The sequence below is a fragment of the Vipera berus genome, assembly GCF_964194415.1.
Source record: "Vipera berus genome assembly, chromosome: 1".
NCBI lineage: Eukaryota > Metazoa > Chordata > Lepidosauria > Squamata > Viperidae > Vipera > Vipera berus.
Window position 1 is genome coordinate 271075792 of NC_138202.1, and position 144179 is coordinate 271219970.

Sequence of the window (144179 nt, forward strand, 5' to 3'; positions counted from 1 at the left end):
AGTTGCAGCAAAAGTCTTTTAACAGAGCGGTGACGCGTACTTCAACTTTCAACCTTCCGAAGCGCCTTCTGTGTTTCACTAGGAAGTAAAAGCAAATGCAAGTGCACGGGAGCGATAGAAACTACGAAGGCATCATTCCCTTTACTGCAACTTCCTATTGCTGCCTGCAGGAGGAAGTGGCGGAGACAGGTTGGCGCCCAGGTTGAGTCCTCTTCCCTGTTTCCTATGGACAATTCTCTCTTTGGCAATATGAAACATGGCGCCCAAACTCACCCCGGAAGTTGGGCACTGTGGGTCGGGTCTACACGCCAGTGAGTCTATGCCTCCGCTCACGTTGCTTTAATTCCCCCGTGGTGGAGAACACTGAGCAGCGCCTAATGCGCGAGGCTCTTCTCGCGCGCCGCTTCCACCGGCTCTACGCTTGCTGAGCGCCTGACGCGCGCGTCCTGAGCCGCAAGCGAAGCGCGCGCTCGTCGCTTTTAGCCGCCTTGGCTCGTTCGACGCTAAAGGCCTTGCTTAATTGGGAAGGAGACGCAACATGGCGCTCGTTCCCGGGCAGGTGCTGCGGGTCGCCATCCTCCTCTCCTATTTTTCCATTCTGTGCAATTACAAGGCCATTGACATGCCAGCGCACCAGACCTATGGAGGCAGCTGGAAATTTCTGACGTTCATTAACCTGGTAAGTCACCTTTCCCGCCACTGCCTCCTCTTCCTCGGGATGTGAAGATGCGATCCCATGTCCCGGGCAAGGAGAGTGGCTGCGGTCCCCGGTCAATTTTGCCCCGGGGACGAGGCTTCCTTTGCGCTGAAGAAGTGGTGACGGGCAGCGCTTAAGGGGACGCCAGAAGGGGAGGTGCTGTGAAGGAAGACCTGGTTCATTCGCACCATCTTTTTTAAAGAAAAAAAAGAAAGGCACCTCGGTCGCAACGGGTGTCGTCTGAAGATGTCTGTTCATTAACTACGCAAATGGTCAGTGCTAGGGAAGAGAGTGAAATATATTAGGATTATTGGCTCCCCCACATTTAGCAATAGTGATACAAGGCACTTTTCCAAAAATGATATCCCTACGGAGAAAGAGAATTATTTATTTATTTAATTAATTTAATTTTTATACCGCCCTTCTCCCAAAGGACTCAGGGCGGTGTACAGGGCAATACAATAAAATACAATATATAAAAATTAAAAGAAATATTAAATACAACAGCCCAATTCAATAGATTAATACAAAACGTTAAAATACCCCTAAACCCATCAGACCAGGCCGGCTTGTTCAAATAAATATGTTTTTAGGTCACGTCGGAAGGAGCGAAGGTCGGGAGCCGTCCGGAGCTCCACCGGTAAACGGTTCCACAGGTCTGGCGTGCCCACAGAGAATGCCCTCCCCCTGGGGGCCGCCAGTCGACACTCTTTGACCAACGGCACCCTAAGGAGGCTCTCTCTGTGGGAGCGCACTGGACGAAGGGAAGTTGATGCTGGCAGCAGGTGCTCCCGTAAGTAACGCAGACCCATGCCATTTAGGGCTTTATAGGTCGTAACCAGCACCTTGAATCTTATAGGGTATATAAGGTATTATAGGGTAGCTGCTGAGAGGATAGCAAACCCCAATCAATGAATGACATTATTGTACATTATATTGTTTCCAGTGCTTTTTTTGTAAAAAAATAAAAAAGTGCCCAAACTCACACACGTCATAGAACTCACACACGTCATAGAACTCACCTTGTCTACCCTATAAGGTTCCATCCAAAAAAGGTGCCGGAACTCCGTTCTGGGCGTTCTATGACAAAAAAAGCCTTGATTGTTTCACAAGCAAAGTGCTTTTCCAAAAGGTTGGCTAGTTTCTTTTCTTTAGAATTGCCACATGTTTTGTGAATATGCAAAACGTCACTTGCATTGTAACTATTTGTGCTTGATTATTATTTGTTCACAATAATGCTAAGTCACAGTTACCAGTTCTTTAGCTGGTATTGGCCTGTAAGAACAGTACATATCAATTCTTCCCAAGGACCTAGGATGTCGTAATGGCTTAATGTATGTGAATCCAAGCAACTTGGCCTGTTTCCAATTGACAGTGGAAACTGTTCATTGTGAAAGTTTTCTAAATGCTGGCCAAGAATTTTTTTTGTTATGGCATACAACGTAACCGATTTATAACTAGCTGAAGCTTTCTCCTAGTAGGAACACATTAAACACTAAAGTACTTGAAATAATATTATACTGCCATAGTTAGCTCTGCCCATTCTGGAGGAACTATCTGAAGTTTTAAAGAACCTTGCCTCATTTTGTAGTCTAAAGGCTGACTTTGGGTTGCCTGCAACTGCCCATACCTGTCGCTGCATATTTACACTGCAAAGGGATTCTTGGGTAAATGTAGGTTGCAGATAGCTTCAGATGGGCTGAGGCAAACAATTCCCAAATCCCAACTGCATGTTGTGTGAAGATGCGCATCTTGCATTCTGATTGGTTGACTTAGACTTCCTGTTTTGTGCTTTGCGCTTTGGGTGCCTCCTAGTCAGAACATTACATTTTCAGAAACAGAATTAGAATAGAATTAGAATAGAGCTGGAAGGGACCTTGGACATCTAGTTCATCCCCCTGCTCAAGCAGGAGAACCTATATCATTTCAGACAAGTGATTGTCTAGTCCAGACATGTCAAACTCGTGACGTCACGTGACACTGTGTGATGTATTGGAACTTTTTCCCCATTGCCGGCAATGGGGTAGGCACAGTTTCCTTGTGACGCGTCCGGCCTCTGGGCCGGCAGTTTGACACCCCTGGTCTAGCCTCTTCTTAAAAACCTCCAGTGATGAAGCGCCCACAATTTCTGAAGGGAAGCTGTTCCACTGGTTAATTGTCCTCACTATTAGGAAGTTTTTCCTTAATTCCAGGTTGCTTCTCTCTTTGGTCAGTTTCCAACGATTGTTTCTTGTTTTGCCCTCTGGTGCTTTGGAGAATAACTTGACCTGCTCTTCTTTGCTGCAGCCTCTCAAATACTAGAATACTGCTATCATGTTAGCTCTATTTCTTCTTTTCTTTAGACTAGTCAAACCCAAGTCTTGCAGCTGTTCTTCATATGTTTTATTCTCCAGGCCTTTGATTATTTTAGTTGGTCTTCTCTGAACTTTTTCCAAAGTCTCAACATCTTTTTTGTGATGTGACCAAAATTGGTTGCAGTATTCCAGGTGTGGTCTTACTAGGGTTTTATAAAGCGGTGCTAATACTTGGTGTGATCTTGATTCTATGCATCTTTTTATAGAGCCCAAGATTGTATTAGATTGTTTTGGCTGCTGCTGCACACTGCTGGCTCATATTCAAGTGATCATCCACTAGGACTCCAAGCTCCCTCTCACAGTTACTGTTTTTGAGCCAGGTCTCACCTAATCTGTACTTATACCTTTGATTTTTCCTGCCTAAATGTAAAAACTTGCTTTTCTCCACATTAAAATTCATTTTGTTGGGTAGGGCCCATTGTTCTTTTTCAATCCTGAGCTTGTCTTCTAGGGTGTTGGCTATTCTTGCCAGTTTAGTGTCATCTGCAAATTTAATGAGTTATGAAGATATTAAAGATGGAGCCTTGTGGTACTCCAGTGCTTACTTCTCTCTATGTGGATGTACTACCATTGAGGACTACTCATTGAGTAGCGTTTCTCAGCTAGCTACAAATCCATCTGGTGGTGATGTTGTCTATCCCACCTTTTTCTAGCTTACTAGGCTGCAGGTTGTGGTCTACTGTGTCAAATGCCTTACTGAAATCTAAGTACACTATGTCCACAGCATTTTGCTGGTCGACTAATTTAGTCACTTTATCAAAGAATGAAATAAGATTGGTTTGGCATGATCTGTTTTTAACAAACCTGTGCTGGCTACTGGTTATAACTTTGTTTGCTTCTAGTTGTTTGCAGTTCTATTTTTTGATTATCTTTTCCAGGATCTTCCTATGTATTGATGTTAGACTGATTGCTCTGTAGTTTCCTGGGCCAGTTTTTTTCCCTTTCTTGAAGATGGGAACCACATCAGCTTTTTTCCAATTCTCAAGTGCTTCCCTAGTGCTCCAGAATTTTTGAAAGATATGATGCAATGGTTCTGAGATAACATCTGCCAGCTCCTTCAGAACTTTGGGATGTAATCTGTCAGGTCCCGGAGATTTATATTCATTTATATTTATATTCATTTATATTCATCAAGGTCGGATGGGTGTTCTCTTACCATTTTCTTGCTTATTTTAATTTTTCTAGTTTGTCTTTTGCAGTAATTTTTTGTGTGAAGACCGACGCAAATAATAAGTTAAGCAGCTCTGCTTTCTCCCTGTTGCCTGTTATTTTCTTGCCAGCTTCTCTTTTTAGTGGACCTACAGTTTCCTTGACTTTTTTCTTCTTGTTAATATGTTGGAAGAAACTTTTTTCATTATCCTTGATTTCTGTTGCAAGTCTTTGTTCGTTCTGAGCCTTTGCTTTCCTGACTTCCTCTTTTCATGTTCTGGCTGTCTGCTGATAATCAGCCTTAGTTATGTGTCTCTCTTTCCGTTTTTTTACTTGTCCTTTTTGTCTTTCAGTTTATCAGAGAGATCTTTGTGCAGCCATGCTGGTTTCTTCTTGAATTTCTTGAATTTCTTTTTCAGTTGTATTGTGCTGGACTGGGCTTTTATAACAGCCTTTTTCAGAGTTTCCCATGCATCTTGAGTTGTTTTCCCCTTTAGGATTTTCATCCATGGAATCTTTCCTAGGTTCTCTCTGAGTTTGTTAAAATATAAATGGAACACCTACAGTATATAACCATCCCCAAACAACAGATCCATACTTTCCTTTATGTGTAGTGCTGGAGAATTCTGCTGGAGGGTTAAGAATTGTGAGAGGAGGAAGGTTTTGTTCGGAATTCATTTTTTGACTCAGTGTATAAGAGCAAGATAACATCTTCCAATTTAGATGGTCCATCTAAAATAGAGTGTCTTTCCCCTAAAGAAATAGTTTGATTTTCATGCTCAGAATCTTCAGTCATACCCACAAAGATCTGAGAATCAGAAGTCATAAAAGTGATTCATGACTCTTCTTTTTTTTTATTGAAAAGTTTTATCATACATTTTATCTTTAACAATCCCCCCTAGCCCTCCCCTATCCCTCCCTCCCTACCCCTCCCCCCTCCCCCCCCACTTCCCAGAGCTAAGTACAAGGTATAAAAAACAAAAAAAAACCCAATCGTAGACATTCATATGCTAACAACCATAAACTCTGAAATCCATCTCTCTCTAGCTCATATAGGGTAATTACAAACACTATTAATATAAGATATATAAAAAAAGGGAAAAGAGAAAAAAAGAGGAGAAAAAAAAAGGGAAGACTTATTCAAATGCTACATGAAACTTTTTAGTCCCGTATTTGTTCTGGATATACTCAATCCATTTTCTCCACTCCATAACATAACGTTCTTGCGAGTGATCTTTCAAATAAGCCGAGATCTTTGCCATCTCTGCCAGGTCAGAAACATGACTCTTCTTGATAGATATAAAAGTGACAAGTATAACCCCAGTGTGCCTCAATTTCAATCACTTCATCAATCTCCGACCTTGTGTACAGTAACACTGAATATGGATATAAATAAAAAAGCAAAGAATTTGCTTCCTTGACCCAAAGTTCAGTATTAAAATTAAGCTCAATCTTTGCATCACAGAAACTCAAGGTTTAGGTGGTTGATTTGCAGTGATCTTTAAAAGTTTGAATATTCAATCTGTATGCAAAAATATGACCCCAATTTTTTTAATTGGTTTTTGAAGGCTTTTATTTCAGTTGTTTATTTACTATTTATTGATTTCTATTTTTAAGTGTGTGTGTTGCCCAGAGTCATATATATGTGATTTGGCCAGCTTCAGTGGTGAGATGTGTGGATGCCGCTTCCGGAAGTCCATTCTGGGCCTGGGCAACTAAAAATTAGCTACCGGTTCTGCCGAAGTGGTGCGAACTGGCTGAATCCCACCACTGGCCAGCTTATATAAATATAATGGATAAATAAATAAGTAAACCCCTTTCTCTGAAAAAAACTGCCTGCAGGTGACCATGATGACCTTGTATTGATGTCTTCTTTTCAATTATTTGAGGCTAGACTCTCTTGCTGAGAAAGTGATCCATGTTAAATTGTGTTAAATTGTTTAGAAAAAAGGGGGAAAATAACTACATTTCATAAAGATAACTTTTTTTGCTTTCTCAATAGGTGACAGCACATTTTTGACCTAGATAAGTAGGATCAAGACTAGCCGGTACTTAGGTGACCTGCAGATAGTATCAGACCTGTGGGGTAGACAGGAAAGTCAAAAATACATCCCAGTAGAACGTTATGGCAAATCGCTTCCAAATTGTTATCAAGAAAATTGTATGAATCTCTCAGTGAAGTCATAAGGAGTCAAGCTCAGATTACAGGAGACTTTATTGTAACTTGTTTTTAATATTCTAACAATACATTGGTAGCCTTCATAAATGATCAGGGCAGAAAACAAATATATGATGAAGGAAGCATCAGACTGAGCTTTTCCTGTAGAGTTTAATGTCTAGTAAATTGTATTCTGTGGTAGAATAATGGTTTCCCAACAGGATAAACCAATTTTACATACTTGCTCGAAGAAGTGTAAATTGTAGTGTGCAAATCTGCAACTTACGAGCAATCTTCTAATTTGATAGCACTCTTCCTTTCATCATAACCAAATTATAATTTTACAGTTTTATTTTTAGCAGATCTTTCTTCATACCTCCAGAGCTTTGATAATTTGTAAAATTGATAAATCTCCACTGGCATTTTGCTAAACACAATATTTAAGTCTTTCTAGCTAAGAAAGAAGGCAAGTGAGGGAGTACAATAAAATGCATAAAATTATGCATGCTGTAGATAAGTGAACTGAGGAATTTTCTGTATTTTGCACAGGAATTTCTATTAAAGCTACATATAGGGCAATTTACCACTAATAAAAGGAAATAATTAGAGTTATTGGAAGGAAGTACAGACACAAAGGAAAAGGCTATCCAGTATCAAACCTACCACGCTTACATTCCACTTGTTAGAAGCAATATTGGGATATTATCTTACTCATCCCCAAATGCATCCTCTTGGCTGCTATGTACAGTAACATAAATTAAAATAATAGACTGTACTTGTTAGGAAGACAAAAACTATTGAAAATGAAAATGAATGGAAGTGAGTTTGGATAGGTTTGACTTATTTTGAATGATTTCAGAGGCTCATAGAATATACACAAAAAAACAAATTGTCCCCTTTTCTCTTACATGTTGCATTACAAAGATATTCTGATACAATACATTTATACTTTGATACAGAAATGAACAAGCATCATGTTAAGGATATCAGTTTTGTCTCTCTGGGAATAGGGACACTAAATCTACAGAGTTTTAGAGACATCAACCATCTGCATTTTGATGTTGCACATTGGGTTTGTATAATTATGCATCATAATATACTGTTCAGTTATTTGGCTTTGTGCTGTTTCACAAAGCAACACACTTTAAAATATTTGACCGTGGTATTTTGATTTCATCTGCAAAAGAAATTTACTAATTTTAACAGTTCTTTTGAGATTGCTTTTGAAAAGGAATTAGTTATTTTTGGACAATTGCCTTGTACAGCATGGTAATAGCATATTAAATGTCTACATATCTGTAAGGTCCCTGGCCCTTACTTAAATTTGAGATACCATTAAAAGTCTAATTAGGCAACTCAGACGGAGGCTTCTTGAGGAAATAGTGCTTTAATTGATCAAATAAAACAGCTGGGTGGCAAACAACCTGGAACGCTGGCAGAGTTACATCCAGAAGTGCCACACCTTAGAAAGTTAGTAGCATTGCTTTATAAACTTTGTTAGCCAATGAAAATCAGACAACATCATAAGGAAGACATCAATCATTCCTGTATATTCCCTTATTCCCTAATGCAAATGCTGATTACAAAAGCGAGATAGCAATAGTTAGGCTAACTGTTCCAGTTACAGAACCCTCCATATGTTTACCAAATTACCATTCATTACAGCTTCTTAAAATAAATTAGATTGCCCAGATTTTGCTTGAATGTGTATTTTTGAAGTGCTTGGAAATTAACGTACTTGGAATTTTCCTAGGTTCAATTTAAAAAAATGTCCAGAAGGTAAAATTTAGTTCAAGTCTGAGTTCTCAAATAATGTGTTCAGGCATTCTAATATATACTTGTATTCTAATATATACTTTAAATTGAGAGTATTGTATTTCTAATTAAGTAATATCTGGTATGGGACGTGGTGGCTCAGTGGGTTAGGACACTGAGCTTGTCGATCAGAAGGTCGGCAGTTTGGCAGATCGAATCCCGAGTGCCGTGTAACAGAGTGAGCGCCTGTTACTCGTCCCAGCTTCTGCCAACCTAGCTGTTCGAAAGCACGTAAAAAATGGAAGTAGAAAAATAGGGACCACTACGGTGGGAAGGTAACAGCGTTCCGTGCGCCATTGGCGTCTAGTCATGCCGGCCACATGACCATGGAGACGTCCTCGGACAAGCGCTGGCTCTTCGGCTTTGAAACGGAGATGAGCACCGGCCCCTAGAGTTGGAAGCGACTAGCACGCATGTGCGGGGGAACCTTTACCTTTACCTTTACCTAATGTCTGGTATGGTAAACTCCTGTTTAGTTTATTCATAACCTCTTCCCCACCCACCACCCCAGTTTTCTTAGCATTTTCTTAACATTTTTCAGAAGTGGTTTGCACTGTCATTTTACTAAGGCTGAGACAGAAAGTGATTGTCAAAAGTTACCCAGCTGACTTCATATCAAAGGCAGGAGTAGCACTTTCAGTCTTCCAGTTTCAAGCCTAGGGTGTGTAACCACTACGCCAATCTGGCTTTTGTTTTGCTATCAGTCTTTAAATATTAATAATGTTAATTCAAAATATCAAAACCATGCTGATAGATATGACCTATAAATATGAGTCGAAATCATTGTTGACTCTTTGTGATTGTCTGAACAAGCCCTTGCAGTTCTCTTAATTAATATTCTTATGGTCAATTATGATACTTTGTTTTCCATATATGTATGTAGATATTTAAGCTGATGATAATTTACAAAGTAGTACTAACAAGGTTGCTACCAGATGGTGGAAATCTATATATTCATAAAGATAGATTTCTAAGTAAATGGGAAATGCCACCTAGTTCCCTTTCCAGTTTACTTATCTTTCTTTTCTTTGAGATATTGTTCCTCTGTCTTTTTGAGACCTCCATATTCTTTGACCTATTGCACTCAAAAACGGGGAGTGGTCTAAAAGATGAAGCAGAATTTCTTCTATCGTCTTTTGTTAAATATGAATGAATGAATGAATGAATGAACCTTTATTGTCAAAATACAACCATGTATACATTGAGATTGGCTGAGCCTCCCTTCGTGCCCCCACCCCCCAGCTTGGTTAAATATAATACTCTTACCATTTTTTGAGTGTGAAGGATCATTATTGCAAGTTATGAAAACACATCAAGAATGGTAGTTAAGGTAGTAACTGCTAATGTTAAAAAGGATCTAATATCTTTTTAAAGATGTGGTAGTGATGTGGTTGCACTGGGGAACTTGCTCTGAGGAGCAAACATTTTGGTGGTGTGGGAAGTCAGCCCCCCAGAGAAGGAAATATTAAAAGGGCAGAAAAATATATTTCCTCAAAAGGATCTTAAAAGAGACAGAAAAGCATGCCCAGTTTTCTTAATAGCCCCAAGTCTCCCTCCCCCAAGCAGAAACCAGCTCTGCAGAAATGCAGATAATCTTGTCAGAAAGAGTGGAGTCAGGAAACGAATTAGGAAGAAAGATCCCTAGAATCAACACCAAAAATCTAAGAGTCATCAGCCACAGCCACAGGGAAGCAGGATATGACCCTTGGGACATAATAGGATTAACCCACCAGCATCAGAATACCAGAAAGGCACACCCAGACTCAGGTCAAAATACATGACATAGGAAATACAAAGCCTCAAACAGGAACAGGAAACAATCTCAAGAGCCCCAGAGGATATAAAAACCCACTCCCTACATGTCCTTGCTCTCTTTTTTCTAGAGCTATCTTCCTGTCTGGCTCTCCTCTTCAGTAAACTGCAACCTTCTTTCTAAAGCAGTTGCCATGTTGACAAATTATTGGCAAATTATTGTTGATATAGAAAACAGATAGAATATGGGGCTTAATTATAAATTTTAAAAATTGTTTATAATCTTGAGGGATTCAGTAGTATTTGTCTAAATAACTGAACAATTTCTCTCATGAATATCTTACTGAAATAGCTAATCTGGGCAAATGTTTCAGTCAAAATTACTACAGCTGTTATAGCACAGGTTCATGATTTATGGATATTTGATCTACGGATCTGTTCTGACAACAATTTTTAATCATGTTAATTTTCAAGATTGACTAGGTCTTAATGATATCACAATGTTTGTAATTTAGTTTACTAAATGGTTTACTGTTGTAGTGACAGAAGTGGTTAGGTATGTTTGGATAGGATGAGCATTTATTGACTGGAAACTGTCTCTTTCTGTCTCTCTGTGTCTGTCTCTGTGTGTGCGTGTGTGTTTGTGTGTGTAGGTTAGCCATGAAAGCCAGCTGTGTGACTTTGGGCCAGGCACACACTCTCAGCCCAACACACCTCCCAGGGTTATTGTTACAGAGATAATAGGAGAAGGAATGTGCATTAGACATGTTGGCCACCTTGAGTTATTTTTAAAAAATAAAGGCAGGATACTAACAAACAAACTTGAAATAAGTTAAGGAGGAGAAATATTATCTACTATGCAAAGATGCTTGCATTTTTACAAAGCTGGATTGAGTCATTTGGGTTCATGTTTCATGTTATTCTGCATTAAGTTTGTCTCTGCATGTAGATTTTGTTTCATTTCTAAATTTCTAAAAAAGACCAAATGATTTTTTTCCTAGTAAATCCTTAGGGAGATTTTAGTAATATTCAATAGTATTGGATCCTTTTCCTATTCAGTTGCATGCATTCTGATATTATAGAACTGGAGAGAGAGATGAATTTTGTCAGAAGAGTCCAAATTATTTGTACTGTATTTTGCTTTTTCCAGTTTAGCTAATTAAATACATGCATAAAAGTTTTATTTTCTGATGATGTACAAAGTATGGGTCCAAAATTCAGAGATAGCAAAAACAAAATTAAAAGTGTTTGGTGGCCAAAAATAATCAATTTAAATCACCTCAAAGGGAAATCTTGCTGAAAATTTTCAAAAATTACTGGGTTAATTAGTGATGAGCAGTCAAAGCATATGATAATTTTTGGAGTCATAATGCTGTAGATTCTTTGTGAATGGCTTTAGGAATTCCATATCATACTCACAAGGCTAAGAGTCTGGAAATCTGGCATCGGGTTTCAGGCCCGGACACAGCACGGAGACGGCATTGGTCGCTCTGATGAATGATCTCTGGTGAGCTCGGGACAGGGGTTATTCCTCTGTCCTGGTCCTATTAGACCTCTCTGCGGCTTTTGAAACCATCGACCATGGTATCTTACTGCGGCGTCTCAGGAGATTGGGAGTGGGAGGCACTGTTCTTCAGTGGTTCTCCTCCTACCTTCTGGAACGTTCACAGTGGGTGTTGGCAGGTGGGCAGAGATCGACCCCGAGACCTCTCATTTATGGAGTTCCTCAGGGGTCGGTCCTCTCACCTCTCCTGTTTAACATCTATATGAAGCCGCTAGGTGAGATCATCCGTGGTTTTGGAGTGGGATATCATCAGTATGCTGATGACACCCAGCTTTTCATCTCGACCCCAAACCACACCAGTGATGCCCTTGACGTGATGTCCCGTTGCCTGGAAGCGGTCCGGGTCTGGATGGGGAGGAACAGGCTTCAACTCAACCCGGACAAGACTGAATGGCTGTACATGGCATGTCAGGAAATTCAGATTATTCCATCTCTTAATATTGGGGGCGAGTTATTACCCCCCGTGGATAAGGCTCGCAATCTGGGTGTCCTCTTAGATTCACAGCTCTCCTTAGAAGATCATATAGGAGCTGTGACTAGAGGGGCCTTCGCCCAGGTTCGTCTGGTGCGCCAGTTGCGACCCTATCTGGACCTGGATGCCTTGCGTACAGTCACCCATGCACCTGTGACCTCTCGTCTAGACTACTGCAATGCTCTTTACATGGGGCTGCCCTTGAGAACCACTCGGAAGCTTCAGCTGGTACAGAGTGCAGCTGCACGAGTTCTTTTGGGGGTCTCCCGATACTCCCATATTACACCTCTGCTCCGTGAGCTGCACTGGCTTCCAGTTGCCTTCCGAGTGAAATTCAAGGTGCTGGTGATGACATACAAAGCCCTACATGGCATGGGTCCGGATTACCTGCGGGAGCACCTACTGCCGGCGTCAACGTCCCTCCGTCCGGTACGTTCCCACAGAGAGGGCCTCCTCAGGGTACCACCGGTCAGAGAATGTCGGCTGGTGACCCCCAGGGGGAGAGCATTCTCTGTGGGTGCACCAATCCTTTGGAACCGCTTACCAGCTGAACTCCGGATGGCCCCTGACCTTCGCTCCTTCCGGCGTGATCTAAAAACTTATCTATTCGAACAAGCCGGCCTGGCCTGATGGATTTGGGTTTTAAAATTATTTAACTAATGTATTCTTATTTTATTGCCCTGTACACCGCCCTGAGTCCTTCAGGAGAAGGGCGGTATATAAATCAAATAAATAAATAAATAAATAAAATCTTTGGTGTTTCTCTAATTCAGGCATGTCCAAAGTCCGGCCCGCGGGCCATTTGCGGCCCGCGGGGCGGTTTAATACGGCCCTCAACAGCCCTCCCTGCTGTATGTAAATGCGGCCCTCCCACGGCACTCCCATCTGATTGAGGGCCGCCCCTTCGGGAGCTGCTCCCGCCTCCCCCGCCGAGGGGCCGCCCCAGGAAGCGCAGGCCGGCCCAGCTGCCGCCCCCACCCCGCCAGCCAGGCTCCGGGGCTCCATGCGGCTTCCTCCGCCTCCTCCTCCTCCGCCAGGCCTGCTCGGGGCCCAGGGCGGCTCCAGTGCGCAGGGGAAGCGCGCGGAGAGCGGATCGCGCCCTCATCCCGGCCTGCGCAGCCCAGAGGAGGAGCCGCTGGGCCGGGCATGCCCTGAGCGGCCGGGGGTCTCCGGTCGGGCCATGCGGCGCTGTGGGCGAGGCGGGGGTGGCCGGCGGGGGTCTCGGCCTGCCCGCCCGTCCCGCTGAGCACCTTCCCTGCGCACTGCGGCTGCCCATGGCGGCGGCTCCGGCTCCGGCGGCGCTGGGGCTCCCGGGCGCGGGGGCTCCGGCGGTGCCTGGCTGGCCTCTCTGGTATCACAAGGACCTGAGCTGGGCGGCAGCCGAGGAGCTGCTGGCGTGGGCCGGGCGGGCCGGCAGCTTCCTGGTACGCGACAGCGAGAGCGTGGCCGGCGCCTTCGCCCTCTGCATGCTGTGAGTCCGGGGACCCGTGGGCGCCGCCTTGGGGATGGGCTGCGGGAGGGAGGGAGGGGAGGGGAGGGGGCCAGGGCACGCCTGCAGAAGACTCCCCCCCGAGGCTGGGCATTCCGTGGCGGCGGCCCCGGATCCTGGAGCGGGGTCTGTCCAAGCCTCCGATTTCTTTCTTTTCTCTTTCTTTCTTTCTTTCTTTCTTTCTTTCTTTCTTTCTTTCTTTCTTTCTTTCTTTCCTTCTTTCTTTCTTTCTTTCTTTCTCTCTCTCTCTCTCTCTCTCTTTTCTCTTTCTTCTTCCTCTCTCCTGCCTCCATTCTCTCTTCTTCCTTCTTTCCTTCCTTCTTTCTCTCTTTCTCCTTCCCTCCCTCCCCCCATTCGTCCTTTCTCCTCCCTGTCTCCTTCCCTCCCTTTCTCCCCCCCTCCCCCTCTCAGCCCTGCCTGGCTCTGGAGTCCCGGGGGTGACCTTCCGCCATGGAATCCGAGACGACTTTTTCGGCTGCAGAAATGTCAGCCTCCCGGGACGGGCTGGGCGACCCCCCGGCGGGGAGAGGTGACTCCCCTCCCCCTTCTAGTGGCTTTCCCGACTCCGGCCGCGCCGATCTGCCGCTCCTCTGGTGGGTTGAAGGGCCGGCTGCCTGGCCGAACCGCCGCGCTCCTTCCCCTTGCCCCGGGCTTGGCGTGGCGTCTGTGCCGGTGCAGCGAGGCTGACGGTGCGCGCCTGGCCTGGCTGAGTGCGTGGCGGTTCGGCCAGGCAGGAAAAGGTGCAGGAAGCGGCTGCCGCCTGGTAACGGCGCCCGGGCTCACAACGTGGAGGCGGCGAGCAAGCGCGTGCTCAGGGCGAGGCGGCCGCGGTCCAGTGAGGGAAGAGCGCCGAGGGAGTGGCCGGCCGGGCTGCACTGCTGCCGAGCAAAGCTCGGCCGGGGCGCCCGCTCTGCTCTGCCTGGCGCCAGCTCAGAGACTCCGCCCGCCAGGCCCTTCTCCCGCTCAGCCAGGCCAGGCGCGCACCGTCAGCCTCGCTACACCGCCTCCACGTTTTGAGCCCAGGTGCCGTTACCAGGCGGCGGTCGCTTCCCGCACCTTTTCCTGCCTGGCCGAACCGCTGCGCTCCTCCCCCCCGCCCCGGGCTTGGCGCAGCATCTGTGCCGGTGCAGCAAGGCTGACGGTGCACGCCTGGCCTGGCTGAGCGGGAGAAGGGCCTGGCGGGCGGAGTCTCTGAGCTGGCGCCAGGCAGAGCAGAGCGGGCACCCCAGCCGAGCTTCGCTCGGCAGCAGCGCAGCCCGGCCGGCCACTCCCTCGGTGCTCTTCCCTCACCGGACCGCGGCCGCCTCGCCCTGAGCGCGTGCTTGCTCGCCGCCTCCACGTTGTGAGCCCGGGCGCCGTTACCAGGCGGCGGCCGCTTCCTGCACCTTTTCCTGTCTGGCCGAACCGCCACACTCCTCCCCCCGCCGCGGGCTTGGCGCGGCGTCTGTGCCGGTGCAGCGAGGGCGCGCCTTCTGGCTCCCCTGGGCGAAGGCGACGTCCAGGGAAGGGCGGGTGTGTCTGTGTGTGTGTGTGTGTGTGTGTGTGTGTGCACGTGCACACATTCTGTGTTTCACAGCCATTTTATGGGCTGGGATGTGGGGAGCTGGACAGGGGTAGGTAGGGCCCTGGCCTAGCAGAATTTGTGAAGTGGTGGAAGTGTGTGAGCTGTTACGAGAGTCTGACCTTGTCAAAGTAAGTTTGCTCACACAGTAAGTTTTTTTTTAAATTTATTTAAAATACATTGTGAAAACTCAGCTGTCAGTTGATCTTATGTTATAAAATGAAAAGTATGCCATTTGCAATTAACTTGGCATAAAATAATTCATTTGCATTTAATTGTAATTGTTCAAAGAATGTTCGTAAAAATGTTCGGCCCTCCAGCATGTTCACTTCATCCAATCTGGCCCTCTTTGAAAAAAGTTTGGACACCCCTGCTCTAATTGATTCTGAAGTTACTTGAGTCTCAGACATCAAAGTGGTCTCCAGCTTTATGGATGTTCTTGTTCATTACTAATTTATATTTATTCAACTAGTGCATAGGTGGCTACATGATTTTAGTAATACCTTATGCTGTATTTATGGTTTATAGTGATTAAGATCTGCATTAATAAATTAATAGAGAAGAGAAGCTCAGTGTGAAATTGAGACATAATCCTCAAGCTGAGGTGGGTAGATGAAAATTGGATAAAAATAACCGAGCAAGAGGATAATAAGTGAAGTATTCCAGAAAGGTCAGAAAGGCAAGCATTAAACAGTCTTGTAACATAAACAACACGCACAATACTAATGCATTGCTTGAATTGGTGTACAGCTAGTGTGTGACAAATACCAGTTAAATTAATTTCCCTTCTCCCCCATCGAATATGGACTCCTGGTAACAACATGGATGAGTTGTTTTTATATAGTAATGTAGTTTTATCCAGACCTCTTGTCTTCCTAAATTTTTAAAGCTTCCAGGAATATATGAAAATACAGCCAAGAATCATTTGAATATGACAAGATAAGGAAAAATTTAATAATTTTAAATTCAAACAGTTATAGGTTTAACATTTTGATGTTACAGAGGTATCCTAATAGGACAAAATCTTGCCTTTATTTTACTTAACATTAACTAGAAAAGCCACTTTGTTTTGGACCATGAGATGTTTTCTGTATATTTTAGAATTTTCACATAAATAATTTGTCTGCTACTTATCAGACTTCTCTAAATCTGTCAGGACCCACCTCAATCCACATCTTAGGAAATAAGAACTCTTGGATGCAAGTTTAGTCCAAAAGGAAAATGTTTACTAGGATGGAATCGATTGTGGCAATACAAGACGGAATCTAACAAAGTTACATTTCAATCCTATATAAAGCATTCCCATTTCAACCCCCTCCCCTCATCCATTTGGTCAGGCTCCCATCATTTACTTAGGTGTCAGGCCCTTCCGTGGGAAAGGGAACTCTCCTTGTTTTTATTGTTATTGCTTCTTCCTTTTTCAGTTGTAAATGAAGATGCGATCCAGATCTGTCTCTCCCCCTCCCTCCCCCAGATCAAACATTTCCCTGGTGTTTGAAGATCGCCTATTTCAATCTAAGTAACCGTCCTCTTCCCCCCCCCCCCTCGGAGAGATGGCAGAATCCCCAGAATAAGCACAATGTTCTACCTATACATTTATGAAATGTGATATAAATGGATTCTGACAATCGGCTCTCCTTTCAGAAAAAAGATGAGTCCATCTGTGGGGAAAAGAAAACCTATAAATGTTAGCCTGGTTTGTTCGGATATTCTGTATGAAACCTCTTAAGCAACCTAGGTGCTTTAACATGGAGTTTGTTAACCCACTCATTTTCTGAGGAGGGGAGGTGTTTCCATGCCACTAAATATTGTATCATTCCATGGTGTTTTCTGGAATCTAAGATTTCTTTCACATCAAAATGTTGTTCTCCTTCCACCATGATGGGGGGCGGTGGTGGTAGGATTTTTGCTCGTAGTGGTGATTATTGTTCTCTCTTTATTAGACTGCAGTGAAAGGTTGGGTGTATTCATCTAAGATTTTTGGGTAGTTCTAATTCAACTGTTACTGGGTTTCTGATTCTTTTAATTGGAAAAGGTCCAATATATTTTGGTCCTAGTTTTTTACAGGGTTGGAGTGATTTCAGGTATTTTGTGGATAAATATACCATCTCTCCTACCCTAAATGGTGTGGGATCGGTTCTTTTTTTGTCTGCCTGTGTCTTGTATGCTTTTCTGGCATCTTCCAACGCTTTCCTAACGATTGGCCAGGTATTTTGTAATTGAGCAACCCATTCCTTCAGTTCAGGAATGACTGGTTCTTTTGGGGTTAGTTCTGGTATTGGGTGGAAACTCTGGCCTGTAGCTACTTGAAAAGGGGTGTAACCTGTGCTTGAGTGGACTGCATTATTATATGCTACTTCTGCGAAAGGCAGTAGGTCCGTCCAGTCGGACTGCTGAAAATTAATAAAGCATCTCAGATATTGTTCAAGTACATTATTAAGTCTTTCAGAAGCTCCGTCCGTCTGAGGATGGTGACTAGATGACGGTCCTTGGGTGGTTCCTAAGAGGGATAAAAATTCTTTCCAAAATGCCGACATAAATTGCACCCCTCTGTCAGATATGATGCGTTGTGGTACCCCGTGCAATCTGTAAATATGCTGTACAAAAAGTTTTGCTAATGCTTTTGCGGTCAGGATTTTTTGACAAGGTATGAAATGTACTTGCTTAGAAAACAGATCTGTGACAGTCCAGACTACGGTGTTTCCATTACTTTCTGGCAGTTCTACGATAAAATCCATGGCTATTTCTTTCCATGGGGCTGAGGGGTTCGCCACTGGTTGTAACAGACCTGGTGGTTTCCCTTGCAGTCTTTTGGCCATCGCGCAAATTTGACAGCTACCCACATAGCTTTCTATGTCCTTTTTCATAGATGGCCACCAAAATTGCCTTTTAGTTAAGTGTAAGGTTTTTACAAAGCCAAAGTGTCCTGCTGATTTTGTATCATGGCACAGTTGCATGAAATTGATTCTCTGTGTGGCAGGTATATATAGCTTCTCCCCCACCCATGGCAATCCATCTTTAATTGTGCACACATGTCTATTTTTCTGGAACCATTCATCACTTTCTAAAGACTTCCTGAATTCTATTCCAGTTTGGCTATCTGCCTTCGGCTTCATTTTTTCTTGTGCCCTGGTGGTGACTGGTGCTGCCAGTTGTTGTTCCGGTACAAGTGGTTTAAAGTCAGTAACACTTGTGCTGTTATATTGGGGCATGCGGGATAATGCATCTGCCAGGAAGTTCTTTCCCCCCGGTAAGTGTTTGAGAGTGAAATTGAATTGGTGAAAATATTGGGACCAGCGGGCTTGCTTAGGAGTGAGCTTCCTGGGCGTTTTTAGTGCTTCCAAATTCTTGTGGTCTGTCCAGACCTGGAAAGGTATTTTACTTCCTTCTAAAAATTGGCGCCATGTTAGTAATGCCCACCTCAACGAGAATGCCTCTTTTTCCCATATTAGCCAACATTGTTCTGTTTCTGTGAGTTTTCTGGATGTGTATGCGCATGGTTGCAACGTCCCCCATCATTTTCTTGTAATAGTACGGCTCCTACCGCTACATCACTCGCATCTGCCTGTATTACAAAAGGTTTGTCGGGATCTGGGTGTTTTAGGACAGGTTCAGCAGAAAAAAGTCTCTTTAGCCTCTCAAATGCTGCTTGACATTCCATTGACCATTTTAGAGGCTGGCTGGGTTTCACGGGTGACCCCCCCTTCGTTTTCAACAAATTTGTGAGGGGCATGGCTATTTGGCCAAATGCAGGGATGAATTGGTGGTAGAAATTTGCAAACCCCAGGAAACTTTGCAATTGCTTCCGTGTGCGGGGGGGGGGTGCCCACTCTAATACTTCCCTAACTTTCTCAGGGTCCATTTCTATGCCCTCTGGGGATATGCGATATCCCAGGTAGTCAATTTTTTTCCTGGTGGAATTCGCACTTTGATAGTTTAGCATATAGGTGGGCAGCTCGCAACTTTTTCAGGACTGCTCTGACTAGTTTGATATGTTCCTCTTTGGTTTCTGTGAAGATAAGGATGTCGTCCAGGTAAACCAGGACCCCCTTATAAAGGTGCTCCCTAAGCACGTCATTAATTAATTGCATAAATACTGCGGGGGGCCCTTGCACTGGTAGCAACCCAATGGGCAGTTGAATGCAGTCTTCCATTCATCTCCTTCCTTAATCCTAATGCGGTAATATGCTTCCCTCAGGTCTAGTTTAGTGAAAATCCTTCCTTTCGATAGGTGGGATAGCATATCCTTCATCAGGGGTAAGGGGTACAGATTGCATTCACTAATTGTATTCAAATTCCTATAATCTATACAACAGCGGTAAGAACCATCCTTCTTTTCCCTGAGCAGAACTGGGGCAGCCACTTTGGGTCTGGCAGGCTCAATGAAGCCTCTTTCTAAGTTTTTCTTTATGAATCTTTCCATTTCTGCCATTTCCCTTGGGCTCATGGCATACATCCTGGGTTTTGGGAGTTTTGCCCCGGGTTTGAATTCTATAGAACAGTCAGTGGGGCGGTGGGGGGGAAGCTCATCTGCCCATTCCTCGCTGAAAACCTCAGCAAGGTCCCTGTATTCCTCCGGTATCTCTGGTAACTTCTTCTCTTCCCCCACTGCTGCTGCCTCCTCCCTCCGGGTTGGGGGGGTGCTTTTAGAGTCTAAGTTCTTCTGCCCCCCCTTTGGGAAATTGAGTTCTGCTGTCCTCCAGTTTATCCCGGGGTTCCATTTCTTCAGCCATTCGAGTCCTAGAATCATTCCATGCCTGGGGCCACTATAAACGTTATGTCCTCCTCATGGGGCCCCAGTGATAGGTGGATTGGTAAAGTGGCTAGGGTGGCTGGTCCCCCCCTGCTATTGTCCCATCTAATTGACTAAAAGAGATTGGTTGTTTTAGCCTCCTCACTGGGATGCTCAATCTCTCCAACAGCGTTGGGCTGATAAGGCAGCAGATGCACCCAGAGTCTATCAGAGCTTTTATTTTGGCTGCTTCAGGCATAGAGGAAGCTAATATAGTCACTGTCTTAAGTATGGGTGGAAGGGGTCCACTTACCAATGGTTCTCCCTCTGAGCTGTCTTCCGAGTTGTCCACCATCCCTGTGGTGCAGGCCGGAGTCCAATCCCAGTTCCTGGCAGGAATTGTGGACTCTACAGCCTCTGTCCCCTTCATGGAAGATTCTTTTGTGTTGCCTTGGGACTTCCCCGGCTTCTTGGAGGATGATGCCTCTGGTTTTCGTGGGGGGCTTTTGAACGACATTCTGCAGCACGGTGGCCCTCTCTCCCGCAGTTGAAACAACCCGTTGAATTTTTGGCTGTGGCTGGTGGTTTTTCCCCCTCGCGTGTTTGCTCGGGTGGCAGGCGGCCCCATGGTTTTCCTCTGCGGTGTCTCTTCAGTAGGCCTATTTCCACTTCCTCCGCCAGGATGTACCAGTCGTCGAGATGGGGTGGATCTCCTCGAGGCAGGCAAGCGTCATACAGGTCGTAGTTTAGACCGTCTTTGGAGTGGCTAAGGAGTATGTCTCCTGGCCAGTTCAGCTTGCTGGCAATGGCTAGGAATTCTTGGGTATATTCGGCCACTGCTCGCCTGCCCTGCCTCACCGTTTTGATTCTCTCCCGGGCCTTACGGTCAGCCAAAGGATCCTCGAACCGCCGCCTCAAAGATGACATGAATCGGTTGAAGTCGTCGAGTTCTGGGGCGTTGGAGTCATGCAAGTTCACCACCCAGTCTGCAGCCGATCCGTCCAGGGCGGATTGCACAATTCGGATGCGTGTTTTGTCACTAGGGATATCCCGGCCGTATTCTTCCATGTAGCTGAGGACTTGGGTTAGGAAGAATCCCAGTCGTGATGGCTCCCCCTTGAATTTGACTTCCAGGGGCGAGAGTCTTTGGCTGGAGCGTTGTCTGCGCCGTGGCCGGTATCGCTCCTCATCCTGGTCCCCGTCTGTGGTTCTGGGGGGGGGGTACTGCTGAGGCAGCAATTCCTGTTCCATTGGACGGCCCCGGGGTTTCAGGTGCTGGATCCCCTCTGTTACCTTTCCAGTTGCGTCCCCAGGCGCTGCCTCGGTTGCGATTTTCAGCTCTCTCCTCCCTTAGTGAGCTCAGGGTTGCTTTCATCAGATCAATGGCCTTTTCCAGGATCCGCTCCTCCTCACTGGCGTGCAGTGAGCTCTCCATCTCCTGCCTCCATTTCGGTTGGTGGTAGCTCCGTCTCAGGGTTACTTCCCTCGATGCCTTTTCCCACTCACTTTTCCTTCCAACGCCCATCGACCACCGGGGTTTTTGGTCGTACTGCTCCACCGCTTCTTCCCTGGGGGAATATGCTGCTTCAGCTTCCCATCGTCTCTGGGATTCCATTTGGGGGGAAGACTCCCCCTCCATGGGGCTTCCCTCCTCTCTTGTTTCGTCGCCAGACATTGTATTTGTTGCAAAGTCCCCTGGTAAGGTTTTCCCTTCCAGGTTGACTCTTATAGAAGATTCCGTCTACTGTCAGGACCCACCTCAATCCACATCTTAGGAAATAAGAACTCTTGGATGCAAGTTTAGTCCAAAAGGAAAATGTTTACTAGGATGGAATCGATTGTGGCAATACAAGACGGAATCTAACAAAGTTACATTTCAATCCTATATAAAGCATTCCCATTTCAACCCCCTCCCCTCATCCATTTGGTCAGGCTCCCATCATTTACTTAGGTGTCAGGCCCTTCCGTGGGAAAGGGAACTCTTCTTGTTTTGTTATTGCTTCTTCCTTTTTCAGTTGTAAATGAAGATGCGATCCAGATCTGTCTCTCCCCCTCCCTCCCCCAGATCAAACGTTTCCCTGGTGTTTGAAGATCGCCTATTTCAATCTAAGTAACCGTCCTCTCCCCCCCCCTCGGAGAGATGGCAGAATCCCCAGAATAAGCACAATGTTCTACCTATACATTTATGAAATGTGATATAAATGGATTCTGACAAAATCATTGCTTTTTGGTTGAGTGAACTATTTATTTTAAAACATGATAGAGTTTTCAAGATATTGTAAACTTAATCCATAAGTACAACTTTCTTTAAAAATCTGTGATAAATGTTTCTTTCCTTACTCAACAAGTGAAGCCAAAGTTTACCTGGCTTTTTGATGGCCTTTCCCATTATTAATTAATGCTTGGCAGATGGTCTACGACAGGGGTGTCAAACTGCCAGTCCATGGGCTGCTTGCATCATGCAGAGGCCGCGCCTATCCCAGCTCCGGCAATGCGAAAAAAGTCATGATACATCGCAACACGTCACATGACGCAGCGAGTTTGACACCCGTGGTCTAGAATATATCACTAATCACAGCTCTAATACTGTGTATAATATAAATATATATTTAATTCAAAATAATTGTATGTGCTGGATAAGAGTCAAGCAAAATTAAACTTTAGAAAAAATAGTATGAAATGTAATCTAGTAAAAATATATTCCACATAAACACATATTTGCTAAATGGATAAAAATGCCCTGCCTTTTTTCCTGCCTTCCAGGACATGGAAACTAACAGGGCAGATGTTGTACTTACAGTTCAGAAGAAACAGCAGTTAGCATATAATTTAGAACTTTTTAAAATAAAAGTTGATGGTTACTTAAGTAGATGTCAGGATGAGTTTTATGTTTTTTTAATACATGGCAAAAGTGCAAAGATGTTGTTGACAGTGGGAACCAGAAATGTAATGTTGGTGCATTAAGTGAGAAAAACATCCACAGAGATAGACAGTATAGTATTTTTTTTTCAGAATGATGCCAGACTGGCCCTTGTTTTCAGAATTGGCATTAATACCATAACTGAAGAGGAAGAGTTCAGGATAAATGCACATATCCTGTCTACCTTTCCATTTTTGCTAAGCGCTTCCAACACTATAAAGAAATTCACTTACACTTGATAGAGCAGAAAATGAGAATAATACATTTTCATTGCATTTTAGAAAAAAGTGTTTGACTATTAAGCCAGAGTTACTCTGGATAGTAAAGATTATAGTTCCTTCTATTTTTTATGAAGCAAGGCTTCAGAGTACAGCTGCACAATAATGCCTGGGCATTTTTAAAGCTCAATAAATTCACTGCTGCCAAATGTCACCACCACTAGGAAGGATCTGCAGCTAAAAATTATATTATTGAGACTGAGGTATTTATGTTTCAATTTGTTGATATTTCTAATGCAGGTTGTTCAAGCAGTCTTTTTTGGGATCTGTGTACTGACTGATCTTTCCAGCCTTCTGACTAAAGGAAACGACAACCACGAACAAGAAAGGCAACTAAGAAAACTCATCTCCCTCCGTGACTGGATGATGGCTGTCTTAGCTTTTCCCGTTGGGGTTGTAAGTACCAGGAAAAGAAAGGAATTTCCTTCCAAATTAGAGATCTTGGTTGGTTCTTGGTTTTTAATCTGTTTTTAAAATGTCAATTATTTAAAGAAAAGCTCATAGTCACCAGTGCAATTTTATATATTAAAAGTGCCATTCATTTATTACATTTATAAGTGTTTCTATTTATTCATTCAATGTAATTATATTAACAAAAATGTTTAGTACATAAGTTCAGTATGGGCAATATAGGATTGCTATATAGAAAAAGGAACTGTATTTTCCAGCTTTAAATGTATAATTTATCTCTATATGTCATGCCTCCAAGTTCACATGTAGAGACACTTGTAATATAAAAATAATGATTCAAACAATTAAAAGCACTGATAATCAATATAAAGTGCGTTTGTCAGAGAAATAGAACAGCAAAAGAGCACAGAGTACTTAAAAGTTTGTGAATTGTTTTTAATTTTCAAAATTTCAGCATCATGACTTAAAACATGATCTGTTCTTTACACAAGTTCTAAAACTAAAGAGAATGTAATTAAACAAATGAGTCAGAACCATTAGACTTGTTCATTTATTCATTGAGGAAAATAATCCAAACCTACATATTTATTTGTGGTAAAAGTATATGAATCTTTGCTTTCAGTTACTAGTGTGCTCTCCTGCAGCTAAAGATTTCCAATTACTGTTAATCTATAGGATTAAAGTCAGGATTTTGACTTAGCCTTTCTAAAATATTTATTTCTTCTGCTTTGGTTGTACAACTCATCTATTTAAGGTTATTATCTTGCTACATGACCCATTTTCAGCTTCAGTTCACAGACAAGATACCCTGACATTTTCTTTAGAATTTTCTGGTGCAATTCAGAGTTCATGGTTTCCATCCCATTCCATTGATATCTCATGATCATTGATGGCAAGTTGTCCTGGTCCTCAAGAGGCAGAAAAGCAGATCCAAACCATGATACTACCACCATCATGTTTCACAGAAATGTTCTTATACACTGGAATAGGGTTTGCCTTTTGTCAAACATAATACTTTTCATTCACACCAAAATTTTTCTATTTTTGGTCTCATCTTTCTACAAAACATTTTTCCAGTAGCCTTCTGGCTATCCACATGGTGTTTTGCAAACTGTAGACTGGCAACAGTGTTCTTTTTGAAGAGTAGTGGCTCTCTCTGGGTTTCTCTGAAAGCTCCTGGATTATTACGTTTTGTTCTTGGTGTGATCTTCTGGGGAGGATAACATTGATGTCGAATGGCCTCCATTTGTACATAATCTTCCTGATAGTGGACTGGTGGAATCCAAACGCTTTGGAAATGACGCTTTTTACAGCCTAGTGAGCCTCAATAGCTGTTTCCTGAGAAATGTTATGTTGTTCAAGTCACTCTTCTATATATCTGTATTATGAAGATCAGACTTGGTTAATGAATAGTCAGAATTCTGTACTTTTAAGTAAGGCAAAACTTCCCACATTCATACCTGCTGAAAATGCAATTGATTGAAATGCTTGACTCTAATTTCTCCTTAACATGAATTCATAGTCCCAAAGAAGTGTGGGCAAACAAGCAGGGGCTACAGGCAGGTTGGGGAGACTATGGGTGGGTGGTAGGGAGCATAGGCAGGTTGGTGAGAGCTGCAAGTAGAGAGGTTGCTGCAGGCTGGTGGAGTGGGTGCTATGGAGTATGAGATCTCTGGGACTTTGCTTCTGGGAAGCCAGCAGGGAAGGTTACCAATGGCGATCACGTGATTGTGGGATGATGCAACAACTATGATAAGTGTGAACTGGTTGCCAAATGCCCAAATCCAATCATTTGTCTGTGTGAGTTTAACTACCACTGATTCAGTGCCATCCTAACTGTTCTAGAGGAATACAACGTCCCACTGAAATATCTGTAGACCTCTGTAAAAAAGCAATTCCTGTCATCCTAGAAATATTTACAAAACAATTTCTAAAGATCTGGATTAGATTTAATTGATACAGAATTAAGAAGACACAATCTTGAAATGGATTGTGTGATCAAAATCACTCCAAGAGCTAACAAATTTTTCCAGTCAGAACGAAGTCATAAAGAAGCCCAGGAAAACATTCAGGGATTTTCACGGTTAACTGATTAACTAGACTGTGAATTTGATTTGCACTATCAGAAGAACCCTAATTAAAAATAAGATTCATGGAAAAATAGCAAGTGGAAGCCAAGGCCCACTAATGACAACATGGAAACTATTCAGTAGTTTGCCGTAAAGCAAATAGATGACCCCATCCTCCAATTTTTTGGATTAATGTTCCAGAATCAAAAGTAGAACCATTCAAACTATACAGGTGTCATTATGTCTGGCAGAAACCAAGTATTGCAATAAAAAGGTACCAGCTGCTAGGCACGGAAGTAATATTGTCATGGTATATAGAATATGCTTTGCTGCCTCAGGACTGGTATAACCTGCCATCGGTAAAGAAAGCATGAATTCTGCTTTATAGTAGAAAATTCCACAGGATAATATTAAGTAGTGATCTGCTGTATTTTAAATTTGTGTTGGTATGCCTTCCACGTTTGTCATCACCTCCTTAAAGAAGCTTCCTCTCTTCCTATGCTCTCATAGTTTTCACTTGTTCACAGGAAAATATACTTTTGATTTAAGGATGCAATAATTCAAACACCTACTTTCCTAGGATCATAGAGTTACTATGCAAGACAGGAAAAGGCACAGCATTTTTAGCTTTAGCTTTTTTAGGAAAGTATGACAAGTGTGGCATATGTGCATCTGCATCGGCTCTTAAATGGATTTCTGGCTTAGAGCATAAACTTCCCTAATATCAGCAAACCAAGTCATGCACTGATTCCAGACATACACGTAAAGCTGCAAGAGAACAGGAGAAGAACAAATTCAGCATTTTAGAATGACCAAGTCAGACTCTGGATCTAAAGTCCACAGAAAACCTAGAGTAGACATGTCAAACTCTTGACACACCAGCCAACACACCCTCTCCAGGTCCTCTGCGCTCATATTATCCTAGCCACCCACATAACCCCACCCACCCTCCCAGACCCACACAGCCCCTTTCGTGCACACCCTTGTGCACCCTCTCTGATCTGTGCCATGCATATCCTCCTTGATCTGTGTAGTGCCTGTCGTGTACCCTCGTGCATCACTGCATAGCCTCCTTGATATGCGTAGCACCTCTCATTCACCTCCTCGCATCTCCATGCGCTTTCTCTTCCATGACCCATGCCATATGTCTTGCACACCCTTCTGGACCCTCACTATGCCTCATATGCACCCGTGTGCACTCTCTTCAAACTACACCATGCCTTTCTTGTTCCCCCTCGCATTTTTGTGAATCCTAACCATGCCATCCATGCCTGTTATACACCTTGGCCTGGGACTTGCAATTTCCTCGAGGCTTCTCCACAGACTTTGATTGCAGGTTGCCAGCAGGAAGTTGCCTCACCTAATGATACTAATGATGGCAACATGATTGCCATTGCTAAGCAGACTCAATTGCTTAACAACAGAAATTCCAATCCCAATTCCATTGTAAATCAGTGATTATCTGTACTATGTCCAGCATTGTACTTACTCCCGTTTTATAACATCTTTATAGTTAGTGTGCTGCTAACAAGCATATCTCAAGTATGCAACTCAGTATCTTACATTAGAATACATAGAGTTCACATATTTCCTAGGCTCATTGTTCATGGCTACTCTGAGTATAAACTGCATTGAGCAAGAATAAACTGTGATACTTGTATAGTATGATTTGGTACTTAAAGTATTTCTGTTTAGAGGGATGAATCTGCTAAGATTCAGTTAGTCCATACATGACACTAATGCACCAAATCTAATAGGTTATTTGTGGTTTAGAGGAAACTACTGTAATCCAGAATATTACTCTAATTGCATACAGTATAGATCAGGGGTCTTCAAACTTGGCCCTTTTATGACTTGTGGACTTCAACTCCCAGAATTCCTCAGCCAGCAAAGCTGGCTGAGGAATTCTGGGAGTTGAAGTCCACAAGTCATAAAAGGGTCAAGTTTGAAGACCCCTGGTATAGATTGTAGTATAATAATGAATACAGATAACCCTCGATTTATGACCATTTGTTTTAATGACCATTCAAAGTTACAAAAAATTGACCATAGGGCAGTCATTCAAATTTACCACATCACTGAACAAGGAGACTTACAATCAGTCCTTGTCATTGCAGTTATCGTAATGTCCTCACAGTCATGTGATAGTGATTCAGATACTTGGCAACTGGCTCACAGTTATAACAATTGTATCATCCTTCAGTCACATGATCACCACCTGCAATTTTCAGTGCAAGCTTCCAGCAAGCAAAGTCAGTTGAGAAGCTGGCAGGAGGTTGCAAATAGAGGTCATGTGATGTAATGCCTAGCAGCCATGTGGAATTAACTTAACAATGACAATTAAAATTTCTGCAACTACCGTCGTCCTTAACTATGGAGTTGCCAGTCCAATTTACCATTTCTAAGTGAAGATTACCTACATGTATCTATAAGCTAGCCAGCCTAGATTTAAACTAGTTTGTACATTAAAAGTACACACAACAGAACAGTAGTAACTGGTTGATGATTGATACTGATAAAATGTAATTCTTACAGTAAAAATATGACTTTATATACATATATACGTATTCTTTTCTCTTTGCCGCAGTTTGTTGTGCTAATGTTTTGGAGCATCTATATCTATGACAGAGAACTTGTTTACCCCAAGCTCCTTGATAATTTTATACCAACCTGGCTGAATCATGGAATGGTAAGTACGAAAACACTTGTTTCTTTTAAAGAATGTTAAGAAAAAATCATTTTTTTTTCATCTCTAGGTATTGAAATACATAATATGAAGTGTCCATGGATGTCTACAGTACAGTATAATAGCAGAAAAATATCTGGTATATTTTTAAAGGACTAACTTTTCTACAATAGCTGTCATTTACTATTAATATCAGTAAGGAAATAGTTTTGCCAAAATTAAGGCCACAGACAAATGTGAAATCACAAAGTTATTAGCTGTTAAAATTCCCGTTTCAAACATGATTATTTATAAAATATACATAATATATTAGTTCCCATTAATGGTATTATTCAAATTTTAATATATGTGCTGCTAAAATGAGCACAAGTCCCATTAATGGTGACAAAGTATTATCAAAGTATTCTTTTAAAAAACAGCCTCATTTCCCTCCCTTCCCAATTTTCTAAAAAAAGAAGAAAAGGCTCAATATTTCTCCTATTTATGAAAACTTTATTTCTTTACTGAATATTTTATAGTATTCATGATTTTATGTATTAACTATCTGAAATGAATATCTTTACTTCATTTTTTTAAACAAGTTTTATTACTTTTTCAATTTACAACCTATATATTTAGAAAGCATCATGATTCCCACGACGATGGGGAATGGCAGCAGGCGGTTACGCGGAGGGCCGTATCAACATCTGGGATCACGCCCCCGCTGTCTTCAAGCGATGGCGTGCTCCGACCCTCCAGTTGGCCCCCTTTTATCCGGGATTGATGGGGATCAGGACCCTGGGCTCAGGCTTGTGTATTTTAATGCCAGATCCATTGCGAACAAGGCTCCCCTCGTCCGTGATCTGATCGAGGAGGAACACGCGGATCTGGCATGCATCACAGAGACCTGGTTGGGCCCAGAGGGCGGTGTCCCTCTGATTGAGTTGTGCCCTCTGGGTTTCTGTGTACTACACCAGCTGCGGGCTCAGGGCAGGGGCGGTGGGGTGGTGGTGGTTATTCGGGAGACCTTATGTCCGAGGGAGACCATTGTTGTACAGATAGGCGGAAGTGAGTCCCTCCTCTTGAGATGTAGCCCTCGGGCTCAGTTGGGCCTGTTGCTAACATACCTGGTGCCCAGCTGTGTGGCAACAGCCTTGCCCGAGCTGCTCGACACCCTCTCAGGGTTGACGGTGGAGTTCCCCAGACTCATTGTTCTGAGTGATTTCAACCTGCCTTCTCTGGGAGTATCGTCAGAGTTAGCTCGGGAGTTCATGGCCTCCATGATGGCCATGGACCTGACTCAAGTAATTCAGGGTCCGACTCATGGGAGAGGTCACACTCTCGACCTGGTTTTCTTATCTAGACAATGGTTGGATGATCTGGGAGGGGGCTTACCAACTATTGTCCCCCTGTCATGGTCCGATCATTATCTCCTGCGACTGGTCTTCCGCTATGTCACCCCCCGCTGCTGGGCTGCAGAACTGACCAGGTGGTTCTGCCCCAGGCGCCTAATGGACCCTGATCGGTTCCAGATGGCGCTTGGGTCTGTTCCTATCTCCCTCGCTGACAGCTCGGCCGACGCCTTAGTGGATGCCTGGGAAAGGGCTGCCACTGAGGCGCTCGACCGTGTTGTCCCCTTGCGACCCCTAACCCGACGCAGATCCCGGTGGGCTCCATGGTTTTCTTCGGAGCTCCGGGAGATGAAACGTCGGCGACGGGGTCTAGAGTGCTGTTGGAGATCCAGCCGATCTGAGCCTGACCGATTGCGACTAAGCCTTTACAAGGTCTTATCTCGCTGCAATGAGGACGGCAAAGTCTAATTACTTTGCTACCCTCATCGCGTCCGCAAATAATCGCCCAGCCGCCCTGTTTCGGGTTACTCGCTCCCTCCTTCATCGGGAGGAGAGGGAGGATCCCTTGCAGGGACAGGCCGATGAGTTCAGTCGTCATCTTGCGGATAAAATTGCTCAGATTCGGGGCGGCTTGGACTCTGACTGGACAGAATCTGACAGGGAGGATTCGAGTGGTCTTGAAAGTGTTATCTGGACTGAGTTCGATCCTATGACCCCCGATGAGGTGGACAGGATCATGAGGAGGCTGAGCTCTACCACCTGTTTATTGGACCCGTGCCCCTCCTGGCTGGTTTATGCAGCCCGGGAGAAGACACAAGGCTGGTTCCAGGCAGTAATAACTGCTTCTTTGAGCAAGGGTGTTTTCCCTTCTGCCTTGAAAGAGGCAGTGGTGAGGCCCCTCCTCAAGAAGCCCACCCTGGACTCAGCGATTTTGAATAACTATCATCCTGTCTCCAACCTTCGCTTTTTGGCGAAGGTTGTTGAGAGTGTGGTAGCGCATCAGCTCCCTCTGTTCCTGGAGGAAACTGATTATCTCGACCCGTACCAATCTGGTTTCAGACCTGGGCATAGCACAGAGACGGCCTTGGTCGCGCTGGTGAATGATCTCTGGCGGGCTCGGGACAGGGGTTGTTCCTCTGTCCTAGTCCTATTAGACCTTTCAGCAGCTTTTGATACTATCGACCATGGTATCCTATTGCGGCGTCTCAGGGGGCTGGGAGTGGGAGGCACTGTTTTACAGTGGTTCTCCTACCTCCTGGGCCGCTCGCAGTCGGTGTTGACGGGAGGACAGAGGTCCACCCCGAGATCTCTCGTTTGTGGAGTCCCTCAGGGGTCGGTCCTCTCTCCCCTCCTGTTCAACATCTACATGAAGCCGCTGAGTGAGCTCATTTGTGGTTTCGGGGTGGGGTATCACCAGTACGCTGATGATACCCAACTTTTTCTTTCCACCCCGACCCAACCCAGTGATGCCCTCACCGTAATGTCCTGTTGCCTGGAGGCGGTCCGGGTTTGGATAGGGAGAAACAGGCTTCGTCTCAATCCTGACAAGACTGAGTGGCTGTTCATACCGGCATCTCGGGCTGACCAGCCTTCTCCATCATTAACAATAGGGGATGGGGTATTACCCCCTGTTGATAGGGCTCGCAACTTGGGCGTCCTCCTGGATTCACGGCTCAGTTTGGAAGATCATATAGGAGCCGTGACCAGGGGTCTTTTGCCCAGATTTGCCTGGTGCGCCAGTTGCGTCCCTATCTGGACCGAGATGCTCTACGTACAGTCACTCATGCGCTCGTGACCTTCCAGTTAGACTACTGTGATGCCCTCTACATGGGGCTGCCCTTGAGGGCCACCCGAAGGCTTCAACTGGTGCAGAATTCAGCCGCGCGAGTTTTGATGGGAGCTTCCCGATACTCCTGTGTAACACCTCTTCTCCGTGAGCTACATTGGCTTCCAGTTGCCCTCCGGGTGAGATTCAAGGCTTGGGTCCGGACTATCTAAGGGAACACCTGCTGCCGGCATCATCTTCCCATCGTCCTGTGCGCCCCCACAGGGAGGGCCTTCTCAGGGTACCGCCGGTTAATGAATGCCGGTGTTCTCTGTGGGTGCGCCTGCCCTATGGAACCAACTACCCACAGAACTTAGGACTGCCCCCGACCTTCGCTCATTTCGCCTGGACTTGAAAACTTGGCTCTTCGATCTGTTTGGTCCAGACTGTGGGGTTGTTAATTTAACTGGGTTTTAGATTTACTCTTGGGGCTTGAATTTAATTTGATTGTTTTTAATTTTTTGTATTCATGGTTTTAACTGCCCTGTAAACCGCCCTGAGTCCTACGGGAATAGGGCGGTATACAAATCCAATAAAATAAATAAAATAAATAAATACCTGGGTAGTCATCAATTGAATAACAGAGTTTTCAATACATAGTTTGGGTTACCTTATCATAACATACTTCTCTATTTCCCTCAACATTCAATACTACGTATTTAAACTAACAAATTTCTAAGAATAGCATGGTCAATTAGAGAAAACTTTGTCAATCCAATCCTGTTACTAAATTTTATCTAATTTTGATGTTAATTATAGTATCCAAGTTTAACCTTTAACATCCCAAGTAGTATTCACAACCCAAAGTTCCCTTATTACACCAAAGATTGTATCATCTAACATACATCAATAGTTAAATAGCTAGCTTCTACCTAATAAACATTGTTTATTTCATATCCTAATACATCACGTTACCAATTGGAGAGTCTATATTTATCAATCCTACTTATACATAACCAAAATTTTAACATCAAACATAGGATCCATAAGCCAGATTTAGATTATATCAGTATATACATTTATAGTATTTGGAATAAGCTTAATAAATACTTAAACACATTTTAATTCTATCTCACAAATATTTTCTATTTCAGGTCCTAATAAGTCACTAATTACTAACAAAATGACCTACGATAATTCTCTAGGAAATCATTTTTTAAATCTAACTCTAGGTTTCTTTTTTTGCCAGTCGGGTTTCCAGACCCAGGACTTTAAATTGCCAAGTAGGTCTTCATTTACTCGCATGCATATTATTTGCACTAGAGGAGGCCATCCAACCATCAGCAATATACAAAGGTTGAACCATTTATAGTCATTATATTGTTGCCATGTTAATTCTACTCTTTTTATTTGCTCTGACATCTCTGCAGTTCAGCCTGGATTCTTCTTCCATTTGGGTTGATCTGTTTTGAGTAGAAAATCTTATCCAGTTTTATGGTTAGAAATTGACTGTCCAAGCCTTCCACAGGTTGTCTTTGTTGGTCTTCGGCCTCTTCTATGTTGGCATCACTATCTTGCATATAGTGTACTTCTGAAATTATAGGCTCCTTAGAGAGGGTCAGAAGTTGAGTATTAAGTTTTTCCCTAGTTTGTTGTTGGTCTTTAAGATTGTCTGTCATAGTAGTAGTTCCTTGTACTTTAAAAATTGTAGGTTCTTTGAGTAAAGTCAGGTTTTGGATATTAGTTTTTTCAGTACTTTGTTGTTGTTGCTTATATTCCTCTGTCTCAATAATAGTATCTTCCAACTTTATTATATTCTGAAGTGTAAGTTCTTTAGTTGCAGTCTGGGTTTCAATTTGTGACTTAAGGTTGGCATGTAAATTATTAAATCTGGATAGACATCTCAGTGACTATAGATTGTTTCAAGTATAAGGTTATAGTCAAGCAAGGTTTGTGGCTGATCCTTCTCCATTTTTTAGTATTTATAAGTAAGTGGAGGCTATTTTTTCAAACAAAAATCAGTAAGTGCCCACCTCCACAAGTCTAAACCAGATTCATCTCCAGCTGTTTCAAGTTTTTATCTCAAAGCCAAGGTTAGTCCAAAATGTAAACACTTGCTGTAACAGGCTTAGCCACTAGATTTCCCCAGAGTACTTCAAATCCTTTTCAGACAGAGTCTTTTTGTTTATCTCTTTTTTATTTCTTTTCTTTTTTAGACTAATATGTAGAATAGTCCATTTCTGTGAATATAGGAATTTTGGGCCAAAAGTAAAAAGGCAGTAAGTCCAATTAATATCATTTAGTACAGGGCTTTTTCTTTTCTCTCCCAATGTAGACAAAGGCCGCTATTAAGGAGGGTGGGGGAAGAAAACAGAAATCTCTTCCCTCTCTCCTCGCAAGGGGAAGCAAATTCGGAAAGCTTTTGACAGGCAAAGTAGACGATTAGGAAAAGAAGAAGGCAGTTCTTACCCAGTTTTCAAGTGCTTTGTTGTGCCGATGGGAGGGCCACTGCCCTTCTACCGCCAACTGGAGAGACCTCTCCCCCCTCTTGTCGCTCTCCAGGGCGACTTTTGACCCCTTTACAGGGGCCCCCCGATAAAGAAATCCAGGCGATGTGAGGAGCGATTCCCTCACGCGTCTGGCTGCACTGAAATCCGGAACCGGAAGCCATCTTTACTCCATTTTGAAATACCTTTACACTGTATTTTGTTTCTCAATATTAAAAACTATTTAAGTTCTTAGTACAAATATTTAAAAACAGATTAACGATTAGCTTCTTACAGAAATGTATATTTCTGTAGAGTGTCTCAGATTCATAGAGGTGTCCACTGAAACAGTGGAATCTCAGATTCATAGAGGTGTCCACTGAAACAGTGGAATTCATTTTTTTTACCTTAACTCCTCCCACAAGAAGCTTCTGTGATTCAGGTAGTCCTCAACTTACAACCATTTGTTTAGCGACCATTTACAGTTACAGTAGCACTGAAAAAAAGTGATTTAGTCCTCGCATTTACAACCCTCACAGCTCTCCCATGGTCACATGATCAAAATTCATGCACTTGGCATGTATTTACAATGGTTGTAGCATCTGATCACTATTTGCGATCTTACCACCTAGCTTCTGACAAGCAAAGTTAGTGTGTGTGGGGGGGAGACAGATTCACTTAACAACTGTGCGATTCTCTGTGCGCAGTGATTCGCTTAACAACTCTGGCAAAAGTCATAAAGTTAGGTTCAATTCACTTAACAACTGCCTTGCTCGACAATGGAAATTCTGCTCCCTTTTGTGATTGTAAATCAAAGGCAATTGGTGATTTTTCAACGTTAGGTAAGGCTTTGTGAAAGAACCCAAGAGGATACATTTTATTTATTTACATATTAAGTCAGTATTTAGAATCCCCCATCCCATCATATAAAAATTGCAGAGCCTATTATATAAGTAGCCCTCATTTAACAACCATTCATTTAGTGACCATTTGCAATTATGACAGGCCTGAACGAAGGGACCCACGCACAAATGTACAACTATTGCAGCGCCCCCACAGTTAATTGAATGTGATCTGGACATTTTGGGTGGCCTGAGATCAAGTGAACGCTGTCTTGTGATCTTCCTTACTGGCTTAACCAGAAAGAGCAGAGAAGCTGGCAGGGAATGTCGCAACCTGGATTTTCCTTGGATTTCAGGACAGACATTTTTCAGCCAGGCTTCAAGGGAGCACTGCTTGGTCACATGTCTTCCTGTCGGGCAGCACTTTTGTTCTCAAACAGGTTGGGCAAAAGTCCCCTGCAAGGGACCTTTTTCACCCAGCTGCTCTGAGAGCAAAAATGCTGCCCGATGGATCTCTCCAGCAAGCAAAAGAGGAACTGAAGCACTGGGCTGGATTAAGAAAGCTTGGAGCACAACGATCCAAGCTTCTTTTTTCTCCAACAGAGCACTGTAGTTCCATTTTGCACACAGCAGGGAGCTGCCAGACTTCTTTGACAGGCAGTTCTTTTGCTCTATCCTCATAACGACCCGCACAGCCACTGAACAGCTGCACCTGGGAAAGTTGAGTCAGGTCACAGGGCAACCCACTTTACAACCGCCATTATTTAACAATCCTAACTCCAGATTCAGCTATGGTTATAAGTCAAGGACTCCTTGTAATAGATGAATATAATTTTGCTTTTTTAAGTATCAAGGCACATGACGTCTATAGTGCCATGGCAATGACTACATCCAGATCAGTCTTATGTTCCAAGCATTCAAACTGCTGCTTCTATTTTATTGTTTATTTATTTTGACACATTTGGGGGCAAAAACAAAATCTTCTTTTCTTGAAAGTTGGCATCTGGTGCTGAACAATTTGCATGTGGAGGTCTTGGGTTTTTTTATTGGCATCTCCAGTTAAAAGGATTTTTTTAACAAAGGGATTTTGAAAAAGAACCCTAAGGCTAAGTTCTGTAGACTGGCTGCCAGTCAGAATAAGATAATAAGAATCTCATATAAATAATCTCATATAAATAATCTAATTTATTAACATACTTCCTGTGCTTTAGAAACTTGTTGATAAGTATCTTTCCACATAAAGAAAGATCCGGGATTCAGTTTCTTGCATGATGGACAATGTCCAATGGTGTATAACAACTATGAGAAGTGTTTTAGTGAGAGATTGTATTTTAAAATGACATTCATGGATATAAGAAAAACTATACATTTGAGGGAGGAATGCATTTCACAATATCTATCGTAATCAAGCCCCATTGTATTTCAGAGATATCCTGCTCATTCTTTTGAGTGGAGGACTAAATCTTTCCCAAAGTCAACACCTGATAGGCCATTCATTTGCAATAATTCATTATGTGTGCTCTGGTATGTGGTGAAATCACAACTAGGAAAATTCATAATATTTTTTCAATACCTGTTACTTTAGTAGAAAAAAATCAGTGGTTAAATCACAATATTAAAACAACCTATGCAACACTTTGCTGAAATGTAGATGTTTAAATGGGGAATTTAAATAGAAAACAGGGTTGAAAGGGAATAAAAGCAACAACAGGAGAATGTAAGAAACAAATTTATTTTCAAAATGAAGTCAGTCTAATTTAACTAATACATTTATTGTTAGATTTCAAAATATGTAAGAAAAAGAGTGAGCGTCTTTGGAGTACAGATAGTACTTGTTTAGTAATTACAATTGGGACTGGCAACTCAATTGTTAAGTGAAGCAGTTGGTAAATGAAATCACAACTCTGCTTAGGATATTACTTCAGCTTTCCTTTGCTTTACAGACCTGCAAGGGTAATAAATACAAGGATTAGTTGCTTTTTTTCATCACTATTGTAATGGAAATGGTTGCTGTATGAGGCAGTTGGTAAATGCAGTGGATGGGATGAAATCTTATTTTGTGATAAATGAAGTAAAAACCGGCCAGTTGGTGTAGATTAGTACATGGTCTATCTGATGCAGTGAGGTCGCAGGCAGGAGGGTAGAGTAGCAGTAAGAAAGAGCATCATTTTGACAAAAGCAGCAAGATTATGGATGCCTATAGCCCTGTGATCAGTAAAGACCTATTTCTGATTACAGTATTTTACCTTTACCTTTTAATATAAAAAGAATTTAGAGACTACAACATCTTCATGACTACTCTAAATTTAAAGATTAAAAGACCTTGCTGGTTAATTAATTGCATTACTATGAAGGAAAAAGTAATATATGTTCAAAGGATATATGTTTATTTAGGCTTCACTCTGAAAGTGTGAAATTCCAAACATTTTTGGTAAGAATATAGATGTCTGACATAGCAGTTTAATATGTTCATACTTTGTGAGGATCAAGGAAATGCAATGGAAGGAAAACAATTTTCTGTAGACTGGAATTGTTAAAATAGTATATGAAGTGACTGCTTTTTCCCTTATTGTCCCCCTCATAACAAATAATGTGAACATTCTAATGTGTGGGCCTATTATTAATTTCTATATGCAACTCTGTACAAGGCCTTGCTAAAAAAAACTTTAAAACAAATAGTCTTGTCAATTTTTGTTTATTCAAGTGTTCCTTTGAGTCACTATGAAACTAGCTGTTGTGGTGTTTCATCATTATCTAATGTTTTCAAATGCTTTATAGTATCTTTACTGCTGATTTTCATTTTAATTCACTCTGGTTCTTTGTACATCATAGAAGTGGGGGGGATATTTCCTAATAGAATGTTTTATTTTTAAAACATTAACATCATGTTAACTCTTTCGAGAAATCCATGATTTTAGAGTGGACATCAAGAACTTTTATTATATATCTTTTGAGATGAATTATATATCTGAATATTTATTTATTTATTTATTTATTGAATTTGTATACCGCCCTATTCCCGTAGGACTCAGGGCGGTTTACAGGGCAATTAAAACCATAAAATACAAAAATTAAAATCAATTAAAACAATTATTTAAATTCAAGCCCCAAAAGTAAATCTAAAACCCAATTAAAATTAAAAACCCCTCAGTCTGGGCCAAACAGCTCGAAGAGCCAAGTTTTCAGATCCTGGCGAAATGAGCGAAGGTCGGGGGCAGTCCTAAGTTCCGTAGGTAGTTGGTTCCATAGGGCAGGCGCACCCACAGAGAACGCCCTTCCCCTGGGAATAACCCGTTGGCATTCATTAACCGGCGGTACACTGAGAAGGCCCTCCCTGTGGGAGCGCACAGGACGATGGGAAGATAATGCCGGCAGCAGGCGTTCCCTTAGATAGTCTGGACCCAAGCCATTTAGGGCTTTATAGGTCATTACCAGCACCTTGAATCTCACCCGGAGGGCAACCGGAAGCCAATGCAGCTCGCGGAGAAGAGGTGTTACACAGGAGTATTGGGAAGCTCCCATCACAACTCGCACGGCTGCATTCTGCACCAGTTGAAGCCTCTGAGTGGTCCTCAAGGGCAGCCTCATGTAGAGGGCATTGCAGTAGTCTAACCGGGAGGTCACAAGCGCATGAGTGACTGTGCGTAGGGCATCTCGGTCCAGATAGGGCCGCAACTGGCGCACCAGGCGAACCTGGGCAAAAGCCACCCTGGTCATGGCTCCTATATGATCTTCAGAACTGAGCCATGAATCCAGGAGGACGCCCAAGTTGCGAGCCCTATCAATGGGGGGTAACACCTCACCCCCTATTGTTAATGATGGAAAAAGCTAGTCAGTCCGAGATGCCAGTATGAACAGCCACTCAGTCTTGTCAGGATTGAGACGAAGCCTGTTTCTCCCCTTCCAAACCCGGACCGCCTCCAGGCAACGGGACATCACGGCGAGGGCATCACTGGGTTGGTTCAGGGTGGAAAGAAAAAGTTGGGTATCATCAGCGTACTGGTGATACCCCACCCCGAAACCATGAATGAGCTCACCCAGCGGCTTCATGTAGATGTTGAACAGGAGGGGAGAGAGGACCGACCCCTGAGGGACTCCACAAACGAGAGATCTCGAGGCGGACCTCTGCCCTCCCGTCAACACCGACTGCGAGCGGCCCAGGAGGTAGGAGGAGAACCACTGTAAAACAGTGCCCCCCACTCCCAACCCCCTGAGACGCCGCAGTAGGATACCATGGTCTATGGTATCAAAAGCCGCTGAGAGGTCTAATAGGACTAGGACAGAGGAACAACCCCTGTCCCGAGCCCGCCAGAGATCATTCACCAGCGCGACCAATGCCGTCTCCGTGCTATACCCCGGCCTGAAACCCGATTGGTACGGGTCAAGATAATATAATTTTACATGTGTCTAAGGGACAAATGTATGTATCTAAAAAGATGGCATGAATTCTATAATTAAAATAGATGTTTGGAGTACCGCTAGAGTAGCTATTTTGAGTACTCTAAAGGTATCTCTTCAAATTTAGTGACAGGACCACTAAATGGCAAATGCAGGTCAATGTCAGAAAGTGTATAGTGTATTGAAGTTAGGAATCCATGCTTTATTTATAAAACATTGGGGACTGAACTTTTCACAAGCCAGCCAAGAAGCAGATCTTTAGATCATGGAATAGTTCAGTGAAATAATCTGCACAGTATGCAGCAGCTATAAAGAAGCAAATTCTATGGTAAGGGTAGTTAGAAAAGGTCTAATTTAAAACAAATGTAGATTTGAAGTGCTATTCTGGCTGATCTGCAAGAACTGTTTAGGCTTATGTGCTATTTTAAACAGTTTATATCAGACATGTCAAACACAAGGCCTGGGGGCCGGATCCGGTCCGTGAAGTGGTTTCATGTGGCCCGTGAAGCCATCCTGGAAACAGTGAGGGAATGGCCCCCGCTGCCTTGGCCCTGGCCCAGGCCGGCCGGGAGCCAATGTACAATTTCGTGGTGGTCATCTATGCTGAAATACATTCAGTCTTAGCTCCACAAGGCCGTCTGGAAGCAACGAGGGACCATCCCCTGCTGCGTCAGCCCCGCCCCCTAGGCACGTGCTGGGGAGGTGTCACCCTTTGTGAGGAATGAAGAAATGCACCATCGCCTGGAAGCGGCCAGCACATGGCCCTGCCTACTTTGGGCAGGCTAGTGGGTGGGCAGCATTGCACTTGTCTTCAGATTCATGCCACCCGGCTCAGCCTCTGGGCACTGTGAGGAGTGCGCCCCACTGCCTGCCAAAACCAGGTAGGCTGAGGGCTGGGCAGCATTGTGCCGGTAACATTGACTCTCACACTGCTCATGGCATACCCTCCCCCAGAGCTTACCAAGCCGGATATGTGAAGTAGGTGAGGGCCATGTGCTAGCCACTTCCAGGCGATGGTGCATTTCTTCATTCCTTATGAAGAATAACACTTCCCCAGCTGCGTTTCTTGCTGTCCAGGTTTCTTGCCGTCCAGCCCCCCCCCGCATGACTTGAGAGGAACAATGAGGCTCCTCCAGTGGACCATGCCTTGGCACTAGCCCCGGTCCCATCTCCTTTTGCCAGAGACCCTCAGATCTGTCCCTTTCCTGCCCAGGCCTTCATAGGCACCCTTGACGCGAACGATGTAGAGCTGGCCATGCCCACACAGTAGGCCACATGCACTCCAGCCACGCCCAACCAGTAGACCGTGCCCACCATGATCACACTCCCCCCCTCTGAGGGCAACTGCAGTGCTGATGTGGCCCTTAGTGAAATTGAGTTTGACACCCCTGGTGTCAAGTTTCCGACGGATGAGCTTTTCAAGTGACTCTGAGGCATTGTTTACCTTAAAAGTCCTTTATTTAGCCCTATACATCGGCAAAAGCTTGCTAGAGGAAGCTGGAATCTGAATCCCCTCCCCCTTGCAAAATATATTAAACACAATTCTCCACCTTTCTATTTCTGTCATGAATCACATTCTCCAATTAATTTGAAGAATCAGTTTCTCTTCTGTTAGACAACCTGCCACAAGTTCTTCTTTTATTTCAGACAGCCTTGAGGTGCAATCTTCCTCCTCCCTCCTCCCGGCAATAATCTAATTCTAGCTCTTATAGTAATACACAAGTTTAACATATGAAATAGCTGCTTCACCTCTTGTCAAGCAAGAACATTTGATGTTAGCAGCGTTGACACCTGGTTTATATGAAAGTAAATTCAGTTGATTTACTAATATGCTGCCTTATCACCTAAATATTATTGCCACTTGTAACTATTCAGAAAAACATATTTCACCAATAAGGCCTATCATACATTTGTAATTTATGTTATTATAATCCAGAAATGCCTATATGGGATTGATTAAGATCCATTGGCAATTCTTTGCTAGTAAATATGTTTTGTTTTCTACCAGTTCTACCTATGATGCCTCAGATGTTGCTGAGAGGGCTTGAGCTCTCCAAAGCCTGATAAAAATTGTAGTTGTTTTAATGCCAGTAGAAATATTTAATTTTTCATATATAGGATCCTTGTTTGTTGCATATTTTGCAAATCATAGAACTGTAAACAATTATAATGTTGTAATGCATTTTACAGCTACGCTGTATAGAAATGGCCAGGAAGGCCATTATTGGAATTATGCAAATCCCTTGTGGAAAAATGCCATACATTTGCAGGACTGGAAACTTGATAATTATAGGAATTATATGTCAGTGTATTATATACAATTTGATCCTCTCTGTAGTTTATATACTTGTTTCCTTGCAAGTTTTGTTTTGCTTTCTTCACGAAGCACAGTAACTAAAAAAAATCTCAAATCCTTTATAGGAATTTAGGCATATAAATGGCCATATGGTCATGTTTTGCACAGAAGAGTAAACAGGCAGGCTTCTGCACACATTGTTTTTGTACATTTGTATTCGTTTGATTGTTTTTTTAAGATTGAGACTTAAGAATGAACAGTGTGATGCATTCAAATTACACATGCAGCTGGCATTATTGCTTATGGTCATCAAATTTTACACATTTAATAAATGAAAAATCGTGCTAAGAAAAATTCCAGTTCACCAGTACATCATCACTAAAAATGATTTAGATAAAATTTAATATAGTAGTGATATATAAACAATATTCTTGTTATTCTTAAGATAAAATTCAATCATCAAATAAGCCAAATCATGACTCACAAGGGAATGAATGTGGCTGCTTCAGTGCCACTGGCTGCAGTTGTGCTCCGTATACTCCTCCCAACCTACGTTACTCCTTATACACTTCTCATGACCCCCCCACCCTTTCTTGAGCACCCTTCCTGATTTACATTATCCACCCACATGTCCTCCGCAACCCATGTGGCATCTCTCAGGCACCACCATGTACCATTCCTCACCTGCACCACCTGTCTGCTAGTTTTGGATTTGCAACTTTCTGCTGGTTTCCCAGTGATTTCTTTTTGCATGCTTCCCATCAGCAAAGCAAATGGGGAAAGCAGCAGGAATTCTAGGGAGGGAGGGTAAAGGGAAGGAAGATAATGGTAGAAGGGAAGGAAGGAAAGGAAGGAGGTTTTCTGATGCTCCCTATGCATTTCCCACAAAGAAACTCAATGGAGAAGCCATCAGAAAGTCAGGAGTTGCTTCCACCCCTTCGCTTTTTTGCCTACCTGTGGTCATTCTGTTTCTCTGCTTAAGGAATTATCTCTGAAATAAGAAACAATAAGAAAATAACTTAGTTCTATTCTATTTGTCTCTTCTTTGTTTTTGCCTGAACTAAAGATCCATGTTTTGTAACCTTTTTTTGTTAAAACAATAATCTTTTGACTGCATATTTTCATAAATATTGCTAGCACTGCAGTTTATTTTTTTGAGATGAAGTAACAAAAAAAGACGTAACATTGAAACGTGGTTATACATGAAATATATATGGAGGGGGGTTTGCAGCTGCTAATACAAGGTCAACATTTTTATTGAGCTGTTTAACACTAGCCAGGCATGCCAGCTTAGAACCCATAAGCAAAGAAGGAGGAATACCAGGGAAAATGTGTAAACTGAAGGTTCATGTGATTTATTATCACAACTATAATTTGTTGTATTTATTATCACAACCCTAATGTATTATAAGGGACGCGGTGGCTCAGTGGGTTAGGACGCTGAGCTTGTCGATCAGAAGGTCGGCAATTGGTGGGTCGAATCCCGAGTGCCGCGTAGCAGAGTGAGCGCCTGTTACTCGTCCCAGCTTCTGCCCACCTAGCAGTTCAAAAGCACGTAAAAATGCAAGTAGAAAAATAGGGACCACTGCGGTGGGTAGGTAACAGCATTCCGTGTGCCTTTGGCATCTAGTCATGCCGGCCACATGACCACGGAGACGTCCTCGGACAAACGCTGTCTCTTCGGCTTTGAAACGGAGATGAGCACCGGCCCCTAGAGTCGGAAACGACTAGCACGCATGTGCGGGGGAACCTTTACCTTTACCTTTAATGTATTGTGTTAGTTGCGAAGTCGTGTCCGACCCATCGCGACCCTATGGACAACATGCCTCCAGGCTTTCCTGTCCTCTACCATCTTCTGGAGTTCATTTAAGCTCACGCCTACTGCTTCAGTAACTCCATCCAGCCACCTCATTCTCTGTCGTCCCCTTCTTCTATTGCCCTCAATCTTTCCCAGCATTAGGCTCTTCTCCAGTGAGTCCTTCCTTCTCATTAGGTGTCCAAAGTATTTGAGTTTTAGCTTCAGGATCTGGCCTTCTAAAGAGCAGTCAGGGTTGATCTCCTCTAGGACTGACCGGTTTGATCGCCTTGCAGTCCAAGGGACTCGCAGGAGTCTTCTCCAGCACCAGAGTTCAAAGGCCTCAATTCTTTGGCGCCTTAATGTATTATAACATCTAAATGCAGCTATTAGTTTATTATTAAACATGAATTCATCAATACATGTTCATAATATATAACATCCAGTTCTAGATGGTTATCATTAAAGACATGATCCACTTCAATACCATATATAAGTAATTTACATTCCACAAGCAAAACTAATGAATTGAGGACGGCGGGGTGGAACTAACAATGGCTAACTTCTTAGCAGCAAATGTCCAGTAGAAGGGTGGGGAAAATCAAAGTTTTTGTACGTAGTTTGGTCTAAGGGACCTTTATGTTTTAAGTTCTTCAAACTTATCAAGAATCTTTATATTCTGTGACTCTGTATGGTTCCAAAAGTAGTAGTATATTTTTTAATGTTTGAAATAAAGCAGGAATTGAAAGCTTTTTTGTGGGGAGTAGAGCTGTAACCTTGTAGTTACATTGACCATCAGGAGACATAATGTTACCAATTTCACCCTTATTGGGAATCATCAGGTTTACATCTGACGATTCTCAATAAGGATGAGATTGGTAATACGGTGCCTCCTGGTGGTCTGTGTAACTGACACATACTAGAAAAGACACTAAAAGAAGAGAAAGTGGAAGTCATGTAAAACCCCAAACATAGGGCCATAATATCACATCTGTATCTCACTGCTTTTGAGAGTTTAAGGAATGGTGGACTTATCTGAGAATTGTCAGTTCACCATTACAGTTTTGCAGAAAACTGTAAGTGGATGAGTAAGAGTTTCAGTATTTTAAGACTATATACACTTCTTTTCTCCTCTCCAGCCCTTCCCTGTTCATAGGCTCTTTTCCTTATATTTATGCAAAGAAACATATGAAGTTCAGAAGAAAGTACTGTATATCTGTAGGTGGAAGTGCTTTTGAATTACAGTATCAAAAAGTGATTAGAAAATTGTACTTTTTGTGAAATTTCCAAATATTGCAAATGCACTTTTGCTACCTAATTTTTTTTGTCACAAAATCCTCCTTAATAAACTAAAACCTGTTTATTTAAAATTCACTGTGTCTTAATCAGACCACAAATATTTCTTTTTAAGCATTCCAAAGTATTTCGTTTATTTGTTTAATTTGCTGTTATAGCAACTGAATTCCATCACATTTAGCATTTTGTTGGTGGTGAAAGGTTTTGGGTTTGTTTTTTTTTCAAAATCACAACTGTGCAGTATGATCAAGTTGGTTTAGGCTTGGCAAGGAACATTTCTTTCAATTGAAGACATATGCAAAAAATTCAGCAATCCCCATAAAAATACTCTGTAATATAATAAGAATTATTTTATAGACGAGTGACATTTAAATTGCCTTAGTTACACCTGGCTGAGAAACTAAACAGAGTTAGACGTGGGCGGTACTTCTATTGAAGATATCTACATGGTTAGATTAGAAAATTGAAACATCTTAGAAAAGGTCAATGGCAAACCACTTCCATATATTTAGTGGGAAAATTGCATTTAGAAAAATGGGAGACTTTACTTTTTAAAGCTCAAATTAATGCATATTTTGGGGGATAATGATAAATTAGAACATTCTTCTGATTTTTGGAATGTTTCTTGGGAATACGTGTAATCTGTATAAACAGAATTGCATTCAAATAATAAAGAAATTTGAGATGCCCTTGATTCTGCCCCTATCCAGTTTCTAATAATCACTGTCCTACAGAGTGATTGAACTGGCTTGACAGTGATCATATTTTCATGAACTACAGGTAGTCCACAACTTACAACCACAACGGAACCTGAAATTTCAGTAGTATTGTAAGTCATTGTGATCATAAGTTGAGATACCACATGACTGGACTCAATCTTATGATCATCTTTACAATGGTCATAAATAAGTCACCATGGTTGTAAAGTGAATCACATGGTCATTAAACAAGTCATGCCATTGTTCTGTGAATCCTTTCTTCCAAATGGTCATTTTTTTAATGGGAAACTAGAAAAACATTGTTGGAAACTGGGGAAAAACATTGCAGATCATAATTACAGGATACTGTAACCAGTTGTAAATGAGAGCTGGTTGTCCAACACCCATAATGCAATCTTGGGAGTGGAGTGCAGCAGTTGTAACTCGGAGAATGGGGTTGTAAGTAGCTTTTTTAAATTCCATCATAACTTCAAATAGTGGTTAAGTGATGGGTTGTAAGTTGGAGACTACCTAATGTTTCCAGCTTCACAAGCCTTTTTGTTTCACAACTTCTTTTTCCTTTGAAATAAATTATTTACTAGTCAAGATCTCTGACTTTCCTTCTTTCTGTTGTCCTCTGCAGGAACAAAAGTTAATGACAGCAGCTGCAATTTTTTATTTAATAGGAAGTCAGGGTTTGGACAGATATTTACATGATCTAAGTATCTAAGTATCATGTTGATGAAGAAGGGCCTGAGGAAGTTGTTTACAGATGGATTAACAATGCTAAAAGGCTGAAGGTCAGAATATACAGTAGCAGAAAGTTAATACTCTCTATCAAGTAAAGGAAATCTGTATACATTTTGCATCCAGACCCAATGTAGATGATGAATGGAACCGCTACTGCCTTTCATCCATCTATAGGCCTGATGGTTTGTTCTAACTAAATCTTGTATAATTCAGTTGGTTGTATAATTCCCGATTTCAGCATCTTTTTATCCCCTTCATATCTTACGAAGAAGGAAACGTCTGTAAGACAGATAATCTCTTTTAAAGTTTTTAAAGTCTTACAGTTACACTGGCATAGAAAGACTCCTTTTTATTTTATTTATTTATTTTATTAATTCAATTTGTATACCGCCCTATTCCCAAAGGACTCAGGGCGGTTTACAGGGCAAAATTTAAAAACAATACAGTATAAAATTAAGTTAAAATTAAATTAAATTAAATATGGCCCCAAGAATTAAAATCCCAATTTAAAATCATTAAAAAACCCCAGTCCAGGCCTGATAGCTCAAAGAGCCAGGTTTTTAGGTCCCGGCGAAACGAACGAAGGTCAGGGGCAATCTGGAGTTCCATTGGCAATTGGTTCCATAGGGCAGGCGCACCCACAGAGAACGCCCTCCCCCTGGGGACCGCCAGCCGACAATCCTTGACCGACTGATTCATTCATATTTAATGAATGAATCAGTGAAGTCTGGACATCATTTTGAAATAATATAGATGTTCTTTGGATGAGAAGGATGAATGTAAAAAGAAAAATTCTGTATTAATTGATTTAACAGTTAGTATTTTTATGTATAGAAATATTTAACAATATTATGCCGTAAGAGTGAAGCAAAAACAGTGCCGCCCATTTGTGAAACTTTTCTTCAACAAAAAATCTGTGTATTTTTGAGTTTCATGAGACTGTTCCATTAAAATTAATAAATGACTAGCTAATACTTTTTCTTTGAAATTTGGCTGGTTTATGGTGCTCTGATCCTAGTATGTTTTAATGATGTTGATTTCTACACTATTTTATCTTAAATTTTATCCAGTGAAACTAGCAAATAAAAAGTGATCTGAAGATTTCAATTGTGCCTTTCAATTACTAGTTGGTAGTTTAAATAATATATCTATTGGGAGTTCAATAATTTTATGTTCTCTTGCAATTGTCTACACATTTGCTATAAATCAAAATCTACTCAATCATAACCAAATAAAATGTTGTGGCTTCTTTTGGATTATTATGAGGTATTTATAAGAAAGGTGGAACATGTATAGTTATAATTCGTTGGAGGAAAAGAAGGAATGTAAGTTTTCCATTATATTTATAGTGTGTTTCATGGAGGGGGAGAAGAGCCTCCAAATCTCCATTTTCATTTTTACTTGAACTGTTAAAAATTCTCATTAGATAAGGGCTAGGAAAGCAGATTTTGTGGATAACTCAATGTTTTTCAAAAGTGAAGAGGGGAGTTTTGGGGCAAACTAATTAATCCAAAGAAAAAGTATCAAGAATATTAGCAAAGACATCAAATTTCAGTGCTTTAATCTCAAAACAATCTTCTTTAAAACTAAAGAAAAGAGGATTGTGGCCTGGAGTAATATTTTTCTTTTAAAAAATGTAAATGAGTAGCTACTCTCAGCAACTTATTATGCATCTTTCAGTCAGTTACTTTCACGCCTGTTCTGTTCATTGCCATGGTTTAGCTTTATGATGTGCTCCGAAGATAGCAGCCTTCTTCACCTAGATATGAAATAAAGATTCATATAAATATTACAAAAAAAGTTTCTTACCTTTTCAATAGTGAAAAATAAATTATAAACTCAATTAAATAATACACAGTTGGAAGGCATTATACATAGTGTATTACATTATTGTTTAGCTATTGTATTGTTTTGTAACAATCTTGAAAGTCTTGTTAAGCTTCAGCTTCTCCTTATTCTCGTATGGATTAGAGGTATCTGAAATGTTTACATGTATTGAACCTTCTTGTCTTGAACTCAAATCGGGAAGACATCAACTTTGGGAATGATAAATTGAAGTTATAAAAATAATGTCAGTGATAAAAATGTCAGTTGTAAAGTTTTACATTTACTTTGAAAAATACTCCTTTTCAGATAAGACAGTGTTTATTAGTTATTTGTCTAATATGGCTTAGTTGGCATAATTACAAATATTCACAGCTGTAAAAATGATATTACTTGAGATCACAACAGTAGTCATGGATACCTGCATAGTTTTATTACTATATTACTGTCAAATTCATTTTTCTGGAAATTACATTACTGTATAGGAAAATGAAAGAAAGTTCCAATAGTAATATTTTAAGTTTGAGAGCAAGTGTTAACAGAATAGGCTTTTATTTAACTCATGGGCAATATCACCTATATTGCCAGGACAACAATATGTCAAGTGAAAAAGGACCTTCAAAGTTCTTCATTGTTTTCATTTGATGAGTTATCATTAGAAAAATATGTTGTTTAAATTTTTGGCACCAAAGCAACTTACATTTGACACATTTGATTTCCTATGTCCTTAATTTGTATTTTCTTCCACTTCCTTTCTAGTTCTTTCGTTTTCAAATGCTGATTTGAAAAATGCTCTACAAATGAAACTTGGTTTTTAGTGTTACAACTTTAATTTCTTTAAAGTTAATTGGAATCAATCAAGGATCTATTAAGCTCTAATACAGAAGAAATAAGTTATCATATTTTAGCTAGCTGGATGTTGGGAAAGTTATCAATGCATATAAAAATATTATCATTTGTTTTTAATGAACTAGAAATGTTGCCTTTTTTGTCCCTTTGGCATTGTTTGGCATTTTTTGAATTCTTAAGGTATCCCATAAGGATCGAGTTTGGCATTTTCAGTTAATTTACTGCCACTGTCAACTATAGATTTCAGTTCCTGCTCGATGTGGTAAAACAAATGTTTTATGATGAAATGTATAAAGAGCATGTATCTTAGCTCATGGGGACACACAGAGATTGACAAGGTATCTTATTTAGGGAATAGTAAATAGAAATGGGCAGTGTATAAATGAAATAAAACAAATAAATAATAAAAATAGTACAGGTCAAAGGGACAGAACCAGTAGAAAAGAATGGTGTATCGATACCATTTGGAAAGAGAAAATGTTGGCTCTTTTCTTCACTTACATCTTTGTCAGGATTATGTGCTAAATTCATTTTGTTGTTCACCTCATTAATGAAATATCTACAGAATTTTGTATTACAAAAAGGACATTTGAAAACTAACTCAGCAAGGTTGCACAATATTTTTGCTGTTGATTTTGAAATCTCTGTGATCAAGTATACTAAGAATAAAAAGAGAGTTGGGTTATTGAAGAGGAAAGAGGAATAGAGTTTGATTATTATTCTTTGACACGTATTTGTCTTTGTCAACAAACCTTCGAGTGTCATTTTGAAGTTAACATTCCAAGCCTTGAAGCAAAAAGGCTCTTTGTTTGTCTTTTACGTTCAGACTCCAAAGCCATGGGCTAATCAATGACTTTGACCATCCTCTGCTTTTAATCAAGGAATGCTCTCAAAATGCATGATGTGATATATAATGTGATATAACGACCAATGGGGTTATACACCCTTCAGTCAGAAAAAGCAACATAACTTAGTGTCTCCTTTCATGCTTCAGATTTAGACCAAATTAAATATGTGACCACCTGTCCACAGTTCCCAGACATCTTGTGCAGTTGCTGGCAGTTGGGAGAATAGGGGGAGGAAGGGAATTTCCTCTGAACTTGCTGCCACTAAGCGTGGGTGGGCAGTGAGGTTCTTGGTTGCAGCCTGTTTCATAACGCCAATCTTTGACTGCTTTATGTTGCTGTTTGAGTTGTATCTTTATTTCTGTCTCTTGTATTTATGAATACGCCTGTATTTCGAAGAGTGTTTATAGTATAATTTTGTCATTTAACGTATTGATTTGAAAATTCTTTTTCTTCAATAGATTCCCTATGTGCCTGATTTGATTCTCATCTTTGGATTCCATCTTTCTATCATCGGTATTTCAGGAACTTAAAGTATTTATCTTTTAAAAGTCATTTGCCAGATGAAGATCTTTTATTAAATTTGACAGTTCAGTTCTGGTATAGCAGTTTGTCATCCAGCTATACACTAAATCTTAGATCATAGGCATCCAGAATGGGAGGGGAATTTGACATTTCAGTTCTGGTATAGCTGTTTGTCATCCAACTATACACTAAATCTTAAATCACAGGCATCCAGAGTGGGAGGGTGTGTGTGGATACCTGATACAAGCTCTGCCCGTTTTGTATGTCCCTAGTGATATTAGACACACATGGGTAAAAGGCAGAGCTTGAATTGCAATGTTGTTTTTGTTTTTGTGACATAACTATTGGATTTTGCAGATATCCATAAACCCTATTGTTCTATCGCCTTACATTAAACATAGTAAAATCACATTATCTTATACCTGGATACAAATTAAGCATAGGTGTATGTTGGGGTGTGGGACGGACCAAATCTTTGAGCAAGTACTTCAATTTTTTCTATACATTTTAGAAGCTACATGCAAACATTGGTCTACTATCTGTCCAAACCATGCTTTCAAGAATATACAGTCCTAAGGGTTAATTTTTTGGACTCTCCCAAGCATTGGTTGCTGGCTGTCATATCTTTCTCCTATTTCTTGACTTTCATTTATCTCAGGGTGTGGGCAGGGAGAAAACCAGGATTAATTAATCAATTTAAATAAAACTTTTCTAACAAAATATGAAATAAGATCATTCTTCAGACACCCCAAAGATTTTGCCTGCACTAATCCAGTTTATTTTAGATATCAAGGAATTGTGATAGTAAATGTAACAGAATTTTCGGTGTCTGGGAATGTGCAAAGTATTGCAAGGCAGTCAATGTGTGCATTCCTTCCCTATCAGGGAAATGGGTGGTGACATCTCCCTTGCATGAAGAGGCAATCAGGCAGAAAGAATGAGTGAGACCAAAGAGACCGTTCCTTGAAACGCTTACTGATTAACGGAGTGCTAAAATATAAATATCCAGTTTCCAAACTTATGTTACCTAGCCCCTTTTGTTTTTAATAAATAAGACTAATGAGAATCTTTGAGAAATTAATCTCAGAGCCCCTTGATTCTCTTAAGGAGCTCCAGGAGATGGGAAGAAGAGACACTATCTGTTAATGGCTACTCAGCATCTTTTTTTCGGGGGGGGGGGGGGTTGGCTCATTCCCTATTGAGAAGATAGTCTGTCAGTTGTTGCAAAGAACTTGGAGTGCATAGATTATCTCTGCCCATTTCAATCACATTTCAGGCTAGAGTAAAATATGAGCACAGTGTAGATCAAGCAATCCCTCAAGCTTTGGTTCAGAATGAGCGAACTTGCCACAACCAACCCACTGTGGCCAACTCACTGCGGGACAACTCGCCGCAAGACAGTTAGTTTAACTTTTATATTACTCGTTTCAGTCAGTGTCTTTTATTTTTGTTGGCCACATTTTTGTCAAAATTATTTTATCTCTTGTATTTTTCAATTCACTTTCCCTTTTTATTATTATTGGCAATTGTTCTATCAAAATTAATTTAAGTTTTACAGTTCAGGTTTTCAATTAGTTGTCTAACTGAAAATGTTAGCTACATTTTCTTGTTTTATGTTTCTTAATTTTAATCTTAATCATTTGATTGTATGTATTTTTATTCCTTGTACAAACAGCTTTTGGTTTAACTTATCAATAGAGCAGAGAGCCAATTAATGATTAATCATTAATCATTAATGAAGTCATGATGAAAGGCAATTGCCAAGAGTCAAGTCTGATTTAAAGATGCATGCGTACACACAGACACACAAATACACACACACAAAGAGAGATAGAGAGAGAGAGAGAGAGAGAGAGAGAGAGAGAGAGAGAGAGAGAGAGAGAGAGAGAGAGAGAGAGAGCAAAGAACTTTACAATGGACTAGGGGGTTCATGATAGTTCTATTGGTTTGGTATTCTGTTAAGTACACCTTTGGCAAATAATACTCGTAAGTTATTCTTTTTACATTACTAACATTTTGGTAATTCAGATAAGAGAGTCATGAAATAAATAACAGCTGCTACCCTGTTGTGACCAATTACCTACTTTTTTTTAAAAAAATAGCTGTCTATTTATGTTCATACCTTGTACTATACAAATTTCTATATGTAATTTAATAATCTTTTTGCTTTCTTCAGATAACATAAAATTGTGTTCATCAGTATTTGCTTGTCTGTCTGTCTGACTGTCCATCCATATCTATCTATCTATCTATCTATCTATCTATCTATCTATCTATCTATCTATCTATCTATCTATCTATCTATCTATCTATCTATCTATCTATCTATCTACATCAGGTGAGGAACGATGGCCCTTTTATGATTTGTGTTCTTCAATTCCCGGAATTCCTGACCCAGTCAGGAGTCCACAAGTCATAAAGGAGCCATCATTCCCCACCTCTGATCTACATGGTATCTCTTAAGCAATCACATGAAAGGGTGCTGAAAGACATTTCAGTTAAAAGCTCCTGCAGAAGTGGAAAGGGTGCATTCATTTTTTCCTGAATAGCCAGTATTTCTGCTGGTGCCTGAAGTATTTTACCAAAATATGATGTGGAACAAAGTTCTAATGCAATTCTGAATCTTCCTGCTGAATTTGGATGTGTGGCTGGATCTTGCTCTCTAGCTCATCCTTAACAACTGACAAAATATTTACACTGCTTAGTACAGAAAAGGATAATTTTTTCCAAAGTATTATACAAGATTGGAGTTAGAAAATAGACAAGGAATATTTTTAAAGAGTTTGGAATTATGCATCAATAATTTTATTGAATCATTTTCCAGAGACTTATTAGAACAGAGCATCAGTCTGCACCATATTGTACTTTTGTTAAAAGGGAAGAATAAAAGTGTTGCCACTATGAGATAACAGAGCCAAATCTCATTTGGTATGAGCTTTATATAAACTATAAAATATGAATATATGCCAGCATATGAATCTTAAAAAAGGAAAAGGTATTTGATGTATGTTTCAAATTTTGTAATGTAATTTAATAAGCTATATGAACAATGGAAGAGGTTACGTAAATAGGATAAAATCCATTCTGTCCCCTTTCAGTCAATGCATCTTTACAAGATATATTGCAGGCTGCTGAAAGAAACAAAAACACTTCCATCCTAATTCCAAAAGTGTAGCATATTTTTAATTTTTTCACAATATTGAAAAAGTCTCATTAATCTCATTGTGTATCAAATGGCTATGAAACTGAGCTATTCATTATGAAATTCTTGTTTCATCTCTTTTGTTTCTGTACTTTCACACAAACAGGTTCTATGTACACAGTGAAGCCTTTCATCATCCATTGCATAAGTCTCCTGTCATCCCCTTGGTGTTTTCAGGTGCCTAACAGTAGATAAATGCATTCTCACTCAGTAATTATATTTCTTCTCTTTCTGTAAATGTCTAAGTCTCTCAGGCTACATCTTCAGAGAACAGATGCACACTTAGAGCTACAGTGCTTTTGATTTATAGTCTTGGAAGTCATCCTTCAGAAAGTGCATGTGCCGTGATACCAAATTATTCCCCTTTGATGGATGCTACTTGGTCTTTTATGTCTGACAAAGGACACATAGTAGGTGCATAAGCTCAGTGTTGCCCTGCAGTTATTGGCAATACAAAATGGCTATCAGATACAGGATTAAAAAGGGGGAAGCATTTCCTCTGAATGAGATGCTATTAATTACTTAGAATTTTGCAGAAGTCTTAACTCAGCAAAATGTCTGCCTCAGGTTGTTCAGTATATCTAGTATATACTTATCCGAATATCTTTAGCATTAAGCATTGTATTCCATGAGCCCTGCTACAAAAGGGAAGATAGTTTCTAGTAGAACTTATTAACTCCATAATTTGCAAGAACACTGTTGAGATCTTCTTCAGCTTAATCCAAATGTTGTAGGTTAATTGGTTCTTCAAAGCCCTGTGCTGTTGATTGATCTCCCTCCTCCTCCTCCTCCTCCTCCTCATCTGAGAATTCATCAGCACTAAGGAGTCTTTAGCTTTGATCCAACCAATACACCCATCTCCCAACATTATTAAAATTAGACCTCCCATTGGTGCTGATCAGGTTTTTTCCCCTCCACCTGTCACAGCATCCAGCAACAAGCTCTTATTTTGAATATTATTTTAGTGCCAATTCTATTTGTGTTTTCTCCAAATACTCTCATAGAATGGGATGGAAAATATAGTTTCCTCATTTCTCAATATAATCAGGATCACAATTACTGGATTATCTGCTACTTAGCACAAAGGAAGCTAAAACCATTTCTGTTATGATATAGCTTAGTTCCACCCTACAGAAAATTGCAGGATATCTGATTAATCCATTTTTTTTACAATTCTCAAGTTCCCTATAAAATGCTGTTGCAATATAATTTGGCAGTAATTGGGACTTCATCAATGTATCTTCCTCACTATAGAGAATTAAGATGTCCACTAGATTTTTTATGTCAAGATTTTGCAAGATATAGTCCTTGCCCTCTATTACCCCTCTTCACAGAGTCACTAGAACAAGTAACTTTAAAATTAATAAAATTATTAGTCATGTAATAGTACTGTGATTTCTACCCCTGATATTTCATAATTCTAAAATAGGATGGAGGCATCTATTCCATTTTTAACTTTGCAAGGTCAGTTATTATACTGATATCCAACAGTTCCAGTTGGTTACTCTCCAGTCCATCATCCCTCTGCAGAACAGTGGTTTAATCTTAGTCCATCAGTGCACATGCCCTAGTAGTAGCATAACTCCACCACCAGGATTCACAGGTGTTACCCTAAATCAACAAATTATTTCTTGTTTTCCCCAGAAGAACCTATCTGATAGGTAATTTCATTCAGGCTCTGCTATACTCTGCCTTTGTGTTCGCAAACAATAGTATGTCTTACTCCCTCTCACACTGTCCAGTTAATTAGGGCTGTTCATGTCCATTTTCCATTAACACTATGTTTATTCAAAAGGCTATTATGAAGAAAACATTGGTGGAAATTCAAGTCCAAATAAATAATCATTTCATAAAGGTACTTTAAATGATCAGGAACAATAATCAAATATGTATATGTTGGATATGTTTCACATGCTAGCAAAGTAATACTTGGAATCATCCAAAGCAGATTAAGAGTCTCACAGAAAGGGAAGTTGTAGATCATGCTGGCTTTTAAAAAGGCTGAGGAACTAGATAATAGTATTGCTGATACATGGTGGATAATTCAGAAAGCCAAAGAATACAAAAAAGAATATATAGTCAATATGCTTCATTGACTATCAAAACCATGATCTGGACAAATGGCAAAGTAGCCTGGCTCCAAATTAGGAAAGGAATGATATAAGTCTAAGTTAAAATAAGGTATACTCCTATTTGTTCATTGTATATGCTAAATACATATTGAAGGAAACTAGATTGCAAAAAAGATGGACATGATTTTAAAATCGGAGGAAGAAATATTAATAATCTTTGCTATAGTGAATCTACTGCTCAGCTGAAAATGCAAATTATCTGCAAGCTCTCATAATGGAAGACGAGCAGAGTGAAAGAAAAAGAACTACAATTAAATGTAAAGACTGAACTAATGATAATAATTAGAGCCTTAACAATTGACAATGAACATATTGAAGCGATAAGATATGATTGCCTTTTAGGATCAACTATCAACCTAAAAGAAACAACAGTGCTGTAAACTAGCACTCAAAAGAACAGGCATTAAGGCTTTGGAAAACATAATTAGATGCCATGATGTGTCTGTACTTAACAAGGATCAGAAATCTGTAGGCAATAGTTTTCCCTTTGACACTGCATAGAAGTGAAAGTTGATTTTGTGGAAGCAGGGTAGAAAGAACATTGATGGTTTTCAAGTTTGGTGTTGGAGAAGATTCCTGAGAATATTATGGATAGCCAAGAAAGCAAACGATGGAATTTAGAATAAATCCATAGTTTTCACGTAAGGCATAAATGACCTGGCTCAGATTTTTATATTTTGACATATTATGTGAAGACTCAGTTCCCTTGAGAATTTCATAATTCTGGGGGAAATGGAAAAACAAAACAAAGAGGGCAACTAGGAACAGGGGGATGGACTCAGTTATGGTGATGATTGGTGAACCTTGGGGGACAAATCTTCCTGAAGAAGATATATTTAGATGGTCACAAAGAGTTAATCCTAACCTGATGTCTCCTACGTTTTTATGTATCTTTGGATTGTTTTAGTGCAAAATATTAAAGACATCTCTAAATACGATAAACAATTTTATTAAGTTTTCCCATTCCCAGATTAGTTCATAAATAACTAGTTATTCAAGTCTTATGGCTTACAATCAAATAAGATTATTTGGGGGTTTTGATCTTTTAATAATGTTCTGGCAAAATGTAGTCATAGTTATCATTGCATTTGAATGCTCTAAAGTCATATAATATTGTTGCTCTTGCCTGAACTAAAAAAATAAAATGTTTCCCTTGCTGCCATTCTAAGGAACAAAATAAAAGTCAAATGAAGTTTGTAGTGGTTTTGAAAGCTTTTTTTAAAAAAATAATAATAAAACACTAATGAGAATGATGTAATTTTGTGGCTTTGAATGATTGTCTTTTGGTTGCAAAGCAATACAGTGTAGCTTTAGCACCAGGCTGCAAAAAGGCAGCAGCTTTTACATTTTTTACTAAAGTTTAGAGTTTCAATAAAGGCCTCCGTGATCATATATAATAGGTATATGTGAATCGCATGTATAAAATATGGAAGGTGACACAGATAATGGATGTTTAAAAAAATAGATTTGCAAAGTAGACAGCATTGTACCCTTTTAGTGAATCAGTGTTTCTACTTCTGGTATAACAGACAAGAAAATATAAAGTAAAATTTTCAAGAAGGACATATGTTAACCAAAACTCCTTCAAGTCAAGCTTGATTGTTATTTTCACTGATACTTTTGTACTGGTAAAAGACTGAATTGATTTGGCAGGGTTTTTTTTTCCATTTACCAATTTAACCTACAACTCTGGTATTTTCTGGTAGCATCCCATCCAACTACTAGACAAAGCTGACTCTGCTTAGCTTTTATGATCATCCAGGGTCAACTAACCCATAGCTTGTCCAAGCACTAAAAATGCTACAAATTGTATTCAGGCCACAGCTGAATCCCTGGATGCTTGAATGAGGAGTCTGTCATTTTTTTGTAAGCACAAATGACCCAGGTTTTGTTAACATGTATATAAGCAAACAAGGTTAGTGAATCTTGTGGGCACTTAAAGAGGTAGAATAAACGAAATGTCAATCAAAATAGGTCATCTCTTTGGCTGTCATTTATATGATTTATTTTTACTCTGCCTTACATGCAAATTCTTATACATAGTGTTCCACCTGCTTAGCCTTCCTCTGCAACCACTCGTCTTGCATTTCTTGCAGTTCCACCTGTACTTTGGACCGCAGATGCTTAAACTTGCTTTTCTTTGAGACAGATGATGGATCATCCTTACAATCTGTGTAAGTTTTGTTTGTGGCCTGGAGGGCAGATAAAATAGTCATGTGGTTTTCATCAAACCAGTTTTAATGCACTTGGGTTTTCAGTCCAAGTACAGTTGTTGCAGTTTGTGTAATGTCATATTTAAATTGTGTCCACTTTTCAGAAGAGGTTCCTACAAGAAGTAAATTGCCAGAGAGTTTTTCATTAAGTACATCTTGAAGCATTGAACTTGGTGTGGTATGCGATGGAATGTAGTCTAGATTCCCGGGAGGAGATGCATTCCAGAGAAACAAGAGACAACTCAGATCAGATAACTTGTGTGAAAGAAAGAGGGTGAAGATGTAAAGGGCTGTGTTTAGGTTGAGGACTGATTGGACCAGCCTATGATCTCTTCAGCACTCAGCACCTAGCATGGAACAGTTGATGGTGACATCTTTAAAATCACACTGACTTATTATAATCAAGCAGATGCCAGTGTTTGGAGCAGGGATGCATCTAGATAGTTTCATACTTATTTGCAAGTCTGAACATCGGGTTAGTGCTGCATAGGTTGTGCTCATTACATTTATTACTGAGCCATGGAGGGACAGTGGTAGAACGCAGTATTGTAGGGTAAATCACTGCTCACTCTAGGAGTTCGATTCTGAGCGGCTCAAGATTGACTCAGCCTTCCATCCTTCTGAGGTTGGTAAAATGAGGACCCAAATTGTTGGGGGCAATATGCTGACTCTAAACCGCTTAGAGAGGGCTGTTAAGCACTGTGAAGCGGTATATATGTCTAAGTGCTATTGCTACTGCTATTCAGAAGCAGTAGGCCATTGCTATTTAGTTTTCCTATTCCATGTCACACAAGGAATCAGTTCCGGTCATTAATGTCTGTTCCCAATCTAATGTTGAATGAATGCTGGGGTGTTTTTCAGCAGCATGGACTGGGAGAGTGGTCAGGGTTGACGGAAAGCTGAATGGAGCAAAATACAGAGATATCCTCAATGAAAACCTGTTCAACAGCCCTCAGGACCTCAGACTGGGCCTAAGGCTCACTTTCCAACGTGACAATAATTCTAAGCACACAGCCAAGACAATACTTGAGTGGTTTAGGGACAATTCTGTGAATGTCCTAGAGTGGCCCAGCCAGAGCCCTGACTTGAACCCTATTGAAAATCTCTGGAGGGACCTGAAAATGGCTGTCCACCAGTGGTCGCCATCCAACCTGAATGAGCTTGAGAGGATTTGCAAGGGAGAATAGCAAAAAAATCCTCCAATCCAGGTATGTAAAGCTTGTTGTGTCATGCCAAAAAGGACTCATGGCTGTAATTGCTGCTAGAGGTGCTTCAATAAAGTACTGAGTGAAGAGTCTGAATGCTTATGCCAATGTGATATTTCAGTTTTTCTTTTTCATAAATGTACAGACATTTCTAAATTTCTGTTTTCACTTTGTCATTATGGAGTAGTAGATTAATGAGAATAAAATGAATTTCAACAAGTGTAGAATCAGTATGCAGCATAACAAAATTGACAAAAGTGAAGGGGATCTGAATATTTTCTGAATGTACTGTACATGTGTCATAGGAATTAATAGCATAAGTGCTTGCTTGTAATCTGTAGTTCTGCAGGCCATAACAGTAGGAAATAACGAACTCTGCAGATAGATATATTTTCTTGTGAATCAGAAAAAAGGGCAAGATTGTTTCTATTTCATTAAACTGACTTGGAAATCAGATGGTGGAACTACTGTAGACTTTCCGGAACAACCCGCCATGTAGTCTGGGTGCCCTGGAAGTCACTGGGCACCCAATTTGTAAGGGAAGTTCAAAGAATGAAGGAGAACTGCTGGTAGTCTCAGTTAACAGTGTATGTAGCTTTGTGTAGACCACCATGGTACAAATAATATTTTTGTTTATATTGTTAATTGTTTAAGTGCCCCTCCCATTGTGGGTAGTTGTAAACTCTCCTTCCAGTCAACTTCAGATCCTATTATTTTCATGTAGTATTTTTGGCAGAATTATGTGGTTTGTCATTGTTTATTTCATTTAGGCTCCTTTTTAAGCTAGTCTAAATATTTCTTCAAATAAAGATTTCTTCTTTCCAAGACCTACCTCAATTTTTTTGTGGGGGGAAGGAGCTCTCCATGATCTGGAGTTACCAGCCGTCAAGACAGATGGAGAGGCAGAATGGAAGCTGAGATGGAGCCCTGTTTCCAACCTCTGGAGGGTGCTACTTTATTCCATTTTCCTTTGGTTGCTTTTAAAAGTCATAGCGTTTAGGTTTTAATATAGAATTTTTAAAGAAGTAGCCAAATTTTCCTGATGGGCCACTAATCTTTATTGCCTCCTGCAGCCTCTAATTCAATGTGGTTTTCTTGTGTTAGGATGTATTTCTTTTTATGCATAGTACACCTAGAAACCTCGTCATTATAAAAAAAAACTGTGGTTCCAAAAATTCTACTCTTACCATAATTTATCTCCTCTCCTTCTGTTGCCCACTCAGAAAATAAGATAGAATTCAGATTTTGTAACAACTTGACACTTTCTGCAAGGGATATGTTCTGATACCTTGCAGTTAAGTGCTATAATAAATAACAAATAAACAGCTTAATACCACTGAGAGGACCACTGTGCAGCCAGATTCTTGAGGTTCAGTCATTGACTCTGTCTTTAAAGTGAGATTTCAAAGTTAATTGAATTGCCTGTGGGATACTCATTTCAAAATATAAGTTCTGCCAGGGGTATGGTAATAGCAATTTAGTTGCTGAGAAATGCTAGAGTAAAGCTGTATGACCTAAAAAAAGGGAGAAATGTCACCTAAAGCTGCTGGATTATAAGAATAGAAATAAGGGTTATAGGGACACATGAATAATAAATCAGAAGAATGACTTGGACAATTTCTTGTCTTGGACTTACAAAGGAAATGTGTTAAGCTTATGAAGGAGGCGCTGTAAGCAAATGGGCAGCCATATAAATTTAATAAATAAATCCTGAGAAAAGACAAAGAGAAAACGAAAATAAATCTTAAACTACACTTAAAGGGAATAAACATCAAGATTTTAAAAGCAAAGGGAATATAAACTTGACTTACTTGGTCAGCTTTAAAATATATACAATGTACAGTACTTTTTAGCAGCTCTTAATGGAATATTCTTGATTAGGAGTCAGTGATTAGGCTTTATTTATTTTAATTCCATTTATATCCCGCCCTTCTCCGAAGACTCAGGGCAGCTTACAAGCTTAGCAGTAGCTAAGCTTTAAAGATTTGTTTATAGATAAGCAATAAGATGTGAGAAGATTTTTTTGGCTTGTAAGTGATAAGTTACGGTGTTAAGTAAGTGATAAGTTATGGTGTTAAAAGTAAAGGAATATTATAAAATTAGCTTATTTGAATATGGTTAAAATATAGATGTTGCTGTTGCTGGTAACTTGTAAAGAATTTTTCTGATTACGACTGAATGACAAGACTAAAGTTTATAGATGAGCAATGAGATATGCAAAGAAAGAACTTTTGTAATAATAGAGAAAGTTGTAAGTTTTGAAATTGCATTTGTCTTGAAGGTAGATGTCATTTCTTCATATCTTTTTTCTTTTTATTGGTTTTTTATTATTTACTATTTCTTTAAAATTTTCCTTTTTAAATATTTTCTTCACCTTTACTTTTTTATTTTCCTTAGTTCTACTAGTTTTTTATTTTTGTATTTGTAAATGATAATAAAAATTATTATTAAAAAGAAATAATGCTTACAAGAATAGAAATTCAGATCACATCTACTGTAATATCTTTTAAAAACTAAGTCGGTTTTACCTTCTTTGGGCGTTCCTTCCCCAAATCTTTTATCACTCATGATTTATTTCATCAATGAATCTTTTGGAAAATCAGTTAAACATAATGGATATATAAAATCAAGATTCTCTATCATTTTCTTTTCGTGTTATTTATTTATTTATTTTTATTTTAATCCCATTTATATCCCGCCCTTCTCCGAAGACTCAGGGCGGCTTACAATTTAAGCACAAACCAATGTGCTTAGCAATAGCCTTCATTCTATGTATATGCCTGCTTATTAGGGCTTTCCCCCCCCAAGCGGCATTATTACAAAGTCAGCTTATTGCCCCCAACAATCTGGGTCCTCATTTTACCTACCTTGGAAGGATGGAAGGCTGAGTCAACCTTGAGCCTGGTGGGATGCGAACCTGCACTAATTGCAGGCAGCTGGTGTCACTTAAGGAGGCATTAGCCCACTGCTCCACCAAGGCTCAAGGGACAGATACCCTCAAATCTTGTATTTTCTAAATTACGTGTGCCCTATAAACTGCTTTTAGTATTGATTCTTAATGTCTGCTTCCTAAAAGATGGCCATTTTTTGTGAAGGGTTTTCAGAACTATTGTTAGATGTAGGTGTGAAGAGCCAGTAAAAAAAGCTGTTTGTACAGCTAGGCCTCAACTTATGATAATAATTAGGATTGGAATCTCAGCCGGTGAGTGAAGTGGTCATGCATGAAGGAGAAATCCAACTCCCATCCTTTCCCTTTGCTTGCAATCTTCCGTGCCAGCTTTCCCATTGACTTTCTATGGAAGATGGCAGAGAAAATTGCAAATGGTGATCACATCATTGTGGGGCTTGGCAATCATTTATAAATATGAGCCAGTTGCCAAGCACCCTGAATGCAGTCGCACTAGAACTGCTTTACAAATCTTAATTTCAGGACAGCCTATAAAGTATACTGGTAATTTAAGCGGATTGATGCTGCTCTTTACCGCCTTGCCCTCCTTGCATCAGCTCATGGTCTGTTAGATATACCTTTAGCTAAGCTAGTTTGGTAGCTGTACATTCCATCTCTGTCGTTCCCAGCAGCAGGAAGCATCAGTTCATTCTGGCATCCTTAAGCCATCTGTTCCAGGCTACCTCCTTTCATGTACTCCTTTGAACATGCACTTAATTTTTTAAAAGAAAACTGATTATTGCCAAATAAAATATAAACTACATTGAAGTTTTCCATGGTTCCATTGGAACAATATTAGGAAGGACGGCAACATTTATTACCATTCCATTATCATTCCCCTGAGATTTTATTATTTCTTGGAGTTTCTCTGCTTAATAATTCTTCTCTAATGATTTACAGAATAACACTTCTGTAAATTTGAGTTGTACATGTAAGAAAAATCTAGAATGTAAAATTGAAAGGTGACTTTAGGACTTGATTTGCCATTTTAAAACGTAGCAAATTATGCAGTCGATTCTGGCTAAGTATTCATCTCTGTTGAGTGGGCAACATTTTGGTCGAAAGAAAAGAATATTTGGGATGGTAGTAGCTACAGTATTTAGGCCAATGCCATGCAGTGAGCAGGATCTCAAGATAGATTTGATACAGTTTGATTTGATATTTGATATTTCCCCCTCCTTTAAAAAAATTCATACACATATTTTATTGTCTACTTGATTAGTTTTATGTGAGATTGATTTTTTAAAATGAATGATTGTTTTTTTAGAGTTGTGCCAACTTTAATAACACAATCAAAGAAGGCTCACAGAGCTCTGAAAACTATTGCCAGGGTCAAGGGTTATCTGACTATGATCAAATACATTGGAGTTTAATTTAGACTACTTCTTATAATATTTGAAATGCTTGGAATAAAGGAAAATGTAAAAAATCATGTAGTAAAATACCATATTGAAAATCATGAACATAATATTACATTATACAAGCAGACTATATAGCTTTTTCTTCTAGATTGTCTCTAGCAGTTGTGCATAGTACTTTGAGAATGTAAAGAATAAGGACTCTTAAAAATACTGGAAGCTTTATATGAACTTTTTACTGAAAGAAGATGGAACTGATTATTTATGGCAGGCATGTCAAACTCGCAATGTCATGTGACGTCGCGTGATGTATTGTGACTTTTCCCCCATTACTGGCAATGGGGTGGGCGCAGTTTTAGTGTGATGCATCCAGCCCACGGGCCAGCAGTTTGACATGCCTGATTTATGGCATTGGGGATTAAGGTTAAAAAGAAAAGGGAAAAGAGTAAGATTGCAATTGATAGAAACAAAGGCAGAAGTTAAAATTCTGAGGGGTGTTCATTTTCCTTTTTTTCTTCTTTCCTATCTTTTTCTTGTTTTTATTTTTAAATTTTTTTATATATTTATTTTGTTGTAGGAGTCTATTGAAATATGAGAGAAAGAGGGCAAGGGGGCGGGGCTTGTCTGCAACACTTACTTACTCAGGTTACAGTTTCTGGCCTGTACTCAAAATTCTTTCCTTTGTTTTTGTTGTAGTTCTTCCATTTGTTCACAAAGTTATCCTTTCTTCCCATCGTATAACCCAAAGCTTAAAATCATCCAATGAGGCCCTTCTGTCCGTCACCTTATCAAAGAAGATGGGGGAATTTTTTCTGCAATAGCATCCCATTTATGGAATTTCCTCCCAAGAGTGGCTTTACTGGCACCCATAGTAATGAGGACCCAGATTGTTGGGGGCAATAAGCTGACTTTGTAATAATGCCGCTTGGGGGGGGGCGAAAGCCCTAATAAGCAGGCATGTACATAGAATGAAGGCTATTATTGCTAAGCACATTTGATTTGTGCTTAGATTGTAAGCCGCCCTGAGTCCTCGGAGAAGGGCGGGATATAAATGCGATTAATAAAAATAAAAATAATATAATTTTGATACTAAGTGAAAACCTTTTTATTTTCCCAGCCTTTGTTTATGGCTTTTAATTGTACTTAAATTAAGGTTTTAGTTTTGGATGGCAGCCTCAGGTCCACCTAGTTTATTTGGTGTTGACATTATGTATTGTGTTAGTTTTTATTCAAATAGTTTTTAGTGTGCTTTATTGTAGAGAGCTTCAGCTATTGGGTGGTTTAAACATGTAAATTTAAAAAATCCTACCTTAATGGTTTGTGTATCTAAAGAAGCAGTTTGCCAGATTTCTTATTTACAATAATTTGAAGTTAGTTAGGTTGACTTGCCAAAATTCTTCTCTAGACCCAGGAGCCTATTTGGGGATTTCATCTGGGAAAGCATGTGACATAGAGTCATTCCTGGGGCATTTAAAAGAGAAGCAACTGCTTGATTGCACATTACATAGCTAGAGAGATGAGATCACATGGGGGCTGAGCTCAAAGGAATGTGAAATCCAGATGAAGCCAAATCAGAATTACTGCTTTGTTCAGTCATCTGCACCTGTGAATATGGAGGTGGAGAGTTATGAGGCTATGGGACAAGCTCAGGAATGTTCTAATAAATCTTCCTTCTTCCCACCACTTCTTTGCCATTCCTGCCAGCATCCAATCTCTTACTTCTGTATATTTCCTTCTTTGAGAAACCTGGAAAAAATTACAAGGTAGTAATTTTACATTCAATCTGAAGACTAATTACTGACAGGTACTTACCTAATACAAATCCTAACAGTTAAAGGGGGAGGTTTTTTTTTCATATTTCCTTCTACAGCAATTCTGTTTTTGATTGTCAGAGTCTAATGATCCTAAACTGATATGCTTTCTGCTGTGTTCGGTTCTTTGGAATGAAAAACATGGCATACCGTATGCATTTCCAAAAATGTTGTCCTCAATTCACCTTATGGTGATTTTTGATTGCTTCACATTAGACAGAGACCACATTATCATAAAATCAACCTCAAGTAGCTGTTTTATGGTCTGAACTATATATAGCTTTAGAAAGAGGAAATGCAGTGTTTCTCCAAATAATGAATAAACATTTTTGACAATTTTGAATTGTTATGTTGGAAGCCCCTAAACCTGAATCACCAGTTCCTTATTCTGCATAGCCTGTAGCAACTGATCTAAAAAGTATAAATATTCAAGATATTACATCTAGAAACTCAGATGTAGTTTTGTTGCACTAATAAGCACATTTCACAAATCGTATACAAAAGGGAGTCAAGCTATTCTCCAAAGCGCCTGAAGGCAGGACGAGAAGCAACGGATGGAAACTAATCCAGGAGAGAAGCAACCTAGAACTAAGTAGAAACTTACTGACAGTTAGAACAATTAACCAGTGGAACAACCTGCCTCCAGAAGCGGTGAATGCTCCAACACTGGAGGTTTTTAAGAAGAAACTGGACAGCCATTTGTCCGAAATGGTATAGGGTTTCCTGCCTGAGGGGGGGGTTGGACTAGATGACCTCCAAGGTCCCTTCCAACATCATCATGACTACTACTACTACTATGTCTTCTTCTTCTTCTTCTTCTTCTTCTTCTTCTTCTTCTTCTTCTTATTCTTATTCTTATTCTTATTATTATTATTATTATTATTATTATTATTATTGACATCATACTGCTTTTGTCATTTTGAAAAAAGCTTATAATTCTTCTGATACCTCTTCTTCGTTAGTAGATATAGTAGTGTCCTGTTGCTTATTTTGTCTGCAGGCTTCTGCCCTGAACAGAACTCGTTTAGCTGCCAAACCATCTGTTCATGGTTTGTTAATGGTAAAATGTCTTGCAAACACAAATTGTGTACAAATCTTAGTAGCAACACACCCTAAATTGTATTTATTTATAAAATAAATAACTCTGAGTGGCTTATAAAATCCAAATGCACATCTGACTCTGCATTTAATCTCTCAAATTCTTCCTTCCTTATGTACTAACATTGGTACCAGAGATTTGGGTATTGTGCTAAGTCACTGCTTGGCTGATTTGATTTAGTTTTCTGACCGTGTGAATCTAGGAAGCTTGGATTTATTAAACAAATGAATAAATTGGCATGATGTTTGATGATCTCAAGTCCTGTAATGCTGCCACATTATGATGGAGGATGTTCCTAGGAGAGATGATTGAAAAATGCTGCTGATACATTTTCCCAGCAGGTTTATACAAGATGTGAAGATCATCCCAGCTTTAAGCTAAAGCAACCAGACACAGGTCTAGGAAGATGTGGAGGGTCAGTTTTGAGACAGTGGCAAAAGCCTAATTTCATACTGAGCAGAAGAATCCAATGATAAACTGTTCCTGTATTTTATCAAGAAAATACTGCGGTCAGTAAACATAAAGTGATTGATGATATAATAGCAAATGGCACTCAACATGCTACTAAGGAAGAGCTGAGGAACTTTTGCAATACAAATGGTGTTTATTTTATTATATGCATAATTTTTATCAAGAATTTTGATTATAACAGTAAAATCTAATACAAACTAAAGAAAGAAAAGACAATAGAAAGGAGTAAAAAGCACAAGAAAAAAGGACAAAAGAAAGAAAAAAAGTAAGTATAATAAAGATAAAAGAAATTAATAATAATAATAATAATAATAATAATAATAATAATAATAATAATAATAATAATGTTGGAAGGGACCTTGGATGTCATCTAGTCCAAGTATTAAAAGTTCTTTTTTAATACAAGATAAATATCAGTTTTATGAAAACATGCAAGGGTATTTTAAGGGTTAAAAAACATCTACTTTGTCTGACATCTAGTTCATGGGTTGCCTAACTGTAATATAATTATTTGCTTCTGTGGGTAAAAGTATTAGTTCATAATGAAGGGTAGTTCTCAGATTCACTTTTTTAATTTAATTGCTTTTTGTTTTATTTGGACATATAGCAGGCCCAACAATACATTTTATTTATTTATTTATTTATGGGACTTATATGCCGCCCTATCTCCCGAAGGACTCAGGGCGGCTAACAACAATAAAAATACAATAATACAAAAGTTAAAAAAGAATTAAACTAGCAGCCCCAATAATAAGTTAAAAACATTTTAAAAATCCCTGTCAGTCCAGGTCAGCCTGATGGAAAAGGAATGTTTTGAGGCCGCGGCGAAAGGACCGGAGATCCGGGGCCATCCGGAGCTCAAGGGGAAGTTGGTTCCACAGGGCTGGCGCTCCCACAGAGAAGGCCCTCCCCCTGGGGGTCGCCAGCCGACATTGTCTAGCCGATGGCACCCTGAGGAGGCCCTCCCTGTGTGAGCGCACTGGGCGATGGGAATAATAATGAATATAATGAATAACAATTGCCTAAATTAAAGTGAAATATCATAATAGCTATATCTGTTATAGCAGGAGTCCCCAACCCCCGGTCCGTGGACCAGTACCTGGCCGCAGCATATCAGCAACCAGTCCACACAAACACGCAAAGCCCATCAGCAGGATGCACGCAAAGCCCATCAGCAGGATGCACACTGTCCCAGGCTTGTGATTCTGCCCGTATATTATATTAGCATTGCATATATTTGCTTCTCTTTTGTCATGTTCTCATAAAATGCTAAATAATAGTAATTGGCATTGTACAAAATATTTATTTATTTATTTATTTATTTATTTATTTATTTATTTATTTTATTAATTTTTTATACCGCCCTTCTCCCGAAGGACTCAGGGCGGTGTACAGGGCAATAAATATCAACCATTTGTTTAGAATGGTATAAGGCTTCCTGCTTGAGCAGGAGGTTGGACTAGAAGACCTCCAAGGTTCCTTTCAATCCTATTTTGTATTGACTTTACACTTTACAAAGTGTAAATACAAAAGTTAAAAAAGAGATTTTAAAAAATTAAATAATTATGCCCAAGAATACAATACTAAAAATGTGTTAAGAACTTATTTAAATCCAACCCCAGACCCATCAGACCAGGCCAGATTGTTCAAATAGATAGGTTTTTAAATCACGCCGGAAGGAACACAGGTCGGGGGCCATCCGGAGCTCAACTGGAAGGCGGTTCCACAGGTCTGGCGCGCCCACAGAGAACGCCCTCCCCCTGGGGACCACCAATCGACATTCTTTGATCGGAGGCACCCTGAGGAGGCCCTCTCTGTGGGAGCGCACTGGACGGAGGGAAGTTGATGCCGGCAGCAGGTGCTGCCGTAGGTAATCCGGACCCAAATATTAACATTTAATTCTTTGAATGAATATATTTCATGTTGCTGCAATCTTACCAGAAGATAATGTGTATATAATTTTACATAATGATATTTGTAATAGGTATGTTATCCTCTGAAAATTGGACCCCTTACTTATCTGCTTTTGATTATGCTCAGAGTATACTGAAAAACTCCTGTACTAATTTTGTCCAACTCTGAAGCCACATAGTTCATGCATGAGACTGTCAGACATGAGTAGTTGCAGATGTCAGTGTGTCATTGGCAAGGAGCCAGGGAGATGGATTAAGGCTTAGTCACTGAAAAATGCATGCCAGCACATTTGAGACACCAACAGTGCGCCACCTCATAAGGAAAATGTGTCATGGCCAGAAATCAATAACCTCTTGGAGGCAATATATTTGATTAATTATACTGGTGCATGCTTGGCAGTGTAGCTTCATCTAGCACTAACTTAATACTCTTTCCCTGAGGCAGTATTGTAGCCACATTCAAAAGTCAAAAAATGATTTTGCTTTTAAAAGTTCAGTGCATAGATATAATTATGTCTCTGCAGCAGGCTTTATTGTATGTAGTGATAATTGCATGTTTTTACTTATGAGCTACAATAGCATTCATTGAACTTAAACAAATTAAAATGGCATAAAATGGTTGCTTTCTAGAATGAAGATGCCTCATAAAACAAGAACAAAAATATACCGTGTAACAAGTTCAGATCGAAGGAATATCTAGTCTCGCAAAGGAACATCTGTCCATAGTGGACAGCCAGATAGCAGGTGGCAAGAAGAGGCCCCCTCCCACTTGCATTTTCCATTAATTGGTAGTTATTCTGAAGTTAAGAAGAGAAGCACTGGAATGACTCTTTATTAAGCACAAAACCTTTCATTTTTCATTCTTTTTTCACTCTGACATTTCTGTTTCATTTGATTGCTCATAAAATAAATGTTAGGCACTTTAGAAATTGAAATGTGGAACACCTGAAGCCATGGGTTACTTCTAGATGTGTATCAAGTTGGGTGGAGATTGGATGAGAGTTGAACAAAGTGTGGCAATCTATAATGTAATTTATCTTGACATCTGAAAGGCAGGAATTCTGGTTGGTGACATTTGTTTACACTTTTTCCTATTTAAACTTCTGTTAGGTATTCAAAACAATTTGCAGCATGCATCATTAGAAGAGTCCAAACTTGACTATTTTGGAGGATATGCTTTTTCTTGGACAAATGCTTGAGCTTGGGACAGGCAGTAAAAAGCATGAGTAAAAAGTTTGAGAGGTTGCTAAACATTGACAAAGGATGAGGGCAGGAGTGGCTAGTAGGTGTCCAGAAAGTCAATACAGAATAGGATTGAAAGGAACCTTGGAGGTCTTCTAGTCCAACCTCCTGCTCAAGCAGGAAGCCTTATACCATTCTAAACAAATGGTTGTCCAATCTCTTCTTGAAAATCTCCAGTGATGGAGCACCCACAACCTGAGGCAACCCATTCCATTGATTAATTGTTCTCACTGACAGGAAATTTCTCCCTTGTTATAGATTGGATTTCTCTTTAATGAACTTGCGACCATTACTTCTTGTCCTACCTTCAGATGCTTTGGAGAATAGGTTGACCCCTCTTCTCTGTGACAGCTCCTGAAATACTGGAAGACTGCTATCATGTCACTCTTAAACTTTCTGTGCTGTAGGCTACTTAGTTCTCTTAACCATTCGTCATACGATTTAACTTCCAGAACCCTTGTCATCTTCGTTGCTCTTCTCTGCACTCTTTCTAGGGCCTTGGCTTCTTTTTTGTATTGGGCCAATCAGAACTGGATTCTGTATTCCAAGTGTGGCGTCACTGGTACAATATTGAGCAGTACTATCACTTCTTGCAAACTTGATGCTATCTCTTTGTTGATGCATTCTAGAGCTGCACTGGCATTTTTGGGAGCGGCAGCACATTGCAGGTTCATACTTAAGTGGTGGTCCACTAGGTCAGGGTGATGGATATTTCTGTGTGATTAGAGTCCATTCTGAGATGGTTTATTTATATTTAACAGAGTTCTCTTTCAGAGGGTTTTTTTTAGGAACCTGATTACCCAGTTTATAATGTGGAATTTGAATGTTGTACTGATAATTGTATCCATTAAAGAAAGCATAGAAACAGGATTTCTTCCTGCTCCTCATAATCAAATTTTCATATGTCACTCTGAAGCAGACTAACCTACAGTTGGTCTGCTGTTGATTATTACAGTATTTGGTTATCAGCTGATGGAAAAAGTCTATTAATGTAAGTATAGGAAGTGATAGTAGATGAATTGTGAACTGCTTCATTCTCTGCTTGCCCAACTAGTGGAGCAGCTAGGATAGCATCAGGAATTATATGCAGCATTCTGAATTATATCAGTATCTTATCAATTATAAAAAGACACCTGAAGAAAATTGTTGTGAATGGATTGTAGACCTGTTCCATTTCTGATTTATTAGTAACAGGAGCCATTTGGAATAATGGAAATTTTGTTAGTAGAAATAACAAAGGAATAATGACTTCTCAATCAAGCAAAATAACTCAGCAAAATATTTTATAGCTTATATTGCACGAATCTTAAACACTTTACGGATTCCTGGGTTTTTGAAGCATAAATAGAAATTAAATGTATTTAATATTCTCATTAGAAAAAAGTGTATAATTATTATAAAAGATATACAGACATCAGTAATATCTGTAGATAGCTTTACCCTTTTTGAGTATGACTTACCATATTTTATTCCATCCAAATACTGCCTGTAATGATCTCTTTCATTGACAAATCTCATTAACTGTGTCCTATAAGAAAAATACTTCTGTTCTGAATATTTATCATTAGCTAATAGAATGAATTTGGATTTTAGTATTATATGAGAAAGGTATATATCTGTCTATTCACCTTCTCCAGATGCATATTGTATTTATACATTTCTGCCATATTCTCACCTTTTCCCCTAAGCTATAAAACCACAAATATTGTCATTCATCATAGAGAAAACATTTTGATATTTTTTCTGCAACTTTTCTACCTCTACAAGTAACATTTTTCACACAATATTTCAGGTGTGCTCACACCATAGGTTTGTTTAAAAAATGATATTGGCACTATTATTTTAATTCCCTGTTAATCTTCAATGTGAAGCTTGTAACTGCCAAACTCCAGCTTATGTGTTTTCACTGAACAGTTGGGGAGGGGGCAATGTTGTCATAATACCCATTGCTTGCATGTTGAAATATAAGTTAGATTACAATGCCAGTTTAAAGTTTATTTTATTAAATTTATATTTATTTTATTAAATTTATATACCGCCCTATTCCTGTAGGACTCAGGGCGGTTTACAGGGAAAATTAAAAACATAACATACAAAAATTAAAATCAGTTAAAACAATTAATTAATTCAAGAGCATGCGGACCTGGCTTGCATCACGGAGACTTGGTTGGGCCCAGAGGGTGGGGTCCCTTTGGTTGACCTTTGCCCACCAGGCTTCCGGGTGCTACACCAGCCTCAAGCTCAGGGTAGGGGTGGGGGTGTGGCGGTGATCGTTAGGGAGACCTTATGTCCGCGGCAGACCACCGTTCCTCAGATAGTCGGGTGTGAGTCTCTCTTTATGAGATTTGGCTCTGGGGCGCAGTTGGGCTTGCTGCTCGTGTACATTTCGCCTAGTCGCGTAGCGGCAGCCCTGCCCGAGCTGCTCGATATCCTCTCGGGGTTGGTGGTTGAGTTCCCCAAACTTATAGTTTTGGGAGACGTCAACCTACCATCCCTGGGAGGTTCATCTGAGCTTGCTCGGGAGTTCATGGCTTCCATGACGGCCATGGACCTGACGCAGGTAATTTCTGAACCAACTCATGAGGGAGGCCACACCCTTGACCTGATTTTCTTATCTGGACGGTGGTTGGATGATCTTGGTGGGGGCTCTCCATTTATTATGCCCCTGTCATGGACCGATCATCACCTCTTGCGGCTGGTCTTCCATTTTGCCACCCCCCGCCGTGGGGGTACGGAACCAACTAGATGGTACCGCCCCAGACGCCTAATGGATCCTGATAGGTTCCAAGCGGCGCTGGGGTCCCCACCTGCCTCCATTGCTCACAGCTCGGCGGATGCCTTAGTGGAAGCCTGGGAAAGGGCAGCCACTGAGGCACTCGACCGGGTTGTACCCTTGCGGCCCCTGACCCGGCGCAGATCCCAGCGAGCTCCATGGTTCTCCGCGGAGCTCCGGGAGATGAAGCGTCGGAAACGGGGCCTAGAGAGCTGCTGGAGGTCCAGCCGATCTGAACCCGACCGATTGCGGTTAAGAACCTACATTAGGTCTTATCTCGCTGCGATGAGGGAGGCGAGGTGTAATTACTTCTCCACCCTCATCGCGTCCGCAGATAATCGCCCGGCCGCCTTGTTTAGGGTGACTCGCTCCCTTCTTAATCAGGAGGTGAGGGAGGATCCCTTGCAGGGTCGTGCCGAGGAGTTTAGTCAACATCTGTCGGATAAAATCGCTCGGATTCGGACCGGTTTGGACTCCAGCTGGGCAGAGTCTGGCGATCAGGACGCGGGCGGTCTTGTCAATGTTATCTGGGAGGAGTTTGATTCTGTGACCCCTGATGAAGTGGACAGGATTATGGGGAAGCTGAGTTCCACCACATGTTTATTGGATCCGTGCCCTTCTTGGCTGGTTTATGCAGCTAGGGAGAGGACACGAGGCTGGCTCCAGGCGGTTATATCTGCTTCTTTGAGCGAGGGTTATTTCCCCACCATCTTGAAGGAAGCGGTGGTGAGACCTCTCCTCAAGAAGCCTGCCTTGGACCCAGCTGTATTGAACAACTTTCGTCCAGTCTCCAACCTTCGCTTTCTTGCGAAGGTTGTTGAGAGTGTGGTGGCGCATCAGCTCCCTCTGGTCCTGGATGAAGCGGATTATCTGGACCCTTACCAATCGGGTTTCAGGCCCGGGCACAGCACGGAGACGGCATTGGTCGCTCTGGTGAATGATCTCTGGAGGGCTCGGGATAGGGGATATTCCTCTGTCCTAGTCCTATTAGACCTCTCGGCGGCTTTCGATACCATCGACCATGGTATCCTGCTGCAGCGTCTCAGGAGATTGGGAGTGGGAGGCACGGTTTTTCAGTGGTTCTCCTCCTATCTCCTGGGACGCTCGCAGTCGGTGTTGGCAGGGGGGCAGAGGTCGACCCCTAGGACTCTCGCTTGTGGAGTTCCTCAGGGGTCGGTCCTCTCGCCTCTCCTGTTCAACATCTATATGAAACCGCTGGGTGAGATCATTCGTGGTTTTGGAGTTGGGTATCATCAATATGCTGATGATACCCAACTTTTTATTTCGACCCCAAACCACCCCAGTGATGCCCTCGCTGTGATGTCCCGTTGCCTGGAGGCGGTTCGGGTCTGGATGGGGAGGAACAGACTTCAACTCAACCCTGACAAGACTGAGTGGCTGTACATTCCGGCTTCCCGGGACACCTGGGATGTTCCATCTCTTTCTATGGGGGGTGAGCTTTTACCCCCTGTGGATAGGGCTCGCAACTTGGGAGTCCTCCTAGATTCACGACTCACTTTGGAGGATCACATAGTGGCCGTGACTAGGGGGGCTTTTGCCCAGGTTCGCCTGGTGCGCCAGTTGCGGCCCTATCTGGACCGGGAGGCCTTATGTACGGTCACTCATGCGCTCGTGACCTCTCGCCTAGACTACTGTAATGCTCTCTACATGGGACTTCCCTTGAAGACTACTCGGAGGCTCCAACTGGTACAGAATGCGGCCGCGAGAGTTGTCTTGGGAGTTTCCCGGTACTCCCATGTTACACCTTTGCTTCGTGAGCTGCATTGGTTACCAGTTGTCTTCCGGGTAAGGTTCAAGGTTTTGGTTATGATCTTTAAGTCCCTACATGGCATGGGTCCGCGATACCTCGAGGACCACCTGCTGCCAGCGTCGACTCCCCTCCGCCCTGTGCGCGCCCACAGAGAGGGCCTCCTCAGGGTGCCTCCTGTCAAGGAATGTCGACTGGTGGCCCCCAGGGGGAGGGCCTTCTCTGTGGGTGCTCCGGCGTTATGGAACCAACTGCCGGTTGAGCTCCGGATGGCATCAGACCTCCGATCCTTCCGTCGCAGGTTGAAGACCCATTTATTTGAACTAGCGGGTCTGGCCTGATGGGGGTACATGGGTTTTTTATAGGCTTGTTTTATTATTTTTGTTTTAACTTGGGCACTGATTTAATTGTCTTTTAATGTTTGTATTGTTATTTATATTTATGCCCTGTGAACCGCCCTGAGTCCCTTTGGGAGAAGGGCGGTATACAAATCTCAATAAATTAAATTAAATTAAAATTAAATTAAGTCCCCGAAATTTAAAACTAAAACCCAATTAAAAATTAAAACCCCTCAGTCTGGCCAAACAGCGCGAAGAGCCAAGTTTTCAGGTCCCAGCGAAATGAACGAAGGTTGGGGGCAGTCCTAAGCTCCGTGGAAAGTTGGTTCCATAGGGCTGGCGCACCCACAGAGAACGCTCTTCCCCTGGGAATAACTCGCCAGCATTCCTTAACGGGCGGTACCCTGAGAAGGCCCTCCCTGTGGGAGCGCACAGGACGATGGGAAGTTGATGCCGGCAGCAGGTGTTCCCTTAGATAATCCGGACCCAAACCATTTAGGGCTTTATAGGTCATTACCAGCACCTTGAATCTCACCCGGAGGGCAACCGGAAGCCAATGCAGCTCGCGGAGAAGAGGTGTTACATGGGAGTATCGGGAAGCTCCCATCACAACTCGCGCGGCCGCATTCTGCACCAGCTGAAGCCTCCGAGTGGTCCTCAAGGGCAGCCCCATGTAGAGAGCGTTGCAGTAGTCTAGCCGGGAGGTCACGAGAGCATGGGTGACTGTGCGTAGGGCATCTCGGTCCAGATAGGGCTGCAGCTGGCGCACCAGGCGAACCTGGGCAAAAGCCCCCCTGGTCACGGCTCCTATATGGTCTATAAGTTAATTTTCTGAAGTTCTTCATTGCTTTTTGTTTGTTTGTTTTAAATATCCAATGCTTTATTGTTAATTCCAGTTCTATTTTAAATGTATTAGAAAGCATCAGTTCCGAAACAGATTCTTGGGAGATTCTTTTTAATCTCATATGTTACTTGTGAAAGCTCTCCATTGATGTTTACCACTGCTTCTTCTTTTTTAGTCAGCTACCAATGATCCAGGGGGCTCCTTTCCTCTGATTCCATATATGCTTAATTTGTTGGGATATCTACATAAGATTCTTATGCACTTGGAACAATAGTAGCCCTTTGTTTCTTGCTTACTATCTTTTCTTTTCAGTAAGTTTGTTTTTACTGTTTCTTTATACTGTAATTCTTGCAGCTGAATCTGCATTTATACTGATCTTTGTCTGGTTGTTATCTATGAGTCTAAATAGTACCACTTAAAACTTAATGCTTCTATATATAATAATTGACAGATCACACTGTGTAATGTGATTGTGAAGCAGTGTATATAAACTAGAGACATTATTTGTTCTTCAGTTTATGTTAATTATTGCATTGTTACCACCAGCACTTTCGAGAGCTGGTGAGCAATTCTGCTATGGACATTGAGAAAGAGCAAGAAAAAGAAGATACAGTAATTAATTTCAAGAAGGCTAAATGATCAGCACAGAAGAACTAATATACTTTGGAAAGGTGATGTGGATAATGGAATACAATGCTTGGCAAGGTTGAAGGAAGTTGAACAAGGATAAAAAAATAGATAAAATGAATGGCTGGAATTAAAGGGATCACTGGGAATGTTCTTGAGAGAGCTGATTATTGCTAATTTAATACATTGCTTAATAAATAAATTTATAGAAAACGCTCGTATGATTTGTTTTCTCCTGTCTTGCTTTCATTGTAGCATACAACTGTGTTACCTTTTATATTAATTGAAATGAGAACGACCCATCATGAATATCCCAGCAGGATCTATGGACTGATTGCCGTGTGCACTTTTTCAGTTTGCTACATTTTATGGTAAGAAGTGCATTTTCACGTTGTGAAATATAATCACTGATATCTTAGTCTTGCCAACTTCACAAGCAGGATTTGATGAAAAGTTTCACACTGTGGATTTTCTGATACTGTATGGCTTATATTTTTAGGGACTTTCCCCCCATAAGACATAATTTAGGCATTTGTTCTATGCTCTTTTCTTTTTCCAATCAATCTCCCATCAATTTTCACTGTTCAGTTTCACAAAAGTGAGGTGTTCAAATAAAACAAGATTTAGCTTGGGTCTCAATGTGAGGATTTATGCAGAAGGGTGCTTTAACTCAAAGCAAATGAAACTGCCCAATTCAAGCTGGTATCTGAATCTGAAACAGAATTAAGAAACCCAAAGCTTTGATCTTCTGTATTGATTAAAATAGGAAAAGTACAAACTAACCTTTGTAAGGCTTTTCTGAAGGAATGAAATCATCAGAGAATAGATGCAAAAAACCCCTCCTAATTTTTAAATGAGAGTGTTAAGTGTTGCATTTTTCATCTCTGACATGGAGGCAGAATTGGGCCTTGTGAGGAGATTTATTGCTCAGTTTCAGGCTAATAGATGCAAATTGGGGGGTTGCAAGAAGGAAGGAAGGAAGGAAACTTTCCTTGAAAGAAGGATGATCAATAGACTCAGGAAGCAGAAGTATAAATAATGTAAATCACAATTTTGCCCTATTCTACCCAAAGCTAAATCAGTTCTGTAAGAAGTCTAATATGCCCTCATAGTTCTAGGGCAGGCATGTCAAACTTGTGATGTCACGTAATGTCATACGATGTATTGTGACTTTTTCCTCATTGCCGGCAATGGGATGGGCGTGGTTTTGGTATGACGCATCTGGCCCGTGGACCGGCAGTTTGACATGCCTGTTCTAGGGCTGTAACCTCTGCTTTCAGATTCTGAAGTCATAATATTTCAAGAGGTGGGTTTTGTTGCCTTACTTGCCAAAAGCATTTCTTTTTTAGGCCAAGTCTATATTCACAAATCAGGGGATAATCCAGTGGAAAAGTAGATTTGAATATCTTGAAACAGTTTGCACTGTTAGTGTGTTTGTAAATGTTGTTAGTCTATAAACAAAAGTTGAAATTGCTGTGGTTTCTAATTCTTGCAAAGAAACAAGAATTTCATTCTGTGCTCCCATATTAGAGGTGAGATATGTGCATTTAAATTCTTACTTTTCTTTTTCTTCTTTGCTTACCTTGGCCAGAAATTCAGACTTTTCTTTTTTCCAGGCATATTCAATATTAACTTGTCTGTTATTTTCTAAGATCAGAAAATGGTAGGGACTCAACAAAATGGCTACAGCATGGGACTCTAAAATGAATTTTAATGCATGTTCCCTTCTGCTTATCTAATAATAAGCAGTACAACAATTGTACTATTGAAAGCATTCATTAGAGTTAATAACAAATAATCTTGTATGGAAGCTTTATGCCTCAGGTTGATCAGGCCATTATTGCACAATATTGAGTTACCATGCATTCAAGGAGGAAAGAAATCCACAACAGAGGCCATCAGGTAATGTTTCCATGACAGCCATACTACTTTTTGCAATTCCCTACATAGACATTGCAAGAATATTGGTAATGCCACTCTTCCAGAGAAGAGAAAGATAACGAGACCAATTATAATGTGTTAAACAAACCTTGGCTGGTCTAACTGGTTAGTCATAGGTAGTTCTATCTTTATATTTGATGTAGAATTTGTCCATTATTTTTTCATTGTTAATATGATCTTTATTTGTAATTTTGCTTTGAGGGAAACAGTGGCAATTTATTCAAGGACATAGATTATAGAGTTCAAAATCTCTAGGATTAATCCTGTACTACTTCACCTTAAATTTGGTCTGGCTAACTCTTCACTTATATCCAAAAGTTGTGAATGTGCAATTCCAAACTTGTTTTTTAAACAACAGAGCTATGCAAACTGGTGTATAATCTAAATACAATAAAAAATAGGTCATTCTACGCAGGTTCAGATTGATTTCCAGATTTATTTTCTCATTATGAACTTTTTGTGAACTGATCCTGTTACACAAAAGAGAGGATCTGGCATGAAAAAAAGATGCAAAAGGTGCAGTGGTTAAAACGAAGTATTTCAGGATAACTCTGCCCACAGCCAGGAGTTTGACCCTGACCAGCCCAAGGTTGACTCAGACTTTCATCCTTCCAAGGTCAGTAAAATGGAAGACCCAGATTGTTGGGGGCAATATCATGACAGTGTAAACTGCTCAGAGAATGCTGTAAAGCACTGTGGAGAAGTATATAAGTCTAAGTCACGGGTCAACAACCCATGTCTCTGGAGCCGCTTGCTGCTCTTTCAGCCTTCTCCTGCGGCTCCCAGTCGTTCTCTGCCATTTGGAGAGAGAGAGAGAGGCACTTGCGCTTTCCTTTCTCTCTCTCTCTCTCCCTCCCTCCCTCTCTCTCTCTCTCTCTCTCTTTCTCTGTGTGTGTGTGTGTTCTCTGAAAAGCTGACAAGCTTATTGGACAGGTCTCCTGCCTTTGCTGCGTCTCCACAGGAAACAGGAAGCACGAGAAAGCAAGGCAGGAGAGCCAGACCAATAAGAATTTCTGTCAGCTTGTCCGAGAACAGCGTGAAGCCAGCTTGCCAGGTAAGCAGAAGATTGGAGAGAGGGAGAGAGGGAGGGGAGACAGAGGGAGAGAGAGAGAAAACTCATGGACAGCAGGCTCTGTTTCTTTTTAATTAAACTCTTCAATCAAGTTTCCCCCCTCGCGCGCGTGCACGTTTTACAGCTCCCAGTGTTTTTTTCTCTCTGGGAAATGGATCCAAGTGGCTCTTTGAGTGTTTAAGGTTGCCGACCCCTGGTCTAAGTGCTATTGCTAATATTGTTTCTATCTACAGTATAGCAGGGGTGTCAAACTGCTGGCCCACGGGCCGGACGCATCATGCAGAAGCCATGCCCACCCCATTGCCAACAGTGGCAAAACCGTCCCGATACGTTGCGTGACGTCACGTGATGTCGCGAGTTTGACATGTCTGATCTATAGGGTTTGTTTTAGTTGCTCGAATTCTTTTGTTATGGCTTCCTAACTTTTTTTCAGTAAAGAAGTAAAGATTATCGAAATTCTAATGAGCTTACGTAAATAAATTCAGTCCTTCCTGTTGAATGAAGCATGGATGCATGGATAGAAAGAGACCACAGATCTGGGCAGTGCTTTGGCTTCAAAGGCAAAAATGGGTTTTAGAGCCGGAGGGAAGTCACACATAATACTTGAAATCTCTGAAATCAGATAGCTTTTCTCAGAGCTCAGTGCTGAGGAAAAAAAATGCAGCTGCTTTAAGGAATTGCAGACAGGTGTTCCACAAGCACCCACACACTTTTTGGACTTCAAATCTGAATATATCAGTGTTGCACATGCCTGATATAGACAACAACTTAGAATATGCTGTCAACCCCACAGACTATCAAGAAACAACTCCAGGGGAAGGCTAAAACTACATTTATTGAGAGTGGCTATAAACAGGATCTTTGAATCTAATTGTGCTGTTTCTCTTCCCCTTTTTCTACTCCAGTGTATTAGGGAGGTGTCTGGGCCATATATTATGTATTTGTTCTATACTTACGTTTTTCTCCTTGCTATTTTGCTAATGAATCAAACTTATCTCTGTTGAAATTATCTTCCTTGCTTTCTACAGATACCTCATGTTTTTGTTGCTTTCATTGTAAGTAATGTTAAATATATTGATTGGAAAGCAAGTAGTATTACAGTTGTTACATAGAATGGGTTAGGTCTATAGATTTCTGCTCTGATGGATGGATCCTTCTATGGAGGAAGAAAACTATTGTCTCCTACTCAGGATAGGATCTATGAAGGCTGTAATCCTATACTAATTTAATTGGGAGTAAACCCCATTGTGTGAGTGGTTTCTGAGCAATCATGCATTGGACTGAGCCCTTAGGAAAACAAGTGAATATTTATTGTTTTTATTGAATACATCATTATTAATAGTATTTTTACATGTGGTTTTTTTAGGGTCTGTTGGATATATCATGTGACTGGGGTTTGGGTATATCCTCTCCTGGATTACCTTGGTACAACTGCTAAAATTGTCTTCTTTGCCACTGTAACTGTAGTAATAAACATCTTTTACTTGCTGGGTGAAGTACTAAACAACTGCATATGGGATACACAAAAATGTGAGTATCAGATTGAGAAACGTTTTTGAATACAAAATTATACATTAGTTACTTTTATTATATATCATGCTTTTACTATTACTGTTGAAATATTTTTACAAAGTAACTCCATTATTTCTTAAAATGTAAATATAATAATTATTTCACGTAATATTATTACAAACAGGATTGGACAGCAAAAGAGGTCATTAGTGCTAGCTCGTAGCCAAAAGCATCTGCCTGATTAGACTTTTTTGCTTCTTTCCTATCCCTTTTTCCCCTTTTGTTGATATCTTAGCTGATACTTAGCTGATAGGGACGCGGTGGCTCAGTGGGTTAGGACACTGAGCTTGTTGATCAGAAGGTCAGCAGTTTGGCCGGTCAAATCCTGAGTGCCGCGTAGCAGAGAGCGCCTGTTACTCATCCCAGCTTCTGCCAACCTAGCAGTTCGAAAGCATGTAAAAAATGCAAGTAGAAAAATAGGGACCACTACGGTGGGAAAGTAACAGCGTTCCATGTGCCTTTGGCGTCTAGTCATGCAGGCCACATGACCACGGAGACATCCTCGGACAAGTGCTGGCTCTTTGGCTTTGAAACAGAGATGAGCACCGGCCCCTAGAGTTGGAAGCGACTAGCACGCATGTGCGGGGGAACCTTTACCTTTACTTTAGCTGATACTGGCTGTGCTTATAGAAATACTAAATCTAATTAATGAATTAACCTTTTTACTGGATTTAATCAATACTCAACCAGTTCCCCTGGATTTATACAACAAAGTTCATACTCACCCCATCACACCCATAAAATAGAACAGGAGTAGCATGTCTGAAGCCATTTAAACATGTTCTGAAGATCTCAAAAGCAAATATAAACATTAGTTTATTTTGGTTGATCGTAATTATAAAAGAGGTAGCAAAGTCTCTCAGTAGGTGGCAGAATCTTGCCGGGTTTAAGAAGGTAAACATGATTGATAGAAGACTTCCATAAAGTAGTAGGGAATAACTCATCTGAGTATGCAAGAGAAAGGCAGACGCAAACAACCTCTCTATTGTTGCTAAGAAAAGGACATGGATGTGCCCATGAATTCACTCAGTTAAGCAGTGTTCTCATTGCGTCAGTGAAGACACTGCTTAAATGTATTAACTTTGTATTAACTGTGGAGAATGATGAAAATATTGAGGGATGATGTAAAATATTTGGAAAATACTCATCAATATCTTCTTGCAGGTCGTACAGAAAGAAGGTTCAGAAATATACACAAGTCAGAAAGTTTTTTTTTAAATAGTTTGCAAGTTCCTGACATGTTTCAAAATAATGCAGTCTGAACATGCCAGATGTAGGAAACGAGATGGCAAAAATAGGAATTACAAATGAAAATTCTTAATCTGAACATTTTTTTTTCTTTTTCAAGAGTTATGTTTATTGCTAAGCTTGTAAGCCGCCCTGAGTCTTCGGAGAAGGGCGGGATATAAATGGAATTTTTTTAAAAAAAATACCAGAACAGAATAAATTGCAGTTGATTTTTCCAAGGTAAACCAGTAACATGAGCAAAAGAAAAAAAAAAGCCTTATTCTCCAGGCCAGATTTGATTCACAAGCCTAGATGAAATATTTTTCAACAAAGCTTAGATGACCTTTTTATAAAAGGCAATAACATTTAAACCACTCAGTGGAAAATGTTCCTCCAGCAGCAAAGGAAACAGAAGACCAGAAATTGGCACCAGTGTAGGGTCCAAAGCCAAAATGCCTTCCTAGAGCTATGCCATTGTTTGTTTTCTTAAACCTTTGACTGCAATTTGATTGTTTTGAATTTGTCAGCAATACACAGCTCTCTGTATTTAAACGATTGGTTTTAACCAACCTCAATTGTTTCCTTATTATGTATTTCATTACTATTAGATTCCCTTGCACGCCTGCTATAATTGAAAACAGAATAGGAACATCTTTGAAAAGAGCCCATATTTCTTAGAATTTTAAGGTAGCCAGCTCCACACCTAGCAATTAAAAGGTTAAAGAAAGGGTCACATCTCCTTTTCAACTATAACAATAGCAGCCTCTAGATGATCATTTTTTATTATTGGTATTTTTCAAATCAATATAATTATACAAAAAAAGTAAAAAGAAAGAATAGCAGTATTAAAATAGATTGGGCTTTGTACCATAGCTGCATTTCTATACATATTTATTTCAGAGAAAGCTCCTGAATAAACATTTCTAGAGTTAGCAAGAAGCCCTGAAATGAAGGACTATTCGGATCAAGGATTTAACTGTGTCAACTACTTGCTGAATGTTTATTCGCAGATAAAAATATGTTGCAGTATTCTAACGTAAAACAATAAGAGAAAACGTACCTATCATTTGTTAATTGTATATTTTTTAAAAAATACTTTTTTATTTTTTAGAAAAAATACATTGTTAATTTTTTAAAATCTGAATAAAAGGTGGCTTATTCACAAATGAACCACTCTTAAGTCTTTATCATTGTACTTCAAAACATTTCCAAGTGATACAGTTTCATATATGAAACAAATGTTTTTATTGAAATTTATCAATAAAAATAAGTTAATTTTGTATTTGGTTGGAAGCTTTATATTTTGTTAACGTTCCAAAGCTTGCAATAGTGGCCAGTATCTGTAGCTTGGGTGTAAGATGAGGGTGAAGGTTTGTTCTCTGAGCTTGTGGTTTGGTTTCTGAATGTTTCGTTACCAGGATAGGTAACATCTTCAGCAGACCTGACTCATCACAAGAGCCTCACTTGACACACCTATACCTCAAGCCTTTATAAACAGAAGAACACTGACATCCCCTAAACTCTGCTGACGATGTTACCTAGCCTGGTAATGAAACGTTCAGAAACCAAACCACAAGCTCAGAGAACAAACCTTCACCCTCATTCCAAAGCTTTTTTTCATGTATTGTACAAAAATCAGAACCTTAGTAGGCAACTTTTCAGATCAACAACTTGATTCAATGAAGTGCGCTGTAAAATGTTTATGCCTTTTAGAGTAGAGTAGGAATAGAATAGAATAGAATAGAATAGAATAGAATAGAATAGAATAGAATAGAATAGAATAGAATAGAATAGAATAGAATAGAATAGAATAGAATAGAATAGAATAATAACTTAGAATGTACACTAATCGGCATACATTAAAATGAAATTTCATTGCATACAGCTCTCAAAGGATATACACTACATAAGTACGACAAAAATAAATAAACACAGAATTATGCATATACCCACATATATTATATGACACAGAGAAACAACTGTCTAGTTCAGGTTATGTATACATGTACGTAACATATTAATAAAATATGTTACTCTAAATGAACTATCAGACTCCTCCTGATTTTTGTTTACCATAAATTAACAACTCTCCTCATCTATTGGGAAGACCAGTAAATTAAAAACAATTTATGCAGAAGAAAAGTAAGAATATTCACTTTCTTGTTTACACAAGCATTTCAAAAGCTGTTTTTCTGTTGTGATCAGGTATAGAAGAAGGAAAAGGAAAATCTAAATCAGACTGAACACAGGATAAAAGAAGAAAGAGGACCTGCTGCTATATGAACAGCATCTCATAACATCAAAAGAAATTTCTATTAACAGTGCATTCAAAATATTTTGGGTTTTTTTTTAATGGGATGTTGATTTTACAATCTTCTTGAAACCTTTGCTACAACATTGGAGGAACTGGGGAATGGGTATACCTCATGTGCTGAACATGTCATTATTTATACACAGAAAGAGAATATATCTTTCCGGCAACTGCATTAAGAATTAAGAAGGATCTATTTTGTTCTGGAAACATTAGATATGTCAAACTTGAATCATTTGGGTTAAATCATAAAGCTGCATCTGTGAAAGGATGGATAAGCCCATTTGAACAAATTCAGGACTTTCGATTATAAATCAGAGTTCTGAGTTGCTGCCAGTACATCTGGATACAGTGGAGTGTATCTGAAGCATGGGGCATTCAGGTTTGGGGGTTGTCTATGAAAGAAAGCTCAATGAAATATCCCCTCTGAGATACATAAAACAAAAAGGAAGCACTTTTTAAAACCTGTTTTAAATAATTCATTGAAGTATAATGTAACTTCTCGTGATATTATTTCTTGCATATTAATCAAGAACACATTCCTTTCTCTCCTTACTTAATGGCCAAATGTTTTTTTTCTCTATTCAGGTTTTTATAGACTACGACAGGTATCTTGATGAGCTTTCACCCTATCAAGAAATGACGAAGTTCATTCTCATGAGATATTTTTTTCATTAAAACTTTTCCTAAATGAAAAATAACTCATGGGATACTGCTATATAATAGTTATTTATAACTTAGTTTATAATCCATTTTACACAAAGAAAACTGGAATGGAGATGCATCTAATGGGAACAACTGGTTCTGGTGCCCAAATGATTCAGAATGACAGAGGGAGCAATGAGCATGCAGCATTAGAAGTGAACAGTACAGTACAAAATTTTGGGAGCCAGCTGTAAGATCCCAGGAGAAAAACAGGCAATTTTATAGTGTTGTACACTAGAGAGTCGGTTAAAATGTTCCAGTCATGCTAGAAGTCTTGTTCTTGGACTGCTCTAACTGCATGTTGATTTAAATTAGTATTAATCCCTTCACAGTTGTAAAACAGGCAGCTTCCAACACCCAAGCAGCACTTGTGTCTATATAACGTTTGAATGTAATGTTTGAAAGTACAGGTAGTCCTTGACTTACAAAAGTTCATTTAGTGATGTTCAAACTTTCAGCGGCACTGGAAAAAGTGACTTATGACCATTTTTCATACTTACGACCATTGCGGCATCCTGGTCACATAATTAAAATTCAGATGCTCGGGAAGTGACTCATATTTCTGATGGTTGCAATGTCCCAAGGTCATGTGATCACTCTACTGTAAACTTCTGACACGCAAAGTCATTAGGAAGCCCAGATTCACTTAATAACCTTGTTACTAAATTAACAACTGCAGTGATTCACAACAACTGTGGCAAAAAAGATCATAAAATGGGACAAAATTCACTTAATAACTGTCTTGCTTAACAATGGAAATTTTGGGCTCAGTTGTGGTCATAAGTCAAGGACTACCTGAATATGTGTTTTGCTTGCCAAGGAAAGTTTGTGGAAAATTCTGATCAGATCATTACGATTTGGTGTGGCAATAGTGAGGAAAGTGGTGGTAACTCTGATAAATGATCACACCTGCCAACAGAACTTCCTATTACAATAGAATGATTAGTTAAAGATCCTAGTAAATCGTTGGTATGATTGTCCTAGGTCTTTTGGACTAGAAAAATACTTAGCAACAATAGCTCTAAACAAAATCCAAGAGGGACTAGAAAAGAAGTAACGAAGTACTGAAATATAACATCCTGAAATAATAGGAAATAGCCAGAAAGGGCAACTTTGAAATGCATGTTTTTAAAGACAAAAATGAACAAAGAAGCAGGAAACAACAAGATTGAAAGACCATCTTGTGTACCAAAATGAAAGGTTGGTGTAATTAATCAAAAAGCTTTAAAGTGAGTACCAAATATTATATGCCATAATAGTTTTTCCCATATAACTGAGGAATTTATGAGGTAATCCTGTTTATGTCTAAGTAAGAGATCGGAATGCTATAATGGGGCTTGTTCCTTGGTAAGTGGCTTATGAGTACATTGACTATTTGCAACAACCGCTAAAAGAATTCAGTTGAATCACATATCAGGAAATATTTACAGATGCTGTACACTCAAGGTATTTAAACACACCAGTGGTACAGTGTAAATTAAGGTTTCATTGTCAACAATGTAAATTCAGCTTGATAAAAAAATAAATGCCTGCGGTTTTGTTAATATTATTCAAGCATGTTTATGTGGCAATGCTTACATAACTTATTTTTTGTTGCTGGGACTTTATGTCTGTATTTCTCATTCTCATTGTTTTATTCATTAATTAAGTCTATCCTCTGAGTTCTTGTAGCAACATCACTCCTTCCTTTGAAGCTATCACTTCCTATTTCTTGTTTCCAAGGAAGTGACTGATGCCTAGAAACTACAGTGTGAATTCTTATTACTGGCCTGAAGTCTCATGTTTATTTTGTTGATAAGGATAATTTGAGGAGAGGTTCTTAGTGTGCCACAGCTGAGCAAAGGTTATATAAATAGCCAATTACAAGTACTGCCATCTGATAAGTGGGAGGGGTAGCCACCAGTGCCCTCTCTTCAACAAAAGAACAGGTAACAGCTATAATCTAGAACTAAGGAGAAATTTCCTGACATTTAGAACAATTCATCAGTGGAACAACCTGCCTCCAGAAGTTGTGAATGCTCCAATACTGGAAGTTTTTAAGAAGAGACTGGACAGCCATGTGTCTGAAATGGTGTAGGCTTTCCTGCCTGAGTAGGGGGTTGGACTAAATGGCCTCCAATGTCCCTTCCAAGTTTTTATTGATCATCGCACAATCAGCCAGATGTTCAGACTGGATTTGGCATTTTGTCTACCTATCGAGTCCTTACCAAGGTAGGTAGATGTGGATGTTTGATGGTATTACAGATATTGTCGCAGGATGGAAGCAGTTCCTAGTAAGGCCGCCTTTTGCAATTGTCTAATGGCAAATTTGTCAATGCCAATGGTGTTCAAGTGGTGCTCCAGTTGTTTTGGGATTGTACCCAAGGCACCTGTTACTATTGGTATTACCCTTGCTTGCCTTTGCCACAGTCTATTTCTGTTTGTAGGTCTTTGTATTTTGTTATGTTCTTCAGTTCTTTCTCATCTATTCTGCTGTCTCCAGGCACTGCCACGTCCACTATCCAGATTTTTTTGTCTTTCTTATCGACAATTGTTAAGTCCAGGGTGTTATGTTGCAAGTGCCTGTCTGTTTGAATTCTGAAGTCCCAGAGCAGTTTAACTTTATCATTTTCTATGACTTTCTCTATTTTATGATCCCATTAGTTCTTGCTTACAGGCAAATGATATTTCTTGCAGATCTTCCAATGCACCATTGTTGCTACTTTGTCATGCCACTGGTTGTAGTCAGTCTGTGCGATCTTCTTGCAGCAGCTTACCAGGTGGTCCACTGTTTCTTCAGCTTTTTTGCATAGGCCACACTTACTGTCTGTTGCTGTCTTCTCAATTTTGACTTTGTATGCATTTGTCCTTAAGGCTTGGTCTTGTGCAGCCAGAATTAGTCATTCGGTCTCTTTCTTCAACTTTCCTGCTCTTAGCCATTGCCAGGTCTTGTTATTATCTGTTTGCCCAACTATTTTTTTAATGTACTGGCCATGTAGTGCTTTGTCTTCCCATGCCTCTATTCTGTTTTTCATTTGGTCTTTCTTGTAGGCCAGTTTGGTCTCTCCAGTAATCAGTAAGCCTTCCTGATATACTAATTTCAGTGCATCTTCATCATTGTCCTTCAGATATTCTTCCAAAGCCATTTTTTCTTCTTCAACCATCTGTTGTACTTGCAGCATTCCACGTCCACCTATTTGCATTGGTAGATAGAGTCTGTCAATGTCACTGTGTGGAGGAAGGTCATGATTCATTGTCATTATTTTTCTGGTCTTCCTATCCATTGCTTTTAGTTCTGCTTGAGTCCAGTCCACTATTCCAGCTGTGTATCTAATGACTGGAATTGCCCAGGTGTTGATTGCCTTCATGGTATTTCCTCCATTGGATGTATCATCATCATCATCATCATCCAGTAAATTTAATAGCAAATCACTTGGAAACATTTTAAGTATTAAGATTACAAAAAAGCTGGTACAAAGTAAAGAATTATGAATGAACTGGACATAAATTTCCAATAGAGCTATTTTTATTTATAAATTGGACCTTTTTCTGATTTTGAAAACCGGTTCAGAATAGCTTATTTTCAATTTTAAAGCAGAAAAATATTGGACATTGGTAACAAGCCAGTGATGTTTTCTGCTTTACAGAGATGCTCGTGCTTTCTTACAGAATGTCTCAAAAATCAGTACAGATGTATCAATCATTGCAGGGTCTTGTTCTAAAGATGTGTATAAAAATGTATGATAATTTGGTCTGTCAAACATGCCAAAGTAATACAGTTTTAGGTTTAGCACCACTTTCCATGAACAGAAGCTTTTTTTGTCAACAAAAAAGCAGTAGGAACAAAATCTGGATCAAAAACTTATTCTTTTGCTGAGCTTTCCCAAGCTAAGACTAAGCTTTGGACTTACCATGTTTAGTCTGTGAATAATTGGCAAAGATTGAAAGGGTTAATACAGATATATTTAATATATATATATAATATAGATATATTTTATTTGTCAGTTTTGGTTCAATATAACAGTTTTTTTTTCTTTTTAGATACCACTTTAAGTAGAAATTATGTTATAACACATATTTTTGAAACAAAGTTAAACCTTTACCACATGGATAATATTGCCCAATCTTTCCATTGCACTGTCCATAAGCAGAGAATGAACACAACTCAAAGATAGCTGAGGGTGACACTAACCTTCCTTCATAATAAAATAATCTTTGCTATCCTTTATGCTTTCTGAATTGAAATTTTTCATATTTTCTATATTTTCATTATACAATTCAGCACCAGAATCACTGAATTTTGACTAAAAAAAAACCAAGAGCAGATTTTATGAAATAGTACCCAAAAAAGGTTCTTGGAACTGATTACCTGATTCCCAAATAATTGATCAGTTTTTAAATTGAGGGTCTCTTTTCTTTAAGGTTCTTTGGGTTTTTTCCACTATAATTGTATGATAAAGCTTTTTTTTAAGTAGATGGCAACAAAAAGATTAGAAAATTAATATATTTCAAATATTAACAAGAATCCCTGATTATTTCTTCAGAAATTCTTTTTTCCTTCCCTAATGCTCTAATGTTTTAAGAATCTAGTGCTACATACATCCTTATCACACATTTTTGGACTGAATCCATTAGATTATTAGAGTATTAGATAAACATCTGGGAACTCCCTCTAACAAAGCAAGTGTAAGAACAGTTCTTTCCTAGCAATGAATAGAAATAATTCTTTATCAGAGCAATTCTTTCTCTCCAACTTTTCCCCAAGTGACCAAAGGAATATCCTCAGCATACTGATGACACCTCACTCTATGGCAAGTAAATCTTATGTAGATGTTCAATAAGAGAGAGCACCGACTTCTGTGGCACCACACAGGGTAGGTGCCAGGCTAGGATCCCTCCTTCCTAATCATCACCAACTGGAATCAACCCCAGAAAAAAAGAAGTGAACCAGCAGAACATCATGCCACTCCAGCCCTAATCCTCTTCAGTTGATCCAGAAGTATACCAGGTTTGGTGAACTGAAAGCTGTCGAGGGGTGAAGTAAGTAATAAGGATGGATGCACTACCACCATTTTGCCCATGCCAGATACCACACAAAAGTGTGACTTCTATTCCATACCCAATTCTGAAACCTGGCTGAAAAGGATCCAGATAATCTGATTCATCAGGATCTTCTGAAATTGCTACACAACCACCTTCTCAATGGCTTCCCAAAAAGAGGTGGGATGCTGGGCAAAAATAACCCAGTATTCAGGGATCTAGTGATGGCTTCTTGAGGAGGACCTGAACCAAGGCCTCCTTAAGAAATAAAGGAACAACTCTCAAAGAATTCATCGCTTGCTAGGAGCCAGTCCTATGACACTACATGGGCCACTATCACAAGCCAAGAGGGGCATGGATCTAAGGAGCTTATGACTCAACTCGCAGTCCTAAAGATCCTGGCCACTTCTTCAGGTTCAACAGGTTCAAACCATTCCCAGATAACTGCAGAAGACTCCCTCTAAGAGCCATGGTGGCGCAGTGGTTAGGATGCAGTATTGCAGGCTAACTCATTGCTCACCACCAGCAGTTTGATCCTGACTGGCTCAAGGTTGACTCAGCTTTCCGTCCTTCCAAGGTTGGTAAAATGAGGACCCAGATTGTTGGAGGCAATATGCTGACTCTAAACCGCTTAAAGAGGGCTGTAAAGCACTATGAAGTAATATATAGGTCTAAGTGCTATTGCCATTGCTGTTGCTCTAGGCATCTACGAACCTGCAACAAGGTAAGGATCCAATTGCAAGCGAATCTGAGCAATTTTGAACAAATTCCTCTATATGGTCCTGCAAAAGTTTCCTCGGAGGCCCCTAACCCAAGATGGCTCACATCACCTTAAAAAGAGTTGTGGGGTGGCAATCTGAAGATGCAAAAAGGATGGAGAAATACTGCCCCAAGGTAGGCCATAATAGCATCTCTAACCCATGTTCAGCCATGTTTAGCTGAGTTTGTCCTTTGTGAGCACCCTAGATGTCTCTTCTATCACATCTCTTTCCGTTAACCGTGGGAGGGATGAGATGCACAGGAACAATCCAATCCAAAGCCTCAGCTGCTCTTTTGTTCCAAGCAGCATCAAGCCTTTGCAAGACCATGCAGCAGAGATCAGCAGGAACAACACCCAGCTCTCTCTGGAACAGCATATTAACTCTTGTTTTTGCTAATTTTGCTGATTTATCAGTTGCATAGGAGAAAGTAAATTATCTGTGTACCAAATCATGTATCTCTGGTCAGCATCAGACAATCAGAGGCAAAAAGTACTATTCAAAGAGGGAAATGCATAGGTCCAGAATATTTCTGCAGTTCAAGACTTTAAACTGCAAAAATTATTTTTAAGTTAGATGATGTAAAGGAAAACTAATAGCAGTTTGGAAAACAAAGCAAATAGCACCAACCTGACTATGATATCTGAATTCTGATCAAGCCTGTCAATTTTACAAAGACTGTTCCTACAGACTCTAGAGAGTATAGAAATGTTTCAGTAAAAATTGTTGTAGAACCCTCTTTCCAGGTAGATTTCATTATGCTGGTAATTTAGGAAAAGGTAATTTAATACCCCCCAAAAAGTCCAAATATAATGAACTTATCTGAATTCTTATTGGGGAGCAAAGGCATATTAAATATTTTGTGACTAAAAGTATCATTAAAGTTCAGCAACCAATCTGGTCCTGAATGAGGAAGAAAAACCTAATTGATGTTTGATAACACTCAGAAATAAAGCTAATAAACTCCAAGAAGCTACAAATATGCCCTAGTAAAGTCTTCACAGGCATACACAATTTCTCTTTCCAAATAAATCTTGCATTACAAAAAAGAAATCTTTGTGTTCAGGCAATTATCTGGGTCAAACTACATTAAAAGTTAGCACTGGAAGGTCTAAAACACTTTTATTTTGGGTCACCATCTTTTTGCTGACTATTATATGAATTTAATGTCTGTATCAGTGCTACCAAATATCATCAGCTCCATTTTTTATTTCTCCTACTTAGTCAATGTTTCTAAAATACCCCTATGCAACAGAACATAGATGAAAACAGAAGGACCATGCATGGTTTGTTTCACCAGCTTGTATTATGGATACAAGTTAAAAACTGCATTTCATGTGCACCTTCACATTCTCCTTCAAAGGGTCAGCAATAGCATAATGCAAATGGTGGAAAGTGTCTTGCCCCGAGCAATTTTACTTAAAATGTTCAATTTCAGCTTAAATATTTATGCATTTAAAATAGTATAAGAAGGGAATCTCCCTGGATGTATGTTGCATAGTATGGGCTTTCTGTCAGGAAGTTGTAGTTGGAGATATGGGGGTGTCAAGATTTCAGCAGGGTGGAGATGAACCATGGAAAAAGAAGGGAAGATGTATTTATGGGTTTGATAACATCGTAATATGAGAACATGTAAACTCTTTGAACTACAGTATTCCCTTTTACATGTATAAATGCAGGTGCTTACAATGTGCAAATCTGTGACTTTGTGTGGGAAGCTTGTTCAGTTGCATGTTCTCCAAGACAGGTGCCAGAAGAAGAAGATGTTGTCATGGTAATTGTTTCTTTTGATGAATATTACATAAATGGAAAAGCAAGACTCATTATATTAAAATAATATTATGCCAACCTGATTCAGTCGAAATTGGTCAGAACACCAAGGCAAAAGTCCTGTTCCTGTCACTCACTGGACTTTTGAGCAGCTGGAACTTCAAGCGCTGGTCTTTCTCCTTCCTTTTTACCATTATCACTGCCAGCAGCCCACTGGTTCATTGGACCAGCAATCTGGACAGACCAGATCACTGAATTCTCACTGCTTATGGCAATGCTAAAACAGTGATCTGGGAGAATTAAAAGAAGCCTCCTGGCTTCTTCCTTCTACCCAAGGCTGCTTGCGCTAAGCTTGCTGCCTTTCTTTTTTATTCAATCAACACTGCTTGAGGAACATCCCTAGAAGAGGGATTGCTTCTTTATTGCTTTCATGTGTGGTTACTGCTTTTCCAAAAATAAAAAAAATTGGCTTTGAGGGAGAGGTTTGGGAAGACTTAAAAGAGGCAGGATGCTTAACCCTTTCCCCCAAAACCTTTTTTTCTGCTCTACCTCATCCCACAAGGATCTCTCTAGGGAAGGGATAGGCAACTATGGCCCCTTTATGACTGAATTTGTGAGCTAGTCATGGCTGGCTCTGGAATTCTGGGAGTTGAAGTCCACAGGTTGTAAAGTGAGCATAGTTGCCTACCTCTGCTCTAGAGTTCCAAATTGACTCTTATTTTTTTTTATTTATTTATTTTAATTCCATTTATATCCCGCCCTTCTCCGAAGACTCAGGGCGGCTTACAAGCTTAGCAGTAGCCTTCATTCTATGTATATGCCTGCTTATTAGGGCTTTCACACACACACCCCAAGCGGCATTATTACAAAGTCAGCTTAATTGCCCCCAACAATCTGGGTCCTCATTTTACCTACCTCGGAAGGATGGAAGGCTGAGTCAACCTTCAGCCTGGTGGGATGCGAACCTGCACTAATTGCAGGCAGCTGGTGTTACTTAAGGAGGCATTAGCCCACTGCTCCACCAAGGCTCTTGACCTGCTATTTCTGTTTCTGGCAGATGTGCTGGATTATAGTACCCATATTCCTTATGTATTTAACATGTTGGCAAAAAAATTGTAGTCCAAGATACTTAAAAGGTACATGTGCCTATTTGCCCTAGCATTTCTAATGCCAGTGGAGGGGTGGTGGTGTAGATAAGAACCATTTGGGAAATGGAGAAGGAAGCAACAAAAGTAGTAAGTAGCCCATTCCATATTTTTTAGCACTTAGATTTTTCTTCTGTAAAAAATGTTTAAGGATGCCAACACTTCTGTTATTCACCTATAACTCCCTTAGGATCTCTGAATCAACCATGCACGTAACTGCTGCACTGAAAGGAGAAATATTTAATTTACTCATAAACAAATTCCAACCCACTGTTGCTAATGAACCCAAGGCCATCAACAGGCAGTAGTCACAGCAGTGACAGCTCATATGATCTTGGGTTAGGCTGAAACAGGAAATAAGATTTGTCCCATGTTTGGGGCCTAGCAAGGTAATCTAAATACTTAATAAACATTTAACACATATCTCCCTTGCTTCTCAGCTAACAAAGCGAGAAAGAGCCAGTGGCCTAAAGGTTAGAACAATTGCCTAAGGTGCAATCGGCCCAGGTTCGAATCTCAGAAGGGTATGGCTGACTGATGAGAATAAATAAGTTTGAAATGCATATCAGTCTCCCTTTAATTCTTTGTTAGCAATCCCAAAAAATTTACACAAATATGAGCTGTCATTGCTGTGACTACTGCCTGTTGATGGCCTTGGGTTAGGCTGAAACAGGAAATAAGATTTGTCCCATGTCTGGGGCCTAGCAAGGTAATCTATTATATATATATATATATATATATATATATATATATATATATATATATATATGTATGTATGTATGTATGTATGTATGTATGTGTGTTTGAAATGCATATCAGTCTCCCTTAATTCTTTGTTAGCAATTTAAAATTTACATATATGTATATGTATATATATATGTATGTGTATATATGTGTGTGTGTGTGTGTGTGTGTATGTATGTTAAATGCTTGGCCCCAAACATGAGACAAATCTTTATTTCCTGTTTCAGCCTAACCGAAGGCCATCGACAGGCAGTAGTCACAACAGTGACAGCTCATATTTGTGTAAATTTTAGATTGCTAACAAAGAATTAAAGGGAGACTGATATGCATTTCAAACTTATTTGTTTTCATCAGTCAGCCATACCCTTCTAAGATTCGAACATGGGCTGATTGCACATTAGGCAGTTGTTTTAACCTCTAGGCCACTATATATATATATAGTTGTTAAAAATAAGAATAAAATAATTCAAATTTCAAAGGTGTGGGAGGGGCTTCAGGATGCTAACCAGAACCCACAATGGCACACTCTTCTGTGGGCCCTAGCAAGTCAGCAGAGCCAAGTCTTCAAGCATCTACAAAAGGCCAGGAGAGTGAGGGCACGTCTCACCTTGTGGCGGGAGGCTAGAGGATATACAGGAACACCAGACTAAATTGTCAATTAAACTTTTTTTCTGTGTCACAGCTTAAATATTCTCTTGCCAGAACAATATGAACAATTTAAAAGCTCAGCAATGTAGCCATGGAAACAAGCACAAAGTCTGTGGTGGTGGTGGGGAGGACTTGTAAGTGGCTGAGGCCAACAGCTGAATCATAAAAGGATAACTAAGAAACTTGTTACATTGTGAGGGAAGCTAAAAAAAATCTGTCCAGTTTCAGGTCTGTGGAAAGAAAACATACCCATTGCTGATTATCTTCAGTGCTGTCAAGGAAGCGGAGAAGAACGAAGATAATGCTCAAAGGATTCTAGATGGCCGGAAATAATGGAGAAGATGCCCTGCAAATCATTGCACTATATGATATGTGTTGCAACTATTAATTACTTTTTTCAAATAGACTGTTTTATTATCTTCCCTTGGAAAATAGCAGCTTTCAGAAACTCTTTAGACCTTGCCCCCATCTGCTGAATGAATGCTATTCATTTCAAAACTGGAAGACCATTTTATGAGATGGTCTTGGCACAATATATGGTTTGGCACAAGGAGTGTATTAACCATGCACATAACAATGGCATTAACAGAACATCAAGAATCTGGCATAAATGGAGACAAATAATATCACCTTGGAAATTCTAAACTTGAGGTTATCAATCTGAAGTCTCTATTTGGCATTACAGAGGATAGATCTGGCTCCATTACTGAGCTTTCCATAAGACCTGGCTGAGCTCCATTTGACTCAAGATTTTCAGGCAGATGAAGAACTAATAGCCATTTTCATCTTGTCTGAGTTGCCATGGAAATGTTCCAGCCCTTCAAAAGGTTACTGTAAGTCAGATGTTTTAAAGTCTTTTTTTAAAAAATATATATATATTTGTGGCTGGAAAGTGAGCTCTTTTTTTCCAAGAGTTAATACAAACCATTCAGGAGTATAGCAGTATCACTTACTTGCCTATTCATTGGCATTCTGATCTTCTCATGGAACCTTGGAACAATGAAGAATCATTCTTAATGCTACCTGTTCTTGTCATATATATTTTTAGCACTCCATATCTTTTTTTTAGGCCTTTGAACTATGGTGCTGGAGAAGACTCCTGCGAGTCCCTTGGACTGCAAGGCGATCAAACCGGTCAGTCCTAGAGGAGATCAACCCTGACTACTCTTTAGAAGGCCAGATCCTGAAGTTGAAACTCAAATACTTTGGCCACCTAATAAGAAGGAAGGACTCAATGGAGAAGAGCCTAATGCTGGGGAAGATTGAGGGCAAGAGAAGAAGGGGACAACAGAGAATGAGGTGGCTGGATGGAGTCACTGAAGCAGTAGGTGTGAGCTTAAATGGATTCCAGAAGATGGTAGAGGACAGGAAGGCCTGGAGGAACGTTGTCCATGGGTCGCGATGGGTTGGACATGACTTCGCAACTAACAACAACAAGAAATCTTTTTTTAGGACTTTCCACAATTCAAGGCAGTATTTTAAGGCGATACTAGTTGTGCAGGCAAGCTGTGTGCAGAAAGGAAATTATGGAAGTCTGTCTATGCAACTGAAATTCATTGCCTGTAATTATCCCCAATAAGTGTACTTGTGTGCTACTTTCGAGCTCAGCTCCCTAATGACAAAGCAACATGTAAATGACCATTGCAATACTTTATATACTATGAATTAATACACAGAAACATCCTTCCTCAACCTAACGCTCTCCAAGTTCATTGGACTACAACTCTCTGGTTCCAAAATTTCTGCCAAGGAGTTCTATCTGGGCACATCAGTTAAGTTCCTACACTGCTGCACCTTATTTTGACATGGTCTGATGTATATGTTCTGTTTTTATGGATACATCTAGATTTCATGATAACCCTTGTGAACCATAGGGAAAAGGTACTGCAGAAAACAAACAGCACCCAAGCACGATGTTCCAGAATTTTTTTTTACAGTATTACGATTTCTAGATATTTTTTTTGCAGAGTTAGTTTGAAGTTACAATGGCACAGAAACAAATGAGTCCTTGCAGTTGTTAAGTGTCAGAGCCTCCACACGGTCATTTGATCAAAATTTGGGTGCTTAACAATTGGAAATTCTAATCCCAATTGTGGTTGTAAATTGAAGACTACCTATATTGAATCTATCCTTGAGGGCTATCTGGTTAATCCTCAAAGACCCCACCACTCCTTAGAATAGAATTTGTAAGGCAATGGAAAAAATACACATGAAATGCAAACAGATGATATAAATTAAAACAATATAACAGGAGTAAGCAAATTTGCCTTTAAATGGAGCTCAGCTGCTGATGACTTACATGAATAAATCCATGTATTTATATTTTCAGTTGTTTTCCAGGATGATGCTGTTTTGTTGTTTACTTTCCAGTCTTCAGTGCAAAAAGCCTATATTAAAATATGGATATTGAACTTTTGGTCAATTTTCAATATAATATGACAGAGAGTGTTCTACAAAGATCAAGATTAACCATTACTGACATCCTATTGGGTATCAGCATTTCACATAAGTGAACAAATCTGCCAAGAACTTCTAAAATCAAATATTCCACTCTTCCACCTCAACAGGTGACCAGTACTGGCAAGAGCTAGGGTCAATTATCCATTTACCTTAAAGCTCTCCTTTTTTTTTCTTCCAGATAAGTCCTGTGCAAATATATTTCAGATGGTTGTCCATTACAGTACAAGTTGTTTTTAGAAGGCTACCATAAAGTCACAAATCAGCTTAACACGGAGATTCAGGAAAAGAAATATGTGAGATGCATTTTACCGTTCCTCTTTTCCCAAATTAACAACTGACAAGTTATGTTCACTAGGGTTACCAGATCTCACTTGACCACTAGAGGGAAACAAAAAATTAGGGTTTTCTGTATCTCTGCTCCTGTCACGCAATTCCTTGGCTTTTTCCAGCACAGTTCTGCTAGATCTATCATCCTGCTACTTTATGCCTCAGTGTTTGCATGAAAATTGAATACTGAATTGCCTATTAATTGTATGTAATTGCATTATGGAAGCACAGTGATATAAAAAGAGGGTGGGTGTAGATGGAGTAAGGGTTTCTATTAATGCAATATTAAAAATAGGTACACAATGTTAGCGGCTCTTGCTGAAAGTAAAGGTTCCCTGAGCCAAGCTTATATCCTGGTAAAGGATTACAAAACGTTTTCTTGACAACAGTATGGAAATAATTGTCACTGTCACTCTGTGGGTTTTTTCTCTCTTTTTTGGCGGGGCGGGGGGGAGGGAGAAGAGACTTCAAAATCTAGCCAAAATTTCGAGGTGATGTCCCACCCAAGCCTGATCCTGATCAGCCAATGTCCTCCCACAGATCGGTTGGAATCCCTTTGTCCTATACCAGGGGTAGGCAACCTCCACTCTTTTATGACTCATGGACTTCAACTCCCAGAATTCCTGAGTCAGCATAGCCAAGGTTGTCTACCCCTGTCCTATACCTATAGAGATTATTTCTACTAGAAGCTACCACTGCTGAGTTAAGCCATTATGTGGTCTCAGCTGAGGAACTCTTGTGAATACTCTTCAGCTGTCCTCCCTGAGGAGAGAAAATAAAACTCTTATAAAACCAACTGTTATTAGGTTTCAGCTCTCTGCAGGACAAAACCATCTCAGCCACCTGGGAGATTCTTTCTCTCTCCCACTCCTATGCATAATTATCCCCTTTCCCCCTTTTTTCCAGGTCAGTAATGAAGATAATGTGCAAAACTTCAGGTTTATAAACTTCTAAATAGACTTCTGAAAAATAACCTGAGACCTTTATTTAATATCTGTGAAGAAAACAGCTTTACAGGTGTCTTTGTATGAATTGAAATAATAGAATAACTTGGAACAATAAGCACTTAAGAGCCATTATACGCTTCTCCTTGCTTTCAGCTGCTGTACTTGGATTGATAAATATACTGTGACATATCTATGTTATTGTAAAAGGCAAGCATGACTTCTTCAGCATATTAAAATTAAAATTGGATGTTAGAAGCATCCATCTGAGAAGGGCGGTATATAAATAAAATTATTATTATTATTAATTATTATTATTATTATTATTATTATTATTATTATTATTATTATTATTATTATTATTATTATCTAGCTATGAGGAAGAATTGTGTTAAATAAAATTAGGACAATGGAAGCATATTTGGAAGGTGCGAACAAAGGTTTGAGAGTTATTGCTAAAATCTTTTACCAGAAAATACACTTTCTGGTATTTGAAGCCACAGTTGCACTCTCCAACCCAAGAAACAGACCTCTCTTAGAAAATGAGAAATTTCACTAGTGTTTTACCTTGTTACGGTTCTCAGACCTGAGCTGCAAAAATCTGGACACGGTATTAGCTGGCCACACACACAAAAAAGAGATAACTAATTCTAACTCTTTGCTGCCATTTTATATTTTTTGCAGGGATTTTTGTAACCCTGCTCTAACCCTCTCCTTCCCCCCCCCCATTATCAAGAGAGGGGAATGGGAAAAGGCGCCATCTGGATGATGTTTGTAACAAAAGGCAAACACAAAAGCAGAACAGCGGAGACACGGGACCAGCTGTATATGAGTTGTGTCGTCTTTGAGTTGTGTGGGAAGGAGAAATTGGTTCCAAATGCAGCCCACAGGACTCTCCAAAGACGATGTTTACAATTTCTTTTCGATGCAAGCTAGTTAAGATGCAACCAAAGGCAGAATTAGCAGGAGGAAGTCTTGGCAACAGTTTCCAGATAAGGCTTTCTGCCTTCCGTATTTGCATGGGGGGTCAAGTGAGGATGCCAGTGCACCAGCTCATCACAAGTCATGAGTTTTGTCCTTAAAAAAACACCACCACCCATGTCTGTATCCCCCATAGTTCAGCTGCGTTTTGCTTCCCCAGCAAGGCATACGGCACAATGAATTCAACTGCAGTTCTGTTATTTTACCTTGACCCAGAGAGCTCTGATGATTAAAACAGTCATACGGTCATGTGAGTGATTGGGTTGTTGTTTTTTCCTTTTCTTTTGTTTTGTAGTTTTGTAGTTTTGACTTGCTTTGTTACCTAGAACAGAACACAACAATCCACATCAGTCTTGGTCTTTTCTTAGAACAGAAAAGAAGATGGGAGCCTTCGAGCTCGCCCCTTTCTCTTTATCCAGCTGGGCTGCCAACAAAAACAAACTGGAAAGAAGAGAGGGGGAACAGCCGGCTGATGTGGAAGCGGCATTTCAGGCCAGCCTTTGACTGAAATGTGGGAGGTTGCAGGCATCTCAGTTCAGCTCCAGTTGCTGAGTATAAGGGGTGGTTTCTGGATGTCCTTTGGACTCTCCCCTGCACAGGAATTAACAAAAGGCAAATTAACTTGTTTGCTGGTAGATGACACGACGAACCTGCAAGAGATGATCCAAAAATCTCTTGCTCCTTTTCCACCTATTTTTTTTTCCTCTTTTTCGCCAAGCAAGGTCTCCTTGAAACGAAGTCAAACAATTATTGACCTCTCGACTATTTGCATGGGCTTTTCTTAAGCCCTACGGTGATCTTTGATCTTCGGTGCTTAAAGCTGCTTGACTGTTCCAGGTGAAGGGTGCCAGGCTGCGGCTGCAGAATTGAATTCTCTTTTCTTGGGAGAAGTTTGGTGCCCACTTCGTACCCAGCTCTCTTGTACACAACACGCACAGTGTGTCTGAAAGCAGACATGTGCATCTTATATGCTCTCCCTTATGCAATATCTATTAGTATGTATAGAATTCTTTAGTGGTGGGCATGTATTTATTTATAGAAACAATCCACACTTTCATTTTCCACACCTGACACAGAGTATCACCCAAGGGAAACATTTTAAAAAACAAATACTGTAGTTCAGCCCAGAGCAAAAAAAAAAGCCACCTTATTTGATTAGATTTTATTTACATTCATATGTGATTAAATTAAACCTAGCTAATATGATACTACCAGTCACATATTTATTAATATTTATCTTTTGTTTAAAATTTCCATTTGATAACTCTTTGAGGCTTCAAGCCACACCCTCCAAGGTTTGGGGGGGTAAAATGGTTGTTCTTGAACCAGAGTTCCAGCATTTCACGTCTACTCTTTAGACAAAAAGAGTACTCTAAGACTGGTTCCAAGGATGCTTAAAAATCAGTTAAAAAAAATTAAATGATTCTCTTATTCAGAATTTTTAAAGGAAAAAAGGAAGAGGAGGGATAAGGAAAACAGGCACCCATTTTGAGATAAAATGTTTCTATCAAGAGTAGTTGCTCATAGCTCCAGAGAAGGCGTCGGTGGGCATTCCAGCACAGTGACAAACTGGATGCAATATTGATCACTGCAATCCCTCTGTCTATTACTGCACTATAAACACACATTGTGGTTAGATCATATATTAAGCTAAACCAGAATGCAACTCTGGCCTCTTAGCAAAAGAAGATCACCCAGGCAGTAAATATTTGTTGATGTGGAAGAATGCGGTTCCTCATCTCCCAAGTTGGGGTAAAGAGATCAAGCTTTTATACTAGGGATTGCTTGTGGTCTAAGAGATTTGATCATGGAAAGAACTTATTTCCCCCTACAATCTCCACCACTTCCAGTCTGCACAAAACACATTGTCCAATTTGTTTGGATTCAAAAACTGAGACTGCGACAATTTTTCTGAATTAGGCAACGAAGGTTTGGCTCTGTTTTGTTATTGTCTGGCTTTATCATGTTCTCCAGCCTAATTGTTTCTGTCAGCCACATGACAAGTTGGGTACGACATCAGTCTGACACTGTTCCTTCCCCCCCCCCTCCCCAAAACACAATGTTCCCTCGGCTGTCCTAGCCAAGCAGGACTCTTCTATAGCATCAGCAGGCCCTCTTCCAAAGGCTGTCTCCAGAAACTGTACATTTTTATTTATTTATTTATTTATTTATTTAGTTACATTTATATACCGCCCTATTCCCTGAGGACTCAGGGCGGTTTACAGGAAATTAAAAAATCCAGCATACAAAAGTTAAAAAAAACCAAATTAAAAAATATTAAATTGACCCTGTATACTTAAAACCCCAATTAAAAATTTCTCCTCAGCCTGGGCCCGAGAGCTCAAAGAGCCAGGTCTTCAGGCCCCAGCGGAATGATCGGAGGTCGGGGGCAGTCCTCAGCTCCACCGGCAGCTGGTTCCAGAGGGCAGGCGCTCCCACTGAGAAGGCCCTATCCCTGGGTGTCACCCGCCGGCAATCTCTCACCGGCGGCACCCTGAGCAGACCCTCCCTGTGGGAGCGCACTGGGCGAAGGGCGTTTGATGCCGGCAGCAGGTGTTCCCTCAAATAGCCCAGACCCATGCCATGTAGGGCTTTATAGGTAATAACCAGCACCTTGAATTTCACCCGGAGGGCAACCGGAAGCCAATGCAGCTCGCGGAGTAGAGGTGTTACATGGGAGTATCGGGAGACCCCCATTACAACTCGCGCGGCCGCATTCTGCACCAGTTGAAGCCTCCGAGTGGTCTTCAAGGGCAGCCCCATGTAGAGAGCGTTACAGTAGTCCAGACGGGAGGTAACAAGCGCATGAGTAACTGTGCGTAGGGCGTCTCGGTCCAGATAGGGACGCAACTGGCGCACCAGGCGAACCTGTGCAAAAGCCCCCCTGGTCACGGCTCCTATGTGGTCTTCAAAATTGAGCCGTGAGTCCAGGAGGACGCCCAGGTTGCGAGCCCTATCAACGGGGGGTAACACCTCACCCCCCATCGTTAGAGGTGGAATAAGTTGGTTAACCCGAGATGCCGTTATGCACAGCCACTCAGTCTTGGCGGGATTGAGACGAAGCCTGTTTCTCCCCATCCAGACCTGAACCGCCTCCAGGCACCGGGACATCACGGAGAGGGCATCGCTGGGTTGGTTCGGGGTGGAAAGAAAAAGTTGGGTATCATCAGCGTACTGGTGATACCCCACCCCGAAACCAACCCAGCTTGGTTTGAATGATGCCTTGTTTTTCTCCTCAAAAGAGCGCTTGGAGAAGCTAACAGAATTCAAAAAGACAGTGCAAATGATTAAGGGCATGGCAGGAATGCTAACACCAGCCCTTTGGGAAATGCTCTTCCCTTGCACTGCTCCCCAGCTAAAGGGTGCCCTTAGCCTTTGTGTTCTGAGAATGCGCAGCGTCCTGCACGTCAGTGGTTGAACTTATGACAGCAGAGGCATCTTCAAAAAGGGTCAGCCAAAGAACTGGACAGGTTCATAGTGGGAAAGGCAATCCTTGTCACAGGCAGGCCCTAGGTTTAGGACCTGAAAGGTCAACACATTCAATACTTTAACATCTGTGGCCTAACTGACCACCAGTGTAGAGCATTCCAGGCAGGCCTCATGTGACCTCTGTCCCTTGGACCAATTAGCAGCCCAACAGCTAATTACTCCCTTTACAAAAGTAACTCCATATCGAATGAACTGTTTTGAAAGGAAGACAGCTAGCGGAATCCTCTCTCTCCGACCACATATGCCAGTGGGTGAATAGAGGTGAGCTTCTGCAAGGAGAAAAGGCTTCAGATGAAGACTTCAGAACTTTTCTTGGATTTCTGTCTACAAGTCTCCAGGAATACTTTTAAGCCTAATGCTTAAAAAAAAAGCCCACAAAATATAGGATTAACGTTGCTTCCTTTTTTCTATAAGGTAAGTTCCTTTGGAATCAGAGAGCCAAGAAGAATCCATTTAGATGCTACTTCTACCCCATTTAGATGGTCTTCTTCCCCAACATAACTTCCCTAACATAACTTTGTGTAAAGTCCTCTCAGACCAGAAGGCGGTCTCTTATTTTAAGCTTGTGGGTCCGTTGCCAAGTCAGACTGAATTCATTGAATATTGCTTGCTATCTAATCTAGTAAACTTCACAAATGTAGTGTCTGTGTGTGTGTGTCTGTGTCTGTGTCTGTGTGTGTGGTCTCAGGAATGAAAGGAAAACACCACTAATACATCTTTCCAATAAAATTGGTGGTTAGACTATTTTCCAAGGTCCAGCTTGAAGTCCTAAAAAATCCTATAAAACCAGTAAGTCCAGAAATCATAAATGCCAACATAATGCGAGTCCTTAAAAAAATAAACTTTTGCACAATTCCCCTCCCCTTTTCGGTTTTAAAGTGGAGAGTGTTCTTATTTAATCTGTGAAGCCCATGAAAATACAAAGAATGAAGTTATTGTACAACCCAGTGCAATTTAGAAAATGATTTCTCATTCTTCCGGGCAGATTTTCCTTAATAAATGGCTCTATTGAATTATTTAGCCAAGGAGATTAGAAATTGGAAAGCCTTTCTTGGATGCCCCTGAAAATAGTGTGAATAACAGTGTTCCAGAAGGAAGTAAATCTGGAGAGGGTGTGGATAGGACTGCAAGGCATATATTTTAGACAGTCTAAGGAGGAATAACTGAGAAATTAATCCCCAAGGATCAGGGAAAGATGCAAGCTGCAAAAGAAAAGAGCTTAGATCCCAGCCAAAACAAAATAATGTTTAATATACATAAATAAGCCACAATTGGCCTGATACACATATAATGCTAAGATATAAACTATAATTTCTACAATGGTTAGTTTCACATAGGATGGATGGATATATAAATAGAAAGACAGACACTGATAATACTGTTGACCAGCAGGTGCTAAAACAGTAGTTAGCTTTGGGACCCAGTGATCCTTCAGATCCTCCTGAACAACTCCCACAAGCTCCAGCCAACATAGGCAATGATAAAAAAAATGGAGGGCAAAGATCTGATAAGCTTAATATTTTTATGAAAAGTCAATGATACTTTTGATTGATTGAAAAGCTTACAATAGCTAGGGTTAAATCTAGCTGCATGAGAATAAGACTATCATGTCTGAGATATCTAGACCAGGGGTGTCAAACTGCCCGCCCACAGGCTGGTTGCATCATGTGGAGGCCACGCCCAACCCAGCTCCGGCAATGCAAAAAAAGTCACCATATGTCGCAACACGTGACGCGGCAAGTTTGACGCTCGTGATCTAGATGATTATTTATTTATTTATTTATTTATTTATTTATTTATTTATTTATTAAATTTATATCCTTCCCTTCATCGATAAAGTGATTCTTGACACTTTTTGCCACTGAATTCAAGAAAGAAACTAAAATCTAGTAAGGGGAAGCACTGCTGCTCTGGTTCTGAACAGTAAAAAATGGGATAAGATGCATTTTAACTTCATTGTCTGCTGAACTGCTAAATTTACTGAATGATTTTGGGTCAGTGGATTTCAATGGAGAAAGAGGTATTCTATATGCCACTTTGAACTCCTGAACGAAAGGAGTGATATAAATCTAATAACTATGCTGAATACATTTGGCACTTAGGCTAGGAATGCATATCAATTTAAAAACACTATTACAATAAATTATAATTACAGGTTTGTTGCATAACTAATGAGAAAATTTGAATGCTATATATTTTTAAATAACTTCCAGCAATTTTTTTTAAGTGTAGATATTACAGCTATTAGATTTTGACTGCAAAAATCTGCACAAGGGGGCAAAACTGCAACCCTAATCTGGGAGTCCTAACTCATGACTGAAACACATTTCAACTTTATATGCTGAACTATAAAGAATGTACCATACATTGGGCTTCCGGTTCGCATGTGCGGCGCTTCCGGACGTTCAGGGACAGTCTGTCTCCTGCCGTCCGTTTCTTTCTTGTTTGGAGGACCCTGAAAAGGGTCAAAAATCGCCCTGGAAGGGCGATTACCAAGAGGAGGATTTCTCTGTGATTGCGGATGGGCGGCAGCCCTCCACTGGAATCCGGGAACATCTCCTTTGGCCCGAAGAAGAAGAGACCGGCCATAAAGATGGCCAATCACTAAGCTGCTCCCTGCCGAAAGCCAAAAGTACTACCTAGCACTAAGAAGCAATCTGGGTGAGCTTTTACCTTTCCTATTCCCTTAATCATCTTTCTGTGGGACTTTCCTGAAAATCTCCTTCCCCATTTTTTGAGAAAACGGTGAATATCTACTTTGGGAACAAATCTTAAAGCCTCAAAGTCACAAAAGAAATCCACTTAATGCTGTAAAGAATTTAAGCAATTTCAGCTGTATTTACTAAAAAGCTTCTATTTGTTGCTGGGGACTCACTATCCTATTCTCTCTTTAAACTGTGAATTAAAGAAAAAATTTGGACTAATCCTACAAAAGTTCTAAATTAATTTGGAAAAAGAAAAAGAAAAAACCCTCTTACTTTGCATGTTATATGTTATTGATGACATCTTGTGGCGAAACCTGGTACAGCAAGTAAATTTCCTTTTTCTGTTGTGAGAGCTTACTGAACAATAGAGCTGTTCTTGAAGATAAGTGTGGGAACACCTGGCACTGAATACAACTCTCCAGGAGGTGGAAAATCTTTGACTATTATTAAAACAGCCTCCATGGAAGATTTAACTGTAAACAACAATGAAATGGATGACTACATCCCGCCACTTGATTATAAACTAATACTGGATATGATCTTGGCAATGACAGAGCAAATTAAAGCCAAGCTGCAAGAAAAATCTGACAATTTAAAGCCACCAAATCAAACTCTGACTGTAAATGAGGAAAAGATAACCCAAAACCAAATAGAAGAAGTGGAAACTAACACTAAAATAGGAGATTTCGAAGAACAACAAAAGCAACCTACAGAAAACCTTAAAGTCCAAACTTTAATAGCAACTACAAAACGTACAAGCCAAAAAGTAACAGCATCTGAAGAAAGCAACACCAGGAGTGAAGATACTAAAGGCCTTCAAATACACTATATTGAGAATTCAATTAATCAAATGTCAAACATAATACCAGCTACTACTTTCTACCTAACCCAGACAGAACTGGAAGAACAAAAAGATTTGACTGATTTAATAACAATTATATTATCAACCACCAAAAACCGAACTACCAAAGCAAAAATACAATGGTTACAAAGGGGACATTTTCCTTGCAAAACTGACATTTGGATACGCTCCCTGGATTCAAATAAGGGGGTCTAGGAAGAAAGGAAGATACATTTGAGAATTTAAAGATACCAAGAGCGAAGTATGATTGGCACAAAAGGAAGGCAAGAGTTAGATTTAAAAGACTGAACTTGTTTCTTTTTTGGGATTCCTAAAGATAGACTATAAAAATATCTTTTTATGGATTAAGGGGAATCTCTAAAAAATATCACTGATTTTACACTTAATTTTTAGATTTGTAAAGGAAATATAACTCCGAACTATATTATAGAATTTGGAATGACATATCAAAAGATGCTATTTTAATAATTGATGTATGATTAAGATGCCTTATACAGTAGAATATTCAGTGGCTATTTTTGAACTATAGTATAGAATCTAGAATTTTATATATAAAAGATAGCATTTTAAAATTGTTGAACGGCTAAGGCAAAAAATATATTTCTAATAACTGGTGATTTGCTAAGATGAAAATTAGACTTTAATGGTAAAACATAAAAATGTTTTGTAATGAACAATATAAGTTTTGTAGGCAAAAGAATTATTCTTTATTGAAATAGGGAATTGTGGGTTACCCAAAATTAAGCTTTTTCCTATATACTATAGGCTATTCTAGAATATTCTATTGCAATTAAATAAAATTTTAAAACAGGATATTGATATGTATTAATGAAAATATATTTTGAATTTTGTTGATTGACTAGGTTATAACTAGAAATATATTAACTTGCTTATTTTGACTATGTAATCACTAAGGGAATTAGAGAGGGCATCTCTGTTGATGTAACCTGACCTATTTACAAATTGCTATTTCTTATTTTAATTACCCAACCACCATATTGTTTCACAAATACATGTACATGTAAATATTAAAAATCAATAAAACTTGTTCCCATGTTGAAACAGAACAAAATGAAAATTCATCAACTTCACATTCTCTTTATAACCTTGTTAGAAGTGGAAAATGTGAGAAGTTCTGCAGGGTCCAATGCAAACTCTCCCAAGCACAACAAAGTTTAACAGTTTTCTAAAGTGTAGATCTCATGGCGAGGGGGGGGGAGAAATGAGTCAACGTTATAAAACCCTTAAGTTCTTAGAAAAAATGACTTTCTGATTGTCTTAGCACTCTCTTCCCTTATAAGATCCTAGAAAGAGTACTTTAAATTGATTTGTAAAGTTTGTTTATACCATGCTCATCTGCTTCAGCGCCTTCAGATGAATTCAAGTGTATCATCAAATAACGTTTACCATTAGGTTCATTTGTTCTATGTTATCTTCACATAAAAACATGCGGAATCGCTGAAAGTGGAAATGTAAATACTCCAGAAACTTCTCACATTTTGCAGTTCTTGGCTTTTATGAGAAAGCGGTTACAGGAAGACTGCACTTAAGACAAAGTGCTTCTCTATTTTCTTTTCCCCCATAAACATGATGAGAATCGATCGAAATTTCATACCTCTCGACTTCTAAAAAAGGTCTGATCAACACTGTGGTTCTTAGCAAGTTGTTTGTATTACTTTTCATTACTTTCTCCCCTGCTTAATTTATAGACCAGTCCTATGATGTTTGCTGGGGAAACTTCAGCCTTGTTACTGTGTTATAGTAAAGACTCAGCAACAGGCCCTCGACAAAGACTTTGCAACCAGACCTGAATGTATAATTAATTCAACAATTAGTGGCACTGCACATATTGCCCATTTACCTATTTTTTGTCCTTTGAAGTCTTTCAGCCTAATCTGTAGCTTCCCTAGGATTAAGAATCACTAACTATAATTTGACACCAACAACTGGCCATGGATCCAGCTTCTAGGAAGTGCTTATTGGAAAGGACAATTGGAGGATAGATTTCATCTTAAGAGAAGTTACATTCTTAAAGGGCCATACAAGACAGAAGATAACATGACAGTCCCTGGGGTCTCATCGACACATAAACATTTAGAGACTAGTTTATTGTGGGATAATGTATTTTGGCATCCAAACTATTACCGTATATACTTGAGTATAAGCCGAATTTTTCAGCCCACTTTTTGGGCTGAAAAATCCACTTCGGCTTATACTCCAGTGAACAAAAAAAAAAAAGAACTTCCACCCCCCAGTTTGGAGAGCTGCTGCTTTCATCAAACATGGACAAGGCAGCAGCTCTCCAAACGGGCTGCGGCGGTTTGGAGAGCTGCGCGCGCAGCTCCGCCGCCACCTCTGCAAGCCTCCGCTGAGAGAATGGGGCGGTGGAAGCTTGCCACCCATTTTCTCGGCGAAGACTTCTTTCGGGGGATGCAGCCTCTGTCACCCCCTTCTCTCAGCTGGGCAGCTGAGAGAAGGGGGCGACAGAGGCTGGATCCCCCGAAAGAAGTCTTCATCGCTGAGAGAATGGGCGGCAAGCTTCCCCGCCCCATACTTCGCGGAGCGCTCCAACGCCTCGTTCTCTCGTCTCAGCGGAGACTTGTTTCGGGGGATCCAGCCTCTGTCACCCCCTTCTCTCAGCTGGGCAGCTGAGAGAAGGGGGCGACAGAGGCTGGATCCCCCGAAAGAAGTCTTCGTCGCTGAGAGAATGGGCGGCAAGCTTCCCCGCCCCATACTTCGCGGAGCGCTCCAACGCCTCGTTCTCTCGTCTCAGCGGAGACTTGTTTCGGGGGATCCAGCCTCTGTCACCCCCTTCTCTCAGCTGGGCAGCTGAGAGAAGGGGGCGACAGAGGCTGGATCCCCCGAAAGAAGTCTTCGTCGCTGAGAGAATGGGCGGCAAGCTTCCCCGCCCCATACTTCGCGGAGCGCTCCAACGCCTCGTTCTCTCGTCTCAGCGGAGACTTGTTTCGGGGATCCAGCCTCTGTCACCCCCTTCTCTCAGCTGGGCAGCTGAGAGAAGGGGGCGGCAGAGGCTGGATCCCCCAAAAGAAGTCTTCGTTGCTGAGAGAATGGGCGGCAAGCTTCCCCGCCCCATACTTCGCGGAGCGCTCCAACGCCTCGTTCTCTCGTCTCAGCGGAGACTTGTTTCGGGGGATCCAGCCTCTGTCACCCCCTTCTCTCAGCTGGGCAGTTGAGAGAAAGGGGCGGCAGAAGCTGCATCCCCCGAAAGAAGTCTTCGCCGAGAAAATGGGCGCTGAGATTTTCTTGGCGAAGACTTCTTTCGGGGGATGCAGCTTCTGCCGCCCCTTTCTCTCAGCTGCCCGGGCAGCTGAGAGAAGGGGGCGACAGAGGCTGGATCCCCCGAAAGAAGTCTTCGTCGCTGAGAGAATGGGCGGCAAGCTTCCCCGCCCCATACTTCGCGGAGCGCTCCAACGCCTCGTTCTCTCATCTCAGCGGAGACTTGTTTCGGGGGATCCAGCCTCTGTCACCCCCTTCTCTCAGCTGGGCAGCTGAGAGAAGGGGGCGACAGAGGCTGGATTCCCCAAAAGAAGTCTTCGTCGCTGAGAGAATGGGCGGCAAGCTTCCCCGCCCCATACTTCGCGGAGCGCTCCAACGCCTCGTTCTCTCGTCTCAGCGGAGACTTGTTTCGGGGGATCCAGCCTCTGTCACCCCCTTCTCTCAGCTGGGCAGCTGAGAGAAAGGGGCGGCAGAAGCTGCATCCCCCGAAAGAAGTCTTCGCCGAGAAAATGGGCGCTGAGATTTTCTTGGCGAAGACTTCTTTCGGGGGATGCAGCTTCTGCCGCCCCTTTCTCTCAGCTGCCTGGGCAGCTGAGAGAAGGGGGCGACAGAGGCTGGATCCCCCGAAAGAAGTCTTCGTCGCTGAGAGAATGGGCGGCAAGCTTCCCCGCCCCATACTTCGCGGAGCGCTCCAACGCCTTGTTCTCTCGTCTCAGCGGAGACTTGTTTCGGGGGATCCAGCCTCTGTCACCCCCTTCTCTCAGCTGGGCAGCTGAGAGAAAGGGGCGGCAGAAGCTGCATCCCCCGAAAGAAGTCTTCGCCGAGAAAATGGGCGCTGAGATTTTCTCGGCGAAGACTCACCTTCTCCCGTTCACCTTCAGCAGCTCCGCCAGGCCCGTCCAGTGCCCTGCTAGCAGAGCTTGACAAATGCAAAAGCTGCTTTGGTTAAACACTGGAAGGTTTAGTGATTAACCCACCCCACCCCACCCGGTCTTCTTGCTGTTTCTCCCCATCCTCACTCCTACCCACAGGGGCTCTCTGCCTCTTCTACTACTTCTTTTTCTTTCTTTCTTTTTTGCTGAGGTGTGCGTCTCTCTCTCTCTCTCTCTCTCTCTGTGTGTGTGTGTGTGTGTGTGTGGTGTGTTATCTCGAACCAGATGGGATGGCAAAGTCAAATGCAAATGGGGATCTTGCAGATCTTGCCCTGCCTTTCCCCCCACGGTTACCTTCTGTTCTTGATGAGCTCACGAGTGCTCAAGGACAAAATAGGGCAGGGCAGAGCCGGCAGTTAAAAATAGGATGCAGATAAAAGGAAAGGTAAGGAGGGGTTCAGGTTGAGAGGAGAGGCTGCGTAGCCTTAGTGTAACTCCTGTTTGGGCTCACTGGGTTGCCTCCGATGGGCTCTGACAGTGGAACAGAATGGAATAGAAAATATGGAATGGAATGGAACAGAACGTAGAACAGAACAGAACAGAACAGAATAGAATAGAAATATAGAAAGTGAATAGAATAGAATAGAATAGAATAGAAATATAGAAAGTGAATGGAATAGAATAGAATAGAATAGAAATATAGAAAGTGAATAGAATAGAATAGAATAGAATAGAATAGAATAGAAAATGGTAATAAGAATAGAATAGAATAGAATAGAATAGAATAGAATAGAATAGAATAGAAATATAGAAAGTGAATAGAATAGAATAGAATAGAATAGAATAGAATAGAATAGAATAGAATAGAAATATAGAAAGTGAATAGAATAGAATAGAATAGAATAGAATAGAATAGAATAGAATAGAATAGAATAGAATAGAATAGAATAGAATAGAATAGAAATATAGAAAGTGAATGGAATAGAATAGAATAGAATAGAAATATAGAAAGTGAATAGAATAGAATAGAATAGAATAGAATAGAATAGAATAGAATAGAGAATGGTAATAAGAATAGAATAGAATAGAATAGAATAGAATAGAATAGAATAGAATAGAAATATAGAAAGTGAATAGAATAGAATAGAATAGAAATATAGAAAGTGAATAGAATAGAATAGAATAGAATAGAAATATAGAAAGTGAATAGAATAGAATAGAATAGAATAGAATAGAATAGAATAGAAATATAGAAAGTGAATGGAATAGAATAGAATAGAATAGAATAGAATAGAATAGAATAGAATAGAATAGAATAGAATAGAATAGAATAGAAATATAGAAAGTGAATAGAATAGAATAGAATAGAATAGAATAGAATAGAATAGAATAGAATAGAATAGAATAGAATAGAGCTGGAAGGGACCTTGGAGGTCTTCTAGTCCAGCCCCTTGCTCAAGCAGGAGGACCTATACCAGTGGTGGTGAACCTATGGCACGCCTGCCAGAGGTGGCACTCAGAGCCCTCTCTGTTGGCACGTGCGCCACCACCGCTGCCAGCAGCAGGTCCTTGTCGGTTGGTGGACTGGAAGAAAAGGGAGGGGGAAGCATTTTACATGCGTGCATGCGCGCACGGGGCCACGAGCAGGCACATGCTGCAAAGGGGGCGGGGCTAGTGCCTGCGTGATACTCACTAGCCCAGCCCCGTTCTCACGTGGTGCGGTGCCTTGTATCTGCACCCTGTGGCGCGGCGGTTGGCGTTTTTGTGCCTTGCGGTATGGTGGCCCATTTTTTGCTCCCCCTTTTTTTTCGTGCCAGAGGCGGCACTCAGAGGCGCCTCCCTGTCCCCTCCCCCGAGGGCACCAGAATGCCGATGCTGCCTTGGCACTTTGTGATAAACAAGTGGGTTTTGGCTTGCGGTTTGGGCACTCGGTCTCTAAAAGTTTCGCCACCACTGACCGATACCATCTCAGACAGGTGAATGTCCAGTCTCTTCTTAAAAACCTCCAGTGATGGAGCACTCTTGATTTCTGGTGGCAAGCTGTTCCACTGGGCAGCTGAGAGAAACGGGCGGCAGAAGCTGCATCCCCCGAAAGAAGTCTTCGCCGAGAAAATGGGCGCTGAGACGCCTCATTCTCTCGCTCAGCGGAGACTTCTTTCGCGAGATCCAGCCTCTGCCGTGCTGCAGCGAGAGAACAGCAAGCCGCCCCATTCTCTCGGCGGAGCACTCCACCGCCCCATTCTCTCGGCGGAGCACTCCACCGCCCCATTCTCTCGGCGGCTTGCCACCCCGTTCTCTCATCTCAGCAGAGACGTCTTTCGGGGGATCCAGCCTCCAGCTGCTGCATTTCCCAGCCTCGGCTTATACTCAAGTCAATAACTTTTTCCAGTTTTGGGGGGTAAAATTGGGGGGTCTCGGCTTATACTCGAGTCGGCTTATACTCAAGTATATACGGTACCTTCTTCAATTGACAAGAATGGAGTGAGAGTAGAGCTGTATACAGAGTCAAATGATCAAAAAAGCCTCCAGATTATGAAAGCCTAAAACACATGTGAAGTAAACTGACAGGAACACACACTGCAGTTTTTGCACATAATTATTCATCTCTCCTAGGTGTACAACATGTCCACTACTCCTCTGGTATTCTGCCAACTGAAATTAGCATATCATGCATCTAGTGCAATGGACTCTCAGTTACAAAAAGAATATGTGGTAATAAATGTGTTGGGCCTTAATATAACACCTGACTTTTTCTGAACTTGAAGACAGTCCTGCCAAGTTCAGCAGGATTTATTCCTAAAATGTGTGCATAGGACTGAGACCTCAGCCTTTCCGTAATATGAGGGGTTAGCAAAACTTAAGAGTCTTCTGATTTTATAGCAGACCTTAAATTTTTGTTATCTCTGTACTGCAGCTGGGAGGCATGATTCTGCAAGGGAGGACAGGCAGATTAATAGTGTTTTTTGAACATATTGGCAAAAGGGGTTGAGAATTCTGCATTTATACTTTTTATAAATAAAACTGTATGAGTTAAAAGTGTACATCTGTTGAAAAACGTAGGCCCAAATAACAGAACGGCTTTGAACAGATTATCTTAATTCAATCAACCTGTTATCTAAAGCAAAACAGCAGACTTCTATATTTTTTTTAAAAGGAACATGCAATCTCTTTACAGCAGAAAAGTACCTGACTTTCCTTGAAGAGTCTTTGCAAACAGATAAATAGATAATCCTATTTTTTTAAAAAAAAAAAACAAAATCAGTTGGATTTGCTGAGTGATTTACATTTTCAATATTACATGTTCTTAAAATAGCTACTCAAGATTTGTCAACATACTGAAAAAAACACTCATTGATTAAATACAGCCAATGTGGTGTATTGTGTAATGATTAAAATGTAAATCACTAAGGAAAGCAGACTGATTTTTAAAAATAAGCAAATAGGATGATCTTTCCATCTACTTACTTACCTGTGTGCTTGTCTGTGAAGACTCCTCAAGGAAAGTCAAGCAATTTTCTGCTGTAAAGAAATGGAATGTCCCTTCTATAAATATAGAAGTCTGCTGTTATTGCTTTAGATCAAGGTTCTCCAAACTTGAACACTTTTAAGACTTATGGACTTCAACCCCCACCGTAGCTGACTGAGGAATTCTGGGAGTTGAAGTCCACAAGTCTTAAAGTTGCCAAGTTTGAAAACCTCTATATTAGATGATGTAATGTTGGAGTAGGACTGGGAGACCCAGGTCCAAGTCTACGCTTACCATGAAAATTACTAATTGATTTTGGGCCTATCCTCCTTCTTCAGGTGCAACTTACTCAGAGTAGTACTGAAATAATAAAATGGATTACTGGAACCGGTGAAAAAGCAGGATCTAACTCCAATGAACTATTTGTCAATGCTGCTAACATCGAATGTTATTGCTTGACAAGAGATGAAGAAGTAGCCCTTTCATATGTTAAACTTGTGTATTGCCTTAAGAGATTTAGTTTAAGGTTGGGAGGGGGGACGAGTAGGATTGCACCTTTCAAGGCCATCTCTAACTAGAGAAGATAAGACCTTGGTGGGTTTTCTAACGGAAGGGAAACTGATTCTTTAAATTAATTGGAGAATATGATTAATGACAAAATTAGAAAGGTGGAGAATTGTGTTTTAATATATTGTGCAAGGGGCGGAGATTTCAGATTCCAGCTTCCTTCGAGCAAGCATTTGCCGGTGTATTAGGCTAATAAAGGACTTTTAAGGTAAACAATGCCTCAGAGTCACTTGAAAAGCCCTTAGTCGGAAACCTGACTCTATTTTTCTGCATTCATGTCAGAAGCACCCGAGGCATTTCCAGGTTGAAAGGATAAGCCCTGGGGGACGCCCAGTAGTGGGGACTTCTTCCATGTTCCTGGCATCAGCTGGAGCAAAGGCCAAGAGCTCAATCCCGACCCACGGCAGCACTTGAACTCGAGCACAAGCTTGCTAACCACCATCCTAGGGTCCTAACCATGGGAACCACCATGCTCCTTACTCAAATGAATGCAATGGACTAACACAACAACTGCAGTAAAATCCAAAATCCTTTTCCCAACTCATTCTGGGAATATTTCTGGAAAAAGAGTAACAGTTATTTAGGACAATTTGTTTTATTTATTTATTAAAAATATATATATTGACTGCCCAACTCATAGTAACTCTGGGCACTTTACCAAAATAAACCTATTATTTTCTTATTACCTTCCTATTTGTAGATGCCAATCATTGTCAGTGCAAAGGTTATCGAATGAAGTGTGGTCTAATGCATTGTTCTTATACTGCTTTTTGACTGCTCTGTAACATAGAAACACAAATCCAAAACAGCAGGCTATCCTCTGATCACTTATCAAACACTTTAATTACAGAGCGTCAGTATTTGATCTAGGTGGCTGAGAATAAGATAGAAAGTTGGATATGAACTCATTAAAAGTAATTTGATTAGTAGAATTTAAAAGTGCGTTTATTTGAGGTCCTCTTGGCGATTAAAAAATATGTAGATTTAAAATGCACACTCTTAAAGCAATGTTGGCTGACAAAATTGGAAATCTGAAACTGGCAAAAAAACGATCATTGGCTAGCTCTCCCTTTTAAAAATCCAGGACTGACCGTCTTGCCAAAGTAATACTGGAATATTTTCTGGAACTGGGATCTAAGAGAGTAAGGGGTTGATTTATCTGGTGTTGGCTTTCTTTGGGAAATTGCTGCTAAGCCAGAAAGCCGTGAAGAAAAGCTACGTCCTTACAGACTATGATCCTCCTTGATGCAAGAATATTCAGTTTTAACAACCCAGTCAAATTTGCAGAGATGCATGTCGGAATTTGCTCCAACGTATATTTAATCACATATTTTAAGGAAGAAGGGGGAAGAGCACAGCCCTGAAAAACATCCAGGGTCTCTATGGAAACACAGGAAACACATTTCCTCTCAGATGAGTGTTTAACATCTTCTCGGATCATATAAAGCCTCTTGAGGCTCTGAGAGATGTTGAACAATAAATTCTAGGATGCCAGAGAAAGCCTTTGGCAGTTCTTGCCCCCTTCGTGCTTATGCAACCAACCCTAATTTAGCAGAGATGGCCTGATTGCAGACATTTCAGTCTGGCAACTGTAATTTCAGGGCAGGGAATTAGTCTAATGTTCCTCTACCCACTACGTCACGCTGGCTACCAGTACCAAACACAGCAGCCAAATGTTTATTTTTGCAGAAGTTTGTTGCTAAGGAAATCTTTGGTCTGTAGCAGTATCATGATTACAGCTTTGCCCCCTCCTGTTAAAGAGATTTTTTTTCCCCTTCTCCAGCTTGCACATTGTATCGTTATTTTCTCTACCGCAGCACTCTGCCAAAAACTATGTGCGGAAAGCACATTTCGAATATCAGGTTCAGATGTTTAAGTGGAGGAAACAGGGAGGTAAATTTCATTTTTCTCCTTTTTCCCTTTCCATCAAAAGTGCTGAGTGGCATTACTGCTGCTTTTCCAACCGAACAGTATAAGAAAAGCTCCAGCAACTACTCAAGACTTATGGAATGATCTGCCTCTTCTTCCAGAAGTATGAACATAGAAAGCCCCCGAGGGACCATTTAGGCATCTTCTTAGGATTATAGGTTCCAGCGAAATTATTTGTTTTCTGACTCATGATAATCAATACATCATTCATAAGACAGCTTTGAACAAGGCAGCAGCTGAGAAACACCCTTGATTTCTTTATCTGTTAAAATATTTATAGTAGGCTCAATATTGGGGCAAATTATAATCCATGAAATAATACGATAAAATGAAAAAAGAAAAAAAAGGACGTGATTACAAATGAAATGAGTTTAAACTCCCAGATCCTGGGGAAAAGAGGAATGTTTTGATCTGGCATCTAAGGGACACCACCGGAGGATATAGGGAGGGTCTGCTCAAGTTAGGAATAGTTGCTTGATTCTCTCCCCTGGATCCACTCAATTTCACTGAAGGAAGGGAGAGGATAACATATCCAGAAAAGATCCTGGAAGGCTTAGGCAAGTATGCACCGAAGGATCCCAAGCTAGTCCAAGTTTGCATCATATGACTGTATCACTCAATCCTAGCTCTGCTTTTTTTTAAAAAAAGTTGATTCCATAACCCTGCTTACTTTATGATCGATTGTATTTGTAAAACAGTACAGCCATTCCCAGATATAGCTATGTAAAAGGAGGGGTTACTTTTCCACAAATGTGGTTGAAAATTCATTTCATCAAATTTATACCTACTACTGCAATGATATAGATCAGGGGTATCTGTACAATTTATACTATGGCTGCAATCGTATATATTAGGGATGTCCAGCCTTTGCAACTTGAAGACCTGTAGACTTCAACTCCCCAAATTCCCAAGTCTTCCTGGCTAGCTGGGGGATTTGGGGCATTGAAATCCACAGGTCTTAAAAGTTACTAACATTGGACACCCCTGATATTCATGCTTCTCAGGGGACAGGTTGAACACAGTGGCCCCTAATTCTGTGCCCACATCCATTTACTCACAGTTGGAGCATATTTTTCTATCCACATGAGGAAGAAATTATTACCAAAAAACCTCAGGACTATTCTAAATGGTTTTTTTTTAAAAAAAAATAATTCTTATGAGTAAGAATAATTTCCTAGACCTACTATGCAAAGGCTTGTGACCTGGTCTGCCCAATAGTAAATATGGGGATCATGTTGTGACTCAAAACAATTTAAAAATAATCTCTATCACTGTAATCCTGAACAGTTTGCAAACCTATATGTGCTAATCTGAGAAAAAATTCTATTTAAGCAAAAGGAGCTTGCTTTTGAGTAGATCTGAAGAGAATTATGCTACAAGAACAAAAGAAATGCCATCCTGTTACTGTCAGTTGTATTAATCATGCAAAGGGATATCAGATCCTACGCAGGTAGTCCTTGACTTATAACAACAATTAACCCCCAGATTTCTGTTGCTAAGTGAGTCAATTAAGTGAACTTTGCCCCATTTTATGATGTTTCTTGTCACAGTTAAATGAATCACTGCAGTTGTTAAAATAGTAAAAAGGTCTGACTTCCCCAGTGACTTTGCTCGTCAGAAGGGGCAAAAGATGGTCACATGACCCTGAGACACTGCAAATGTCACAAATATGAACCAGTTGCCAAGCATCTGAATTTTGATCACTTGGCCATGGGGATGCTGCAATGGTGTGAAAAATGGTCATAAGCCTTTTCTTAATGCAGTTTTAACTTCAAACTGTCACTAAACATATGGTTGTAAGTCAAGGACTATCTGTATAGTCCATACAGCCTATGATTAAATAACTATGCTTGTTAACAATTTTTACCTTAGTGTGGTAAACCTATCTTTCTGGAATCACGCATGGTGAGTACAGTTTTAAAAACCATTATAAGTAATCATTTCCGGCTTCTGCACGAATGCTCTACGAGTTCCCCCACTTCACAAAAATGGAGTCGGAGGCAAGAACACAGCTATCAGATCTGGCAACTCCCATCACCTACTTCAGTCCTCCTACTGGTGCCTTTGAAGTCAATGAGAGATAATTTTAAGCTTAACTGTTGAAAACCAAAGTGCTAGAGCAGCTGCTTCAAAGCGATCGATTTGTTTTCTTTCTGTCCTCATGCAGTGTGAAATTACTACATCGAGAAAGCCAGGCTGGGAAAAGGATGACGGGTATTAGAAATACAGATCTCGATTCCTTGAAATTACTATAACAACAAATTACTGGGGGAGAGAGGGAGGGGGGAAAGCTGGTTCCATACAACCCATGACATTGAAATCCAGGAGGCACAGGCAAGTACTTGATTATTGCCCAAATTATTTATCCGCTCAGCAATCACATTTCGGGAAAGCAAGACTTCCCTTCCAATCTTCCTGAACTACCGTATTCATTGCTGGAACAGTGAGGTCCTCTTCTGGATGTGCCTTACAATACATCTAAAAATAATCCAATAAAGTTTTCAAGTGTTTGTTCTGAAACTTTGGCTTTGCATTTCCTTGTTGCCTGTCAATCCTTTGATACAGGCCAGGTCAGGAAACAGACACCGCAAGGACTGTTGGAACTCTATTGTTGTAGAATATAACCAAGTCTTGAAAGCTCTCAAACTTACCCTCTGCTCCCTCTAATAGCACCCAGAATCAAGGTGGGGTTGAGATTACACTCCCTCCTTTTCCCAGGGCTGAGATGTCATTTCTTGTCTTTTTTTTAAAATCACTTTACAGTTCTGGCATGCCTTCACCATATTCTCTCTATTTTCCTCTACACCATCTCCACGGTCTGCCTTTTTACAAGCAAGGATGTCCCAGGCATGTCATCATGCGAAATGACTACAGACTCATTATCCCCACCCAAGCTTAGCGGTCCCCCAAGGTCAACAGACAAATCCTACCGCACAGATGGAAAAACATCACTCTTGTTGCACAGCAACCAATCCTGAAGAGTGTAATGTGGCAGAAAGCAGGAAATTCCCTTCATCCTGGAATTTATTGTTTACTGGATCCCCAACGACCCGCTGGGTCATCCTTTCAGAAAAAGATAGTGCAGCATGATGGAAGGATAATTGTCGTGGCAAATGAACTTTACTAACACTTACCTAAAGAGATAAGCAGAATGACCACAAGGGGCCAAACAAAGCAGTGGGAGGAGGAGTGATTTCTAACTTCCTGCCGGCTTTCCCATTGACTGTTTGTAGGAAGCTGGCGGGACGTGTCATAAATCAGGATCACATGAGCCGGCTGATGGCAGAAGTACTGGAAGGCTGCCGCGGCCATAACACTTTCAGTACATACACCTGGTCTGAAGGCCAGGTTGAAATTTCAATCCCAGAGGAGTAATGGGGTCCCAGAGTTTGTATGCATTTTTTAAAGGCAGTAGATTTGAGGTATCTTGATTCAAAAATTATTTCACCAGGATGTACCACTTCAGCTGACTGAACATGACAATTAATAGTAGAGTGATTTAGTAGTGTATAGATAAATCTATAGTACGTACCATAGATTTATACAGTAGTATTACAAATCTATAGTATATAGATTTAGTAGTCTATGGGCGGCAGGTCCCAGGGGCAGGGCTTGTGTGAGAATTTCACATGGAAATGATGTATATCTGACATAAGATACAGAGATCTGCTGTGGTTTCCCATGACTTCTCAGTTTCGGGGTAACCATTATAGTGAACCAAGTATTTTTTTTTTAAAGCCCATTTATATCCCACCCTTCTCCGAAGACTCAGGGCGCCTTACAATCTAAAGCACAAATCAATGTGCTTAGCAATAGCCTTCATTCTATGTATATGCCTGCTTATTAGGGCTTTCAGCCCCCCCCCCCAAGCGGCATTATTACAAAGTCAGCTTATTGCCCCAACAATCTGGGTCCTCATTTTACCTACCTCGGAAGGATGGAAGGCTGAGTCAACCTTGAGCCTGGTGGGACGCGAACCTGCACTAATTGAAGGCAGCTGGTGTTACTTAAGGAGGCATTAGCCCACTGCTCCACCAAGGCTCTTTTCCCCTGAACCGGACCTACAATGCAGAATGTGCCAGCTAAGATCTGGGCTTCTAGCTGAGTTAAATTAGATAGTTAATTATGAGACAAACAGTTGCTTCCCCACTCCCCCAAACATTAACAAATTCCACATATTTTTCTGGCAAGGAAGGAGAATCAGAGAGCCAAGTAGATGAGGCAGAATGTATAAGATGGAAGCTTAACAATGGTGCTGTTGGCAACATTGTATTCCTTCACTAATATTAATTACTTCTGCCTTCTTCTGAATGACCCTTTCCCAAATATTGTATTTTGGCAATATAATTAACTTCCTGCACAGTCATTATCAAAATGACTGCATTTAAGACTGGGTAACACTAGCGTATTTGAATATAACTTCAACATTTCAGCTACACATATGTTCAGGAAAAGTAGCCCTTACAAATGTTATTGTAACTGAACACAGGTACACAAGTCCTGAATTGGTAATTCATTCAGTAAATTCCCTCAAGTTTTACCATGACTCCTGGTGACTTCATGGTTACACCCATGTTATTTTCTTAGCAACATTACAGAAGTGGTTTTCTGTTGCCTTTTTTCTGGAATGCTTTTTCAACTTTGCAGTCAGTCCAACAGTTCTAGAATTTCCAAAGAATAAACCGTTCTGGCCCTGCTGAGCCTTTCAACATTGGCCAAGATTGGATAGACGCTGCTAACCTGAATAGCCTGCCTTCAATATTATAAGGAATTTTCTACTGCAAATATATTACAATATAATTAAATCAACAGATCCTTAATTGCAATTGCTACAACAGGAATTCATCTGAAAAAAGTAGGTATGGCAGCAGCTGATCAGGCACGAGTACAAGTTTTTCAATTCAGTTATCACAATGTTAAATTTAATATTGCCAATATTTTCTACAAAAGTCTGAACACCGATGTCTCTAGGAAGACTTAAACTTGCCCTGTGATGCAATGAAGAAAATGGTACAATTAGACCTTGTCTAATATATTCATATTTGGACTATTTCAGTGAAAGAGTACATGGTTTTTATGCAGAAGACCCCCCCCTTCTTATCGTTATTTTCAGTTGAATATATCACACATAGGAAATGACAGGAAAGCCTCTACTAGCACTAGAATAGACTCAACTAGATTAAAATGACTAAGGCTTGGACTGTATTATAGCTTAATGAAGTCCTAGTACTAATTGGAGTAGTTCCCAAGAGAAATTCCAATGAAGCAAGTGACCTGGGAAGATTGACTCAGCATGTATAACTTAGTGAACAACTTTGTGAACTGGAGGCTGACAGAGTTCTATATAGAATTCTTATCCAAATAATTTACAAGACAATAGAAATCAGCACAAGTATGTACTGGCAAAGCACGAATTGTCCTAATTAGTTGAACCTCTGATCAAGTTCAAAATCAATAGTTGCAAGAGTTCTGCCTTAATTGGGATTGTTCTTTCAATATCTTTGCAGTTTGGCACCCAGGGGAAAACAAACTAGACATTTTGATCCACAACTGTATTTGTTAATTTATCATAACTTCCATATTACATTCTATCACATATTGAAGAGGGACAGGTATGTCATTTTCTACCTCCTGGAGCTAAATAATTTAATCCAGCAAAGGCCAGCACTGTGGAGATCATTCAAGGATTTATTATTTTTTTGTAGACTGGTTAACTTTACAACAGCCACTCATTTACTGAATTCCTTTTTCCGAACTTTTGATTTTGGTGCTGTAAAAAAGAAAAAAAATGAAGTTACTACTATTCAAATCTATAAAAATCCACATGGATTGAAATGCTGATATGAGGTTTTTACCATTTGGATTCTCTTGTCTGTAGAAGGTTTTCAGCATTTCTACAGCTTCTTCAGATCGATAACCGGCTATGCACTAAAGAAATCAAACATGTTGCTCAAAAATGCATCTTAAATGAAGGCATACCATCAGCAGAATTTCCCAGTTAAGAGTTCATTATCTTTAAAAACTCAAAAGTGTGAGTGACATAGCTTCTGTTGTTGCTATGCTGGAGTGCTAGAATAAGAACAGCACCTATTAAACATTGTTTACTAGATAACTTTTAAAGGCAATGGAATGCATGCATGACTTTTGATTAAGACAAGAATAAAGCACAGGACAAAAAAAGTGGGAGGATGATATATATGTTATCGGAAGAGGTTTTTTTCAGCAGAGCCTTATTTCATGGGCATTTGGGGAACAATTGGGAGGAGGCATTTTTACAATCCTTTTTTCTTTCCTTCATTTGACTGGCACAAATTCTTAAAGGAGTCTTTTTAGACTTGAGGTAGCTATGGTTGGAAATAAAACTATTTAAGTGGACATGTAAGTAAGTGCATTTGCTTCTTTCAACCCACCCCAAATGTTGTAGCTCAACAATTCCTGAAATTACGAAACTACACTTATAAATTGGGAAGTATCAATTTTAAGAAACTCTTGGAAACCAGGACGTGGAACTATGAAACTGTGGTTAAAGAAATCTCAGAAATACAACCTTAAAACAAATGTGAAAAGATAATCATGGATTGCTGGTTAGTAGGTCCACAGAAAGTTTCTGCCAAAAAACTTGTTTTCATCAATTGGTTTTTCTCTCTAGTTGTCAAGATCTCTTGACCCAGCACAATAACTTAATGATACTACTATACGCACAGATTATCCTTAGATAATATTCATTTCTTGAAATATATAGGCATACACACATAAAACAAGATATTCTCAGTGAACAAGAAATTTAAAAAGCATATAGTTAAATGAAGGACTGCTTTCTATGATGTCTGAAGATCTTTAAAATGCAAACATTTCTGCTCGTAATACAACACATAGCTAAAATGTAATTACTAGATGAAATATCAGAAAACATTTACACACTGATTCTTTTTTAAAACCCAATTTTATTTCTACAGTTGCAATTTTTTGTTTTATCTAAACATAAACAATTTTTCTTTTTCTATTTGACATTTAGACAAAGAAACAATTGTTGTACAAAATGTCCTTTGATTTTCTACCTCTGGACTTAATTTCACTGGTATTATGTGGTTCGGTGCATTCATTGAACCTACCTTGATTATCAGCAGTTATTCCAAACTCTTATTTTTTTTTATTAAATTATGAAAAATAGCCCACTCAATCACAAAATGCAGGAGAACATACGGATTCTGTATTAGAGAAAAGCATTCCAGTCAATCATTTCAATTTTTTAAAAAATGGGTGGCTTAAGTCCTGAAATAATGTGTACATGCTGACTTCCAAAATGTTGATTTGGCCTTCTGGAGCGAAGTCTTCATTGCTACACCACTTTGATATATATTGCATTCTTATGAATACATAGAAAGGCCCCATAATAAGTTACTCACTTGAAATGGTTCCCCTGTATCTGTCAAGGTAGCAGAAGAGATATTCAGAACTGAGCCACAGCCTCCAAACCGTTCATTTTGGCAACCATACACAACCAACGGGATTTATGCAGATCAGTTAAGGCATTAACTAGGTTAGATAAGAAATCATATACAGATACTATATAATATAGAGATACTAACAATGCTGTTTAATTGACAGTCCAGCTATTTTTAATATGCCAACTTTCCTCCACCTCCACCACCATCATAACAGCGTGAACTCACAGCTGCCAGTTCTTTAGTTGGTGTTGGCCTTCATACACATTGAGTTCTTCCCAAGGACCTGGGATATTGGACTGTATTGGCATGGTAAATATTCATATCCAAGCAGTGGGGTTTTTTGTAATGGACAGATGGAAATTTTTGACAATGCACAGATTTTCTAAGTGCCGTCCAAGATTCTTTGCTATGCCAATAATCACTGAGATCACTACAGCCGGTTTATGCCATAATCTTTCATTTTTGATTTTCAGATCTCAGTACTCTGTAATCTCCAATTCTTTATCTTCTATTCTACTATCTCCTGGTATTATCAATTTTCCACATTTCCTTCTTTTCAACCACAGTTAAATCGGGTGTGTTATCAGCCAAGATTCTTTGCTATGCCAATAATCACTGAGATCACTACAGCCGGTTTATGCCATAATCTTTCATTTTTGATTTTCAGATCTCAGTACTCTGTAATCTCCAATTCTTTATCTTCTATTCTACTATCTCCTGGTATTATCAATTTTCCACATTTCCTTCTTTTCAACCACAGTTAAATCGGGTGTGTTATCAGCCAAGACTTTATCAGTTTGCATTTGAAACTCCCACAATACAATATTTTAAGTTGTTCATTTTCAACAACTTTTTCAATTATATGTTCTCACCAATTTTTTATTGTTTTCACATGATTAACCATTTGTGCTGTTATTACAGTAATTCTTCCACTTGATTTTTACTACATCCATCTTCAAATTCTTTTATACATCCAGCATTTTTATTATAGTATTTTTGAGTTTCACATAGATCTTTCCAAAATTGGATTCTTTTTTTTGTATTCCATTTTCAGAATTTATATTGTCATTTATACTTTATATTATTATTAAATAATTATCATTATTATTTACATTTATATATTTGTTGTTAGTTGCAAAGTCGTGTCCGACCCATCGCGACCCCATGGACAACGTTCCTCCAGGCCTTCCTGTCCTCTACCATCTTCTGGAATCCATTTAAGCTCACACCTACTGCTTCAGTGACTCCATCCAGCCACCTCATTCTTTGTCGTCCCCTTCTATTGCCCTCAATCTTTCCCAGCATTAGGCTCTTCTCCAGTGAGTCCTTCCTTCTCATTAGGTGGCTAAAGTATTTGAGTTTCAAACATTTATATATAGTACTGCCCAATTCCCAATGAACCCAATATACAACATTAAAAGAAAAAAAGCAATGTAGTAATAATAATAATCTCCTTTCATTTACAATACATAGATTCATCCTTTCCATAGACAACTTATTACAAAAGTGGTAAACTTCCTCAGACAAAATATTTCTCATTTCCCCCTGCTCCAACAAAAGATGCCTTCCAACCCATAAATCGAGGGCAAAAATATTGCTGGATTTCCTGTCTACACCCCATCATCCAGAACCAGAAATTTAACAAAATCTTTTGGAGAAAAGAAGCTTAAATGAATATATTCCTGCCATAGCAAAATTCCAAAATTTCACATATTGCACAAGCACTTGCCCTGCCTGATGTGGACTTGACCCAGAATATCACCTTCTTTTCTAGCTTATCCATCTCAATATTTGCTAATAAAAATTCAAAGGTTGTATGATTCTGAATACCTAGTTGGAGAACAATAGCTTAGAGGACCTTCTTTCCATGGTCCCTCAAGTTGAGAAACAGAATTCTGTATTAAGGATTAAGTGGCCAACATTTGGAGAAGGATACTCATCATTCGAAGAGCAGCTGCACACATAATACAGGGCTCAACTGTGACATATAATATTGTGTGGGTAAAAACCTCCTCGGCTTTCTTCTTGTGCTGTTGACACCAATCCAAGACCTGATCAATTGCTACCATTTCCGCATGGCGAGTAGCCTGTGGGAATAAAGCAAAAAAAAAAAATATCAGAACTGGTGCCACATAAAATGGGTTACTTTGCATATTAAGTATCCTGACCTTTCATAAAAGCCTCAAAACCTGGCTTTGCCAGTTGGCCTGGGGCTCCAACGGGGCAGTGTCATATGCATGCTTTGTATAGTTTTATACTTTTTAACATTGTAAGCCGCCTGCAGTTACACTGTGATTAAGATGGGTGGCAAACCAATTTAATAAAATAAATCCAACATACATACAAGGAAAAAGAACTCTGTTTTTAAGAGAATTACAAGAACTACGGTTTGGAGAAAATGGCCTAGGACAGGTTTCCTCACTCTATTGCCCTCTAGTGTATGGAGATGAGCATTCTCAGTATTACAAGACAGCATGGACTGGTTGAGAAAGGTTAGTTTTCTTCATTTCTGTGATTGTATTCTCCGTGCTTTTCATGGTTCCCCGAAGCTGAAAACTAATTTGCTTGTGGTAGTCCAGATGCTGTTTGGATTAAGGCAATTCAAACAATTCACTGAAGAATGGAGTGAAATACTTTCTTATGCCTGAGGATGCTTACTGTATTGTATTAAGAGACAAGGGCAAGATTATAACTCAGTGTCTTTTAGAGTTTGCTTTATAAGCAAAATAAAACAAAATAACACAAATGAGACTGACCCCTGTTGGAAATTTGTTACAATTTATTTATTTGCTAGGTTTATATTCTGCCTTTTCATCAGAAGCTCAAGGTGCTGTACACAGCAGTCTCTCCTCCAATTATTTCTCACAACAGCATAATTGGTTCCAAATCACCCAGGAAGCCTCCAAGCCTGAGGGAAATGCTGGTGTCAGTCCAATGTCTTTAAAAGTATAGCGTGCTGGCTCTTGTGCTGAGAGAGAACAATTGGCCAGATCATTCTGGACACTTTGACAGCTGAGAGTAGACTTCAGGTTGTGCTTCCCCAATCCTAGCCTGTCACTCTAAGGTCATGGTGGTGAACCTATGGCATGAGTGCCACAGGTGGCACACAGAGCCCTTTATGTGGGCACGCGTGCCGTCGCCCCAGTCCTAAGCCGTCAGCTGGGTTTTATAAAACCTTTTCGCTTTAGGCCTCCACTGCCGTGTGCAAAAACAAAAAAAAGGTTCAATTAATCAATTTCAACTTCTCACGGGGAAAAAAAAAGATCTCGCAAAGTTGGAATTGATTGATTGAACTTTTTAGTCCTACCCAGTCTGCCATTACCACTACAGCCACGCCCACTCAATTGGCCACACCCACCCAGTGGGCCACATCCATCCAATGGGCCACGCCCACCCGGCACCCAACGGTACATAAGTGGGTTTTGGATTGCAGTTTGGGCACTCGGTTTCTAAAAGGTTCGCCACCACTGCTCTAAGGGATACATTCCCCTGGCTGACATATAAGTATCTTCATACTATCAAAACAGCTTGTCAGAATCCAGGCCTCATTTTTTTTAAAAAAGAGTCATAGTAGAATAGGGCACAGTATTTATATTTGTGAAAAGCACCTACACAAACCTAACAGTTGCCATGGTTACAAATCTTTTTTTTTTAATACTGGATTCTCAAAATTTCCACTGTAAAGTAGGGAAGGTCAATGACAACCAATGTAGGTGAAATCTTATTTCGCTACACTGATGTTATTTTATACAGTGCCTTTTGTCTTTATTTTACTGGAGCAATTTCAAAAGACAATTCCAGACCAAAAAAACCCCTGCAAGAGCCACAGCAATCCAGTGTCGAAACAATAAAAATCATCATCATCAGCAAAAAAAAAAGGCACGGAGCTATGTCTCTGCTTTAGTGACTTTTCCATCTCAATGTTTGAAACAAGTAAGGACAAAGAAGACAGGAAAAAAGTCAGGATTGGTACAAGCAAAATTTTTCCTCTATCTGCCAGGTATCAGCTCTGTATTTTGCATTTAACCCTTCCAACAATTAATGCAAGGAAAAAAGATTGATCTACTGGAGAGAATAGGAAATGCTCTCATAAGCTTTATATATATGTTCATGGATTACATCACCTGTTGGTTTTTTCCCCAATTATGGCAGCATTTGGCACTGAAGCTTTTACATGCATGTACTTTCATTTCTTTGCGATATGATCTACATCAGCGATTCCCAACCTTTCCGGGGTGGCGGCCTGACAAGGGGCGAGGTGGGGAAAAGGGGATAGTTTTGTGCAAGGGGCAAGCCTGCCTGCTTCATTTGCGGTTGACAAGACTCTCAAAGCAGTTTGTAAAGACAAAAAAGCAGCAGTCCTCAAATCAACAAAATAAAAAGCAGAGCAAGGATAAAAATCAGTAGTAAAATCTATAATTTCCTGCAGCTTTACCTCCAGTGGCAGTGAGAAGCTTAGAAAAAGTTCTGAAAATAATTGCAGTATTTGGGCAGATTCAAACAGGTGACCGGAGCCCTGAAGACATTCAGGAAAAAAGGTGTTTAAACAAGCCACCTTTATGAACTGTGCCTGGCAACTAACTAAGAGTTAGTATACTTGTATCAAACTCGCAGGATATGATCTCTCTGTTTATATTCATTCAGCAATCTCATTGTTCCATTCTGAATTTCCTGTAGTTTCCAAATAATCCAAAACACAGTTCATGTTCAAAACGTTGCCCACTGAACAATTACCCAAAAGTGCATCACTTGGTCAGTATATCACTTTCTAAGAAGGGTGATTTGTAACACCAATCTAAATACGTTAAAACATATACCGTAGTTACAAAACAGGAAGGTTTTTTTTGTTCAGCAAAGCATGCACAATCTAGATATGTAAGACTCTTCCCTCATTTTTTTTAAAATAGCTTATATATTTCACGATATGCTTCGTACTATAAATTTATAAGTACAAACTGAAAACAATGGACCAATTAATTCTTGGATAGTTGAAATATGCTACTCGATAAAAGGAACCGAACATTAATAGAAAATGTGAAGCAAACAAAATGCATTTAGCTAAAATCTATTGTAATAATACCATCTTACAAATTAATTTTAATGTGAATAGTCCTTCAAGAGATTGTGCTTAGCAGGTGCCATAAATCCTATAAAACACTCTAGGGTGCAACTACAATTACTGTCTGAAAGCTGGCAGAATTCCTGACTTAAAATGCTCTCAGGTCTTATTAAGAACTGTTAAAATTCTCCCCTCATAAAATCAGTTAGATAGAGTTCATTGTTTTGAATGAATTGCCAGGGACACTGAAGTTTCCATCTTCTCCAACTATGCTGAAGACTTCTTAAGGGGCAGGAGTAGGATTATATTTCATCATCATAATAAACAAACATGTATTCAAGCCAGGTTTCGTAGTTGTTCTTATTGTTGTACTTGTTCTCTTCCCCTTTCCATGTAGATGAGTAACTGCAGTAACGACCGAGTGTGTGTACTCTTTGGGGAGATTAGAATCTTCTTGTGAAAACCACGACATGTTTATTTTCTGCATTGCACTTCCCAACTTTGGGAAATTTTGACTACTGTCTGCTGTGTCACATGATCTTCATTTTCAACATTTTGTGACAATTACCCAGAAAGTCTCACAATCCCTTGGTCCCTGCCAGATTCCCCTAAGGAAATTCAATGGTAAAGTCACTGCAAAGTTGGAAGTCACTCCTGCTTCCACTATTTTTGCCCACCCTTCATCATTCTGTTTCTCTGTTTAGGTAAGGAAGTATCTCTGAAATAATGACTCAATAGGTCATGAGTTTCTAGTTTATTATGAAATTCTGAATGTTTAGTTTTTATTGTTTGAACTTTTAAGCTTTGATTTCATTAAACATGCAATCTTGCTAAAACTACAGTTTCCATAAACCTCAGCCAATGATTATTCTGTCCGAGGAATTGTGGGAATTAAAAAAACAATATATTTGAAAATTGGACACTGTGAACTATTATCACTATATTTTGAAACTTGGTCTTGTCTAGGTAATAGTAACAAAACTAAATGTGGAACAGTTGATAAAAGAAAAATAAAACAATTTGTACATAAAAAATTAGTAATAATTGAAGTTCACTAGCATTCAGAGATCAACACTAAACATTTTCTATTTAAAAAAAATTAACATGTCCCTCTTAAGTTACAGGCAGACCTCAGAGTACAACAAGTAACAGCCAAACTTTGAGGACCAGTCACAAGTCCCCTTCATTCAAGACTATTTTAACTTTTAATGGTTGCTGAACACACGGAAATAACCCAAGGCTGCTAATAAGAAAAATATAAAATGGTTTTCCAGAATTGGAGAGATGTGTTTATAGAGAACACAGCATTTTTAACCAGAATTTTAGAAAACAGGAACTCAAAACATAAAAATTCCAAAATAGCAATTTGCTATGTGATTCCCAAATTATACAAGACAGGTTTTAAACATAGCTGAAGTAATGGAATTTCTTTAAACCTACTTGATGATTGTTCTATTTATATATATAGTGCAAAGGATAGGATTCCCTAAATCACTTACATTTTTTGTTTCGTTAACTTCATTCCTTCCTTTTCCTACAATCTCATTATTGTAGACCATGAGGCAACCAACAGGTACTTCACCGTTCTTAAGTGCATCTTTAGCCTATCAATACACACAAAGTAATTAGCAACAGCACTGTTAAAAGAGCGATGTGGTATCATATTTATCATGGACTGCAAGTTCAGAAGCACAATGCATTCAGCTGCATTTACTCCATTAGAGGTAGTCTGGGACCAGAAACGTGGTCAGCAAGTGACACAAGACACTAACTGGAAAATATGACTGACTGTGCTTATGACTTAATTTAAGCTTTCCGTTTTCCCACTCCCCAGTCCTTTGGAATGCTCACCCAGGTGCAGGGATAATTAATAATAAGAGAATGGATGTCTGTATTTACAGTCATTGTAGAGGAAAAAATTAAAAGAAAGTAAGCAGGCACACAATGGGAGAATACATCAAAGGAATGCACTGGCAAACAGCCAGCACTAGAAAATCCCTTTGGTGTGTATTCTCCACTGTGTGCCTGTTTATTCTCCTATAAACCTTTCCTCTCCAATCTCTCTTCTCTGCAAGGAAGGAGGAAACAGTCACTTCAGTAAGTCAGTAAACGAATGCAACTGTTTTCCCAGTACAAGAACAATGCTATACAATGAGAAACCAACATTTCTGACTGAATGGATCACATACATAGCAAAATAAAGGACATACCGTATATACTTGAGTATAAGCCGACTCGAATATAAGCCGAGACCCCTAATTTTACCCCCCAAAAATGGGAAAAGTTAGTGACTCGAGTATAAGCCGAGGCTGGGAAATGCAGCAGCTCACCTTATGCTCCTCTCCAGAGATCTTCCCTCAGCAGCGGCCGGCAAAGTAGCTCACACGCGAAACAAGCCCGGCAGAGGAGCCGGAGCGGCGAGCAGAGGCGCCCGGCCCAGATCCTGCAAGGCCCGGCCGAGACACGCCCCCAGCAGCGGAGCTGCTCCGGCTCCTCTGCCGGGCTTGTTTTGCATGTGAGCTACTTTGCCTGACGCTGAGAAGACCCGCTTGGGCACTCGGGTTGGTGTTAGTCTCCGCAGGTCCTTCTCATTTCCAGGAACGTCAAGCGCGCTTGGCTCCCCACCCCCACGGCAGGGCAGGGCAGGGCAGAGACTTGCTCGCCCTTCTGACGGCCCTGAAGAGAAACGAAGGGCTTGCAAACTCCCCGCGAGAAGCTGGGCGAAGCGCGCGGCTGGGCGAGTGTGTGCCTGCGCGCGTATTTACGAAAGAAACGCTCCGAGAGTTCTTCTTTCTCCGCCCCCTTGGGGGGAACTCTAGCGACTGCTGTAGCCGTGCTTCTCTTCTCGGCTCCGGAAATAGGGATTTCTACTCTCTCTCTCTCTCTCTCTCCCCTCCCCACCCCGCATTCTCCTGCCTCTTCGATTGCGACAATAAAAGGGCGAAGGGTGCGCTGGTTTCTTCCTCCTTCCTCCCCCCCTCCCCTCCCCTCCCCGATTGTCAGGTGAGGCAGCTGGAGGTCTGGCCGGGAGATTGTAGCCGTTTTGAAACGCCGCGTCTTGAAACGCCCGATCAGCTGATTTTCGGGTGGAAGAGCCGCGGCTTGAATCTGTTTGCATCTGCCTGAATTAGACCGAAACGGCCTGAATTTGACCAGAGTTTCTTTGTAATGGCTGGAGGAACTGCAGAGGAGGTCTTGCCGGGAGATTGTGGCCGTTTTGAAACGCCGCGGCTTGAAACGCCCGATCAGCTGATTTTCGGGGCGGAAAGAGCCACGGCTTGAATCTGCTTGTATTTGTTTGAACTTAACCAGAAACGGCTCGTAATGGCTGGAGGAACTGCGGAGGGAGTGAATGCTCCAGCCTGGAATATTTGGAAAGGCTGGGGGAACCGGATGAACTGCAGCTTAAGCGACTGTTGCCGGAGGAGCCATGGCTTGAAACGCCCCAGTTTTGGGGCAGCGTTTGCTTGTTCCGGGTAGAAAAAACGCTGTCGACCCCGGCATCTTTTGCGGGGATTTCCCATTTCCCGTTGCGAAACCAGCCGAGCCCAAGTCCACCCTTTCTTTTTTTTCCACAGCACGCTCGGTGCCTTTCCCACGATCGTGTCTCCTTCAGATCTTACGCAAGCTTCCTCGATTTCCTGGTGTGTGTGTGTGTGTGTGTGTGTGTGTTTCTTTCTTATTCCTCCCTTCTCTGGTGGTTGGAAAGGCGTGTGACGCGCTTCGACAACAACTCTGCTGGCTCTCTCGGTGGGAACCTCCCATCCTCTATATACCCCCATTTCGGCTGCTTCGCAAACTGCTTCCTCCACCCCACCCCACCCCACCTCACCCCTCCCCGCAAAAGATGCCGGGGTCGACAGCGTTTTTTCTACCCGGAACAAGCAAACACGCAGGCAACCCTGCACTATTCAGCTCAGTGAAGTCACGCTTGGTTAAAAAACAGATTTAATAATAATAATAAGAAGAAGAAGTTGGGCTGATCAAATGTTTCAATAATGACTGAAGGAGAGCTGCTTGTACCTTGGTCTTTGTGCTGGTGTCTTGACATGCCAGTGTTTTTATTTATTCCATTTATTCCAGTTGATCAGCCCAAAGTACAAAAAAAAAACCCCAAAAACAAGGTCTAGTTTCACGGCGATGAGCGACCGGAGTGCCAATCAATTAGTTAACAGACTTCATCAGTTCCAAAATCAAGATCACACCGGCAAGCTTTGTCAGTTGTCACTCGCGGCAGTACAAATACACTAGTACGGAAAGCTGCAGTTCACTTTCGGGGGGAGGAAAAAAAACACAACAACACCGCACGCTTTCCGCCCCGAAAATCAGCTGATCGGGCGTTTCAAGCCGTTTCAAGCGTGACTTCACTGAGCTGAATAGTGCAGGGTTGCCTGCGTGTTTGCTTGTTCCGGGTAGAAAAAACGCTGTCGACCCCGGCATCTTTTGCGGGGAGGGGTGAGGTGGGGTGGGGTGGGGTGGAGGAAGCAGTTTGCAAAGCAGCCGAAATGGGGGTGTCAAGCCCTACGGGGACCAGGGGAGCACTTCCAACAATGCCCGCGCAGCACCGAAGGCCCATTGGCGCCTGCACCCCCCAACTGTTCGGCGGGCGAACGCCAGACCCGCTGCCGCACTTACAGCTGATCGGCGGCCGGAGGAGATTGCGAGCGGCTGCGGAGGTTCCGCGCTGGCACAAACAGCTAATCGGCGGCTGAAGGAGACTGCGAGCGGCTGCAGAGGTTCCGCGGCCGCATCAACAGCTGATCGGCGGCCGGAGGAGATTGTGGACGGGCGCAGAGGGTCCGCGTCAGCACAGACAGCTGATCGGCGGCTGAAGGAGACTGCGAGCGGCTGCGGAGGTTCCGCGCCGGCACAAACAGCTAAGGGGCAGCCGGGGACGTCTACCGGTGGTCACGCAGCGCGATCAACTGAGCGGCAGCTAGAAACAGCCGCCGACGGTCGCACGGGCCTCACGGGACTTTTCGGGTCCGATGGCGGCTTGGAGAGTGTGGGTGGCTGCTTCGCAGACCTTGCATGCCGCTACAACCGCCAGGTCTCCGAAGCAGCCACCCACACTCTCCAAGCCGCCATCGGACCCGAAAAGTCCCGTGAGGCCCGTGCGACCGTCGGCGGCTGTTTCTAGCTGCCGCTCAGTTGATCGCGCTGCGTGACCACCGGTAGACGTCCCCGGCTGCCCCTTAGCTGTTTGTGCCGGCGCGGAACCTCCGCAGCCGCTCGCAGTCTCCTTCAGCCGCCGATCAGCTGTCTGTGCTGACGCGGACCCTCTGCGCCCGTCCACAATCTCCTCCGACCGCCGATCAGCTGTTGATGCGGCCGCGGAACCTCCGCAGCCGCTCGCAGTCTCCTTCAGCCGCCGATCAGCTGTCTGTGCTGACGCGGACCCTCTGCGCCCGTCCACAATCTCCTCCGGCCGCCGATCAGCTGTTGATGCGGCCGCGGAACCTCTGCAGCCGCTCGCAGTCTTCTTCAGCCGCCGATTAGCTGTTTGTGCCGGCGCGGAACCTCCGCAGCCGCTCGCAATCTCCTCCGGCCGCCGATCAGCTGTAAGTGCGGCAGCGGGTCTGGCGTTCGCCCGCCGAACAGTTGGGGGGTGCGGGCGCCAATGGGCCTTCGGTGCTGCGCGGGCATTGTTGGAAGTGCTCCCCTGGTCCCCGTAGGGCTTGACACCCCCATTTCGGCTGCTTTGCAAACTGCTTCCTCCACCCCACCCCACCCCACCTCACCCCTCCCCGCAAAAGATGCCGGGGTCGACAGCGTTTTTTCTACCCGGAACAAGCAAACGCTGCCCCAAAACTGGGGCGTTTCAAGCCATGGCTCCTCCGGCAACAGTCGCTTAAGCTGCAGTTCATCCGGTTCCCCCAGCCTTTCCAAATATTCCAGGCTGGAGCATTCACTCCCTCCGCAGTTCCTCCAGCCATTACGAGCCGTTTCTGGTTAAGTTCAAACAAATACAAGCAGATTCAAGCCGTGGCTCTTTCCGCCCCGAAAATCAGCTGATCGGGCGTTTCAAGCCGCGGCGTTTCAAAACGGCCACAATCTCCCGGCAAGACCTTCTCTGCAGTTCCTCCAGCCATTACAAAGCAACTCTGGTCAAATTCAGGCCGTTTCGGTCTAATTCAGGCAGATGCAAACAGATTCAAGCCGCGGCTCTTCCACCCGAAAATCAGCTGATCGGGCGTTTCAAAACGGCTACAATCTCCCGGCCAGACCTCCAGCTGCCTCACCTGACAATCGGGGAGGGGAGGGGAGGGGGGGAGGAAGGAGGAAGAAACCAGCGCACCCTTCGCCCTTTTATTGTCACAATCGAAGAGGCAGGAGAATGCGGGGTGGGGAGGGGAGAGAGAGAGAGAGAGAGAGTAGAAATCCCTATTTTCGGAGCCGAGAAGAGAAGCACGGCTACAGCAGTCGCTAGAGTTCCCCCCAAGGGGGCGGAGAAAGAAGAACTCTCGGAGCGTTTCTTTCGTAAATACGCGCGCAGGCACACACTCGCCCAGCCGCGCGCTTCGCCCAGCTTCTCGCGGGGAGTTTGCAAGCCCTTCGTTTCTCTTCAGGGCCGTCAGAAGGGCGAGCAAGTCTCTGCCCTGCCCTGCCCTGCCGTGGGGGTGGGGAGCCAAGCGCGCTTGACGTTCCTGGAAATGAGAAGGGCCTGCGGAGACTGACACCAACCCGAGTGCCCAAGCGGGTCTTCTCAGCGTCAGGCAAAGTAGCTCACATGCAAAACAAGCCCGGCAGAGGAGCCGGAGCAGCTCCGCTGCTGGGGGCGTGTCTCGGCCGGGCCTTGCAGGATCTGGGCCGGGCGCCTCTGCTCGCCGCTCCGGCTCCTCTGCCGGGCTTGTTTCGCATGTGATTCCGGGCCAGGTGCTGCTGAGGGCGAGCAGAGGCGCCCGGGCGACCCCAGCAGCGTCAGGCAAAGTAGCTCGGCCGCGCGCAAGTCCTCGGCAAGTTCTTTTTTTTTTGTTGACTGGAGTATAAGCCGAAGTGGATTTTTTCAGCCCAAAAAGTGGGCTGAAAAATTCGGCTTATACTCAAGTATATACGGTATGTGCTGGCACTTACTTTTGGCCCCCACCCCCCAATTGTCAAAAGAAAAGCAAACTGAAATTAGTACACATCAAAAAAAAAACAACACACAGCTATCATTTATTGGCTGAGCTATACCTGAATTAATAGCTTACTCTGGTTCAATTACATTTTTATTTACAATGCTTTTGTTTAATCAGACAAAGCAACTGCTACTCATGTAATATGGCATAATTTGTTTGGTCTAGTGGTTAAGGTACCAGGCTAGAAACTGGGAGATTGTGAGTTCTAGTCCAGGGGTAGGCAACTTTGGCTCTTTTATGACTTGTGGACTTCAACTCCCAGAATTCCAGAGCCAGCCATGCTGAGGGGAAAGGGAGAGGTTTCCAAGCTGAGCCATGCTGGCTCAGGAATTCTGGGAGTTGAAGTCCACGAGTCATAAAAGAGCCAATGTTGCCTACCCCTGTTCTAGTCCCACCTTAGCCATGAAAACCAACCATGTGATTTTGAGCCAGTCACTCTTTCTCAGCCCAACCCACCTCACAGGTTTATTGTTGTGGAGAAAATATGAGGAGGAAGGTGTGTTGGATATGTTCACCACCTGAGTTATTTATAAAAATAATAAAGGTGGGATAAAAATAAAATACTGTAATAGATGGCAAAAGTAGACATACGGATAAATGTTCTCAGGAAAGATAAATAGTTCCTTCTTCCAGAACAGAACCTGTTTGTTAGACTACTGAAGTTGAGGTTCAACTGCTGAGGTGTCTTGGGGTAACACATATTAATAAGGAACTGAGGGCTGGTATCTTAAATGAAATTTGGAGGCAGGATCACCTTTCTAGGGTAGGATCCTATTCATCACATGAACGGTCACTCAAAGCCCCCTCAAATATATTCCTACTCATGTTGTCAGTCTGGAATTTTAGGCTTCATGGTTAGATTTTTAATAAAGGTGATGTTAGCATTTTAGCATAGCAGACATGCTTCCTGTTGAAATACAGGAAATCATGTTTTCCTTTTAGCCAAAATCATGTATTTTTTTTTCACTTGCAAAACCTAGCCTTTGGTAACTAAATAATAGGAGAGGGTATTCTGGAAGTACTTGAATACCCTTGTAAGTTTTTAAAAAGATGGAAACCGGACTGGGAAAGAAAGTGATGTAATCCCTGAATTTACCACTTGTTGAATGAAAGCCTAGAATTAAGGTTTTTCTATTGTTCAATTCTCACATATAATCAATGTCTGATCACTTGCTTTTTGACATATCACAAATACTGAAAGCATCATTTGTTTCTGTACCCCCCCTCCCCGGTTAATAAATGCTTTTTGTTTTCTCTGAATTACTTGGCAATTCATATTTTTGAGTGGAAAAAGAAGCCTCTTTGCAAAGGTAAAAGTATCTCTCAAATTCAGGGATCAAATTCTTATCAGCTCCCTGCCAAACCCTGGGTGCCTGAGTTTCTAGGCAATAATGTCTACCATTAGCATTTCCTTATTAGCTATGAGAGTTGGAACTTCACTCACAAATAATTCTTCAGGTCAGATTCCTGCAGTTCTGTCTAGGTAGGAGATGCTGGAAAAATTGGTTATATAAATTCAATAATATTGGATAGGTGAGGGGCCCTCGGTGCTTCCTGAGTTTGGTTGTTTCTTGCAGACCTTTCATTCCTCAAACCAGACAACATCATCAGTACTAGTCATGATGATGTTACCTAGTTTGGTTAATGGTTAATGGTTAATGCTAGATGCACTGATAATGTTACCTAATGAAAAATGTCTGCAAGAATATAACCAAGCTCAGAGAGCACCAAGGACCCCTCATTTCGAAAACCCCTAGAAGCCTTATTTAAGATGATAAAAGGCCACTACTCAATCCGAAGAGGCACCTGACCGATTGAGATGGACGGCACAAAAGATAACTCCCAAATAATTCACACGTGGATGTCGTCCGATAAATGCGCTAATCTTTTTTCCAGTATCTCCCAGCTCTGAAAAAGCTCGCAACCCCGACGCTTGTTTTCTTTCTTTTTGCCTTGCAACGCGACCGCCCCGCTACACCCCCTTTGGTTACTTCTTTGCGAGGGAGCCCTCACCATATGAACAGCTCTGTCCATCCAGGCCTCGGTTTCCCCCGCGCTCACCCGCCACTTCTTCGCCGCTTCCATCTCTTCGCGAGGAAAGCGTCGCTTACGGAACGGAAAGAAAAGAGCGAACGGATCCGAGGGAGAAAGATAAAGGGCGAACCGCGGCCAGCTGGGGGACTCGAGTGCGGGGAGGACGTGGGCTGAAGCGAAGCCGGCGTCGGAGTCGAAGGGCAGGGCTTCCTGCGGCGCGCCGGGGACGGGTGGGCGGAGCGGCGGCTCGCCTGAGAATCCTCCTGTGCCGCCGCCGCCGCCGCGATGCTGCCGGCCATTTGGGGCTTCGTGAAGCGTCACAAAAAGAAATGCTTTTTCCTCGGCGCTTTCCTGGGCGGTGAGTTTCCCACCGGGCATTTTCCGGGCCTTCGCTTGCTGCGCTTTGCGGTCCCGAAACAGATGTTGAACGAGCAGCCCTACCTGATCCCGAGCGCCCCCTGCGCTTTTGCTGCTGCCCCCTTTCGGCCCCAGCCGTGCCCAGGGCGGGAGGCGTCCGCCCCCTGAAATCTGCAGGACGTTTCCTTAAGTTTTGCTTCGCATAAGTCCACTATGCTGAATGGGCTTACTCACAAGGGAAGGGTGCACGAGGATGCCGCCTTACTTCTGATTACCAATTTTCTTCTTCGTTCTGTGTGCTCACATATATTGGCTAAAATCTCGTCATCTTGCACGAGAGGTCGATAGGGGGGGAAGAGTGAAGAACTCAGACTGGCCAGGTTTCCCTCCTTTACAGACTGTTTTGCTCCTTCCTGTACATATGTTGATATTTCTGCCTTTTAAAATTGATATATATGCTCACATTTATTGGCTAAAATCTCATCATCTTGCACGAGAGGTCGATAGGGGGAAGAGTGAAGAACTCAAACTGACCACATTTCCCTCCTTTACAGACTGTTTTGTACGTATGCTGCTATTCCTGCCTTTTAAAATTGACATGCTATGGGGAATTTATTTTATAGCATTTGTTACAAAAAAACCAAGTTAAAAGAAACTAAAGTAATAACGAACAGGAGAAAAGAAGATTCAAGCATATGCTTACTCCTACTTGCCACATCAGCTTAAACCATTTTTCCCTTTAGTTACAAACCAAGCAAGTTTAGCTATAATTCCAAGAGCATTATCCTAGTAGAAGAGGAAAAATACCTTCCTGTTGATCATGTTGCTCTGAAAAATAAGTGACAGATATATTTTTTTCTGGGGCCTTGTACAAATAGGACGATGAAGTAAAGGATGACAGAGAGCTACAGTCACATTTGTTGGATCCAGATAAAGGTGTGGATTAAAAGCAATGCTTCAAAATCTGTCTAGAAGCACTGTTAATAGTATTATTTGATCCCAATCATTTTTGGCTAGATGGAATCAAGCATCACAACTTGAGCCATTAATTAAAACTGTTTAGATGTGTTGCTGTTGGTATTGAATAACCAACCAATGGCTGTTTTGGCTTAGGCAGAAATGGAAACTGATACATAGTATATCTGGAGAGTGGTTGGTTAAGGAGTACTTAGTTAAGAATTTATCTTGCCTGAAAAATTTCCCCAATGGAGATGTAGATTCTACTGGTGAAAGAGGTTCAAGTTCAGACAGATTCTTTAATTAGTTCACATGTTCTGGATCAACCTCCCTCTTCATTCACAATTGCATGAACAGACTTGTACAATACTTTCTTGTTCAAAGTGTATCTTGTCACACACTTGAGAAAGTATCCTCTTTTTTCTAAGTACAGAAGCTTCACCCCACGGTGTTGACAAGTGCAGTTCTTTCTTTAATGCTTCTCTGGATGTATATTATTCTTAGGCTGATCAATCATATCCCAAATTATCAGTAGCTTGGCATTTCAGTGTGATAGCGTGATATGTATGTGTGTATGTCTTTTGTAGGGGTTTATGTACTTGGAAAATATGGTCAGAAGAAAATGAAAGAAATTCAAGAAAGAGAAGCAGCAGAATATATAGCACAAGCAAGAAGGCAGTATCATTTTGAAAGTAATCAGAGGACTTGCAATATGACAGGTAAAGTGGTACTGTAGCTATTTTGCTTGTCAAACATACCAAAGTCTGAAGCTCACTGTCAAAGTCCCATTTTTTCCCCCAGTACTTGTTTTAACATCTAATTCCTGATTCTTTAATGAAACAATTGCTGCAGATAAAATAATGCTTAGAACAATATTTGCTAATTTGGACAACTCATCAAAACATAACTATCATAAATATAAATTTGTAAGCTATATTTTCCATTTCTAAATTGTTAATTGACTATAAATCATAATTCAGCAATTTATCATGCAAAACATGATTACCCTTAACTGTAGTTTGGTACTATGTGTGAACTACATTGATATGGTTAATCATGCCAATATGGACAGGTTAGCAAATAGGATTCAGAGAGTCATATCTCTAGTTCTGCATTTTCAGGAGGGCTGTGTGTGTTTTTTTTACCAGTAATGTATAATCCCACATAGCAGATTCCTTTTGAAACGGATGGGCTGTCAGTGATCCTTACATTTACTGTTTTCTAAAATCTATTTTAAATAAACCTTAAATATTTCTAACAATGTTAGAATTATGTTATAGAGATCTTTACATCAGTTCTACAGTAACATCCTTACTGTTACACTTAAGTTGTTGTTTTTACTTTGTTGATGATGGTCCGTGTCTTCCAATAATTCTTCCTATCATCTGCTTTTTAGTACTATCAATGCTTCCAACATTAAGAGACGCTTTGATGTATCAGCTGAATTCTGAGAGTCTCACTTCCCTGCTGAAAAACAAGTAAGCATAAATTGTCAAGAGATTACTATAGTTTGTTCTGAATACTGTCCTTTAGGTTTTGGTAGTGTGTATGTACATAACATTAGCGTGGACAAACTATTTGTTTTCTGTAACAAAACACTCTGTTAAAGTGTTTTCTTGCCAAAGTCATGTAAGATTTAAATAGCTTAACATGTACCATATTAATTGACTTTAGAGGAGGAAAACTTTGCCATTAAGGTGTCCAAATCCCTTTTTCATGCTGCGGTTTTATGCATGAAACTCATAGATGATCCTGCATTTTTTTTAAAATGTGTCTTCTAAAATATTTATTACCAAGGCAACCTAGGGCTACCCATTTGTATTTTTTTCAGCATCACAAATACAGATTTATTCCAGTGCTATATGAGCAGTCATGTTTATGCAGTTGAACTTCCTGTTCCTTTCCAATGCATGCAGAAGAATGGGTAGGATTAAGAATCCATTCTGTTGATGAAATAGTGTCTCTCAACTGAATGGCATCATTGCATAAGTTTCTGTGCTTTGCAAGCATTCTCCTTATTACAGTATCACTTTCCAAAATCCCAGCATTTATTTTCTCCCTCATATTTTTCTGTTTGGCTTTTTTTGTTTGATGTGGATTGAAATGGAGCTCTTCAATTAATTATAAATGCATTTTTTCTATTCTTTCTGTAGGCCAGCCAATAAGTTAGAAATATGGGAAGAATTGAAGATTATAAGTAAGTCAAATGAATCATTGTGCTTCTGATCCATTGACCCTCTTTAGGTATACACAGAATGACTTTTCTTTCTTCAGGATTAAGCATCTTGGCTACTGTGCTTCAAGCACTATCCCAATGAACATTATGGTTTGTCATGAAGAAAGCATATTTATTCAAAAATAAGCCTTACTATTTGCTAAGTGGAATTAATTATGTTGAATTAATTTTGAATTCTTATAGTGGCCATAGTTATCTCTCCTAGATAAGTGATTTCTGCCCTTAGCTGTGTAGTTATTTTCCACCTTAATTTTATTTTCTCTAATTTTAAACCTTCTCTTTGTAATAGTGCGTATTTAAAAAAAGCCTCTCTCACACTACTTCAGCATTTACCACATAGCACCATTCAAAATTAAGTAGGAATCTCAATTCACCAGCACTAAACACAATCGGGATTTTAATTGTGTGTCCTTCAAACTCTTTCTTCACGCTATTGCCAGGAGCATTTGGGATGGTAGTTTGGCTCAATAGAAAATAGTCCTTTCCAAAGACTTGGAATAGGCAGATGTCGTTTGGTGTTAGAGGTATCATCACAAGATGTAAGCTGTTTCAAGTAAAGCTGCCTTTTGCAATTGACTGATGGTAATTTCATCAGTGCTGATGGTGTTCGAGTGGTGCACCAGATGTTTTGGGATTGCACCCAAGGTGTCTATTACTATTGGTACTATCTTTGTTTTCTTTTGCCACAATCGTTCTACTTGTATTTGCCTGTGTTTGTATTTTGTGATTTTCTCCAGTTCTTTCTCCTCCTGTTCTGCGGTCTCCAGGTACTGCAACATCCAGACTGTTTGTCTTTCATATCAACAATTTTAATTCTGGAATCTTCTTCTTCTTCTTCTTCTTCTTCTTCTTCTTCTTCTTCTTCTTCTTCTTCTTCTTCTTCTTCTTCTTCTTCTTCTTCTTCTTCTTCTTATTCTTCTTCTTATTCTTATTCTTATTATTATTATTATTATTATTATTATTATTATTATTATTATTATTATTATTATTATTATTATTATTATTATTAGCTTCCTGCTCCAGGATACTCTTGCTGTGTCTTTGTCTTATGCTTTCATGAAAGTCTGCTTAGCTCAAGTGACTTCATTACCGAGATGTGAAAAGAACTTGAACTCCAGCTGCTACACCTTCTTGTGTATATTATGTTAGAAGCTGTGACCAACCTTAGTGTTGTTTTGTCCTCACTATGGTTCTAGTGGCCATAGTGCCTTTCATTCAAAACTACTGGAAGAAGAGCTTACTAGTGACTTACCCTTTCTTTGTGCTAGGCATTTGGGGGCTTTTTTTTTTTGCTTGACCTTTGCCTTTAGCAAGATTTTTCAAAACGTGCTTCACGATGCTTCCTGTTTGGTGTCAGCTTTGCTACCTGTGTCTCCTGCCTGGCCAAACATACCTTCAGTCTCAATAAGTCGTCAGATTCAGTTATTATTTCACATCAAAAATCTCTTTCCTTTAACTTATACTGTACATCTGACTGTGATGTTTAAAAGTAATTTTGTTCCATCAGCTACTATCCAATAGAAGCAATTTTATCAGGACTCTCCTTAACACATGTACATGATATTATATTTACCTTACTTCAAAAGGATGTATTGCAACAGTAAAAACACAATTAATGATTGTCATAATTACTTAGAATGTGCCTTAATAGGGAGAAAAGGGTTTACCTAGAACAGGGGTAGGCAACCTTGGCTCTTTTATGACTCATGGACTTCAACTCCCAGAATTGGCTCAGGAATTCTGGGAGTTGAAGTCCACGAGTCATAAAAGAGCCAAGGTTGCCTACCCCTGACTTAGAATAATCTAAAAATCCTGAAATTTTCCCTTTTGCAGTCCTTTTGGTAATTGAAGAGTCATTGTTTCCTCCATTTGTTTTTTTGCATTTTAAGTAAAATCTTTTTTTAAGCCCTTAGCATCAGTAAAGCCGTGGATATACAGTAATAGCTTTTACTTAGCTAAATCTAGTACTTTGATTAGTTTGAGCTTTGAATTATGCTGTTCTTTCAAAGAGGTTTTTAGAAAAATAAATAAAATGGAGATTTGCCCTCCAAAATAATTTCTAGAAGTATAGCCCTGATTTAAGTCTCCAAAAAGCTGCTACTATTTGATTTTATTGATGAAATATGTTCTTTTTAAAGATACGTTCAGTATTTCATGGTAAATTTTTGTTTTATTAAAGGTTTTACAAGGAGTATTGTAGCAGTATACAGCACATGCATGCTCGTAGTTCTTCTCCGAGTCCAGTTAAATATTATTGGTGGATACATTTACTTAGACAATGCAGCAGTTTGCAAAAATGGCACTGTAAGTAGATTGTTTTCAAATAGATAAAACTATTGAAAACTCAGAAAGGAAAACATACTTTGAATACTCCAGTGTACTTTTATGCTTGCTTAAACTCATGGAAACAGATCGCATGCTGAAAATATTTATGATTACTGAACTGAAAATATGTAAGATGGTGCT

General features: G+C 40.6%; 3 protein-coding genes across 3 annotated transcripts in view; 2 read left to right on the forward strand and 1 right to left on the reverse strand.

The window, feature by feature from the left end:
* The first annotated feature begins 307 nt into the window (after window positions 1–307).
* AIG1 (androgen induced 1) lies at window positions 308–86369 on the forward strand. Its single transcript, XM_081312583.1, has 6 exons — window positions 308–679; window positions 23182–23337; window positions 28009–28110; window positions 76006–76121; window positions 80130–80293; window positions 83768–86369. Exons 1-6 carry the CDS (start codon window positions 539–541, stop codon window positions 83803–83805), a joined length of 717 nt encoding a protein of 238 aa, XP_081168709.1. The 5' UTR covers window positions 308–538; the 3' UTR covers window positions 83806–86369.
* Window positions 86370–96912: 10543 nt separating this feature from the next.
* Window positions 96913–138367, reverse strand: ADAT2 (adenosine deaminase tRNA specific 2). Its single transcript, XM_081312584.1, has 8 exons — window positions 138143–138367; window positions 130508–130612; window positions 125886–126036; window positions 123908–124014; window positions 122357–122429; window positions 122130–122271; window positions 99581–99696; window positions 96913–97049 (listed from the first exon to the last, which is right to left on the reverse strand). The coding sequence occupies exons 1-6, from the start codon at window positions 138212–138214 to the stop codon at window positions 122231–122233; spliced, it is 549 nt and encodes a 182-aa protein (XP_081168710.1). The 5' UTR covers window positions 138215–138367; the 3' UTR covers window positions 96913–97049; window positions 99581–99696; window positions 122130–122230.
* The window catches only part of PEX3 (peroxisomal biogenesis factor 3), a 12869-nt gene continuing 7003 nt past the window's right edge, over window positions 138314–144179 (forward strand). The window contains exons 1-5 of the mRNA XM_081312582.1: window positions 138314–138521; window positions 140065–140196; window positions 140874–140955; window positions 141631–141674; window positions 143893–144017. Of these exons, the coding sequence (XP_081168708.1) occupies window positions 138449–138521; window positions 140065–140196; window positions 140874–140955; window positions 141631–141674; window positions 143893–144017 (456 nt within the window). The 5' untranslated portion in view covers window positions 138314–138448. The remainder of the gene's footprint in view (window positions 138522–140064; window positions 140197–140873; window positions 140956–141630; window positions 141675–143892; window positions 144018–144179) is intronic.

What these genes read in the sequence shown, in the direction of transcription:
- AIG1 (XM_081312583.1), top strand. Translation starts at nt 539, where the DNA reads ATGGCGCTCGTTCCCGGGCAGGTGCTGCGGGTCGCCATCCTCCTCTCC. An exon ending in TAGCTTTTCCCGTTGGGGTT is followed by an intron (nt 23,338 to 28,008) that starts GTAAGTACCAGG and finishes TCTTTGCCGCAG; the next exon opens with TTTGTTGTGCTAATGTTTTG. An exon ending in CCTGGCTGAATCATGGAATG is followed by an intron (nt 28,111 to 76,005) that starts GTAAGTACGAAA and finishes CTTTCATTGTAG; the next exon opens with CATACAACTGTGTTACCTTT.
- ADAT2 (XM_081312584.1), bottom strand. Translation starts at nt 138,214, where the DNA reads ATGGAAGCGGCGAAGAAGTGGCGGGTGAGCGCGGGGGAAACCGAGGCC. An exon ending in AAGTTAACGAAACAAAAAAT is followed by an intron (nt 126,037 to 130,507) that starts GTAAGTGATTTA and finishes TTATTCCCACAG; the next exon opens with GCTACTCGCCATGCGGAAAT. An exon ending in AGCTGCTCTTCGAATGATGA is followed by an intron (nt 124,015 to 125,885) that starts GTATCCTTCTCC and finishes ACTGATCTGCAT; the next exon opens with AAATCCCGTTGGTTGTGTAT.